Source organism: Manacus vitellinus, unplaced genomic scaffold, assembly GCF_001715985.3.
Source record: "Manacus vitellinus isolate BGI_N305 unplaced genomic scaffold, ASM171598v3 scaffold_1_pilon, whole genome shotgun sequence".
Classification (NCBI taxonomy): domain Eukaryota; kingdom Metazoa; phylum Chordata; class Aves; order Passeriformes; family Pipridae; genus Manacus; species Manacus vitellinus.
Window position 1 is genome coordinate 33862878 of NW_021939396.1, and position 140174 is coordinate 34003051.

Genomic DNA, 140174 nt, shown 5'->3' on the forward strand with positions numbered 1-140174 from the left:
GATGGCGGGGGCGGGGAGCAGCGCCTCCGGGAGCGGGATGGCGCAGAAGACGTGGGAGCTGGCGAACAACATGCAGGAGGCGCAGAGCATCGACGAGATCTACAAGTACGACCGCAAGCAGCAGCAGGAGATCCTGGCGGCCAAGCCCTGGACCAAGGAGTGAGTGGGAGCGGGGCCGGCGGGGCGGGCGGGACGGGCTGCGAGGATCCTGGTCTGACGGCTCTGCCTTCCCCCCGCGGCCTCTGTGTCGCTGCAGCCACCATTACTTCAAGTACTGCAAGATCTCGGCGCTGGCGCTGCTGAAGATGGTGATGCACGCCAGGTCCGGCGGCAACCTGGAGGTGATGGGGCTCATGCTGGGCAAGGTGGACGGGGAGACCATGATCATCATGGACAGCTTCGCCCTGCCCGTGGAGGGCACCGAGACCCGCGTCAACGCGCAGGCCGCCGCCTACGAGTACATGGCTGCGTACATCGAGAACGCCAAGCAGGTGAGGAGGGGAGGCAGCGGGTGTTTCTGCCCCTCCACGGAGATCCTGTGGGTCTTGTGAGCTATAGGAACACATTCGGGGGCTCGCAGGCTTCCCCCCGGTACCAGTGCCTGCCCGATTGTCCTGTTTCTCCTCAAACATGACAGTGGTAACTGTGTCAGCAGCAGGGAACGCAGGGCCCTGTAAACATTTGCAAATACGTATTTCCATATCTTACAGTAGGTCATCAAAAAGTTGGACTCGATGGTCTTGGAGGTCTTTTCCAAGTTTAATGATTCTATAATGAGTACAGTATTCTTTCCTTTGTAAATTATTTTCATTGCTGAGGAAGTGTTTTTGTGGCTGAAACTGGTGGCTTGTGGATGGTACAAGGAGGGATCGTGTTCCTAAAATAACTGATACAATATGCAAAATTAGATATAAAATATAAAATATGTATGCATCAGACATACTTATATTTGTAGATCACAAATATGGCATTTATTCTTACCTTCTCCTGAAGTCCTACTGCATAACCATGCTGCTCTTTTCCATAAAATAAAGAAAACGCGTTCGTGAAGAAATTGCCAATGAAGGAATAAGAAAGTTTCAGTGCAACTTATTCATTTGGAAATTTAGCTGAACAGACTCAATGTCGGTTTCCCATCCTCATCACTCTGTATTCAGCAATCCATGTCTCATTAAACCTGACTATGCAGTAAAGTTCTTGTGTGCAGAAGGATATCAGAAATACGACTCTGCTCTGTGGCTGATGTAGAAACCAGCACAGTGCATGAGAACACCTGCTGATGTGCTTCTTCCTGTACAGGGCAATCCTATACTACAAATAAGAGTTGAAATAACTTTAACTCTCCAAGCTCAAATAGTTTTGAGACCCATTTGACACTTTTATTTTTAGACCACCTAAAATTAGAAGCCCCTTACTTACTATGCGGGTATAACAGAGGAGTATATGGGTTGTTTTGGAGTGTTTTACTTATCTTCACAGCCTTGCACACTGGTAGAGATATTGTAATAGATGTGCATTAGGCTGAATCATAACATCAACAAAGAATAAACATAATCATAGAATCATAGAATCAGCTGGGTTGGAAGGGACCTCTGAAATCATCAAGTCCAACTCTTGATCCACTACCACCATGGTTACTAGACCATGGCACTAAGTGCCACATCCAGTCTCATCTTAAAAACTTCCAAGGATGGAAAATCCACCACTTCCCTGGGCAGCCCATTCCAATGCCTCATTACCCTCTCTGTAAAGAATTTCTTCCTAATATCTGACCTAAACCTCCCCTGACAGAGCTTAAGACCATGCCCTCTTGTCTTACTGGTAGCTGCCTGGGAGAAGAGACCAACCCCTACCTGGCTACGACCTCCTTTCAGGTAGTTGTAGAGAGGGATGAGGTCTCCCCTGAGCCTCCTCTTCTCCAGGCTGAACAGCCCCAGCTCCCTCAGCCTCTCCTCACAGGACTTGTGCTTGAGTCCCTTCACCAGCCTTGTTGCTCTTCTCTGGACCTGCTCCAGCACCTCAGTATCCTTTCTGAGTAACTCAATATACTTCCTATCCAGAAGTAGTAAAGTTCTGAGACCTTTTTAAATAATTCAGCCCTGTTAATGAGAAAATTTAGAAATAATGTATTTTATCTGGTTTGTTTTATCTGGAAACTGTTAATATCATGGTGCTAATACTGTTGTTGCAGAAAGTAGGTAACTGGGAGAGATGTCTTTGCCTGAAGATATATTCATACTATCTTTAGATAGAGATATATTAATACTATCCTGTTCTTAGGTAAAAATACTGAGTTTCAAAACAGTATATAGCATGAAATTAGGTGTTTATATACAGTGAGTTCAGCTTGTGTTTAAAACAGTCTGGGTGTCTGTAGGAGTTCTTATGTCATAGGAAATGTTTTTTCCTGTTGTCAACATTAACAACATTATACAGTTTTGTCTATAGTTCCACAATTTTGAAATTGAACTCATTTGCAAATATAATAACTCAGCTTTCCTGGTGCTTTGGCAGGGTTTGCATGCATGTTCCATATTTGACTTTGGCAAGCACTTGTTCCTGAAATAACTCTTTTTAATATTAAGTTGCTATTTGATATATTCCTCTACATAAGTGCCTTATAGAGGCCAGCGTTTCAGTTATTTGCTTCTCCATGGGCAGGATCTGGTATAAATACAGTTAAAATGTGTTATTTGGCTTTGAAAAATAACACACATTCTGAAGTGCTTTGTTGGCCTCTCTTATGGGAGTTGCAAAGGAAATACAAACATTATTCACCAGTAAAAAATAAAAAAAATGTTCCATTCAGTAAGCAAGTTTGTATCTTTCCTCTCATCTCTAAATTTTTCAGATTGAACCTTCCTGACATACTCAGTATTGGGCAAAACCAAACAGGCACTGTGTCCAAACACATCTTAATTCTCAGTAAAGAACTGGCATGTAAGGTTGGACCGTAATTATCCTACTCAGTGTGGAACAGCCAGTAAGCAATTCTTCAGAGAGGATTACAAAAATTAGGTTAAATGGGTGTTTATTCTCCTGTCTTTTTTTGGCTTTGTTCCTTTTCTTCCAGTATTTTTAGAGGTTGCCAGGGGTATTATTTGGTTTGATAAAAATGTGTCAAAGATTCACCTTTTGGATTTTAGAGCTGGCTCTGGGCAATAATTTCTGTCATTTCTGGTGTTTGAAAACATGCTTTTCAAGTTAATTTTTAAACCTACCACTAATCTAATAGTATATGCCTCTGAGATGTGTTACTGTACTAAACAATTCACTCACTGCTGATGTTTCATGCATTATATGAGATTATATATACCTGTGTCATAACCACCCTAAAAAATTCCTCATGCCTGCTGAGGAGTCCCAGCTCAGCACCTCACTGTGTGGAACCTCTTCTGTACTTTAGCTGACACTGAAGTTCAGCTCCTGACTCCTTGAAGGTCCTTGTTCTGTGGCAGCAGCTGTAGCAGAGAATGCCAATACTACACATTGCGCGATTTCTGGGGAATGGTTGAGCAACATCATAAATTCCTGTTTATCCTCCCGCGGCGTTGCAGTGTGCTGGAAGGGCCGCTGGAGGGCAGCCGGTACTTTGGGAACGGAGATGAACTCGGCCTTTTCCCTTCCTTGTTTCCAGGTCGGACGCCTGGAAAACGCCATCGGCTGGTATCACAGTCACCCTGGCTACGGCTGCTGGCTCTCGGGGATCGACGTCAGCACACAGATGCTCAATCAGCAATTTCAAGAACCCTTCGTAGCAGTGGTTGTAAGTACTGGCCGATGAGTGATTAAACGGCGTAGCAAATCATGTTGAAGGGGGAATAATTTTTAGATTTCTGTCTGTTAACGTTCTAGCAGTGTGTATTTTGCACGATGGAGGTGTTAGATCCACATTTTAAATTGGTGCCACGCCTTTTGCTTTGCTGGCCACATTCGGGCCAAACCAGTAGCATTGTTTGCCAAGACCATTTTCACGGCATTGTTCCAGCTATGGTGGCTTTGTACAAATCCATACATTACTCTTAATTTAAAGTTCTGCTTGGTACTTTTGAAAAAAAATGTGTTGAGCAATCCATATTTGATTTCCTGTGATAGAACAAAAAAAATCTGTTTCTTTTGTTCTCTTCCTTCTGCTGCTGAAATACAGCAAAGCACGTTCACGAAGTTCTGTTATTTTGTATCTAAAGTGCCTTTTAAATTAAGTCAGTGGCATAGTACAAGGTGGGAGACACTCGGAAATGTATCTTTGAAGAAGCAACCTGAAAAAAATCCCTGAGACCTTCATGTTCTTCTAGGCTTCAGATACATTTGAAATCAAAAGTAAACCTTATTTGAGATACTATTTGTATAACCATTGCTACTGAAGGAAATAAAGGAAAAAATACTGAAATTAGTCATAAAGAAGGAATATAACTGATGGAAGAATTACATAAGAAAAAGATAAATGACCCTTAAGAAGTATTTTCACTGTGTGAGTTTTCCTGTATGACATAATTTCACAGATTCAGAACACTTTTCAAGGGACTGCTTTTTTCTTTTTTTCCTCTTCTTTTTTTAATTAGTTTTGAAATTAAACAGGGCATTAGTACATACGTTAGCAAGGAGATTTTTCCATTAGTTTCCTGCATTTTCCACCAAAGTGCAGCAAAAAATATAATACTTTTTCTTACCTCTAGTGGTTATAAGATTAAAATGCAGATTTTTATTACAGTTTATTGACTGTTCTAAAGTGCAATTTCTTTTAAGTACTTTTTAAACAGGGAAAATTAGTTTGAAAAAATGGCCCACAGCAGGCTATTGATATTCTCATCTGTTTAGAGTCTCATCCCAACAGAAAAATACCATTTATGACAAAACTAATACAATTTGCATGAATTACATTTTTGAAATACAATTAATTAGTTTAGTAATTGTAATTAATAAGCTTAGTTTATGCCTGTAATAATTTATAAAATGCACATTATGAGTATTACCTGTATTTCTACAGATTGACCCAACAAGAACAATATCTGCAGGAAAAGTAAATCTTGGAGCATTTAGGACATATCCTAAGGTAAATAGTTAAAATCATCTAGTGTGTGATCACTGAACTGTCTTTAAATAAGTACAGATTGGTTCTAGAGATTACTGCAGTTTGATCTGCTGTGCTGTACTGTATGTCACTGTTCATTCCAAAAGGAGGACATGCTGATATATTGGTTACTGCATGCCTTTGGATATTGATTATGTTTACAAAAGTTGATTTCTGGTTTGGTTTTCATAGAGTTTTGGCAGTGTTAAATCAAATATACTATCTAGATTGTGGAGCTGTCCTAATATTATATAGCTCCATAAAGCTGTTTTTTAATGGATATAGTTGTAAGTACCACTCATCAAAATAGATTTATGTTAATTCTTCTCTGTTTATTTTTTTAGACTTAAAACCAAATGTTAATAGCATGTTTAAAATGTTGTAATTTGCTTTTCATTTGAGAAAAAGAAGGTTCAAAACTATCTACTTAGCTTTCAAATAAATATTATGAATCTTCACAAAATAATGCACAAAAAAGTCAATTAAACAATATGGAAGGGTTAGGCTTAAAACTAGAAAGTCACATCAGTATTGGAGATCTAGATCTCCAAATGCAGTTTCCTGTGTATAATCCTGGCAGAGATATAACTGTGTTATTTAATTTCAGTCTAAGAAAGTTCAGGTATATCTTTTAAATACTCGGTTACTATTGACTTATCAAGAACTTCAGGCAGCCATCCAGTAAAACAATTAACAAAACTAATTTTTTAATAAAAATTAAATCTTGTAATTAACAAAAATGTTTGTGAAAGGTCCCCAGTTGCATCCAAGCATTATTCTTCTGTTGACAAACCATGAGAGATTTTCTTAGAACAGTTTGTGATTCGATGTATTCAATTCTATGGGCCAAACCACTTCATAAATACTTTCAGAATTTTGAGCAGGGAGAAGAATCTTGTGCCTGAAAACCAAATCATATCTAGAAAGTCACGTTGGAAGCCTATTTTTAGGGAGTCCTCACAGTGGACTGCAGGGGGGTTTTGCTTAGTCAGTAGCTATGAGTGGAATCCTTTTGGCTAAATAAGTAACTGAAGTTTTGGGTATCTTTAAGGCATATCCAGGGCATGGATTTTTCTTCCCTTTTCTCACATCTCCAGTCTTCCCTCAAAGAAGATTGAAATTACTTCAAAGAATAGGTAGAGAAATATTATCTTAGAAAAAGCTTGCCCATTCTTTGGTCTAATTATAGCCTGCTGTATTACTCGTTTGAAAAAACTCAACTGTTGACCACTGGTTTGCTTTTGATAGACATGCAAATTAATGACTGCTACTAAAGCCAAATGTAAACCCGAGATGCAAGAAAATTCTGAATTTCAGATTACCAGGCGAAATGTCATTTTCCCTAGGAAAAATAAACTAGAATTGCATAAACTAGATTTTTTTTGTGAAGTGCTTCCAAGAGTTGAGGCATTAAAAAAAGTCTCAGAATTACTGTGTCATCCTTGCCCTTTGTTGAATTTTTAGGGCTATAAACCTCCAGATGAAGGTCCCTCCGAATACCAGACTATTCCACTTAATAAAATAGAAGACTTTGGTGTACATTGTAAACAGTAAGTAACAGAAAAACTTGTAACTTCAGCATTTTTGTGTTTAGGTTAGTGATGCAGTATGGAAAACTAAATTCCTTAGAGCATTTCAAATTTTGAAGTTCAGTGTTACTTTAGCACTGTTGGTTTTGTAAAAAAGTGTTACTGGCATTTAGCAGGAGATGGTTTAAGAGAGAACTGTTGGAAAGATGAGCTGGTTAAAAGCTTTAGCAGTTGATTTCTGGACACATTTTAGTAGTAGTGCCTTGTTAGGGCAGGGAAGAAAGGCTCAGATGTAGAGTGATCAAAGAGGGCTGGGGAGCCTGTAATCCATCTTGCTCTTGTGAGCATGTCGAGCACAGCTCGTTATCCTGCATCACTGGTTGTGTTAAGATTGTTTCTGTCTGTGGTAGGATTGGAAAGTGGTGCAGCCTCAAGGACAAGATCAGTAACAGGAAGAATTACTGCTTTTTCTATCCTGCTAGTTTACTTTCCATTAATTAAAAAGGTAGTTTAGTTTTAACCACTCTTTTTTTTAGTTGTTGTGTCCCCAGACATACATACATGCATACATACCATTTCTTTATTTGTCAGGGCATTTGTTTTGCCAGGTCAGTCCCCTGATCTGGCCTAAATTGTGGGAGCACACATGTCCTTGCTGGTTAAGCTAAGGTGAGGGGCAAAGTAGAGACAGATATTGGAGACACAGCGTTTGCAAAGTAACTAAGGAAGGATGGGACCAATTCCTTCAACAACAGCTTGGTTTCAATTCTGCCTTCAGCATCTGTGTACAGAGAACTTGCAGACCTCATTGACACAGCCCTGTAGGCTGTTGCATAGTGGGGTTTTTTCATGTTTTTGGTGGTGGGTATCTGATCTTCAGTGTTTTTATAGATGAATGCAAAGTTTGACTCTGAGTGATGAAGAAATTAAAACAATTGGAATTGGCCTTCCTATCCAATCTGAGGAAAGGTCCAGAACAGGAGCTACACAGAAATCTTTGTAAAACTGTAAGAGTACATTTGGTAGGGTTTTTTAAAGTTGGCAGCGCTTAGTAATTATCATTATAATATCCATCTCAGGAAGCTGGCTTCTTGTACGAGTCATTGCTTTCCATCCAAACCAAGAAAGTATTTTCCAGTCTTTCCTAGAATAAAACAGCAGTTAGGCAGGAGAGGGAATTAAAACTACAAACTTGTCACATTACTAAATTACTGATAATACAAAAGACTAGAGTGGTGGTGTCCTCTCAGTAGTATGAGTAGTCTGACTAAGAATTAAAAGTTTAGAGAACTTGAATGATGGTCATAGAACCATAGAGAATTTGTGTTGGAAAAGACCTTTAAGGCCATTGAATCCTGCTGTTAATCCAGCACTGCCAAATTCACCACTAAACCATGTCCCTAAAGAGACACATCTACACATCTTTTAAATACCTCCAGTGACTCAGCCACTTCCCTGGGCAGCCAGTTCCAAGAGTTGACAACCCTTTCATGGGTTTGTCTCTTTAATGTTCAATCCAAATCTCCCTGGTGCAACTTGAAGCCATTTCCTCTCGCCCTGAGCTCGTTACTTGGAAGAAGAGACCAACCTCCACCTGTCTACAACCTCCTTTCAGGTAGTTGTAGAGAGACATAAGGTCTCCCCGAGCATTCTTTTCTCCAGGCTAGCCAACCCCAGCTCCCTCAGCCAATTCTCTTAAGACTCTTAATGATCCTGTCTGTTTGAAATGCCAATGACTACTAATCACTTCATGGTAGCAGTAGCAGTCTGGATAATCTTAATCTAACTTTTCTCCTTTAGTTGATGTTCAAAGCCCAATTCTAAATTGTTTCCATTTTATATTTTTATTAAGTACATTGTTCGTCAAATAACTTGGATTTCTAATTGTGAATCTGCCACACATCTCTTTGAAGAACTGGCTTAGGATCTCATTTTTTGTCACATATGTGCAATAATGGTATTTGTTAAATTCCAGAAATATTAAGGTGTGGTCAGTTGCTAGATTTTATAGCATTGTTATCTCTGATGGGACTTCTTACAGAAATGCTGAGCAAAATAACTTTACAGAGAGACCAAGAGATAACAGGATTATTGATAACCTGTGCAAGAATTTCCTGATCAAAATAAAGTTTAATATAGCTCTTAAATGTTGCTGTAGTTCACCTACACTGATGACTTTACATAGCTCAGCTTTCTATCTGCTTTATTGTCTCTTGTGAATTTTGTAGCACCACTAAAGCCTGGCTTTCAAAATAGGTGTGGTAGAACATAAGATTGTTTGCCTATTTGTAACATTTACTGCTACCAACTCTTCCTAAAGGAGTTAGAGGTGGCATATGCAAAACTGCAATCAACTATGAGTTATTACAGTATTGAAGTATTCCAGGCATGTAACAGGGCATCACTACATTGCACAAGAAGTTGTTAATAATTAAAAAACCCTTGCAATTTCATTAAATAGAACACAGTATCCTCACAGTATATGTGAGGATTATGTATTCCTGTATTAAAGTTATATGTGAGTTACTTATGGAAAATCTTAAGAGTTAGAATTGGAACTGGGGGTAATTTTTTTAATTGTTCAGTGCTTTGAGTTTTTGGAGATACTTGCTATTGATAAGGATTTTTTGAGTTGCATGTATTTTGTGTGTGACAGTCAAAGGACATATTTAGCTAGAAGCTTTTTTTGTTTGCATGTTTGTTTTTGAAGGTATTATGCTTTAGAAGTCTCATACTTTAAATCATCTTTGGATCGTAAATTGCTTGAACTTTTGTGGAACAAGTACTGGGTGAACACTCTCAGTTCTTCTAGTTTACTTACTGTAAGTACCATAGTATGTTATTGTGTGCATTTATTCACTCAAGAGTGCTAAAAACTAGACCCTCTGCTTTAAAATGCTTAACAGAACACTGATAGATATAGATCCCACATTAAAAATCTATCAGATTATACAAGAAAGTGAGTTTTTCCTAATCATAAGTGCTGAAACGTTCCTTGTATCTGCTCTGTAGAAGGTGGGAATAACTTACATTTAATTTTACTGACTTCTCTCTATACACTTAAAGTTTATCTTAAACACCTTTTAACCTTGTAACTCTATATAGCACTGAAATTAATAGTATGCCTTAAAATAATGGTGTTTAATAAGTAAACACTTTTTAAAAAAACAGTCAATGAGACTGTTGAAACAACGTTGCGACCGAAATACTGCAGGTAGACCTTCAGTGTAACAGCATCAAAACCTTCCTTCTGTAGAACACTGTTTTATACCTTTTCTCTTGGACAGAACTGACTGAGTTTTACTTACTCTTTCATGACCGAGGGCACAGGTCATGACATTGACAGTAATAAAGAGTGCCCATTTCAGGCTTTAGGGATTGAGAATTTGTCTGAGGTTTAGCTTCTGTTCTCTCAACCACCACTCATACCGCTCATGTTCTGCATCACTTCAATTGCAGATATAGGTTAAAATGTGCAGTACTGCAGTCTTAAAAGCTCTTTTCAGATTTTGTTTATTTTGTGTATAAAGGCTTGAATGTATAGCTTAGAAATCAATATGTTTATTGCCTTCTTTCTCCCAAGAATGCCGACTACACCACTGGCCAAGTCTTTGATTTGTCTGAAAAATTAGAACAGTCAGAAGCTCAGCTTGGAAGGGGCAGTTTCATGCTGGGTTTAGAGACTCATGACAAGAAATCAGAAGACAAACTTGCAAAAGCAACAAGAGACAGGTAAGATAATGCATAGATTTGTCTTCTCTGTAAAAAGTGTTATTTTGTTTTAAACTTTTATCATGCCTGAAATTGTAACATGCCAATTAAATTGTAACCTGACAAGATTAGAGATAAGAATTATTAAATTATAGATATGAATGAGAGACTCCAAATGTCATTAGTTATTTTTGAAAGTTTAAGACTTTTCAATCTTTTTTCTGGAATAAATTCAAGTCTAGTTTATTAAACAAAAAAATCCCAGTAAAATTCCATCAGAATATGGCAAACAAAAGAAAGATGTTTTCTGTCAAGTGCAAAATTTTAACATTGCTAGAAAACAGCACATTTTTGTGATCAATCAGGTTTAAACTAACAGTAAATAAAATTATTGTATAGAACATGATTTTAAGAACTGATGCTAACAGTCCAGTAAGTTTAGTTTACACCTGTGTAAGACTTTTACTGTTAAAAATTAAGAACTGCCTTTTTTCATGTTTCGTAATTAATATTTCCTTTTTCCACAAATGAGGAAGGGGGTTTTTGTTGTTTTGCTTTTAGGAAGTAGATTACAGATATTATGGTGTTTATATTAAGCTATCTTGCCTGATAGCAAATACTTTCTCTTATCAGTTAATGAAGTTATTCTCATTGGGTGTACAGAATTATAGTCACCATTTTTCCTAGTAAAATCTTTAATAAAAGGTAATAGTATCCAACAAGTCATACAGTTGAGTTGTTCAAGAACATTGTATTTGGCAAATTTCAGACCTTAAAAACCAAGGAATACTGCACTGTACATGCAAGTGCAATTTCATATCCATCTGTGGAGAAGGCAGAACTCACCTGCAGGCATCTTAGGAATGTTCTGAGTGAGAGAGAATAATTCCATTTAGTAAGGAACAATTCTGTAGAATACCTTGGTACAGACTGCAAAAATTGAACAAAAGCTGGGATGTTCTACTTTTCAGATTTTGAGGCTTTCTGGCCCTCTTCCTCATCATTTTATCCTGATACATAAAACAGCATTCTGATATTCTTTCCCCCCCACATCTCCACGCTAGCAATGTGTGCGGTAGTACCAGCTTTACTGGGGGACTAATTTTTGAGATACCAGATGAGTGGTGACTTATTAGGTAGGTAAAAAAAAAAAACAAAGAGAAAAAAAGGAGATCTTGTGTGAACAGAAATTACTTTATTTAAATCTTATTCACTCTGACTCAGGTGGACACAGGCTTTGCCTTAATAAAGAGAGGAGTCAGCCTGTGTTGGACAAGCCTTTGTTCCCCAGTAAGCAATGGGGGAATATCTGCAAACGTAGTATGGTCATTGCTAAACAGAATCAGAGTTGGTATTGTGCTTGTGTTGTCTGTGCATTTGTTTCCTTGTTATGGAAAGTTAACAGCTTTTACAAGCTTTCTAACACACATAATCTACTTGAAGGGGAGTGACTTTATAGAAGTTAATACTCATTTAGATTATTTCAGTTGCAGAATACATTTGCAATGAAGTGAAGGCTGTTGCTAGCTCATAACAGCCAGGTTAAGTGACACCTCCCAGTTCCTGTAGTGAAACAGAATAGCAATGCTTAAAAGACATGAGAAGGATGGAGTTCCTGACAAATTTTAATCAATTTTGGTCCCTGTTTGGTGTCCCATAATACTGACCACATTTTATTTTCCCATTGCTCTCACCTGCTTACAGTTATTCTAAGAAATAACTCCTCTGATCATCCTACTATCTTATTTCTTGCAAATACTTTTCTGTTTTTGTTTAGACTTCATCAGTAGTTAGTTTATAAATTGTAAGACTGCAAGGGATTGTTGTTGTCATGAATTCTGCTTTCCTGTGTAACAAAAGCTACCATAGTTCCCAAAACAAATTGTAACACTTTCACAGATGCATGTTTTTCTTCAATTAGTAATCTTTCCTAAGAGAAGAGTAAAGATAATAAAAGGCTTCTATAGACACAGGACAGTTGATTCAGTGGCACCTAAATTACTTTGAAGAAAATAAGGTTGCAAAGTTTACTGAAGGATTATTGGATGTACCTGTTTTAGGAAAAACAGTGCTGTAAGGCATTAGGATAAAGGTGCTTACACTGGGATGTATGAGATCATCTGTTACTGTACATACACATCTCTAAGAGCCATTTTCTAAGGGTACATATGGATTAGCCAAATTGTGCTCCAAGTCGGCTTCTTTTCCATAAGATTCCTTTATCCAGCTAATAGTAATTTGTTCCTGTTCTCCACGCCTTCAGGGCTGATTCACCTTTTGCATTTGTTTTTATTTGTTAGCTTGATACTACACCCCCCTAAGCCAAACACTGGAGAAAACTTGGATCAGTAGGAATCCTCTCAGCTCTTTGGGCGTTTTGCACGTTACATATTTTGACTAATAACTAATTGGTTCTATAAAGTTTTCCTTTAATGTTTCCTTCAAAGTTTCTCAGAGGAGCCTTGATTACCGTGCACTATTGTCCTGGAGTTGGGCAAAGGAGATAAGGTAGAGAACAGGGAGAGCCTTCAGGTATTGATAACAACAGCTGGTAGCTCCATTCCTCCAAAGATTTTTTTTATTTTATTTTTTGGTGTAGAGGACCATAGAACCCACTTGCTATTGTTAAGATGTCCTAAATTGCCAAAGAAGTTTTCTGGAAGTGGTCCATGTGTGTGTATGGTCAGTTTGCTTTTTAAGTAACAAAAAGGTATTGGCAACAATGGCTAAATTGCTGTGTGACTTCTTGCTGGACAGTTGTTAAGATTCATGGGGTTATGGGCACCCTGAACTTCCAAAACAGCTGAATATCTTCAAAGAAAATGACAGTTCTGTTCAGGTTTTGTCCAACATTGAATTTATGCTTGTTTTTCAGCTGCAAGACCACCATAGAAGCTATACATGGATTGATGTCTCAGGTTATTAAGGATAAACTTTTTAATCAAATTAATATAGCTTGAAGCGCATCACCAGCTGATATGCATCTCCAAAGCAGAAAATACCATAGTTTCTTTTGCTTGGACTTGTTCAATTTGGGAAATGAAGCTGGAGTGGAAAAGTATTCATTTAATTTGTAGTACTTTAATATTTTCCACCTGTCTGACCAGTTTTAAAGAACAAAATGTTCTGAAATGTAATGCAACTTTTTGTTCTTTATCATAAAACACAACCAGTTTGCAGAATTGTTCCAAGAGAAAAATAAATGTGACTTACTGGATTTTGGTCTTAGATATTTATCTCATCCAACTGCAATAAAAGAATTTTGAAACTGAGTGAGTATTTTGGGCCTTGATATTTTTGGCAAGCATTTATCTTCTCTTACTCTTTTTCTTATTGTTCTGTAAAAAAGTACTGTCTACTCAGTTAGATTAGATAGGTAAGCTATGCAGTATACGAAGTTTGTTTCTCAGATTTTAATATCTGTGTTTAATTTTAAGAATTGAAATCCCATTTGTTTATCTTTTAACAAGTTATTAAATCTAGTGGAGCCTTTCCTGATTTGGGTTTACTGGTCCAGCCAGAAATGGTTTCTTCTCACAGTAATGAAACACTTATGCATAGTACAACAGTATTTTGCTTACAGCATTGCACTCATGATGGACATTTTAAGTAGTCAAGTGTTGACCAGTTCTGCAGTGAAACTCACAACAAGATGAAAAATTAATATCTCTGAAATATGTATTAGGCTAATTTCAGGCCGCAAGTACTAAATGCATTAATCATAATTGCTGGCTTACAAACATGGTGCTGCTGCAGGGCTGATCTTAGTTTGTTTTGGAGGCTTTCATACTGAATTTCAGTAATATCCAATATTCAATAATGTTTGGATTTCTTTTAAGTTTTTGTCCTTAATCCTGAGTTTCCTGGGGGAAGGGGGGGTTGGAATGTTTACTTTTGGGGTAGTTTATGCTTTATACAATATGCCATTATGCTTTATACCTTAAGTAACTGCTATTTCTTTTCAGCCTTAACTCTGCCTTGATGTGGGTTTTGGTTTTGTTTTGGTCTGGAAATTTTAATAGCTGTTACTCATTTTGAGGCTTTTCGTCCAAATGGATTCCAGTGTATTTGAAGCTAAGGTGCAAGTTATACAATGAAAATTTGTAATTCAGCAGGGAAATGCAGATACCCTGAAGCAGAAATTCATCAAAAGTTTTAAGGCAGCATCCGACTGTATAGGAAAAATATGTTTAATCGGAGCTAGTAAAGCTGAGATAATTGTCAGATGTGCAGTTTGATAGGAGAACAGTTTCATTCTTCTTTCAGCATGACAGTGGTGGGGAGGCAGGAAAAGAAAGCTGTGGTATTTGAATATTCAAAGGTAATAATTTTCTTGGAATGAAAATAACAGTGTGCTTGTCTTTGATCAACCATTTTTAATGCTAGCATTACAGATACTGAGATCAAAATTCCGTGCATCAAAGATGATTACCATAGAGGAGTCATCCATATCTACACACATACACGTGCACAAGAGTATCCTGAATGCTGGAGAGTCATCAACAGATAGAGAGTACGCCTTAATTCTACCAAACAGTTTTGAGATTTCAAAAATGTTAGGAATAAGAGGATCCTTGAGAACAATACATGCTGTGTATCAACAAATACATCAATTTTTTCTTCCATATTTGCACCCACTTTTTATTAAAAAATTAGTTTATGTAAATGAGTACCACATATCAGATAATTGACAGCTGAAGTAATACAGTACATGCTAAAGCACATACAAATAAGTTCTCTTTAATTAGATTCTTGAGACAAACATGCATTCCAAAATGAGTGCCTTTCATGTTTTAATGAATAAAAAATTTAATGAACACAATTTTTTCATCTAACAATATTTGCCAATATATTAAAATTACGGAATGCTAAAATGCTGAATTATGCTTGAACTTCTTCCTTATCCTGTTGTTCTGCTTTTCTTTTTTTAAGTGTTCCTGTATGCTTGCATTTCTCATGTGTGCATTTTGCATTTTTAAACAATTTATACATACTGATATCAACAAAATCCTAAGAAATATATGCATATTTGTGACAGTCAAATACCAAGGATTAAGCTGTAATTCCTGATAGAGTACCAGATTTCCTTACTGTGTGCAGGCTTGGAGAAGAGCCATTCATATTTATTCTGTGATTACTGGGACAAAGGTGCTTTATTATTCTATCAGACCTTCTCCTTTGAAGTTCCCTTCAAATGTTTGGTAAGAAATAGAATGACAGCTTCCATAAATTACTTTTCTTGCCTGAAGATTGAATGGTTGCATTTCTGGCAAGAGATGAGGTACACCTGTCTCAAAGGGGGAAAAGGGTCTGTGCTCAGGAATTACCACATCTCATTGAAAGAGCTTTAAACTAGATTTAAAGGGGGAAGGGGATAAACCCAGGCTCGATAGAGATAAGCCTCAGGTCACCACACTGCTGTTTGAGGGAGAGTGTGCTAATGAGGTCCTTCAAGTCTGCCATCTCAGTGGAAGTGGTGGATGAAGATCCACATGGCAGCAAAGACACAGGGGTTATTGATGTGTTAGAAACCATAGAAGGGCCTGAGAGTGGTCACATAGGAGTAAAACTTCTTCCTAAAAACAAAGGCGGCAGGATCAATACCCCAGCTGTAGTACATGTACACCAATGCACACAGCATGAGCAACAAACGGGGAGCTGGAAGTTACTGTGCAGCAGGAAAATGGTGATACAGTAGCCATCACAGAGACATGGTAGGATGACTCACACAACTGGAGTGCTGCAGTGGATGGCAATAAACTCTTCAGAAGGGAGAGGCAAGGAAGGAGAGGCTGTAGGGTAGCCCTGTATGTTAGGGAGTGTTTTGGTTGTCTAGAGCTGAACACTGGTGATGATAGGGTCCCATCTGACTGGAGGTTAGCCAATGTGATGCCCATTTACAAGAGGGGCCAGAAGGAGGATCCAGGGAACTAAAGGGCTGTCAGCCTGACCTTGGTGCTGGGGAAGGTTATGAAGCAGATCATTTTGAATGCCACCACACAGCATGTACAGGACAACCAGGGAATCAGGCCCAGCCAGTAGGGATTTAGGAAAGGCAGGTCCTGCTTGACCAACCTGATCTCCTTCTGTGACAAGGTGACCAACTTGGTGGATGAGGGAAAGGCTGTAGATGTTGTCTACCTGGTCTTCAGTAAAGCCTTTGATACCATTTCCCACAACATTTCCCCTGGAGAAACTGGCTGCTTATGGCTTGGAGAGGTGCAATCTTCACTGGGTAAAAAACTGGCTGGATGGCCAGGCCCAGAGTGGTGGTGAATGGAGTTACATCCAGCTGGTAGCTGGGCATGAGTGTTGTTCCCAGGGCTCAGTATTTGGGCCAGTCCTGGTTAATATCTTCATTGACGACCCAGATGAGGGGATCAAGCATACCCTCAGTCAGTTTGCAGATGACACCAAGTCAGCTGAGAGCATGATTGGGTGGAGGGCAGGAAGGCTCTACAGAAGGATCTAGACTGGCTGGATCCATGGGCCAAGGCTGATGGTATGACATTCAACAAAGTGAAGTGCCGGGTCCTGCACTTGGGTCACGATAACCCCAGGCAGCGCTACAGGCCTGGGCCAGAGTGGCTGGAAAGATGCCCAGCAGAAAAGGACCTGGCTGACAGCTGTTTGACAGCTGGCTGAACATGAGCCAGCAGTGTGCCCAGGTGGCCAAGAAGGCCAATGGCATCCTGGCTTGTATCAGAAATAGCGAGGCCAGCAGGACCAGGGCAGTGATCGTCCCCCTGTACTCAGCATTGCTGAGGCTGCTCCTCGAATCCTGTGTCCAGTTCTGGGCCCCTCACTACAAGACACTGAGGTGCCGGAGTGTGTTCAGAGAAGGGCAACAGAGCTGTTGAAGGGTCTGGAACAGGAATATAATGAGCAACTCAGGGAACTGGGTTGTTTAACCTGGAGAAAAGGAGGCTCAGGGGGGAACCTATCGCTCTCTACAACTGCCTGAAAGGAGGTTGTAGTGAGGTGGGGCTTGGTCTCTTCTCCCATGTAACAAGAGAAAGGATAAGAGGAAATGATCTCGAGTTGCGCCAGGGGAGGTCTGGATTGGATGTTAGGAAAAATTTCTTCACTGAAAGGGTCAAGCACTGGACCAGGCTGCACAGGGAAGTGGTCGAGTCACTGTCTCTGGAGGTATTTATTTAAAAGACATGGCACTTAGGGACATGGTTTAGTGGTGGACTTTACAGTGCAAGGGTAACAGTTGAAATTAATGATCTTAAAGATCTTTCCAACCTTAATGATTCTATTGTATTTAAGGTATTTATTGAAATCCCAATATAAAACATTTTGTATATCATACCATAAATTAGGTTAAGATAAAATTATAAAAACAAATACTTTAAAAACTACAAAACCAGACAAAATCTAAATACTACAGAGTTGAGCTAGTATCATTTTAGGATGCAGGTCCCAAAGTGGTGAAAATTATTAAAATATGGGGTGGTAAAATATAAGATTAATTGCGTGCACATAGAACTTTTTTCTTGTGTCGAGTCTTGAGGAACTGACATCAGAGAGTATCCAGTTAGTTGAAAGACTTTTCTGGAGTTAAAAACAATTATTCTAAACCTTTAAGGAATTAATGAAGGATCTTGTTCCTTGGGGTGTATTTTTATGAGATGTAGTTTTACTTTTCAGAGCCTCGGAATAATATCCACAAGGAAATATGTAATTTAGGAAAGTTAATTTTGACCCTCAGATGAAACTTTTAACATATGAAATATTTGCTGTGACATTTTGTTTGTTTTTAATTATGAAAAATTGCTTCATAGAGGGCTTTCTAAAAACTACAGTATTCTGGGAAGTAGCATGGTCCAGTGGATAGGTCACACGACTGCATCTCAGGAGAATGGGCTTTTCTTCCTGGCTTTTCACAAACTAGAAGTGCATAAACTTTAGCAAGGCATTTCTGCCAGAGTTAGTGTCTGTTTCCTTCTATGAAGTAAGAAGATTGATCATTAGCCTTCTAAAAATACAGATGAAAAAGGATATGTAAGTATTACCGGTTTTATTCACTAAAGGTCATCACTACACTCTCAGTTTGTCAGATGTTACCACCTTAAATAACAATTCTTAATAATGCTGTTAGCAAAAAATGTTTACTCTGTTTTGCATAGTTTGTCTGTTTAGATCATCACAGACAGGAAATGGCTGAGCCCTTTGAGGGGATTATAAATATATTGTTTTCGGAACCCTTAATTTTCAATTGAAACATGTGTTCAACTCCTATGTAAATTTGTCCATCATTTCCTGTGTGAATTTCTGTTTGCTTTAGCCCAAATTACCTTAGGGCTTATGTATAACTGCAGTGGCATTACTTTATTATAAAAGGAAATTAATTTATGTGCCTGCATCTAATGGCAAGCAATCTTTAGTAATTACAACCATCTGAGCTTTCTTCTCCAACTGAAGACAAGTTGCACTCAAATAATTTGAGATTAGAATTGAGCTTATATTTTAAATCTGTTTCTAAGGGAGGCATTTTCAGTCTGAGTTCTTCAAAGCTGGAGATCCAACTAGAGAAACGTAAAGGCGTCAAAATGGCAGATACTGTTCCAATTTAAACAAGGTGTATGTATTCTATATGGTGATACAAACTCCAAACTAGCTCCTCATTATACCAAGTTTTTGTTGGAGTTCTTCCTTTTCCATTTTGAAATTTTTTCCTTACAGCTAGGTAAAACTGTGAGAGTGGCAAAAAAGGTTTAACGCAAATATTTATGTAAATCATCATCTGGGGACAAATAACTTGTAAATAACATCTATACCTATTTAAGAACAAAGAATGACTGTGTGAGTACTCAGATCTCTATACAGTGTTTGACAAAATAATGCTAAGCTGCCTGTACATCTTCTGACTGTTTCTGAATAATAGCAGCATATAATAATTTTTACTTTCTATTCTTGGTTCATCTGTCAAACAATATTTGGCAAGTTGTTATTTTCTCTATGGTGAAAACTATGTGTTTTGAATTATTTCTTACCACTTATCTTTGGAGACAGGATCTTGCATTTCCCAAATCAACAGTGTCATCTCTGCTAGAGGTAAGATACAATGCTCATTTTAAAAAATTATAAACGCAATAAAGATAAAATGCTTGTCCTAACAAACAGATAGTTTTCTAATAACTTCACTTTTACTTTCAGGCTTTAACAGATTTTAACTCTGCAGATCTGGGATGTTACTTCATTGTTGACTGAGGTGCTCTAATCCCAATTGCTTAGTTGTTCTGATTGTGCAACTGTATAGCATAGATGATTTAAAGAGGTCCATCCATTTCAGTGTGATGAAATGAACTGTAGTAAGATGTTGCATAACTAGGAATAGCTATCTAAAGCTTAACTTACCTGTTTTAAGGTAAGGGTTTTGCTTGCCCCAGCCTGTGTACTGGCTGGGCTGAGCAAAACAAGCTTGAGAAACTTAACTTGTGGGGTTAACATGGGGGAACTTACCCATGTGAACCCAGTGGTGTTCCTGTTAGTAGAACAGAGGAAATAAGGCAAGAACTGTTTCTTCTGCTGGCAATCATGGCTTAATAGGATAAAGACTTTTATTTTATTTGAAGGGCTCAAAGGACCAAAGGAAACAAATACAGATCTTAATTTTAGACTGAACTTGCTCTTTGGAAAGGCATTGTCTTTAAAGGTAGTTGAACTTTCTGCTTTCTGCCATATGTTTGGTTGTCGGGGGGTTGGGTTTTTTTTAACTATAGCAATTTCTGGAAATTTGTTTGTGTTAATTGACTCTTCATAAATATTAAAGCCTTTCATTTCTCTCTGAAATTTCTTGATAAAATTGTCTGGCTCTGAAGAGCATCAGATTTTGCTTCTAACAGGAAAAAAAAGCTGTGTAGTTCTCTTGTCTGTGTCGCTGCAGAAAATGAGCCAAAGAATTGAACTATGGCCTCTGTCAGTGCTGTATGTTCTCTTGAATGCAATGCTTCTCCATTAAAGATTTTTTTTTGTTCTAACAGTTTGTTAGCTTTCTAAAAGGAGACCTGAGCAATGTGACTCAACCTTGCAGAAGGAAAGAAAAATGACATGTAGGCTGTTCTCCTGTTCTGAACTTACAGCACACCTTTGCAGAGGACTCAGTATTTTTACTAAATAAATGTAGAACTACTGTACTGTGCATGGGAAGTCACAGTGACCTGTGAGCATTCTTGGATTTGTAAAAAAGACATTGTGGTTAATGACATCCTGCATGTAAGTAAAACAAAAAAGCAACCTACCCCCTCTAATGAAACTTAAATAATTTCAATCCAAAGGAGAATAAAATCCTGTTCTTTCTTCTCCACGTATCGTAGGATGTGGGAACAAAATGCTACATATCCTTGTTGATATGAGATGGGAGTTTGAAATGGTGGATTCAGGTTTGCAGACACTGGTGTGCAAACAAGTGAAGTGTGCATAGGAGGACAATAATACTGCTAGCTCTCCATTTTAATAGATACTTCAATAATTTGTCACTTAAAGGTCTGAATATGGTGATTCCTATCATCTGTTGATCCAAAATGAATTAGTGCTCAGTACAATTTCAGAAACTAAAGTGGTGAGCATCAATATTAAACTTCTTGTTTTATGGTAACCTTTTTTTGTCTAAAAATAATGCTAGCTAAGGAATAGAAGATGCAGCAGCCAAACGTTTATATCTGTATTTCATTTATTATAGTGTTAGTGCTGAATGGGCTTTACATAGTCATAGGCATCAGTATTTGGACCAGTCAGTTTAACATCTTCATTGGTGACACGGACAATGGGATCGAATCGAGTGCACCCTCAGCAAGTTTGCCGATGACACGAAGTTGAGTGGTGCGGTCAGCATGCAGGATAGGAGGGATGCCATCCAGGGAGACCTTGATAGGTTTGAGAGGTGGGCCTGGGTGAACTTTGTGGAGTTCAACAAAGCCAAGGGCAAGGTCCTGCACCTGGCTTGGGGCAATCCCAAGCACAAGTACAGACTGGGCGGAGAACAGACAAGAAGCTTGACACATCTCGGTAATGTGCTCTCACAGTCCAGAAGGTCAACCACGTCCTGGGCTGCATCAAAAGCAGCGAGACCAGTAGGTTGAGGGAGGTGATTCTGCCTCTCTACTCCACTTTCATGAGACCCTGCCTGGAGTGCTGTGTCCAGGTCTGGGGCCCCCAACACAAGAAAGACATGGAACTGTCGGAACAAATCCAGAGGAGGGCCACTAAGTTGATCACAGGGCTAGAACACCTCTCCTATGAAGCCAGGCTGAGAGAGCTGGTGTTGTTCAGCCTGGAGAAGTTGTAGTTTAGATTCTCTTGTTGAATGTCCCCATGCGACTATGGGGTTTTGGGGGGCTCTTGCCAATAGCGCTGTGCGGTCCAGCTGCCCCTGGGGAACCAGCCATGGGATGGGGGGGGGGAGCGGACGGGGGGAAGACGAGATCCCAGGAAAAAGAGGTCCCACAATAACTAAGGGGATTAAGGGGAACCAGGGGTTCCAGTTTCGCTCTCTTTGTCCTGAGACTGCTGTTGGGAGGGAGCCGCCAGGAGCCACGGGAAGACCTGTTTCATGCTCCTGCCTTGCACATCCCGCGCCGCTCTAGGCCTATGCCCATCAGAGCTGTCTCTCCCCAGAGCCCCTTCCACTGCATGCCGTCCCTTGCTGCATGGAGCCTGTGCCATCCCTTGCCCGCTGCCACCTCCAGAGCAGCAGCCGGTTCCGCTGATCGAGACCGTGGCACCCGCCCACACTGCAGCATCCAGAGCTGGTGAGTCCCACCACCCACATGGAGCTTGCCTGCTGCTGCCTCCAGAGCAGCAGCCATTTCCACCAATCAAGACTGTGGCATCTGCCTGCGCTGCAGCATCCAGAGTTGCAACATGTTTTTCCCTGCCTGCTGCCCTGCGCCGGTTTCCTGCCTCCGGGACCATGTGCCTGCACTGGGACTCCATTGTTGCCTCTGCAGTGTGGAGGCATAAGAGTGTCTTTTGGGTGACATTTTCTCTGTATTTGGTTGTTGTTTTGTTCTGTTTGTTTCCTATTCTCCGTTTTTTCAGTAAAAACTCTTACTCGTTTCTATTCTTTGCTTGAAAGTCTCATAATTTTAAAATTTACAGTAAGTCTGGGAGGGAGGGGTTTCTATTCCATCAGAGGTCCCGCCTCCTAGCATACATTGTCTTTAAACCAAGACAAGAAGGCTCTGAGGAGACCTTATAGCAGCCATCCAGTACTTAAAGGGGCTACAAGAAAGATGGAGAGGGACTATTTACAAGGGCTTGTAGTCATAGGAAAAAGGGGAATGGCTTTAAGAAGGAAGGTATATTTAGATTAGCCATTAGGAAGAAACTCTTTACTGTGAGGATGGTGAGGCACTGGAACAGGTTGCCCAGAAAAGTTGTGGAAGCCCCATCCCTGGAAGCGTTCAAGGCCAGGTTGGATGAGGCATTGAGCAACCTGGTCTAGTGAAAGGTGTCCCTGCTCATGGCAGGGGGCTTGGAACTAGATGATCTTTAAGGCCCCTTCAATCAAACCATTCTAGGATTCTACAATTCTATGATGATTTCTCAAAAATCGGAGCCACCACCACAGCCCCAAGAGCACAACAAGGGCTACAGCCCAGCACTGCCAGATGGTGTCTCTGGTGTCACCCAGCAGGTGTCTCTGGGCCATGTCATTCTGCTCCATCTCCTGCAGCAGACGAGTCATCTCCTGGTTCAGCATCTCTGCACGCTGCTGCATGCGCTCGCGTGTGGCCTCATCCAGCTCATCACCGACCACCTGCAGGCGCTGGATGAGGATGTGTCGCACCACAGAGAGGAACATTCGGGCAGCCATGGCCTGCAGGAGGAGGGAGAGAAGTGGTCAAGTGGGCTGGGAAGGAGGGAGCTGGCAGTGAGAGGAGCAGGGATAGGAGCTGCATGGAGCTGAGTGCAGACAGGAGAGGGGCTGAGGCTCCTGGCAGGTGGCTGAGCCCTCAGTGCAGGGTGACAATCCACCCTGCAGGGGCCACGTTTCTGGCCCAGCCCTTGTCCAGCCCAACCTCCCCCTGACTGCTCGTGGCCAGGCCCTGATAACCACCCCAACTGTGACTCGTACCCTGTGACGTCACAGGTGCCAGAGCCCACCCCAGCTCAGCAGCTCACAGCTGCCCTGGGCAGCCAAAGCCATGACACCTTCAGAGGACAGACCCATCCAGCAGGACATGTAATGTGGGGCAGGATACAGGGATGGCTTCTGTGAGAAGTTCCCCCTATGTCCGATAGAGCCAACACCAGCCAGCTCCAAGACAGAACCACCATGGGCCAAGGCTGAGCCCATCAGTGATGGTGGTGGCACGTCAGGATACCATATTTAAGAAACGGGTGGGAAAAACTTGTGCAACACCAGCAGTCGGGAGAAAGGAGTGAGAATATATGAGAGAAACAACTCTGCTGACCCCCAGGTCAGTGAAGAATGAGGACATGCTCCAGGCACTGGGGCACAGATTCCCTTGCAGTCCATGCAAAAGATTATGGTGAGGCAGGCTGTCCCCCTGTAGCCCATGGAGGTCCATGGTGGAGCAAATATCCACCTGCAGCCCTTGGATATGCCCAAAAGAGGCTGTGACCCTGTGGGAAGCCCATGCTGGAGGAGGTTCCTGGCAGGACCTGCAGATCTGTGGAGAGAGGAGTGCACACTGGAGCAGGTTTGCTGGCAGGACTTGTGACCTCACAGGGGACTCATGCTGGCGTAGTCTGTTCCTGAAGGACTGCACCCCATGGAATGGACCCATGCTGGAGCAGTTTGGGAAGAACTGCAGCCCATGGGAAGGACCCACATTGCAGAATTTCATGGAGGACTGTCTCCTGTGGAAAGGACCCCATGCTGGAGCAGGCAAGAGTGAAGAGTCCTCGCCTAAGAAGGAAGGCAAGACAGTCAATGTGTGATGAACTGATCACAAACTCCATCCTCATATTTGCTCTGCCCAATGTTTTTGAGAATCTCGTATTGGCTACCTTGGAAAACATAAAACCCAAATTGAAATTCGTTGAAAAAGTTGTTTCAGACATATTTTACATATTAAAACAACTATACTGAAGCAACACTCTCAGACACATTCTATGATTTTTGGGATTGTCCTGTGCAGGGGCCAGGATGTTTGGCTCAATGATTCTTTCAGGTCCTTTCCAACTCAGTATATTCTATGATTCTACAATTGTGTTGATTCCATTTTATATTGCTGTCTAGCCACAAAAGAGGAAGACAAGAGATGGCTTGGGAAAAAGTCTGACCAAATAAAATATTTGAAACATAACCCTGAAACAGTTTGTCAGAAATTGTTAGGTTTGAATTTAATGATGGACAATTAGAGGTGTATCTTCTAAAGATTTGTCTTATCCATTATATGACATACCCCTATTCAAAATCCATATATGCAGAAATCATTCTATGCAAAATGCGTGGTAGTGCTTATGCAAGGGAAGCTCTTGAGATGTTGGAAGTAAATTTCAGTTCAGTGTTCCAACCTGGAACTGTAAGAAATACAGCCATCAATGATTTTACACATGTATTTCCAAAAGCTTCTTTGAAGACAAGGACTTTTGTACTCCACCAGGTTACTGCCATCCTGGAGAGTACACAAATGATTGTTTAATATTCTGTGCCACCAAATGACAGAATCTTATTTCAAATCTTATTTAATAACTGCTCCCTCTGAAACTTCTCATGGCTTTTTTCTGCCTTTCAGTCAAATGACTGACAGGCCTAGACATCTAAAAAAATCTACTGCCACGATGTTACAGTCTAGTTAGTGGCTGCGATGAGGTTCTTTAAATGGCTACTACGAAGATGAGATTAAGGCACTAAATCCAAATGTTAAGGTCTCAAACAGAAAATGAACTTTATTTTTATAAATGGTAAAAATGAGGGAAGGGGGGAGGAGAAGGGGGAAAATAAGGAAAGGGAAAAGCTACAAAATTAAATTACAAAATGATTGCCACCACCAGTGAGGGAAGAAACCGGGTGCACACAGCCTCAGACAGTCAGCAGAGGAACCATCGAACAGAGGCAGGTGGTGAGCAGGGTGGATGGGTAGGTGGGACGGCAGCAGGCAGGTGAGATGGACGAAAGCAGCCATGGAGGTCAGCAGCCAACACTGGACCCTGAGTTGAACCCGACCAAGCTGGAGGCAAGCAGGAGAGGTGGAACGGAGGCAGGCGAGATGGAGGATGGCGCGATAGAGCAAGGAGTGGGGCCAAGACCGGAGCAGACTGGAACACTGGAACCTGGTGGACTGGATTTTGAACACCACATGTCCTGGGCCCAAACAAAACTGAATTCCGGCTGTCTTGGACCCCCAAAACAAAAGACCACCAACAAAAAACTCTCTACTGGCAATGCTGGGCACAGTCTTAAATACCCCACAGTCGACGCTCATTGGCCGGCTTGCATCTGGGGAGACTCCTCCACGCTGCTGATTGGTTAGACCGTTGGTATCTGGGCAGGCTGGCTCTGCCAAGGCAGGACAATGTAACTTTTCTCTGCTGTAGACTCTCCAGGAGGGCTGGCAAGTAGTCTAAAAATGTCCTCTCAGGACCATGAAGACAGCCCTGCCAGGAGTTAAAGACAGAGTCCGCCATTTTGTTCACCAAACAGGTCAATGTGAAAACAACAAAAAGAGTAAGAGATGAAACCATCTTGTACACAGGAGGGAGAACAAATGAAGTCCAAATTTAACTTTCAGAACATTAACATACCTTTCTACAGAAACATTTCCCAGAACAAGCAGCTCCAAGGTGTGCTCAGTTTGGATTCCACCACAGAAGTAAGGGCATCAAATCATCAGAGAGATGGAGATAGGAAACGTGAGGTTGGAAAGGTGGCACTCTGTCTGCATTTCTAACAAAGGTCAAAGCAAGAACATGATTGCTCATAGCAACATTTTGTGTCATTTTTCCTGTATGAGAAATAAACTCCTAATCTTAGTTTCATCGGAATTAATCTCCCTGAGCCTTCTCTTCTCCAGGCTGGATAGTCCCAGCTCTCTCAGCTACTCCTCAAAAGAGAGATGCTCCAGTCGCTTCATCATCTTAGTGGCCCTTAGCTGATCTCTCTCCAGTATGCCCATGTCTCTCTCTCTTGTACTGAAGAGCACAGAGCTGGACACCAGCACTCCAGGTGTGGCCTCATCAGTGCTGAATAAAAAGGGCAGGATCACCTTCTTCCACACCTGGCAGTACTCCTCTAGTGGAGCCCAGGATACCATATGCTTTCTTTGCTGCCACATTGGTGGCTCACGTTCAGTTTGGTGTCCACCAGGACCCCCACATCCTTTTCTGCAGAGCTGCTTTCCAGCTGATCACCCCCAGCCTGTGCTGCTGCCCAGGGCTCTTCCTTCCCAGGGGCTGGGCTTTGCACTTACTCTTGGTGAACTTTTTGGGCTCCTCTTGGCCCATTTCTCCAGCCTGTTGAGGTCCCTCCGGATGGCAGCATGATCCACTGGTGTATCAGCCACTTCTTCCACTTAATTAACTGGTTTTTTAAGGCACTAAAAAGTGTGATATAATTGATCAAAAAAACCTAAACCAAAACCCACAACCAGCAGCAATTTGGAATAATGTTTCATCACAGGAAAAATTTATTAAACATTTGCTAACATGGGGGGTTTTGGTAGCATTTTGCTGCTAAATACAGTATCCACTCAATTTATTAAACTATTAACCATTCCAATTCAAGCACGAGGGAAATGATTTTGGTTTTGCCAGTAATTCATATTTGCAAAAGAAAGGCCTGGCAAGCAGGAAGAAGGGCAACACCAGATGTAAAACCTTCTAAAGAAAATTTAAAAACACATAGCATCATTAAGACATTAATAAGACAATGAGCTCTTTGTAGCGAGGAAAGGGGGAAGTTGTTCAAAGAAAATTTGCATTAGAAGGTTTCAAAGTTTTCTTCCAGGAAATTCATAGAATCCTAGAAGCCTAGAATCCTACAATGGTTTGGGTTGGAAGTGACCTTAAAGATCAACTAGTTCCAACCCACTCTGCCATGGGCAGGGACACCTTCCACTGGAATTCCTTGCCTACAGACTGCTCAGGTGGCCTGACAGACTCCAGCCCAGTGAGGGGCTGCCCTCCCTGCAGGGCAAGCCTGTGCCCCCAGCCTGTGGCACAGCAACACTCCTGTCTCAGGCTCCTGACTGCAGGGCAAGAAGCAACAGGCAGTGCCCTGCCCGGGCAACCACTGTGGGTACACAAGGGCACACAACCAGGGGAACAGGTTTGCAAGACAATATAAAACCGGGAGAAGCTGTTGACTCCATTGAAGGCAAGGAGGCCCTGCAGAGAGACTTCAACAAATTAGAGAAATGGGCAATCACCAACTGCATGAAGTTTAACAAGACCAAGTGCCGGATTCTGCACCTGGGATGGGGCAACCCTGGATGTATGTACAGACTGGTGAGTGAGAGGCTGCACAGCAGCTCCATGGAAAAGGCCCTGGGGGTCCTGGTCAAGGGCAAGAGGAATATGAGTCAGCAGTGCTCTGGCAGCCAGAAGGGCCAACTGTGTCCTGGGGGGCATCAGGCAAAGCATCACCAGCTGGTCAAGGGAGATTGTCCCACTCTGCTCCATACTGGTGCAGGCTCACCTCGAGTGCTGTTGTCCACAAAATTCTGATTTGTCACCTGGTATGCAACAAGTCAAGAATTACACATTGAAGAGAGACATTGATTATTTATTTCAGAGTTGCCCAAGCCTGGATGCCCAGTGGAATTCCACAAATCAAGCACATGAACTATCAAAACTTTTTACTAGTCATACATTTTAGCAAACAAAGGAATTAGTGTTTTTTGGCTACAAGTTACAAAATTCTCTTATTAATTAGTTCTGTCATCTACTAGTTAATGATTCTCTCACTTTTCATGCTAGTAAGTCCGCATGACCAGTCTTTCCCTTCTTTTGGGTCGGTAGGCTTCTTGGGTCAGTGGTCTCTGAGTCGGTGGTTGTGGACCTCCTCCTGTCGGAATTATCTTTTACCCATTTGGAACTGATTTCAGCACAATTGCTGAGCTGGGTTTATTAGTTTCTTCCTTATCTTGGGAGTTCGACCAGATGTCTTCATGGGTCATAAATTCTGCATTCTTTGCATCCACTATCATTGGACATCCTTTTTTTCAAGTCTTGTTAGCCTCCCTCTAGGTATGAGATCACTGAAGCATGTCAAGCCCTAAACTTTAACAAGCTAATTCTACCAACAAGTGATCTGTTTTTCTAACACATAGACATCACTTAGAGCTTGCTTGTTAGCTGCCGTTTCACAGATTAAATCTCCCTTCTTGTTGATTAGGCTTGAAAGTATACAAATATCAAACATGAAAGAACATTCTTTCTTAAGAAAATTCTTACATATTTCACATTTTGCTAGAGTACTGTGTGCAGGCTTGGGCACCACAATATAAAAAAGACATGAAGCTGTTAGAGAGCATCCAAAGGAGGGCCGTGAGGATGAAGGGTCTGGAGGGGAAGCCTTATGAGGAGCGGCTGAGGTCACTTGTTTAGCTTGGAGGAAACTGAGAGGAGACCTCCTAAGAGCCTACAGCTTCCTTGCAAGGGGAAGCAGAGAGGCAGGCACTGATCTCTCCTCTCTGGCGATGACAGGACCAGAGGGAATGGCATGAAGTTGTGTCAGGTGAGTTTTAGGTCAGTAAAGGTACTTCATCCAGAGAGGGTGGTTGGGTACTAGAACAGGCTCCCCAGGGAAGTGGTCACGGAACCAAGCCTGACAGAGCTCAAGAAGCGTCTGGACTATGCTCTCAGGCACATGGTGGGATTCTTGGTGTAATCTGCGCAGCGCCAGGAGCTGAGCTTTGATGATCCTTGTGGCTCCCTTCCAACTCGGGATATTCCGTGCTTCTACGTACACGGCCACCACAGAAAACCACCGGCCCGAGGGCATCGACTGCGCAGGCGCAAAAAACCCCGCCCCTGCTCCCTCTTTGTCGGCGCTGATTGGGCAGGGAGGGCGCGCGCCGCGGCCGTTGGGGGAGCGCCCCGCCCCCTCGGCCGTTGGCGTGCGGTTGTCGTGGCAACCAGGGGCCAAGCGCCTGGCTTCCTCGCCTGCCGCCGTCCCGGGCCGGGAGCGTTTCCTCCTGGGACGGACGGCTGGAGGAGATCCCGTCCCCCACCTGCCATCAAGGCCGCCTTCCCGCCGGCCGAGCTGGGAGGCGGTTGGTGGTGGGGACGGGACGGGGAGAGCGGTGTGAAATCGCACGGCTGTAGGTAGGCAGGAGCTGGGGGACCGAGGGAGGGAAACCTGCCTGCCTTTCCCTCTGTTGTTACTGCTGGGTTTGGAAGGAGGTCTAAGAAAGGGCTCTGAAAGGTATTTTTTATTTAAAAAGCAAGAAAGAAACACTTTTCTCAGTAAAAAAAACAAGCAACCCCACAATGTCCTCTCAGCTTTCCTTCAGCTCCTTTTAAAATAAAAGTAAAAAGCAAAACCCGCGTGGATAAAGGGGAGCTGCTGAGCTTCAGCTTTGTTTAGTAAGCAAGGAAGTTTTTCTGCCTTTGCAGCTTCAATCTCGGCTTTCCCTCAGTTTCTTCTAAATGTAATATTGGCAAGGAGGATTCTCCGTCCCTTGACTTATGTGGCTGCATGAGGTTTAGCACTGGGATGCTTTTTGGGATTGGCATGTTTTTTGCCGTCTCCTCGTTTCTTCTAATACACTGATGTAGGGTGTCGTGTATTGGCTAAAATATATAATGTACATTGGATTATGTACTGGCTAAAAAGGCAACGTTTTTCTTCTGAGTTATTAACTTATATTTGTTAGGGTATTTTTATCCCCAGGCTGTTTCTGCATCCAGTTCAATATTAGTATATTGCCGCCTTCTCTCTCCTCTATGCCCTGATTTATAAGCTCACTTGGAACCATAGACAAAATATGAAAAAAAAAAAAAGTTGTTGTTGTTATAAGAGCCTTTATGGTGTGGAAAAACTCAGTTTTTCACTGTGTAGAACAAATGCACGTGCAGTTGTGTGCATGACTAAAGTGCTGTGCAGATGTGTAAAGAGTATTGTAGCATAATATCACCTCTCACAGCCTTAAAACCTGCTATAGAGAGTCTTGTATTTTCTGACAAATAATTAGGTTATGAGCTTCCATTAATTAGCTACTTACATATTTCTTAAGTAAACTTAAGCAAACTGAAACAACCAATCAAATATAACAATGTATATTAAATGCTTTTTAACCCACCAAAAGTTTGAAAAATTGTCAGCAAAAAAAGGGGTAGATTTCTACAGCAGCAAAGTGTGTACAAAAAATGTGTCACTGTAAGCAAAAAGGGAATGGGTGAGGAAACATCAGATTTGAAGTACACATGTAAGCTTTGTTGAAGATCTGGGATACAAGTAGTAAACCATCTTCCTTTTTTGTTTTTAAGGCATTTTGTAAAACAACTTGTAAGACCACGTCTTAGAAGAAGCAGTAGAGCAGCTTGACCTGTTACAGAACTATGGTTCGACTAACACTGGACCTCGTTGCTAAAAATGTTGGTCACAAGAGTCGCAATGAAGACGACTTTGGACAGTATCTGCAAAAAATAACTCATCTGAATTTGTCAGATAAAAATATAGACACAATTGTAAGATTTATTTTTCATTCCTTTTAACCTGGCTACTGAAATGTTTTGTAGTTACTGTTATGCTGAGTTGGTTATAGCTGGGGAGACAAAAAAACAAAGCCAAGTTTCCATTTTATAGCAGCTATAGTATGTTTTAACACTTCTATTGGCTTTCAGTTAGGCTTTAATAATGCATCTGTTTGGGAGCATGCTTCAGCATTCACTGCTCCTACTGTGTGGAACACTACTTATATGTAACATGTTGAAACATGAAATGCATGACATTTGAAATGTGAAAATAAACTTTTAGCTGTAACTTTTAATATAAAACATCAAAGTGACTGTAACTCCAACAGTCTGCAGGGGTTCTTATTATCAACATGACACTTGTTTCTTTATGTGGCAAGTCTTGCTGAAGTATTTTACTTACTTGAAACTGCATAAATATATATTATCAGTTCACTGTTTTTGCCATTAATTAATTAAAATAGAAATCCACTAAAGCAATTACACAAGAGAGATGAAGTGTTAAAGTGAAGTATTTTTTGCAGTATTTCACAGAAATATTATATAAATATGCAGTTCTTAAGCAAAAAAAAAGAAGCAATTTACTACTTTGATTATTTTGTACAATTGCTATTTATTGATGATTACCTTTATAAAAAATGATCTGTGGAATAGAAAAGATGTAAGGAACTAGTAATTTTGCAGATCAGATTTTCTGTTAAAGAAAGCAGTAATGATATTACATACTATTAAGCACAACACTTATTTTTGTTAACACCATTATTTTTGTAGTCTTGGGAATTTTACAGAGTTGTTAACTCATAGCACAATCTTTTCAATCTATCTGTGATTTATTCCTTAGATTTCAGAGGAAGTCTGAGAAAGGAAAGGGAAATTCAGGAACAGGATATAACCTGACTGAGGTTAACAAATTTGAACTGGTGTAGTGGCTTTTTCAAATTAGTCAGGTTAAAAATCTGTCTTTTTTTTTTTTTAATTGCTCCCTAGGGATTACTCATTTAAAAAATAACCCATGAACTTTTCATTTTCGAAGACTAAACCTACAAACTCAACCCAGTCTTCCTTCCTCTGAGTTTAATAATAGGAAATTTATACAGGTCCCGAGTTAATTCAAATCGCCTCAAGATACTGAGTACATTTTGAAACTGCTGAACCCTGAACAACTGCATTGTTGTGTATCGTGAATTTCTGCTTTGAAAGTGTGATTTCAGTCAAGAAGAAATCACTTGTTCTGTATGAACAGATCCCTGCAAGCAAATGGGTTTGTTCAGCTCGCTCTTAGGAATGTGGATAGCCACAGCAAGTTACTAATTGAATCAGATAATTTGATGAGGACTGGCTCATCAGATGCCACAGTGAAGTTTTACAGAAACCTTCATAAAAGGTGTGACCTTTTAGTTGTTTAATAGGAATACATTCAAAGACACTCAACATTTGAGTGCAAACTCAGGCTCAGAAACATATCAAAATACATTGAAATACAAGGTTTCTGTATCAATCAGTATTCCTTTGCCAAGAACTGGTTTCCATTACATCAATGAGGTTTGATGGAGACAACTACACTAACAACTATGCTTTTCTGAAATGCACCTTATGAAGGCAGGGAAGGTAATGAAATCACACAGGATGTGGTGTACCTTTATGTCTGTAGTCCTCAGCTTCTGTATGGCAGAAAAGTAATGACAAATTTCAGTCTTAAGGCTGATGATTGCTGACACTAACTCAGTTTTTCCAGGAAAAATAATGTTTAAAAATGTTTGTTAAAGGTGAAAATTTATAACTCGTGCAACAGAACTTAAATATAAGAACAATCAAAAGCTTCCCAAAGCAGGCATTGAGTGAACATTATGTAGCATTAATTTCTAATTGTTTATTTCAGGGTGTCCTCTCTTTCTGTAAAAATCTAAAGGTTCTATATTTATATGATAACCAAATCAGCCAAATCCAGAACTTGGACTTTGCTTCAAATATAACACACCTTTACCTTCAGAACAATTGTATTTCAAGTATAGAAAATCTCTCATCACTGAAAAAGCTTGAAAAACTGTAAGTTGAAAATAATGTATTTGTTTTACTAGTAAAAACAATAGTTATTTCACTAAGAAATTTTAAAAAAATTATGTAGCTGTTAAGATCCTTTTAGTTCTTGAATTCTGCTTTTCAAATAAAAGTAACTGCTTATTATTTTTTTATTAAGTGTTCTGTGTTGTAAGTAATGACATACCATCTTTACATATATATTTGCATTTAAATGATTTTATTTTTTCGATCAATAATAATAATAATAGCAATAGATAAAACTGCTAAAAAAACCCTTGGATCAGTTAACTGAATGTTCTACTCATATGCTAGGTTCTTTCCTTTTCTAATTTCCAAGTATTATTCAATAATACTTTAAAAATATTTTTCTTAATATATTGAAGCGTTGTGTTTGCTCTTACTTTCAAAGGGTATTAAATCTATTTTGGGTTTTATTCTGCAGGTATTTGGGAGGCAATTACATCACTGTAGTAGAAGGTTTGGATAAAATAGGAGAAATAAGGGAGCTACATATTGAAAGTCAACATCTCCCTGTTGGTGAAAAGCTTCTGTTTGATCCGGTATCTCTTAGGTCCCTGGCAGTAAGTACATTTTGAGAATTTCAATGAGCCATTAATCAGTGGATCAGTATTTTCAGAAGAACTGATTAGGACTTGATCACTCTGTGTTTTCCTTTTCTGCCAATTGGTGGCATTCTTTCAAGTTCTAACAAGGAGATCCCACACCAATTCTCATAAAAGCCAGTGGTCCAGCAGATTCTACTTCTTCGTTTTTTTATTATGAAGGATGAAAATGAAAATAGAAAGAGGAAATAAGGAAGTATATAGATACCCTATATTAACAGAATGTGAATAAACTAAAAAAGGGATAGGAATTTATCACTCTTAGTTTTCTTAGTCTATTTAGTTTGTAGTGAATTGGTTTGTTGGTATTTCTCCGATTTGATTGTTACACATTTTATTTACTGCCTTTTGTACTCCTCTCGAGAATGTAATGGGAAAAAAGCTCAAACAGCTTTTTTTTCCTGGATAATAAGAACAACATATCAAAAGCATTCTGTTTTAGTTCTGCAGTTTTTCTATATTGTGGTATGTCATGATTTCAGGAAAGTCAGCTTTTGAAGTTGTCTTTCAATATCTTAGTTGCTCAGAAAACATAAAATGTACAGTTGAAGAGGTTAAAGAGGAGGCTTTAGTTGCTAATGGATGTAGTTCTATACTAAAAAAAACTCCCCTTGCTCTATTTCCCAAAGTGTAGTCAGTACTCAATGAGCATTTTTTGTGAAGATAAAGAACTCACTGAAAAGTGAGTTTTTTTGTTCACATGTATATCATAAACATTTGGCCTAGCTCTAATTTCTTCTCTTTTGAGATTAAATGATCCAAGACATGTATTGTAGTTTTTCTTTCATAGAAATGAGCCATTACTGTGAGAGCACTTGTACTACATTGGAGAAATTGTCAAAGAAGAGGGGGATTATATAGCAATAATCCTCCCAGGATAATAATTTATAATGAACTCATCCATGTTTTTCAACATCCTGGCCTAGTCACTTGCATTTTGTTCTTTATGGCTTTTACTTAAGGCCTTTTGGTGTGGGTTTTGTTTTGTTTTCTAGGAAACACTTTGCATTCTTGACCATGTAACATCTTTGTGGAGGCTAAATGTAGAAGAATTCTATTTTATCCTCTGAATGCTAAGTGTTTAGACCCTTTTTAAGACATCACTTTTTACTTCATCTTCTTCTGTCTTTTTCTGGCTCTTAATGCTGTCAGAGATGAAAGAGCCAAGAGCATGAGGCCATATAGCTCTCTTTGTACCACAAGCAAATGTTTTGATGATGACAATGTCATGAATCTGAGGAGATTAGGTTTATGAACTGGGTGTATCAGGATGATACTGGTAATTTCTGTCTGCAGTGTAGATCTTGGTCAGATTTTTGAAGGGGGTTATTTTCCTGTATACGCTGCTGAAATAGAGATTTTCCAACTAATGGTAAGTCCCATACCTTGTATAATTGTAAACTAACTGTATTAGGTGTCCCTTTTCATTTCCTAGAGGTATAAACTTCTTCTTTCTTTTATGTGAAGCCTAATTTAATATGTCCTGGGATAAACACCTGAAACACATTTTGTTTTTATCTAAAATGTAAAGATATCTGTAACTATTGCTTGTTACAAAAGGCAAAGTGCATTATGTGACTCTCTATTGTTCCAAAGAAAGTTAAGGATCAGAAATATGTATGCCCAAGAGTTTGTAGGATCAAGCCTGAAAGAAAAACAGTGTAGTCCAGGTGTTAAATGAGCCTATGTGGGTATCAGATACAAGCTTCAGCTCTATGCAATTCATGTGCAGTCTTGTGGCCCCCAACATAAGAAGGACATGGACCTGTTGGAGCAAGTCCAGAGGAGAGCCACAGAAAGGATCGAAGGGCTGGGCAACTGTGAAGACACGCTGAGAAAGTTGGGGTTCTTCAGCCTGGAGACAAGAAGGATCTGGGGACACCTTGTAGAAGCCTTCCAGTACCTGAAGGGGGCTTATGAAAAGCTGGAGAGGGGCTTTTTACAAGGGCATGTAGTGATAGGACACAGGATAATGGTCTTAAACTGATTGAGGGTGGGTTTAGATTACACATTAGGAAGAAATTCTTTACTGTGAGGGTGGTGAGGCACTGGAACAAGTTGCCCAGAGAAGTTGTGGATGCTCCATCACTGGAAATATGCAAGGCCTAGTTGGATGGGGCCCTGGGCAACCTGATCTAGTGGCAGGTGGCTCTGCTTATGGCAGGGGGATTGTACCAGATCTTTAAGGTCCCTTTCAACCCAAACCATTAATTCTATAAAATGCAGTCGATTTCCATGTCTGTGTCATACTTCAAAAATAGAGTTAGCAGCACTTGCAGAACTCTGGAAACCATTTGAACATGTTTAAAGTATAACAAGCATTCAGTATTTACTGAGAATTCCTGAAATAATTGAGAAATAATCTTACTTTGGTTTGATTTCAAAACCAAAATAAATTGCGTTTTACAACAAGATAGCCAACATAAAACACTCTGTGAGGTGTGTGATAGTTGTGTTTGCATGTTTCTGCTTCATATGCTTGTTCATCCTTTACAATACTTTTCTGTGAGAATGTACAACTTGACTCACATATGACTTAAAAAAATATTTCTTTTTCTGCTTTTCGTTCTTCAGAAATCTTTATCTGTATTGAATATCAGCAATAACAACATTGATGAATTAGAGGATCTGGCAGTTTTGGAAAATCTTTCTTATCTTAAAGCAGTTGACAATCGACTTCAACATATGAAGGTATTAAAATAAATCTTTGTTATATTAAGTATGGGTGATAAGAAATTAGTCACATTCATCTTTATCACTAAATATAAGAGTAAAAATAAATTTTACTTCTGCTGTTACTGAACCTTTGACTTGTCAAGCGATGCTGTTTCTTCTTATCCAGAAATCTTATTGAGATTAAAAATGGAGAAGCATTAATGTAAGATATAAAAATTTATATTTTTATTAATTAATACTAAAATGAATTGGCTTAGATAGTAACCCAAATCACGAAGACAAAGCCTTGATTAAAATAAGCTCTTTCATTACTATTTCTACATTCCATTTCCTTAGAGAAGTTAACTTTCATTGGTTAGTAATTATTTAAAAAATTGTTCGTATTACTTCTTAGAATACTTAATATATTTTTAACAGAATGTAACAGAATTTGGCAGTTCTGTTTACTAATGAGGAGATTGCAGTATTTGGTGTGCATAACCTATAAATAATCTAGGTCAATATACTTTATTTGGACTTTATTTTCTATACTTTAATATTAAATGTGGAATGGTGCATTTCTGTTTTACTAGAGAACTATTAATGCTTTGTATTTTAACCTGTGTTTCTGGCTGGCAGTTGTGATTGAATTCACGTCAAAATACAATTTGTGTAAGTTTTTGCTGAGTAATTAAAACCACATTGTATCAAAATAACAGTAAGCTTTTTCAAATGGACAGTTTCTCCAAAGCTTCCCTTTTGAAAAGGATTCCTTTTCTAAATAAAACATATTACAAATATTTTTAATTGGCTCTTTCTTTTGTATAAATAAATATACTTCAGTTGTGATGATCTTAGAAGAAGATTGTTTTAGGCAAAGAACCAATTAATTTTAAGAATGAGGATGCCAGTTTGGAGACAGTGTTTTCAGTATCTCAGAGGGAAAAACGGTATGCTCTGAAACAGAATAAGGAGAGGTCAAGAAGACTGCGCTATTCAGTAACTGTGTATGTGTTATTTAATCATTATTAAATTTCATTATTTAATCATCAGGAAGATCAGAGTTAAATTTGCCCAAATCAACTAGACATGTAGATTTCTATGTTATATGGTCACAGCTTTTGAAAAATTATGTGGTTAGCATTTGAGTTTGCTGCTGCTGTCAGTTACACTATCAAGCTCTGGTATATTTTCAAAATTACTGTCCTGTGTGTTTTCTAAACAATCTCCAAGTTTTGAAACATATGGAACAGAGAGGATATTTCTTTTCATATGTTTGCAGACCTGTAAAACTAATGAACATATCAAATGTATTTTCCATACAGTGTAACGCACGTGGATATCCAGCTTTAATTAAAACAATTACTGTGTTTTAAGAGATCACATTTGAGTGGGCTCTACTTATCACTAATATAAATTCTTAAAGAAATAAAGACCAAACTGTTGAAAAAAAGCATTAAGCCATGCAAAGTATTTTTTAAAAAGTCAGTTTTAGCTCTGTGTAATGTAAGTCTTTAGTTCACAGTAGGCATCTAGCAAGAGAACAGTCTTATACAGCCACTGACTGTTCAAAAAAAATAGCTGAGGGAAATTCTGAGTATGTTTCAATATTTTTGCAACCCCGAATTTCATGATTCCATGGCTTGCATTATTCTACAACTGTGAAGGCTGAAAGGATTTGAGGGGTGTACAGTTCTATGCACTTCATTGGTTTTGTGGGCTGAACTTGTCACACAGAGCAAAGGCTCTTTCACTCCCACACAGGCTGCCTCCACTCTCCTCCCTCTTGCCCCTCTGTTATCAAAACTCTGATGTGTACCTGTTTCTCATGCCAAAAGCTCTGCATCCACTGTTTTCCCATTCCTGCTGTCCCATCGCTGCCATTGAGAACATCCCTGGGAATGTCTGGCATTGATCAGAGATCATGGCAGTGCTGCATGACAGGGAAGTGTCAGAGAGCTCTGTACCCAGCTGTGCTGCACCCAGTGGGAAGAGAAGCTGGAGAGGAGTCATCCGCATCCAAGTAGGGCTGGTCAACAGCAGTGACCTGTGCAGCAGAGGTAGATGGCTGCAGGAATAACATGGAGTCTTTTTAAAGGAGGAAAACATGAAGGGCATAAGAAATGCACAAAATGCAATCTTCTTATGTAGACTTTTCACACATTTGTGTATTTAGTATAATTATTTTATACCTAAACATTTTTCTCACTTTTTTCACTTTATTATGAAAACCCATATTCTCTTGTTTTTCAACTATGCCCCCTTGATTTCAGAGTAGTTGAAAATTAGGAATAGTAAATTCAATTGCTTAAGCTTCTGGCCAATTCAGGGCTTTATTACCATAACTAACAGACATCAGGGCATATGACCTTGTTTCACATGACTGAAGTTTATGTAATGCAGTCTGAACAGTAGACCGAAGTAAATCAAGTAAATTTTCTTAATTAATGCAAAATAACTATGACTAGCTACCACATGCAAAAAGCGTGTCTTAGGTCAGTTATCAAGAACATAATTGATTTTAATAGAATTGGCATTTCTTTATTTTCTATTGCTTGCTACTTGATTTATTTATCCTTTTCACTTTAGTCAGGATCACCAGGTCTTCTAGACTGCAGTGTATTTGGGTTGGAATACTAAGGGAATTTTTTAAAAACACTATATCTATTAAAAAAAAAACCCCACAACTATTCCTGTTTGCAAAAAGCCAGAATATAATTTATTTATTAATTAAATTAGTTTTGAGAACATTATGACTTGTGTGTTTGGATAGATAGAGAAAATACATCTAGAAATACCTGTAAAAATCTGTATTTCACAAGTCTTTAATTTATTCAACCTCTGCTCGGTATTGATTATGACAAGAGGATATCACAAAAGATGAATTCATTCGCTTCAGAATTGAGTCGGGAACAAGAGAAAAATTATAGATTTTCTCAAATAGATTATGACAGGTAATCAAAATGGTGACAAATTGCTGTCTCTAGATGTATCGGGGCAGTTGGACTAGACGTTTCCGATAAAAAATGGAGCATACTAGTCAGATACCAATTCTTAACTGACCATCGTTAATTGGTAAGAAATTGCCAGCACTACAGCTGCCTACTCAGGCGCTTGCCCTTCCCCCTCTCCCTCCCTCCCCATTGGAATATAATTTGCTCGTCAGTATTTTGTAGCAGACCTCAAAGTGATAGCATGACATGATCATTTATCAAACGGAGCCTGCCCAGAAGAGTGTCTGGTCCCTTTAGTACAGCTTATTGAAAGGCTGGGATGTGAAAGCACTTTATTAGAGACAGGAAGGCAATGAACAACTAGAGCGTATCGAAAGGGTAATCATATTTCAGCACAGGATTAGTGCACTCTTAGATAAACATACACTGGAGTAAGCATGTTCTGGGTCATTTATCAAGTAAGTAACAGCTAACAAAAATCTTCAGGATTCTGTATACATTCATCAAAGTTAAACTGTATACATTTTGTTTCAGTAATAGACAACTTTGTGTTGCAAAACTATTACTTGAAAAAATTATTTCTAGTGAAATCTAGAACACATTACAGATTTCAGTGATAATGATGAAGGCTCAGGTAAGAATAAATACATTTGCTCAATTATTTTTCTTTTTTAATAGGTCTAGCCTAAAATACTTTTCCACTAAACTGTGTTTGTGATTCAGTGTTAGCACTTAAGCTACAGGGGTTATCATGTTGCTGTACTGATGCATACTGATTAAGCTTTACTGTGCAACATTATGAGAATTATTAACATTTCTTCACGTAGACTAGTCCTCAGAGTTTCTTGCTTTGTTTTATCAATCTTGATCCTCACAGAACCAGACTTTTGCTCTCTGTTTTACTAAAAAGACATTATTATCACTGAATGACAATAGGATGATATCACCATCATCATTGATAGACCAAAAATTAAATGGTTTGGATGTGTGAGTCTGTACTGCCACTTTCTCTTCCATGTGATTTTTCTAAACGTATGTTATATAACCCATAGAAATTTCCTTGGAGGATTTTCTACCAAGAGAGAAGAGCCTGCAAAAGCAGAATTCTCCCTGCTTGCATTACCCAGGCAATTTTCTAGGTTTGGAGGAACTAAGAGATGCCTACATTGCTAGGTACTTCATTATTGGCATCAAGCTGCAAAATTCTACACACTTTGCAGTTTAGAATCTGTCATAGCATGAGTTGTAGATTTTTCTAAATTATTACAGCAACAAAAGTTCTCTCTCCTTGTATTTATACAGATTGTTTTGAATACCTCCTTAACCTTTTCACATATATAAGGAAAGCCTATCAAGAATGACAGTTAAATGAAATTTTGGAAAGAAAGTATTTCAGAAAGTAGGGTATCTCAGTAGAAAGGACCAATCTGCTAAGCTTTGCATGCTTTTAACATGAATTTATTGTATTTAAAAGACAGAGTAGGTCATACTGCCCTTGGGTAACCAGACAGAAAGCCAGATGGAGAAGGGTATATTTCACAAATTTCACTGTTTAGGCCAGTACTGTAACTGACCACCCACAGTTATGTAGGGGGGATTACTGTTTCTCCCGTAAAATACATACCTATAAAGAGAGAGGCAGTTTACTGTAGCTTTTTTTTTTTCAGTCTGTTCTTTATCTGTATAAAGTATTTCTTCTTCCACACGCTGATACTCTAAGGGCTCTGTGAGACCATGGGGATGCATTAAGAGACATTACATATCATACAGATTTTTTGGTTGGTAATTCCTCGGCATTAGGTGCTTATAAGAGGGATTGAAGTGGTCATTTTCCATAGCTGACATATCCTTAAAAATGCAGCTTCTTCCAACTGTATCACCATTTCTTCTGTGTGATTATGATATATTCAGGGGATGTTATGCACCACGCTATTTGAAAATGTACATTCTTAATGTGCATATTCATGCATATGAATAGTCTCAATGAAATTATTTCTGTGTACAGGATTTGGGCCTGGCTGAACAAATCACATTACTATTGAATTTTGTTTTGTTGTTATATCAATTGCAGGATTTGAAGGTTGTGTTAAACAAATGGACAAAACTACGCAGAATGGATCTTAGAGGAAACCCCATCTGCCAAAAACCAAAGTACAGGGACAAGGTTGTAGTACAGTCACAAACTTTAGGTAAAAAATCAAACCAATAGCCCACCCATAACCCCCACTCTTTTAGAAAACAACTGATACATTAATAGTTCTTGAATTGCACTATGTATGTAAACACAGTTACTGCTATAGAAATTTATTTCAAGTGATAAATTTTTAATTTATGTACAAAGCTAAAACCGTTTATATAATCAACTTCACAAACCATGTCGTTTGACTTTTGCTATAAGTGGTAGTAATTTTTTTTTACAATAGATGATTGGTGAGATTGTTACACGACAATAAGACTTTTTTTGTGTTAGTATTCCAGATGTAGTGAAACTGATTTTCAAAGACAATTTTAATCTACTCCCCTATCAATCTGTAGTAGTTGCCTAGATGTTTGTTGTACAGTGCCAGCTGTACAGATCCTACCTTACTGTGTTTGAATTTGTTATATAACTTTTGTCCTTAAACTTAAAAGCAATTTACATTTATGTTATGAGTGTATTTGTTAATCTTAACCTTATGTATCCCGTTTACATTATTATTATTTTGATATAATTTTAGCATAAAAGGAAGAAACTTATTCTTCTATACCTGAATATTCATACTGTAGAAATAGGTTAAAAAAATCTGCTAATTTTTTTACTTTTTTGGATAAAGGTGGCAATTATCTTTCAAGTTGTAATTATAGAACTTGGTTTTTCTAAGAGTACAAAATATCATCCATTAAGAAAAAGAAAAAGCCTATCTGCACAATCAAAATAACAGTGCCTTAGGACACTTCTAATGCAACCAAAATTTGTGGACATGTGAGGTACTTCTGACTCAAAAAATGCAGATGCAACCAATGAAACACAGAGTGTCAACTTGATGGCACCTAAGTGAGTAAAGTTAACCTTAGAGAGCCAAATCTGTGTGTCTGTCTTCATGAGCAGTAGGACTCTGTGATTGCTAAGACGTAGTTTCCCTCTCAGTCTGAGTTTCTGTGTCTTATCTATATCTTGTGCAAGAGCATAGCTTTTCTTCAGAACTTTCTATAAGGTGCTGCATGTTAACCAAATCTGAAATATATATATATATTTCCCTTGAAAGTTATAAAAATAATAGATGTTTCTTTTGCAATTAAGATGTGTTAACTCACTCTTTCAGCTTGAATATGAATATCAATCTGTATTGAGTATTTTTTTTCTTTACCAGAATGCTAAAAAGAGGAAAAAAGATTTGAAGGGAGCATATATAGAACAAGTACATGTTACATACAGCTTTGTAGAACCCTTTAGTTAACTTTATATCACAGAAAATGTTCACTTCTCTTTGACAGAATCCCTTGATGGGAAAGAAATTAAAGAAATGGAAAGACAGTTCTTAATGAACTGGCAAGCCTCCAAAACTGCCAGGAAAAAAAGCAAGGAGAGAATGACAGATGAACGTACAGTCTATGTGCAATTTTGTAAGCAAGCTAATCAATTACTTCATGCTTATTTACAATATTATAGAAATAATAAAACAGCAGCTAACAATAAATATACTGAGAATGTGACTTGTACCGGTGCTGACTCCAAAACACAGGAGTAGAAATTGAACTTTTCCAATATAAAATTTAATTTTAGCACTAATTCATGTGTTGTTTTTTCTCTTCCCATCCCAATCTCCCAGAATTATGGAAGGGTGGAGCTAGTACATTTTGAGTGTGTACATACTTAAGTTTGCTTTCCATATTTAAAGAAAGTGTTGGGCATTCAAAAGAAAACATGCATGAAATACATCAGACTTTTAAAATCTATTTGTTGATACTTATTTGATCTGTGTAAATTACCAGTCCTTTTAAAGGCCTTCACGAGATACATGACTAGCAGAAGTACAAGTTTTACACTTGGAAAGAAAATAAATGTTTGGGAGGTAAAAAAGCCTTACACCCTTTTTGGGGCTTAAAAGCAACATGTTTTTGAAGTGGGAAAACCAATTAGTAGATTAGTTTTGAAACTGAAGGAAAACCTGAAGTATAATGAGATTTTTTTAAAATTGTGGTGTAGTAGTGGCTGTTACAGAGTTGACTGCATGTTAAAACATAAATGACTTAATAGCATATCTTGCCATCTTGCAGAATTTGGAAAGAGACATTAGACTTCAAATTACTCAAAATGGTTTGAATGACCATAATTATAAAATAAAACTGACGACAGTTACACTGTTGCTTTTGGAAGATAAACTAATATGTTATTTTGAAGACACAAAGTGAAAACACTCTGACTGTCAGCCCCAGCCCCCAAATAATTGTAATCTGCTCAGTGTTTGGAAGCCATATGTGAATGGCAATGGTTCTAAAATGGTCTTCTGAGTAACTATTGATATAAAGAGATGCTATGTAATTGAATTTACTCCCTTTGAAATAACTGTACCTGAATGGGAATACCTGCTTTAATATTCACCTTCATCAGTGTTTGCAGCACCTTCCATGATTCCATACAAAGTTTTCCATTCTCAATTATCAAATGCAAAGTAATTTACCTTGAGGCTTATTACACTGTTTTCTATAACAAGATATATTGGAACCTATGATCAATCACACTGAATATTAAATAGATATGGTTTGACCTGGGATATTAAATTAATGCTTTTTTCATTCTGTTTTCTGCAGCTGATTCTGAAACATCTCATCCTACTCTTGCCTTTCACCACAGTCACTCTGTGGAAGAAAAACCAAATTTTTTAGTTTTGTCTCAGAAGCAAAAAATTGAAAGAAAACCTCTGCCAAGAATCCGTGAAAGAAAAAGTCAGATGAAAGCTCAGGTGTGTTCCTTAGACATCTTACTTTTACTTCTGTTATTGCTTGTACAGCTCTTGCTGAATCAGTTGGAAAATGAGTACAGGAAGGTAGAATTTAATCTGAAATAATTTTTTTAACCATGTTATATTTATTGTCTTTATTTCTTTGAAAGACAGGGTAATAGATTTCAGTTTCTGGTTATAAATCCATAGACTGGCTAACAGTAGTAACTTCATTGTTACTGATTTCTGTCATATGCATTTGATTGTACTATTTTTCTACAAAGGTAAAATAATATCAAGTTAATTTTGATTAATATCAATTGAAGTTAATTCTTGGAAGTACAGTTAAGGTGTCAGCACTATTGGAGAAGGGTGATCCTGTGCAGAGGAGAAACAATCACTTTTCATCATTACAACTTACTTCTAACAGACATGTGTCAGTGTATTATATATTTGATTAGCATTTTCCTGTAGCATCAGCTCAAGAACATGGAGACAATCAAGAAAGAAAAACTCATGTGTGTGCCTTACAGACGTTTAGACACTACATGAATTTAAACAATTCAGAATTTATGATATGTATTCTTTATTCATAGCCTTGTGCACTCTAGTGCAACTGTTGGTGGGAATAAAATCTGCTCATAAGTGTTTGCAGTTTCACCTGTAGTAATAGTTTAATTTGGTATTTGGGATCTAATATCACTCCTTCCAGATTTTTAATGATATTTTTAACCTAACTGTTTTATTATTTACCAGCTGAACTGGCCAACAGCAAAAAAAATCATCATTTATGCAGTGCTGTAGATAAAATAAATAAATAAATGTAACTGACGCAAGTATTCTTTTGTAACTAAATTACTAAATGTAGTGTTCTATTTTATATTCAAATTAGACTTTATTAGTATGTTGGACAATTTAACTGAGCAACATTTAATGCTATTTTATTCTTGACAACTTACCACTTTCCATTCCATCAGTTTTCTTCCTTCTGATTAAAAATAACTGCCTTTCCCTTAATAAGAAGGGAAGAAGAATTACAAATCACAAAGCTGCTCTCTTTCAAAGGATCATTTTTGTCCTTCACATGGCAATGGATACATTCTGACCTGAAAGGAAACTGAACTTGTCATATATATGTGCCCATTCTTGAATTTTTTTCTTGCTTCAGAAAGCAGTGGAGCAGTTTAAAAACAAGAACTGCAGGAACAGTGCACCAGTTATCACAAATTAGTACTACTAGTAGTACTACTATAGTGAATAGTCCAGACTTGTGAGATTTAGAGGGGCACAGACTAATACTCATGCCATACAAACTTGTTTGTGGGGTTTTTTTAATTCCATTATGGGTTTATCCACACGGTTAGTGTTCTGTCAGCTTGCATGTCATCTATATTAGCATCCAGTCTTTTGGGCCAGACTGAGTAAAACTGCTTTTCATGTACCATTCCCCTTAGTCCTAAAAAAGGATGGAACATGTCTGCACAGCATCTTTTCTTCAGTATAAGACCTTCTGCTATCCCCTGTGAGATAAATCATTCTGATTCTGCTTTACAATGTTGAAAAACTGTCCAGTTGTTGAGCTTCTTTGCTTGACAAAAGTTATCCCCATATTAAAAAGTTGGAGCACAGTCCTGTTGAAATGCCTTTTGACCCTAGGAAGGCGAAGATTGCATCTTTCATACTTGATTGGAATAAAATGTCTATATTTGTATTAATTTCCATTTGCAAATTAAATTATCCTAGTGATTTTTTTTAAACTGTTAGTCTAGAATATTTAGTCTGATTCACAGAAAGGTTAGGAGAAACTACAGTCAGATGACATGCATTTAGTATTTTAAAAAAACTTGTGAGAATTTTTCTTAGATGCTGAAGGTTTCCGTACCTTACAATTTCATGTATAATCACTGATCCTGAGATGTATTCTAATCTTGTTAGCAGAGGAATTCCATGGAAACCAAGAAGTCTTGGGAGTTAGTTAAAGGTTTGTGAATTCTTTAGAATGTTTTTGGGAGGAAAAAATACCCTCAAAATACAGAAATATTCATTCTCAGAGTATATGCATGTATGAAAAAATGACAAATCACAGTATTCCCTTGTCAGATTCAGTAATTAGGGATATACATAAATGTGCCCAAATGTAAAGGAAGGAAATTTCGTCTAACTGAACAAATACCTGTATTGTTTAATTGAAATTCAGTATTGCACCAAAGAAATCAGTGAATTTTAATCTTATCCTCTATGTTAGTCAAATAAATTATTTGAACAGATGTTTCCTCTTTCCCTATACATGCTAGGTGATGTTTGACCTTGGCAACTGAAAAACAGGCATTAAATACCTTTTTAACCTACATCTTAGATCCACTGAGGATTGCATATCGCTTGAGCAATGAAAAAAGCCAGTTATTACCAGATTACTGAAATGTGTCATTAATCTTTCTTTTTTTATAATATAAAAACAAGAGTAGTATTGGATTTTAAGTCAGTTTTGAACATTTAGAGAAAATTATGGATATTGGCAGGAAGTAATTAAAAGAAAACAAATCACTTAACTATTTTAAAGATACCTAATACCTTGCAATGAGATACACCATTATAAATTTTCCCAGAGTAGAGAAGTTGTTGAAATTTTGATGTTGTAAACTTAATCTGTAACCAGCAGTTTCTGCCCGCATTTCTTTACTCATGGAATTAAATATTGTGGTAAGTATTCGTAGAACTCAGAATGTGGTGGGAAAGTCACCTTTTGTCTCTCCAGCATATGTTATGTGATTAGCAGTATGGTAATATCTTTAAATTATATAGTCAGCACGTAATGAGGACACTGGATTGTGTCAGCTAATCATAAGCCACTCTGCTGCCACCATACACATCCTGCATAGTTCAAGTTCTAGTCCAGATGAAAGGAACTTGCAGTGAGCAATGTTATGTACATGTTCTGCGTGTATACTGGGCTTTTGTTTATATGAATCTAACCAGCATTATAATAAATAGAATTATTAAGGCCTGTTATATGACAGGTTTTTGGGGAGGGCTGATACTGAGATTTTAATGATGTATACTCAAAAGATTTACTATTGTATGCTTATTTCACATTACAGAACATAGTTTTCTTATTTGAGAGGGCAGTGGGGAAATAAATCTCGTTCTCTTACTGCATATCAATTGCAGCAAATCTGAAAATTCAAAAATAAAAAGTATCCTCAACCTTGGCTTCAGGAAAAGAAGAAATACAGAGTTAAGATACAAACCAGTGCAGTTTTAGCTCCACACCCTGGAGCTCCTTTTAGCTGCTGAGTATCCCACAAGCACTCCAAATGTATTCAGAATTAGGTGCATTAAATATTTGGAGATACCAGCTGGAGTGCTTTGGCAGAGCCTAGAGCATGTTTTGAATGGACATGGAGTGCCTTTTCCAGCAGCTACAGCCCATCTCACTGCCTTTCATTGGTGATGGTGTTGAAGGAAAAATGTAAACATCTCCTTAGTGAGGTCTAGAAAGTATCAATCAGCATTTAGTGATGAAGGCTGGGGAAGAGAAATGTAAGGAATTTACTTGCCGTTGAATTATTCAGCCATGACATAGGATATGGAAGGAGTTGCTGCAATGCTTAATAAAGTGTAAGGATAAAGAGATAAAGTGAAGTTCTGAAATTAAATAGTGTTGCTGAAGCAGAGCCATTTGAATAAGGTCAAGTATTAGCAGTTTCTGGTTACTGTGACTCATGTAAGGTCTCAGTAGGCAATTCAGCCAATTGGTTGGTTCCTTTTCTTTCTGGAGAATACGCACTACTTGTAAAGGTGAGTATAAGTGCTTTCACAGGACCATAACTGACATTACAATAATGTGTATCTTCATGGTATTTTCATATCCATGTTTTGTATCCACATGCAGGACCCATGTCCATTCTGCCCATGATCATTCATACTCTTCATATACAAGGAAAAATATAACTCTGTTACCACAAACATGCAAGATGATATACAAATGGCATTGTAAACTTTCAGTAGTGGTAATTTAACAAAACAACAGAGAAAAAGTAGTTCTAATATATGCCAAATCTATGGTACTTAACACTGCCACATCATTCAGCATCCTAAAGGCAGTGAAAAAAGGCATCCCTTTTTGCCCATGCCCATGCCTCCCTGCTCCAGTTCTCCATGCTGCTGGCTGTGCCCAAAACTGAGAAGGAAAAATGACGTAAACACACACAAGACATGCATTGATAGACCCCCTGCACCCTTGAAAGGAATAAATGCTTTTCAAAATACAGAGAGAGAGCACACATCTCCTGTTGAGCAGATAGACCACACATACTCTTACATGTCTGGTGACCATATATATCAGATACACTTGATATATTGCCACTTGACTGGCAATCTGGCAGGAACACATTTGCTTGCAATAGACAGCTCCTTCTTCCAGGAAATATGGACTATTTCCTAGACATTTAGAAGACCAAATGGCACGTGTGACTTGTCAGCCAATAGGTCAAAAAATTACTGGGGCACATGTGGGTATGCAGGCTCTCATGCACTTTCAAGAACATTGAAACCCTTCTGTTTTTTTCTGTTTGAAACCTTCTACATAAAATACATGAATATTTAGAATAATTTAGATTAGAAAAGGCCCCTTAAGATCATCAAGTCTAAATGTAGGTCCGTTAACATTTTAAACAGAATGCAGAGAGGACTACTCAGTGATTTTAGAGTGAATTGCGTCTTGTAACTGGCTCCATCAAAATTGTATCAGGAATGAAATACTATTTTAGGATGTTAAATGAAAAGCAGACTCAAATCTTTGGATATCTATTTTTCAGGTGTTACTTGTTCACCCTAGTAGTTAACTATACAAATGAAGCATTCAGTATGAAGTGTTTACTTCTTTCCTATCCTTAGATCTTTATATGTATAAGTCAGTACTTTTAGACTGCTGTTGAGATAAATCCTCAAAACTTCATAATGTTTTTGCTCTGCTGCATTAGCAATTTACAAAATTATAAAAATCACATTTGTAAAACACACATATGAAGAAAATAAACAAAGAAGTAATGCTATATTTTCAGGTTTTTAGAATACATGCCTGCATGGGAGATTTAAAAAGTAATTTGAGGCTAAAATAAAGACTGCTGCTTGAATAGGGATATATAAATAACTTCTGTAATAATTTCAGTGTAACTCAGGTGAAGTCAGTTCCACTAACTTAATTTACTGTAATGATATAAATACTGTTTCAATATTTGCCTTCCTGTATTCTGTCACATGTTGTGTAGGCACACTCCCTTGTCTGAAAAGTTGAAAGCAGCTGCTTTAATAAACCTGAGGTGAGCAAGGTGAGCTGCTACATTTTGGAGGACAGCATTACAGTCACTAATTGCTCCTCAAATTCACTTCCATCACCTTGGGATTTATCTCATCCAGTTGCAAAGACTTGGAAATGTCAGATTTGCCTTAGTGGTTCCTAAATCGATCATCATCTACTGTTGGTAGTATTTCTCTCTACCAAAAACTGTTCCTAGAACCCAGGAGGTGTAAGCCTTGCCAGTAAAGATTCTGATGCTTTAGAGCTTCCATGGTACTGTTGGTGTGTTAGAATTACCAAAAGGAAAAAAAATTAGGGCATCAGTGCCTGAACACCTCCCCTTGGTACTGCTCTGATCAAAATCAGAATATATGGATAGATACATAAGCTTTATAATCACTGTGTATACCCACAGTGTTTGAGTTACTGATCTAAAGTTGACATTTGAACTTTAGAACCATAACCAATGAAAAAATCCTATTTTTCTTAATTATCACATTTAAAACAGTGCAAGGTGTAAGTTAATTTAATGTGGTATTATTTTTTTATATATGCAGGTATAAAGCAGTACACAGGACTGCCTGTGTATATAGCTTTTTATAAATCTACAAAAGCCATACAATTCAAAAGTTCTGAGATAGGGGCAGAAAGGGGGAAAATACAGCCAGAAATGACTGACAACATCTTTCTATTCTCTTAATTCTGAGCAGAATTAAGTGCTGCATCAAAACAAGGTAAATCCAAGCCAGTCGTGAAATGAACCATGTAATAGGCTAATACTTTAACTCAGAAAGAGATTTGAAGCAATAAGCTCAGCCTTTCTTGAAGAGTTAATGTATTAGACTGCCACAGTAATCACTAATTACATGTCCAGTAAAGTTGGGTATAATCAGTTACACTTAGTTTGTAGAAAAATGTTTTGGAATAAAAGACCAAGTCCTATCTGGTTTCATTTATATGAGAAATTACTTTGATTAATACTAAGATTTTGTTTCTTATGGAACTTGAAAATTATCAGTAAGTATTTGATACAAATTTATGTGGAAAAAATGTTAACTATCACCATTTTTGTCTGTGGAAAAAGTCAGTCAATTTTGTAATAAAGGAATGTACAATACCCCAGATGGTCAGATTATGTCAATTCAGAATAACTTGGCCCCAGGTTTGACACTGAAAAAAAAAAACAACAAAGGGTTTTCACTGCATCAGCCAATAACCTTGCAATAGGTAAAGGCCTTTTTTTTTTCATCAGCAGCTTTTCATAACACTGCTTACAAATTTTGTAGAAATGTTGAGTGGTCTCAGGAAGCACCAATGACAACAGGAGCAATGGGAGCTTTTGTGTGGTTCTGATATGAAGATCTCATCTATCTTCTGTGATCTTTCTGATGTAGGTTGAGGAGGCATCAAAAGTGAAGGCAGAAGCAAGTTGAGTTCTAAAAGCCAGAAGAAATGAAGGATGTGAAGATTTGGCCATTACTGGATTTTTTTCCCTTCAAAGTTTACAAAGAAAGATACTGATGTCTCTATGGATATGTTATCTGTGTCTTTTTAACCTCAAAACCAGACAAAATTAAGTATGTTTAACTTCACACTGCCTTCTAAGAACATTCGGAAAAATAAGGGGACTAGTTATTTATTTAGAAGCAATACTTTGTATCAAAAGCATGTAAAAAACATCTGCAAGTGCAAGGTTAAACTGATTGCCTAGTTCTTAAAATTCCTCAGAAAATGAGCTGGTTTTAGCCAGTGCCTTACCTAGTAGCTGCTTCTTTCCATATATGATACTCAGCCATTGCACAGAGGCATGTGCATAGTAGAGTCATAGAATCATTAAGGTTGGAAAAGACCTCTAAGATCAAGTACAACCTTTAACCTAATACTGCTGTGTTCACCACTAAATCATGTCCCCAAGCACCACATCTGCAGATGTTTTTGACACTTCCATGGATGGTAATTCCACCACTTCCCTGGGCAGCCTATTCCAATGCTTGACCACCCTTTCAGTAAAGAAATTTTTCCTAACGCCAAATCCAGACCTCCCCTGGTGGAACTTGAGGCCATTTGCTCTTGTCCTATCACTTGTTATTTGAGAGAAAAGATCAACCCCCACCTGTCTACAACCTCCTTTCAGATAGTTGTGGAAGGTGATAAGATGCCCCCTGAGCCTCCTTTGCTCCAGACTAAAGAACCCCAGTTCCCTCAGCCAATCCTCCTAAGACTAGTGCTCCAGACCCTTCACCTGCTCCGTTGCCCTTCTCTGGACACACTCCAGCACCTCAGTGTTCTTGTAGTGAGGGGCCCAGAACTGGACACAGGATTTGAGGAGCAGCCTCACCAGTGCTGAGTACAGGGGGACGATCACTGCCCTGGTCCTGCTGGCCTCGCTATTTCTGATACAAGCCAGGATGCCATTGGCCTTCTTGGCCACCTGGGCACACTGCTGGCTCATGTTCAGCCAGCTGTCGACCAGCACCCCCAGGTCCTTTTCTGCTGGGCAGCTTTCCAGCCACTCTGTCCCCAGCCTGTAGTGCTGCCTGGGATGATTCCGACCCAAGTGCAGGACCCAGTGCTTGGTCTCATTGAACCTTATACCATTGGTTTCTCCCTTCAAGCAGAAAGGAGCTATTACCACATGATTTTTGAGAAGATCTGTAGTCCTAATAAATAATTTCCATCTCTTGGATTTTTCCAAGTTCTGGTGAATAATGTGGAACAATTAGGAGAGAAGGCACAAGAAGATTAATGATGTCTGTGCTGGTTAATTTTTGGATTGGAAGTATTACACATTAATTTAACTTAAAATTCTGTTTTAAGTAACTGAGACTTGAGTTTGGCTTCTTTGCACTAGTTTGAGTAATTAAATGAATGCTCAAGACTTCTGATATAGGAAAATTCCAAACCTACAGGTAAGGAAAGGAAAACCCAGTTTACAAATTGCCCCTGGAAAAGAAACCTTTCCTAATGCACTTTCTCTGTATGAATGTCAGCTGAGGATCTTATACTTAAGACCCTCTCTGAAATAAGAAAGGATTTTTTCCTGAATAAGAAAATCAGGATCTATCTTTTTGCATGCAATGTTGTGTGTATTTTGTTATTGGTTATAAAGATAAATATAATTTGATAGAATTTATTCAAATAAATTTAACTTTTGCATGTATTTTCCCCCTTGAATAACAAGATCTTCATCTTCATTATAAAGAACCAGATTTCCAAAGCTGAGGTAGTAAGTGAGTGGTACTGTAACTCTGAGGTGCCACATGCTTCTGTTAAACTGTTGTGGTTTAACCCCAGCCAACAACTAAGCCCCATACAACCACTCGCTCACCCCCACACCAGTAGGATTAGGGAGAGAACTGGAAGGGGTATAAGCTAGGAAACTAGTGGGTTAGATAAAGGCAGTTAAATAGGGAAAGCAAAAGACACACAAGCAAAACAAGGAATTCAATCACCACTTCCCATGGGCTGTGAGGTGTTCAGCCATCCCCAGGAAAGCAGGGTCCCATCACATGCTATGGTTACCTGGGAAGACAAATGCCAAACATCTAAACATCCTCCCCCACTTCATATACTGAGCATGATGTCATATGGTATGGAATGTCCCTTTGGTCAGTTAGGGTCACCTGTCCCAACCTCCCATGCACCCCCAGTGCAACCCCCATGCAACCCATACCAGCCCCTGTGAAGAAAATGAACTCTACCTCGGCCAAAAACAGCACATAAAGCTAGTGAGCCATTTGCCTTCAGAATCAGAAAATTCAAAACACTAAATAAAGCTCTTATGTGTAGCTGTCATCGTTAGTCCTGAAATTAATACTAACCGAGAATGATACTTCTTGTTTTAGCTGTTGTCATCAATGATATTCAGATCAAGAAAGACAGAAAAGCATACATCAAAAAAAAGTTCATTCTTGTTTAAGCAATTCCCAGAGAAGAATGTCAATACTTTCAGTGAGTGTGTTCAAAGTGGCAGCTGCTCGATTGCTGACTCAATGCAGCACATTGGGAAGTTGCCTCCTGATCTCTATGGCGTGAAGTTATCTTTCCATCTTACACTTCCCTCTGCCTTACACACACCCATTTAAAACTGTTTAATGGATCATTAGTATTTCTTAATGTGGGTTATGCTGTGTAAGCCATCTAAAAAGTATGGCTTATTTTCCATAGGTTCTGAGTATTTCTGGATTAAAGATTTTACTTTCTTATATGTTAAATAAAACATTGAAGACTTGAATTAATTACTTCTGATACAACATAGGCCATGGGGTTTCACACAGAGAATCCCACAGCCAAGCAACTCACATCCAGCTAAAGCAAACCCTACCAAAATATTCCTCTGATGAAACATCAAAGTGGGTCTCGTTTCCACTCTGGATCTACTCTCCCTCTCACTTTTTATATTCCATTATAGTTTGGCTACATCCCAGCTGCATACATGTATCATCAGGCCTATACTTTGGCCTGCCCTAAACCCCTGCATCTGAAGTCTGCAATTGCCCTTGAGTAAAATCATCCACACTGTCATTTGATGCATAAATATTCACACTTCTCTAGCTCCAGTAAAGCCTGCTCAGCTCTCACTGCTCACTCACACCAACTACAATACTGTGCTTCTCACATGGCTTCTACCAAAGGGAAAATGGAGGGCCAGACCTATTGGGGTTCTCTTTACCCTGGTTTTCCTTTCTCTTTTCTTAGAGTGAGAACAACTTTTACAGAGACCCTTCCAGATTGAACATGTACAAGGGAATAGTTTAGAAGTATTTCCTTAAATATGTGTGGGTCTGAAATGGAATTATGGTGGGATCTCAGTAACTCTAAATCTTTAAAAAAATCCCCTGATACTATGCTCTAACACTTATGTACACACCCATACAATAGAATGGAGCCCTTCTGATATGTATTTTAGATGTATTTTGAAAGTAATTATTACTGAGAAAATACAATAAAAGGTTTATTGCTACACTGTGATGTAATGTATTTAACACAATTGCAGAATATGCTATGGTTCTACAATACACCACATTCTACAATTCAAATATCAACATGGTATTTGAAACAAAAGGAAAAAGGATATAATTGGAAATGTTCAAAATACTTGTTTGGTTTTGGAATGCATTCCCATTATAAACATTGAGATTTCCCCAAGAAGCAGAAGTTCTGAATTTCAACATATTTTTATTCTTCTGTGGCTGTGTCCTGCCTTTTATTTGCTCCTGGGCTAGAACTGGAACCTGTGGGACCTGACCAGATACACTCCATGTGTGGCTTCGTGCAGGAATGGTTTTATTTGGACAAGTGACATTTCTACTAGTCCATCAGACACCAATAACCAGTAGGCAAATACACTTGAGAAACCCTTATACAGTAATGGGAATGAGATAAAATGAACAAATTGGAAAGAAATACCCTAAATGTTCATGCTGAATTGTAGCTATAAAACCAGAGAATAATTTGACATGAAAGGAGCAGAGTGTACCTGGAAAAATATCACTCTGTCTCTGGTAGAAATTTTTCTTACCTAAATCACGCTGAAAATCTGGCTCTTTTGTGGCTCTGGCATTTCTCAGATTTGAAATGTACTTTTGAAGGTATGGCAGGAAAGTAATTCTCAGTCATTTGGGAAAAAAGAAGAAGAAACAGCTGCAGCAGCTTGTTACAGTTTTAGACTTAAATAGTGTGTTGATAGAAGAAAATCACTGGATGTCTTTGTGGTTATAATGGTGGAATTGTCTGGTGGGAGAAAATCTTCATGGACCAAAGAACAACTATTTCTACCTTTATATGCCCTTGGGGTTTTTTTTAAATATATCTAAAGCACCTCTTTTATGGTAACAGGGTTAGCAACCAGGGTGGTGTCTCTGAACTCTGACCACAAATCTCACCATGCCACTTCCCTAAGTGCACTCTGCAGCAAGCTGGTTTTGGCACTGTCAAAAGGATGGTAATGAGAATTCCATCACCACTTTTCTTCCAGCTCCTTCCATTGGATTTCCTGCACTGAGGCAGAACACTGTGTGTGTACAGTGAGAAAACAAAAAAAAAAAACCATAATATTGTGTCATCAATTACATCAGAGAAAAGAAGAAGAGCACAGCACTAGAGATCTGCTAATTTAGGGTGGCTGGGAAGTCCTGGGCAGTTGGGACACCTACTGTTAAGTTCTCTGTCAGTGACACGGCTAAGTGTCCCATAGCCTAGTGAGAACACCTCTGTGGGGAGGCATGTGGGCAGGCAAACTGAGGACACCTCCCTGGGGGATGGGTCTGGGGTACCCCAGACTTGTGTGCTGGACCCAGTCAGTGCATGTTCGATGCTTACAGAATGACAGAGGAGCCCCAGTGGAACTGGGGCTGGAGGGCAAGTCTCCCTGCTCCCCAGGGAGTCTGGGGTCAGTTCTCCCACATCACACCACAGTGAGGATGTTTGAGTATAATTTTAAGGACGTGTTCAAGCTTGCTTGAGCCCCAGAGGCTGGCTGAGCATAGAGGTGTCTGGCTGCAGAGAGGATTCAGCAATTCTCACTTGGGCTGGAGGTAGCGTTGGAAGCCTTGAGGCCAAAACGTGGCTCAGCACAGCTGCTTGGAGATGCCTCCCTGTCACCCAGGGAACCCCAGCCTTCACTCTTTTGGGCCCCAGGAGGCCAAAGAATGGTCTGTGGTGCAGGTGAAGTCCATCATCGTGGTCTTGCACATACCGACAGAGTAGCTTTTGAAAGAGTAGCCCGTGATGGATGAAGAGACCCCTCTCCCCCCGAGGCTGCCAGCGTCAGGCAAAGGTAAACGTTGACACACAGTTTCAGTTTTAGTTCCGTTTAATTTAGAATTTAGTACTTAAATTGAGAACCTTTAGAAAAGGCCGACAGCATCCCTCCCCGGACAGCCTCCTCCGCCCGGCGGACGCGGCTCCGCGGTGCTGTGGGTACCAGCCCGAGAGCACAAAGGCTGGCAGGGCCTGGGCGGGGCGGTGGGCGCCGGGCAAGGCAGAGGTCCCACCCTCGGGCAGCCCCTGCTCGTACCCCTCAGCGCGGAAACAGTCGGGTTGGAGCGTTTTGCTGGCACGGCCCGGCGGCTGCGGCGGGAGCTCTGTCCGGACACTGCTGGGCCGGGGGGCCGGGGCTGAGGGCAGGTGTCCGGTCCCCCCTGCGCGGCTGCCCCCGCCGGGTCCTCACCGGGCTTGTCCCTTACCGGGACTTCCAATTATCGCTGAAGCTTAAGTCCTTAATTTTCTTGGCTGCAAACCCGGTAACGAATCGCTCAGACTTTGTTTTTCCACTGCTCCCGAGGCTTGATTTATTGTGTCTCTGTTATCGCACAATCGGGCTTCGTTCCAAATGTTATTCTGAGCTAATTCTATATCCCGGTATTTATTTTGACTGTCCCTTCTCATTAGCGTTACTGATTTTTATTCGCTCCCCGTTCCCTGTTAAATCCCCCTCTCTGCGCGCCCGGGCTCGCCTCATCCCGTTCGTGTTTCCATCCCGCGTTGGACCCACGCGTGTGGGTCGGGCCCCCGAGCGGTGCCTGGGCAGCCACGACCCCGCTCCCTCCGCGCGTCTCACCCGGGGGAACCCTCCCGGCCCCGGGAACCTCAGCGAGCCGGAGAAGAGGCGGCAGAGCTGGGAGGAAGGACTTGCTTTTAACAGGGCATCGCCCGCGCTCCCAGCCCAGAGATTAAATTTCTCTCCTCCAGCAAAACCGTTACTTTATCCTAAGAAAAACAGCGCGGACGGGGCGAGCGGCGGCGGACCCGCCCGGAACACCGGGGCCGGGCCCGGCGGAGGGAGGATGAGAGGGGAGCGGTGGGGCGCTGCCGCCCCCGACAGCTCCGTGATGAATGACCCATCCCGCCGGAAGGGGCGGTCGGCTGCGCCCCGGGCTGGCGGGAGCCCGGGCGAACCGAAGGTGCCGACCAGCCCCCGCCGCATCCACCGCCGCTGACGGCTTTATAAGCGGCGCCGCGGGCCGGACGGGGCGCGACGCGACGTGGTACGGGAACTGGGAGAGGAAGAGGAGAGGAGAAAGAAACGGAGCGGAACGGGCTGCACCGGGCTGTCCCGCTCCGCACTGGGCGGGAACGGTAAGTTCATCCCCGGGCCGGGCACTGCGAGGTCCTGCCAGGTCGCGGGGAGCCGGGTTCGCCCGGCGGGGTGCGGGATGGGGACGCAGCAGCCACCGCGTCCCGCACCCCTGGGCGGCCGGCGAGGGTCACCGTGAGCTCCTCGGTGAGCGCCGGTGCTATCCTCGCACATCGACAGGCAAGTTCCTATTTCCCTGCGCCAGAGAAAGGATTTTCCTTACCTGTTACCAGAGTTATGCAGAGGGCAAGGTCATTTTAAAACCGATGCAAAATAATTCAGATTCACTATATTCCCCCTCACCCCAAGGAACAACGGAAAAGTTTAACTGAGGTTTCCACCCGTTTCTTTTCTATGTGCTCTGCTCTGGCGTTTTCCATCTTTTCCTTGTCTGTGTGGGCAGGTCGCCTTCACTGCCGTTTCGTTCACATGGAATGTAAGATTAAAATAAGTGTCGTGCCGGTTGTTTTGGTAAAAGATTTTAAACTAATTATGTCTTTGTAATGTCATGTTAAAACACCAATGCGTCTGCCCGCATTAGAAATACTGCACTAGAAATGCTTTAGAAACAATACAAATACTTTAACTTACTTTCACAACCCCAGTTCTCTCTGCACATCAGGCGGCAAGTGGGTGTTTGCAAAAATTACCCTCTTTCTTGTAAAATTCTGAAGGGAAGATGACTGTTGCCCAGAGGCATTTTATTTACTTTAGTTTTCAGCAGCATTTTTTGGATCATGAGGTTCTGGTGACTCCTGGGTTTGTGGTGAGCACAGCACCCAGAGTGTGTGTCCTGATCACACCGGAGAGAAGAGTGATGCTGCCCAGTCCCAGTGTGCAACAGAGGAGATCCTGGTGCAGGAATCACCGTGGTTTGGCTACACATATCCACACACCTACAACAGATCCTGTGTTTCTGCGTAGCAGATTTTCACAGACCATTTGCTGTTTGTACTTGATGAGAAGTCTGACAGTGGAGAAATTTAATTCAGAATGAAATCTCTGATTTCCACAGATGAAGCCTTTTACATTTTTTTTAATATAGGCCTAGGATTTCATCTGATGTAGATGTGAATCTCCTAAAACAGAAACTCCTACTCCCAGGGGCACCCAAGGAGATGAGGCTTTTAGGTATGTGCATTACTTTGTAGTATTCCAGTTCTAAATCTGGTTACACACTAGCACGGCGAAATCAAAACTGTGTGTAAACCAGCCTTAGTCATGTATTTAATCGGAGGAGCAGGTATTTTTACTAACTCAGTCTGTCCATATCCTTGGATATTCTGGACTTCTCCAGCAATCAGGGAAGATTTCCTTGTATCAGTGGGAATTAGATGGTATGGCAAATGAAAAGTCCTGCTGACAAACATAAACTTCTGCCAGTTTTCATGATTGTCTTAATGATTGTCTTGATGTCATCTCTGCAATGATAATTTTTTTAAAACTAAAATGCATCCAGATCTGACTGTGCCTGACACAATGAGAAAACACCAAGAAAAAAGCACATAGGATTTTTTTTTATTTTAAGCTAGAGGCTAGGACCATTTTTCAGACCTTGCTCTAGACAAGCTCATGTGGTCTTAATGTGAGCTTTATTTTATATCAATCATAAATACTGCAAGAAAAAAGAAGAGTGACATTTTTTCTCTTTGGTTTACAGCTACAATGTGCACAGAATATTTCACAAATAATTTCAGTCTAACCTGTACTGATATTGAAGAGATCATGACATGATAAAACTGTGAACCAGATTAACATCAAATTAATCACAATAGAACACCTGAAATAATAACAATAATAATATCTTTTAAATACCATCAAAGTATTGCAAAAAAGATTGTTTAGAAACCGTTCCTTGTTTTTGCTAGAAATCTTTGACTTCAGAGTGTGCTTGAAATGCTTTGCAAAATCAAGACCCAATTCTTGTAAATTTAGATCTTCACTAATTTATGTGCATCAATTTTATTTAAAATTTTAATATTACATAGTTTTTTTATGAAATTAAAAGGTTTAATAACTTGTCCTTGCCCTTGTCTAGCCAGACTGTCACAGAAACACCTGAAAGCTGAAATTTGGGACTACCAGGAGGGCTGCTTGACTGAGGACAACAGGATCGGGTATTATTCCAGCTAAGAAGTGCTACACTTTGGGGAATATTGATCGAGGAACTGAATTAATTAAAAGATTGTGACTTGTATTAGAGGCAGAACTGACTGACCAGCTTTTCTGAAAGCTGGGAAAAGACCTTGTGGACATTATTTTCAGCTTTGCTCAAAATAAGTTTTTGTCACTGTTTTCAAAAGGTTCTCTTGCCCTGCAATGGCTATAATAGAGGTCAAAAGATTCTTTTGAAATTCGAAAATGTAGATGAAAAAAAGCACAGAAATTATTTTAGTAACATTAGGGGTGGGACGACAGGAAAAGTCAGTTCCTGATCCTTTAAAATTATGGACCAAATTTTGCCTTTCAAAAGCTGAGTCCGCGCTCTGTGGCTCCACTTATTGCTGCATCTGAAAATGATATTTTTCTTTCTGTAATCCATGAAGCACTGATCACCTGTGAGACTGTTGATAAAATGATTGCAGCTAAATAGAAAATATATAAATAGTCCCACATCCCAAACCGTACGAAGAATATGTTTTAAAAATTGCATTTAGCCTAATTTTTAGTAATTTGTAAACGGAAACCACTGTGTCAGTGCTGCTGAGTGGTGCCTGCTGGATTTTCTCAAAAGCCATTTCTGGGCTACGAGTAACAAAAAATTTGCTCAGTGTAATACTTTCAAAAAAAATTATTAAATCCCAATCATTGAAGAGTTTAACTTCTGTTTCTCTGCCTGTGTGAAATCAAATTTGTAAGCAGCCAGTAGAAAAGCAGCTCGCACAGCTGCATCCCAGCTTTTGCTGGCACAGGCAGCGCTTGCATTTCTGATCATCTTTGTGTTTAGAGAGTTTCGGCGCAGAGTTGCAGCTGCCCTTAGAGATGCTTTTCTTGCTTGCAGGACCCTCCCTGCCAGGGAAGTCACCAATGGACTGTGGACACTTAGCTGGCAGCAGCGAGGAGATCTCCAGCCCGGGCGTAGAGCCCGATTCCCTGCTGCCTTCTGCTGCCGGCGGCAATTCCTGCCCTCCCTTGGTGGGTGGGCAGCGGGCTGGGGCACCCCCGGGCCGACCCGCGGCCGCCAACGCCGCTCGGGAGCGCAGCCGGGTGCAGACCCTGCGCCACGCCTTCCTCGAGCTGCAGAAGACTCTGCCCTCGGTGCCGCCCGACACCAAGCTCTCCAAGCTGGATGTGCTCCTTCTGGCCACCACCTATATCGCGCACCTCACTCGCAGCCTGCAGGATGAGGAGGAGTCACCGGGAGAGGGCTTGGGCACCCTGCGAGGGGATGGATACCTCCACCCTGTCAAGGTAGGGGAGCTGAGCAGCAGCTACCACCTTCTGTCAGTGAAGAAGGACATTGGCCTTAGATACGTAGATGAAACTAAAGATTTCAAACTCATGTATTGTTGGTAGAGGTAATACATGAAAATCCTGCCTGGAGCAACCATTGTGCTTAGGTGCTAGAGGCCTGATGGAAATATTTTGGAGCTTTGTCCCTCCGGCTTCAGGGACTTTGCACCAAAATATCAAATATAATGTAGATCCAAACCTAGTCGGACTTGATCCCTTGGAACTGAAAGCAGAGGGCAGCACCAGAGAAGTACTGGCACCTCCTTGTTCCCCACATGGAAACCTTGGTGGTCTCCCACCAGACCCACTGGTTCTGCTGGTAGCGTGTGTTTGTGGTGAGGTGATGCACGGTCCCGCAGCAGTGACCCCAGCCACGGCTGAGCCTGCTCTTCTTCCCCTGCTGAGGCAGCCACAGTATGGAAGGGGGTAATAATTACCAGCCATGTGTTAATTCCTTCCATAAAAGTGCTTTTATGAAGCATTTATTTTGTCTAGTTGGTATATAGTCTTCCCTTCGTCAAAAAAAATCACAGTGATACAGAAGTAATGAGAAAGGGGAACTGCTCTTGGAGAGGGCCTGGGGCTGGAAACTGTTTCCAAATGCATTGCTCACTGACTGATGGGGCTCAAATACCACGGGATATTTTCTTTGGCACTGGTCACAGGGAATGACTTAGAGTGCTGAGGTGTTTTTTTTTTTTTTTTTTTTTTTTTTTTTTTTTTTAAGAGTCTGAATTCAGAATGATTTAATTAAGTTAAATTTGTGAAGTAATCTCTAATTTCTATAAAGTGCCTAATTCACAGGGAGTTCCTTGTTCACAGTGTTGGTTGCTGTAAAAAGCATGATGTGAACACAGGCTTCTGGGGCCATTTAAATGATTAGCAGGCTCATTAAGAAAGCAAAACCTCTACATCAATTAGAAGATGGCTATAATTTAAGTAAAAAAATATTATTATGTATTTCAAAATAAGTTCAAAATAGCTTCTGTTAGCTTCCTCAGTCAGAGTGAAAGGACACAGGTACATTTTGTCAGCTGCCGACTACTAATGGCAGAAAAATACTCTTAAATAGCTGCTGCAGCAGTTAAATGATCCAGATGCACATTTCCCAGGCTACTGGAATAGAGCAATATTGGATTCACTTAAGCAATTATTTTTTATAATTTTATTTATATCTCATTTAAATGCATCCAGTTTTGAGATTCTATCAGCCTAACCAATATTTCTACTATTCCTGGTGGTAAGTGCATTTTTTTAGTTGGCACTGGATGAAAGTGTCACAAACAAATCCTAGCAGGTGCTTCAAAAACCCCAAAGTGCAGGTTATGAGACAACCTGTACAGATAAAGACTTTAACTGCATTGATATACCAAGTACAGTAAATGCAATTAGTGAGAAAAGTAAAATATTCAAGTACAGCTGTGTGTACACCAAATGAAAAATATAATTAATGACTAAACTCAGATGTCTCATTGGTGACAAACCCATAACATCATACTTGAAACAAAATTACTAAATGAGATCGTACAGTCTTTCCAAGTCAGAATATGCTGCTGCTTAGTCTTTAAATAAAAGAGTTCAGATGTAACTGCAGTATTAAGCTTCTCTTACCCAGAGGTGCATGACTGTTTGCAGTAAATAATTTGCTGGGGGTTAAGAAACTCAAGATGTCAGAGTAAGTTTTTAACACCAGGGTAATTGGTGATTCCAAAAATCAGTGAGTGGAAAGATTAATTGTCGCATCTGAAATAGCTGAACAAGAAGCTGCCAGTGTTGCCAAGGAGCAACCACATTCAATTCCCTTTACCACACAGTTTTTAGCAGCCCCTGTGCTGTGGTCAGTGTTGTGGGAGTTGGCACAGATAGGTGTGCATATAGGGCTGCAATCCCCGCAGGTGCAGGTGTATCCCCATAGTATCCCTGGCACCTTGAAAAGGAATGTTTGGTTTTACTGTAACAGAACATCCGCAACACAAACTGCGTGAGGATGACTGACCAGCACGGGCTGCTCCTGTCTGCTGGATCACAGCAGGGCTGGGAGCTGTGCCTTGAGATTAATTACCAAAGCAAATATCCAGGCTGAGGCTTCCTTACCAAGCTCCTAATATTTCCCAACAAATGACAAAATGGGAAATGTCTGGTGATAGCAACAATTTCCTATTTTCTCGTACTGTGATTCCATCAACACTTTTCCATCAGCTGTGCTGAGAACTGCAGTCAGAGTGCAAAGCTCCCAGGTATCTCAGCTCTGTGCTTGTCTCCTCTCTTACAGAAGTGGCCCATGCGTTCCAGGTTATACATTGGAGCCACAGGACAGTTTCTGACTCACTCGGCACAAGGAGACAGCGCAAACCATGGGGAAACATCAACAACTTCACAAATCTAATCTCCCTTCTGGCTTTTAAAAAAATTGTTATTTATTACACCTTATATATATATTTAAGTTAAAAAATAATATCTATAGACAAACTACAATTCCTGAAATACTGTTTGTGGAGGAGAATGAATTGATTCTTAAATGTAATTAATACCTCATTAAGTTAACGTGATGCATTTCTATCAGAGGACATTGCTGGGATCTGAATGACGGGATCTGGAGGCGGCAACTGCAGCCACCAACACGAGCAGCAGCCCAAAGGCAGAGCTGCCAGCAGAGTAGGTATCCTTGTTCCCTCTGGGACAAGTGCTGAGGAAAAGAGGAGAGAAGGAGCAGTGGTACTGACCAAGTAGAGAGCAAAGAGGCTTGGGTGACAGGCAAAGGGCAAGTCTAGAATTAGCAGTTGCAATCCCACATGCACCTTCTCCACTGCCTAAAGCCGGGGGCAGAAATCCCCCTGACCACAGCCATCAGGTCAGAGCTTTACCCTTCAGATAATCCTACATGTATGTAGCTATTGCTGGAAATGTGGATGCATGTTCACCTCAAGTAAAAATGTAATGAAACCTGTGTTGCACACAGCGCTGTACGTGGCAGCTGTGTGTTGGGCACTGCTTGTACCCATCCATAGGGTTGTGCTGCATGTTATGGGGTTTAATGTGTGTTTGTTACCCTGGCACTATGTGTCTGCTCACAATACCATGGCTTTCAGTGGGTTCACATATTGATGCAAATGAGCCCAAAGCACTGGCTTGTTCATAGCACACTTGTTCACTTAAATATCTTCTATATTTAGGCAAGAAAAGTTGAAACTATATGCACATATGTCATCTGATGTATCTGTTCTGTAAAACACTGTACTTCTCATATGGTTTGTTATTGCTGAGGTAAACATTTTATTAAATATTATTCAATGAACATTATATATTTTCTCAGTTCCAAAATCTGTATCAGTTTCTCATTGTACAGGACCAACAGTTTCTAATAGTAATATTCTGCATTTATAGATGCTGTCTTCTTTCTGAGGGCTTTACAGTTTAAATTTAAAAATGACATTTAGGAAAACAAAAATACTAGCCAGACCAGCTTTCATAAAAAAAGTATGGTAAAATCTGGAGCTCTCCAGCACCCCGGCAGCGTTCTGAGCTTTTAAGAAGATTGTTCTTTTAAATGGTAAACATACTTTTAATATCTTGAATACATTCAATATATATATTTATTTTAGGCATATTATTTACAATTGTAAGTGGTTTATTAAAAGATGATTATTACATAGCCAGAGCTACATGTCATACAAAAGGTACGGCATTTCGTGAACAAATTAAGTACAAAAGGGCAGTTTTGCATAGAAAAGAATCTGCTCAGAGGAATGTCTGACTTTCAAGAACTGTATGTACTTTCCATAGTAGTAAAAAGTGGGTTAGCACTACCTCTTGTTAGTGGGACAGCTGTTTGTACTTGGAGTTATTAACAGGGAGATGGGAAGGAGTGGCAAAGGGGGTGATAATTAAGATGAAGGTGTGAGAGGACAGTGAGGGATTCCAGGAGGATTATACCCTGCACAAGATGAGGGTGTAAAACACAGACTGCGCTTCGGAAGCACAGAGAATTCAAACCAGTTTTGTATGTCACTGAGATGTAAAGGAATGCCTCAGGCCAGGGGAAGAAGGGCAAGTGAAATCTCAGCCGGCAGTCCATGTCCAACCTGAGCTGCTCTGTGCAGCAACCATCTGATATAAAAACAAGTTGTGGATGAATTGTGCATAATAGACTGGTGTGGGGAGAACACAAAGAGGGATGATGTTTTTCATCAGCTGCATGTGCTTACCTAGCCCAGAGGTGCTGGTTACTTCATTGGCTCTTAAATAATACACCTGGAAGGGACAGAATTCAAGAAAGGAAAAAAAAAAAAAAGACAGCTCCCTGGTTTTAAAGGCTTCTTCCTTTAAATGTAATTGAAAGATTCTCACTGCTTATCCATGAAGTAGAGGTTCAGCTTGGGTATGAGGAAGAATTTCTTCACAGAAAGGTTGTTAAGCATTGGAATGGCTGCCCAGGGAGGTGGTAGAGTCACCATTCCTAGAGGTGTTCAAGAAAAGACTGGACATGCCACTCAGTGCCATGGTCTACTTGACAAGGTGGTGATTGGTCAAAAGTTGGACTCAGTCTTTTCTGACCTGTGATTAAGCATGGAAAATTGACAATAGTAAAGGTCAAAAACATGGAAAGTTAAGAATGGATGGCACAGAGAACACATCTTTACTCTGACACTTATCACTGAGTTGCAGGATCAGTATCAGTTTCTCATCGTACATGATAATACTCTGAATTTATAGATGCTGTCTTCTTTCTGAAGACTTCAGTTTAAATTTTAAAATGACATCTAGGAAAAAAAAGGAAAACAAAAACATAGCCAGAGCAACTTTCACTAAAAACATACGGTAAAATCTGGAGCTCTCCACCACCCCTGCGGTATTCACAATGGAGTATTTACAATGCTCAGAAGACAGCCAGAGGATCGGAGCAGCAAACATTGTAGCTACTTTGTACCCACAACATTTGCAAAAATTGTGGCCACATCTGTAGGACTTTACCAGCATTTTATAGACTTATTAAAAGCCAATAAGAATATGCAGAATTACAGCAGTAGTTTTTCATTTGAGAAGAGCTCCCCACACTAATGAGTTGGGATTTTTTTTTTTCACTGAGACATATTCTGCATCAGAATTTTTATTCCTTTCCTTCCAGAACCAAGACACCAGGCAAGGCAACCCACTCCCTTCGACCAATACGAGAGCTCTAGTCTACCACCAATTTACACACCAGGATCACAACAGAGCCCCTAAGCCTGTTCGTTTAAAACATGTTTGGTTCTAATATTACACTTCCTAGGAACAGTTAATATCCTCGTATGCTGAAATACAAGAGTTTGGCATTTAGCACTGGCAATATGCAAGGCTTTAGGAATAAAAGTGTACAACGTTTACACATTGCTACCAAAAGGTGGCATTTTTCATGGAGTAACCTAAAAGACCTCGGTTATTGTCAGCACAGCTTTTCCCTCTGAGGGATGGGGAAGGTGAACTTCCCACGGCCACACGCAAACACCCTGCCCGTATAAAGCCGGCTGCGCAGGGACCTGTTTTTCCTAGTGCTCGCGGCTGTAACTCCAGCCCCGTGCCCTGCGGTCACGCACTGCGCTCCCTCAACACACACAGCCCGCCAGTCACAGCCTTTCCCCTTTTCCCTGTGCGCGCGCAGCCGGAAAGCGCCGCGCGCCTGTCCCGCCCCCGCCGCGCGGAGTATTTAGGGAGATCCCGCCACACGAGCTTCCTTTTCCACGCGGCCCACGGCAGCTTGGGAGGGGAGTGGAGCCGAGCGGCACCGGAGCGACCGCGTCTGCCCGCCCGGGACTCGGCGTGGGTGGGAGGGCGGATGGACGCGGCGGGACCCGGCCCGCGTTTGCGGTGGCCGTGCCCCCGGGAGCGCCCTTCCACGGGGATCCCGTGATGGCGAGGGCTGCCCGGGGGCGGGGGTTGCCCGTGTGCGGCAGCTCTGCGGCCTGTGAGCTGTTCCTCTGTGCCTCGGCCTCCGGCGTGGGAGCGGCAGCCTGGGGAGCCGAGTCTGGTGAATACAGATTGAAAGAGGGTACAAATGGGTACAAACTGAAAGAGGGGAAATTTAGGTTAGGTACTTGCGGGAAATTCTTTATTGTAGGGTGGTGAGGCACTGGAACAGGGTAGTTGTGGATGCTCCAACCCTGCCAGTGTTCAAAGCCAGGTTGAATAAGACCTTGAGCAAACTGATCTAGTGGGAGGTGTCCTGCCTGTGGGAGGTGTCCCTGCCCATGGCAGGGCGGTTGGGACTAGATGATCTTTAAGGTCTATCCCCGTCCCTTAACATCCTGTGATGCTGTGATCCCGCTCCGCCGGGGCGGCCGTGCCGACCCCCCGGCAGCCGCACGGTGCTGTTTCGCTGCCCATGGGGTGTGAGAGTCACTCGAGCTCTGCTGTGCTCCTTCGAGCAGTTCCTCGGCTTGGCAGTCCAGGCACATGCTCGTCTGAACAGCAGAACAACAGCTCGTCTTTTCAGAGGAATCAGACACTCCAGTCTTTCAAAGGAAATAGAAATGCCCCCGACTGTTTAATGTGAGAAATCCCGTCCTGGCAGGCCAGAGCAATGGCTGTAATCTCAAGAGTTGCAGGGATGGTTTGCTGGCGCTTTTCTAAACAGTCAAAGCCATCACTTGAAAGAGGAGTGACTGTCATGCTGTTGTGAGCATGTCCGTGCCTGGGTGCTGGAGTGGCTCTGCTCGTGCTGACATTCCACCCACACAGGCTTCCCAGGAGTGTGGCAGGCATGTGAGACTGAGATGCACCTAATTAGTGTGTGCCACTCCCCTGGCAAAGCCGTGGTGGTTACTTCAAGTTATCTCTTGGCTCATCTAGTCTTAAAAGGAATGACAGATTTGACAACTGAAGACACTTGGTTTTGCTGACAGATCGCTCTCATCAGCAAATGCATGTCCTCATTCTAAAGATAAATTACCTTCTTTTTCCTTTAGGGAATTTGGCAAGTGTTGTATGGTGACCCTGACCATGCCCTTTTTGGGTTGTAGGCACAGATCCAGAATGGTGGGTTCTGGCAGGGACAGGACCTCAGGGGTCTCGGCAGCCTCTGGGGTAATGCTCTCCTACCAGGACTGCAGTGCGAGCACTGACCTCAACTCAACTGGTGGTAAAACATCAGTGAGTTCCCCAGAGTGTGGCACGTAAACTGAGGTTAAAGGCTGTAACCTGCCAAGGTGCTCCTCTCCCCAGCCATGGCTCTTCATTAGGAGCAGTGTAGTTGTCCTGCAATCAGTCATTCCTCACACTGCAGCTTGCTTTAGGAAAACGGTTGTGCCTCTGCTTAACCTTGATCTCATCTGATGCTCTCTGTAGTTTTCTCCCCAGGTAATTAAAAGGGAGCATGTGGCTGGTATTTCTTTGTCTGGCTTACTGTCCCCAAGGAAGTGTTAATGCTTTGTGCTACTGGCTCAGCAGTGGAGTTCTCTGAATCAAACATCTGCTTCTTTTCATTGTTTTAGGCAGCAAGTGAAGTTCAACATGAGTTTGTTACTGGCTTTGGGAATCTTCAGTCTGGACTCTGCCACGCTGTTGCCTTGCAAGCAGAAAGATGTCACGTGAATTCTAGAGCTACAGAAGTAAATATTTCGTACTGTACTTAAAGGTACTGAGAGAAGCTTCTAGATCTAGAGTTCTGAAGCTGTTTAATGGCTTGCAAATTCTCTTACAGATGGAACAGAACTACATATGATTGCAGTAGTAAGGTTGAGGTTGAAAGTCTAACAAAAGGTATTATGACAGCTATAAAATCTCTTAAGACTTGCTCCCCAGAACAAAGCAGGTGCAATCCAATAATCCTGAAGGAATCAGAAAGGAGAGTTTTGTAATAGTATCAGAGAAACTTGTTTTTAACTGGGGAGAGAAACATGAGTTCTGATTTGAGGCAGTAACCGACGCTAGTTGGAAGTGAGAGACTGAAGTGAAGAACAGTGTGTTCAGCTCACCATCCCTGGCACTTACCCATGTCAGACTTGGAATATATTTCAAAGGGAAAAGCGACTACGGTACTGAACTTTACCTCTAGAAAGATACTTGGCATCTGGGGCTTGAATGTAACAACAGGGAGAGTCCTGGATTTTTGTGCCCAAAGAGAGCTTTTTTTGTCTTGTTCCTGGCTATCCTGAATTCGTTCTGTGGTTAGCAGTTAAAACAAAGGATCTGCTTCTGCTTATGGAAGCACACCCCTTGAGACAAACATAACCAATTCCCTTGTATTTGATACCTGGAAAAAGTGACACCAGTCTTACCAGGGGCAGGAACTTGCTGGCATGATGATGATGACCCTTTGCCGTTTACCCAGCTGAATGTTGTGATGAGCAGTGGTGTATCTGATTTGCCAGCCAGTTGTAGGATTTTTACAGTTTGATTTGCTCCATCATTTCTGATGTTACATATTCTTTTAAAGGTGACATCAGATGACCATCTCCACTGTTTCCCAACCTTGTGTATGCACTCAGAGCCAACAGTAGAGTCCACTGCTAGTCTTCTCATTTTTGCTTGAGAGATCATGGGAGAGACTGTGGAGAGGTAAGGATAAAATGTCGTGCTCTTTTTGCAGGATTTTTTCTGAAGAATACACATTCCTTAATATGGCTTCTCAAAACTAGTGATTTATAAAGGAATTCTATTTCAGTCTATTGTGTTGCTGGCATAATGATGAGAACCTTTGCCGTTTACCCATCTGAAGGGTTTTTGATGTGTATCTTTGAATCTGAAATGCCAGTGAAAGTAATAACTCTCTATAAAGATGGATTAAGGGTACAGAAAACTAACTTTTTTAAATTATTATTGCTCCTAGCTTGAAAAGAGCAGCCTGGAATGTGGAGTTCTAATGCACTTGGAAATGCTTCCATGGCCCTTCCTGCTTCTCAGAAATACCGCTTGATTCAATAATATTGCAGAGAAGTACCTGTTTGCTGAATATGTCTGAATAATCCTGGAATGAAGTTCAGGTGAGAGTGTCACTCTGGAAAGGGAACTGACCTTAGAACTTGGTATGAATATTTGAGTGTATCAAATAAATGGATTAAAAGTGAAAACAGCAAGGGTTAAAACATGTAGGAAAACTCATTATCTTGGCTAGTTTACAATGTTAGTAGTGGGTATGAATAAAATCTTGGATTTCTGTTTTCAGTGACTGTTTTTTGTTGAGGGTATGGGAACAGTAGCACTGTGATATTGCTGGATGACATTCTGTATGGGATTCACACAAACCTTAAATATTCAGCTTGTCCAGATTGACAGGTGGTCTGTACAATTTTACTGCTGCTTTTTTATTTAACATATATCTCTTGGATGTAAAACTTGCTGAGGATTGTCTAGTGCTATATCCTTTCTAGGAAGATGAAATACATAAAAGCCCATAGTTGGGGAAGCATACTGTACCTCAGACACCTCATCTTTTACCACACCATTCTTCACACTTGTTTTTGCAGTGAAGTATAGGTGAACTCATTGAGCTACCTGCCTACCAGGTTGTCTAATATTACCTTTCACTCTCCTGTGGCATTCTGCTATCCCCTGCAGCCTGCATAAAATGATGTGGAAACATGTGGGGAGGTGTTTTTTTTTTTGTGGTTTTTTTTTTTTTTTTAATTGCAGGACCACACTGGCATCCTTGTCTAATACTATGTTGCTGTAATGTAAAAAAAGACACAAAACATGAAGCAGTATGGTGATGCTTTTATACATTTCAAAATTTATACAGCGTGAGTAATGAAAGTTGGCTTAAACTAGGAATAGTTTTAATGTACTTAAAACTACTTAACCCTCTGGGTGATACACTTGAAAAGAAGCAACAAGAAAAACTGCAGTGAATTCACGTAGTTGAAAGGCGCAACATTAGATTCTGAATTTGGGGTTTAAATTTTAGTTGTCTTACTAAAAATCCTGCTTAGTCCTCATTTAACAGTGAATGAACATTTGTAGCCAGAAGGGAGGTTCTGATTGTGGCTATATTCTGGGGCCATGGCCTCCCAGGCTGAAGGCATCCCTCCTGCCTTCAAAGAACACTGTCAAAAAACTAGCAATTCAAATCCTGTTGGATATGCTTTATTCCTTTATAAAACAGCACTGAACTGTCTTAGACAGCTGGTAAGTTTTTTATATTTTTGTATTTCTATCTCAATAAAATAGTCTCTCAAAAAGCCAAAGCTTCAGGCTTTACTCCACAGAGAGGAGTTTTTACTCTTCATTAGCGTTGATGTGAATTCCTGGACCATATGCAGCAATAAACTTCAGGAGTTCATGGTGACACTGCATGAGGTAAATATCTCTCTGTTGCAGGGAGTTTTCATCACTGAGGTCAAATGGAAATACAGAATTTGGTGCTACACATAATGCAGATGTGCCTAAGCAAAGAAGAAATCAAGACTTAGGCTGAAAGACTTGATAAATTTTAGCCAGTACTTTGAGATGAAAAAAGTGTGACACAGATTCTATAGTAATGCAGTCTTCTGTGTTACCATTTTTAACTGTTACATCATAATTCTAACCTTGTTTCTAAAGCTGTGTGTGAACAACTGTGACTGTGATGCTTGATAAACAAACTAAAAAATCCCAACCCTTGTTTTCAGCTTCTCCAAGAAGGGAAATCTATCCTTTAACCTGACCAGTGTTAGAGGAGCAATACCTCAAATAAACCAGCATGAAGGACAGACTTGGTGCTGGCCTGTGGCCTAATTATGTAGAGCGCTGAGGCTCAGCAGGGAAGCCAATTGACAGACTTTTCCAATACCAACTTCAACAGTGGAAACTCTGGATTTTGATTTGAAATGACCTATTACTGCAATCAATTGATACAAACGTTTTTCAAACTAACAAACATGAATAACCTAAAGACTGAGTTGCATTATTTACCGTGTTTTAGGGTAAGAGATGACTCAAGTAACAAGATGGCAATCAAAGCATCTTCCTGAAGTACTGTGTGTCTTAAACTTAGCTTGGTATGAGCCTTAGACAGTGAAATCCTAAGAGATCAATATAAGCATGTCAGAAATAAAAAATACTGCAGAAGTGAATGCAATGTGTATTGCCCTGTTTCAAGCACTTGTGTAAATCAAAAGTTAACACTGAAGTGTTTTCATACTTCAGCTGTGCAGTTATACTTGCCACTGACAATATACACATTATGCTATGAAAGCAGTAGAAGTTGGCATATTATCTATTGTTAATACTTGTTTTGCTCCCATAATAAAGCTGTGGATATTTAAATCCCATTTTTGTTTTTCTAGATAGCTTCAATAATAATACTTGTTTTGTAAATCACTGTTGTATTTTTTGCTTGGAAAAGTTCTTTGAACTTGGATTTCTTTTGGCATTCATAAGCGATAAATAAGATCCTTTATGCTTGACCTTTTCAAAACATAAGAGTCTTATCTAGATTTTTATTAAGCAAGCTCTTGACCAGATTAGCACAATTTCTCTTTGAAACACAGGTGTGTTTCCCTTACTGTGAAAAGCAGGACTCACAGAATTTTTAGTGCAGATGCTGATAATGTTGATCCATGAACGGAATCCCTTCTCACCCTGCGACTTGCAAGATAGTAGCCTTGAATGAGGTTCTCTGCTTCTGAACTCAGTTCAACATGAAGATTCTTAGCAAACAAAATAAACTAGAGAGAGAGGGTATACAGTGAAAATATTTAACTGTAAAAAAAAACTTGAAATTTTTTCACACCTTTTAACATACCAGTGGCATAGTAATATAGGCTGTACAGTATTATAAAAACTATTGGTAGAAAACAGAGACAGTTGTCACCATTTGACTGCTGAAAAGGGAAAATATTTAACATAATAAGGATAGATCTAGGATAGTAAACATAGGATGGGTTTGGGGTGGAAGGGACCTTAAAGATCATCTAGTTTCAACTCTGCCATGGGCAGGGACATTTTCCACTAGATGGGGTTGCTCAGAGCTCCATCCAACCTGGCCTCGAACACTTTGAGGGAATCATCTCTTAATTATACTAGAGATATGATAATTTATGTAGAATGGAATATTAACTTGTAATACTGGTTATAAACTTTTCTTGTCAAAAGTAGCCATAGAAGATCTGTTCTCATATGAATCTTAACCTAGTATGGTTTCCAGAAATATGATCAAACTGAATTTATTATGCTGACCCTTTTAAAGAACTGGAGTTGCTACTTTTGATGATCCTATTAGTGCTAGTGAGAATATGGGAGGGGGAAAGGACAGAAAGTGAGTATCAAAAATAAGTAATCAGACTGTGCAGAGAGAACCCTCTGATGCCAAAACCAGTATGATATTCCCAAATATAATGCATGTCTAAATTATTGTGTACAATCTGTTACCTCCTCATAATCCTGTGTTCTGAACTGCTGTGAGACTTTGTACAGCATGGCTTCAGGATTAATGGCTTTTTTTAAGATATGGTGTACAAGAGGAGAAGATAGTCGACACGAAGGAAACTCATTGTATATCAAGAGCCCAAAAACATCTACAAGGTTAGCTGGAATCAAACTCATGTCCTAAAGAGAAGACCCAGAGAACAAAAACAATTACTTTATTTTGGGCTTTTGACTTGTAGAAACATCGCAGTGTTTTCCATCTGAAATATTCAATATTCATTATACTGCAAGATTATCCAATGAATTTACTTATAACAGTAAAATTTTGTTTCACTGATCCCTATGTTTGGGAAAGCTACCTCATTTTAGAAGATACTTGATTTAAAGTCACTAAAGTTGTGACTTTCCTGGAAATACTAACAAGTTTAATTGTTTTCATTATTTTATCAGTTGAAATAATAATAAACACAAATAACAGCTATAATACAGTTCCTGTCATAATAAGGCATGTGCTTTACCATTTGTCCAATTAAAAAGTTCTCCTTCTGTATATGTTTCTTCGAGGAAGAATCCACATCCACAAAAGACCAAAAATTGGTCTGAACTGAAATAGTAACTTGTTGGTCAGCTTCTTCTCCGTACTTCTTCCCAGGAATAAATACTGTTGTTGTTCTGCTCTCTAGTACTAGGATAAGATAAAACTAATCAGTTACATAGTCGATTTAGCTTGACTATAAATTGTAGTACTACACACATTATCGGAAACCAGTCACGATTATGATTTCACAGAATATGCTGAGTTGGAACAGACTGACAAGGATCATCAAGTCCAACTCCTGGCTCTGCACAGGACCAATCCTCAAGAGTCACACCACGTGCCTGAGAATATCATCCAAATGCTTTGTGAATTCTGTCAGGCTTGGTGCTGTGACCACTTCACTGGGGAGCCTGTTCCAGTGCCCAACCACCTCTGGGTGAAAAGCCTCTTTCTAATATCCAACCTAAACCTCCCCTGACACAGCTCAGGCCATTCCCTTGGGTTCTGTCACTGGTTACCAAAGAGAAGAGATCAGTGCCTGCCCCACCTCTTCCCCTCACAAGGAAGTTGTAGACTGCCAAGGTCTCCCCTGTCTTTTCCAGGCTGAACAGACCAGTCAGCTCAGCTGCTCCTCATATGGCTTCCCCTTAAGGCCCTTCACCATCTTTGTTGCCCTCATTTCTCTGAATTGCCAAGACTAATGGATCGTGGTAGTGCAGCAAATACAAGTTTACAGGACCTTGGCTTTTTTGTCCTTATTTCTTGCACAGACTCATTAAAAACAGCTTATGGATTTTTGAAGCATTTGAGGCCTGTTAGCTGGGGATCAAACCCAGCTGTGAATTTCTGTGTTTGTTTAGTTCTCTCCCCTCATCTGTTTGGAGGTGGGAGATTACCAGACTGTAGAAGTTCAAGTTTATCCTTTTTATATGAAGATAAGTCTCCTATGTAACAGACACCACCCTTGGCCAGCACAGCGCTGCAGGCTTGAATACTGGCACTTCCAGTTCCATGTTTATCTTTGGACACAGAAGGAAAAATTTCACTGGAAGGTGGGTGTCGTATGCCACGAGGCAGAAGGCATAAACTGTAATTCAGAAGCCTGCAGGATTAAATAATGCTGTCAGTCATAAGTTCTTAAATTATTGTTCACTTTTAAAAAAACTTAATACCATACTTAATATATATAAATAGCATTATAAAGTATTAAGACTCACTTAGATTCAACAAGAAAAAACCCCTTAATATGGAACCAGTGTCAAAACTAAATGTTTAACTTCAAATGCAAAGGTAGAGCTCCAAGCTTTCTCTCCAACAGCTGCCAACAGGATGGTATTTCTTATGGATTAAACATGAGGCAAACCATGGTTTGCAATATAAGTGATTTCTAGGAAGTCAAAGAAGTCTCATAATAACCCCATATTGTTAACTCCTCTTTCTATTCTAGAGATACTTTTCCAGTGATTTAAAAGGTAAGAGGATTAGTAATCCTGGCCATCTGGGAAAAATGAAAAGGCTGGAACTTCTAAGCTCTGCCTTCTTGGCTTACACCCCCACCTCCCCAATTCTTTTGGAGAAAGAAGGTATAGAATATCTTTTTCATCCCCTGTACTATGTTCCTTGGCACAGAGATGTTGCAAATTGTCTGTCTGGTTCCACGATCAAAGCTTTCTAATGATTTTAAGATGTCAGAGCATGGTTTATCCTACTGTTAATACCAGAGAGAAAATGATTGAGCAAAACTGGTAAGTATTAGTAAACAGAGTATCACACTAATAGATATATGATGTAGGAAATGGCTACTTTGACAGGCTGCTGATGGTAAAATACTGTGCACATGCAAGACAGTACAGATTACAATATTGATCAAGATTTACAGTGTGCAACTCTTTTAATATTAACCAGATGTTTTGATTCTTAAAACACTCTGAGCTCCTGCTTCTCCTATGAAATCTTACTCTAAACCTGGGGAAAAAAAAACTTGCAGCCCACATTTTTTAAATTTGAACTAGTTTTTCTACAGTTAAATTTTGAAATGGTCTAAGTATTTTTTTCCCACAACATAAAATATTAATGAATTTTTTTAAGAATTTCCAAATTAAAATAAGGTTCGTGCCACTTTCAAAAATCTTTTTCAAAAATGAAAGTGAAGCCCTATTTTGATCTTGGGAAGAAGAAAGCAGTTTTGTTTAAGATAATGTAATTTTAAAGATGAACACATTGTGCTTTTCAGCAGTTTATATAAAATTGCGTTTACAGTTTATAGTTGTACTCAGAGGTAAATACATAAAATGGGAAAATATAGAAAAATGTTTAGTTAAAGGCAACAATAACTGGATTTATGGTCGACATGTAAAGATGTGTGTGACTTGTGATACCTTATCAGTACAGTTATTATGAAAAAGAGAGATAAAAATGTGAGTAACGATTTACACACGGCTTATTAACTGAAAATGCTGATGGCTGGGAACCAGTGCTGGAAAGGCTTCAAGTGACACAAGATTTTAAAAGTTTAGTCCTTTGTTTTTATCATTACCAGCTCCTGGGACAGTCTTCAGTTTTGATTTTAGAATAATGTTTTGTTTGAGCTCTGCTGAACAGTGCTAGGGCTGAATTCTTATTGCTATCATTATGAGAGTGGTAAGAGGGTTTATTATCAGTAAAGTTGTGATCCACATTTATCATTTGAAAGAAATAAAAATGTCTCAGGGAAAAAAAATTATTACTTTTACTAAGTTTGAGCCTTGCATTTTTTTTTAATATATAGTCTCTAGCTTTTCATGTAAGACCGATCCTATTGTCTTTAAAAATACTAATTTTAAATTCTAATTTATGTGAAAAATAAGGAATCTCTTTACCTATCAATTACTAGTGTGTCACTTGTCACAATCAACAGATCCAGATAATCTGCATTTTCTTTTTCACATGTCTGTACTAGACTCAGCAATATTGCAAGTTTAAGAGTATTGTAAGTGCCTGGTGGAACAACTTGAGAAGCAAAGATGTTGGCCAAGACAGCAGTAAACCTCCAGCATGAACTTGAAGTCAATGAGAGCAGATACTTAAAATTGTCACTGAGAAAAGAAGGACCTAATGGAAACAAAGTAGAGGTTAACAAACACTTAAGAGAGACTTATGCGGATATATTAGAACAAATCACTAATTAATTCTAGTCTTGATACAAAACTTAATTAATATGTTTCTGTATTAAGCACAAATTCAGAATGTAAACATCTGACAACTGTACTACTAAAAAGTAGTAAAGGTAAAAAGTAAAAAGGTTGAAGGGAATAACAAACTCAAATATCAGGTTCATTTAACATGATTTCAAAGCGCCTTCCAATGGATAGGAGAAGTTGGAAAGAGAAGTTGAAAAACTGCAGTAAATAATTAGGTAGTTTCCCAATGCATGGAAAGTGGGCAAAAGCAGATATTATCAAATAACAGCAAGTACACATTTCAGCCTGCAAGAGGAAAGTCCCTGAGTGGTTTTGTAATCTGGACCTCTAGGGAATAGGAAACTGTACCAATTCTCAAGATTTTGTTCCAGAAGGTTTTGCAACTTTTTTCAGTCAATTTTTAAAGGAACTTTCTTACCATTTGGTTTACAGAGCTGTATGCTATTTACTTCTATACATGCAGTAGCTTGTAAGCCATTTTGTACACAAGCTGGAATTCCTATAATCCTGTAGTGGTTTCCTATTGTCATTTTATTGGCCAGTTCATCTAGAAATAAATAAAAAGGAAAGGGGGGGGAGGTGGACCTGCAGATATGTTAGGGCATAAAAATAATTTTAAAGACATGGTCAAAAAACTTCTTCACAGTCTGTTTGATTTTATGATTTAACATCAGCAGAAAACAACAGCTGCATGCCAGGTTGACCATAATGGACTAGAATAAAATGAAGTATACAATTAATTAGTGCAAAAGGTAAGGAAGGCACACTGGGTGAGGAAAAACAGTTTCCTGATAAAGAAATAGATGCATTTAGTTCTGCATCAAAAAGGAAATGGACAGTTGTTTGCAAGTATGTGTTTCTACTTGTAAATTTCTGGCAACACCATTTCAGTAACTGTTCCATAAAATGTCACAGAAAAAACCCCAACACAATAAAGAGTAGATACAGATTACACAGATTTCAAAAAGACTCACAAATAGCTTTGTGAACCTTAGTATTTCTGTGCATATTTTAAAAAAATCCATTTGTTTTTTTGGAAATGAGAACTAAGTCCAACCAAATATGAATCAGCCTGTGAGACACTGTCTAGCCTCACTGAAGCCACTGGAAATTTAATGCATGCAACTCATGGTATCTTACCCACAGATTGTTTTTTATTAGTAGGTAGGTAGTGGTAATAGAAGCCAAGAATCGTGATGGAATGTGGAAAACAGCTAGATTGAGGAAGGATGTTAGAAAGGCATGAAGTTAGTACAGAACAGCATTACCAAAGGAAGTGGAAAGGAGGAACAAACAAATGACAGAATGCAGCACTGCTGAGCTGGCCAGGAGATTTTCTTTAAATGGAGGTACAAAAGTGAACATGAGAGTTTTGCTTTGTGCACTCTGCAATCACCTGTGCATACTGTTTTTTGTCACCTACCTAATTTCAATAAAATTAAGGGAGGGGAATACATAAAGACCTGCAATGTAAATTTTGAGTTCCACCATTCTATCCAGAGAAATGGAGTTACAGGTAAAATGCAAGGCATTATTGCAGTTCGATTCTAAAACATTTTTGACAAATCTCTAAAATTCAGCTTACCTCTCAAGAAAACTGTAAATGCCTGAATCCTAAAATGTGATTTATTGTTGGAATATCCTTTCAAAGCATTCAGAATTTTAGCATCAATCATTTCAACTATTTGTTTATCTTTCAAAACAAAAGCACAGAAAAAAGTTAGTTCTCTTGAAAACATTTTTTTTAATGACTGGTTTATTCCGGGGCTTTTTCCACTTAACTGTTTTGTTTACTTATTGTGTAACAGAAATAGGAAAGTACCAGATCTGAAAATAAGATTACATAGATCCTACCACCAAGTACTCTAAATTTCATGTCTTCCTGCAGTGGTGAAGAACACAAGCTACACACAAAATCAGTCCTAACTGTGGCAGACTCTGTAGCTCCAGGACAATGCACTCTGATGTACCTAAACCCTAAAAAAGAAGTAACCAATTTACCAAACATTTCGAGGGCATAGCTTTAGTTTTAAAATTCTCATCAAGAACAGAAGCGATTAAAATACTGGACAGTGAAATTCCAAATTTATCATGTGTTTCTTTAGACGAGCCTCCCTTCATATACGCTGCTTCCACTAAAGGGATGGATATAATTTGTTGTGGCTTGACCACGAGATGGCAGAATTTCCTACTGCACATTCCCAAGCGGAACGGGTTGGCCAGGCTTTCTGAGGAGCGAGCCCCTGGCGGCTTCTGCCTGGCGTGGGAATGACATGGGATACGGAGGTACGTGCCCTCATAAAGATATCTGTATGATTTATTCTGCAGTCTCCAAACTTTGAGATTTATAATCTCTTTTATAACTGTATGGTCTCTGTTACAGGAGGAATCAAACAAAACAGCCTTAAAAATACTTAAGGCCTCACCCCACAATGGTACAAGCAGTTCAGCAATATTACTCCAAGAAGTAGTTCCACAGAAGTCAGCTACTCATTAAAGCAAACTTGTTCTGTGCTTGAAGCCTTTGCCAGCCACTTAAGCATATTGTTCTGTGGTATTTTTATGTAATAAGAAACACAGTTTCCAAGGGAAAAGGTATTTTACTAGTTTAGCTCTTTTACTTTCAAATATTTTGGCAACATATCTTTTCCCATATAAACTATCTTCTGCATTAGCAAAAGGGATTGCTGGCATAGCTATGCTCCAGAAACATTTAATAATGCTGGGCAAGGTCCACTGCTTTCGATTAATAAAAATCCTACTGTGCTTATTACAAAAATATATGCACGATAAAACTGTATAGGAAAATACCTTTTTTATGTTAGGCTTTTAATCTCTTGTTACCAAATTTATTAAAAAGCTTTTGAAATAGTACTGATTTTTATTTATTTTTTTTACTACCTTCAGAGAATGGACAGGTTTCCTCAGCACAAAGAAATCTTGCTCCTTGTGTGTATTTTGTTACGGTTCCCATTGCGATCACTATCCCTTCAGACATATAAAATCTTTGAGATGTGTAATTAAAGGGATATGCAGAAAGACTCAGAACATAACTTGGTAAAGGTGGCAAATGTGTTGGTTTCAGCAGTATACTGATCTAGCAAGAGACACAATTGCATTAATATAATAAAAATATATTTTTATTTAAAACTGCTTCACTTTCCATGGAAAAACATACAACACGATATCTAAATATTAAAAGTATTTTCAGAAACACATGAAGAGTAATTAGGTTTTGTATTAATTATCTCAAAATTCTTGCAATATGGCTGGGTGGAACTTCCAGCTATTTTTAATTAGAAATAATACTACAGCCAAAGGGAAAATGAAAACTTAATACAAAAACATTTAATACTTCACTATACTTAGAAGATGTCAGATCTAAACGGAGAAAACCAATGCAGACTCACCTGGGCCTCTGTCTCCAATTGTTCAATTAATGATAATGTCTTAATAGCTATGAAGCATACCTATGAGAGAAAAATAACTTCATTTTAGAATGGAAGTCTTGTTAAAATATCGAAGCCATACTTTTGTCTACTCATCTATAAATATACACTTACTGACTGAAAAATCTGTGCAGCTTGTAGGGGATTATGAAGAATATAGTTTCCAAGAGTTGCATCCAATTCAGCAATGTCAGAAGGATTTATTGAAATAATGAAACGATAAACAGCATAACTTTGTTTTGAATCTGCAGGAGCAAAACGCATCTTAAAATAACAGAGATTTGTGTAACATTATGTATCAATTTAACAGACTACGTATTAAGTGAGTTATACCATTATATCTTTTGCAATCATGCACAAATTTCTGAAGACCGCCACTTCTGTCAAGGTAAACAAGGGCAACTTCCCTCATATTCTGTATTTCAGGATGCATCTTCCAAGATTTTTGCACTCTTTCTCAAACTGTGCGTATAAACTGTGAAAAAATTATATTAGAACTTCTACTACTACTAGTAGTATATATTAGCAAATCTATACAAAATTAAAATAGTCTTTTTTTTTTTTTCAAACTATGCAATTCTTTAAGGATTTTGAAATGACATGAATGGAAGTTGTTTCCAGTGGCTGAAGCATACTCCATTCCTAGAGTGAATTTCTGAAGAATGGTCTAACGTGTTTCCCCGCCCCTCCCCCGGGAATTATTTCACTCTCCTAATTCCCTAACCCATGAAATTAAAGCTTGCATTTAATTTAACCTCCCCTGTTTATTTTATAGGTATAATCAGTCTATCAAAAGTAAGACTTAAAATTTTATCTCCCTTATCTGATAAGTCTGTCATAGCTGTTAAAAGTGTGAAATTGGGAAACATCTTTTCTTTTCTTTAAAATCTTTCCTACTCTGCTGTTACCTCCTGTAGCGCCCAGATGCTGATCTCGCAAATGCTTATTTCCACCCATGTACACAGAAGATCAATTTTGATTCCCATAGACAAAACTTTTACAATTATGATTTTGTTTTGGAGGCTGACCATGATCTTCAGTGCTGTTTTCATTGTGTATTACCCACATATCTACTTTTTTTTTTTTAGTGTAGAGTCTCATACCACGAAGCACTGTTTTGCAGAATTTAGAAGAATCACTAAGGCCAAAATATGGCATTTTGTATATATGCATCTGTTTTACTGTCTTACAGATTTTCTTCTGCAAAGTGTCCTTTGTCCTCTCTGTAGATGACCAATGTGAAATGCCATTCAAATCTTCAAAAGTAAGATTTAGCTACCTGGTAAAGGATAGGACACAGAATTACTGAGCTGATAAGGAATCAAAGCTCATAGCATATGGAAGATCCCCTGTAGGGGTTCACAGAAGTGGCTTCAGGAGGACAAACAGATCAACATCTAATAGAGGAGTAGCTGGTTTCCAGCACAGTGTCAGTGTGGCAGCAATGTAAAACCCTGTGGCCTGAGAATTGTATGCTGCGGGCTGGGATGTGTTTAGTGCCTGAAGTAACAAATGATAAGCACAAATGAAATAGAATTTATAATAGGGATTTTATTTTTTTCCCAGTTTCTTTAGGGTTACTACTGCACAAATCTTCAGCAAGAAGGGATTAAAGAAACACACACTGTAGCACCGTGGACCCCCTGTTTCCTGGCCCAGAAAAACAGGACACCGAACAACTGGGAAGGATTAAGCTATGGCCCAGCTCAGTGTGCACTGAAGAGTCATCACCTAAGCTTCAAAAAATGAAGTCTGACTATTCCCACTACCAGGATGACCGTGTTCACCAGCGTCCCCACAGCCAGCTAACCCTATTTGTGACTTGGCGTGGATACCCATCATCTCTCATCTGGCTTCAGGCTCCCGCCATCAGCACCCCTTCCCCACAAACACCTCCACCAAAGTATTCTCCAGGCTTCCTATGCCCCCTCCTAAGCACTGCTGGAGCGGCAGCAATGGGCACTGGCCATGGGCATCGAGGGGACCGGGCCGCCCTCACCACCGCGGGGCTCCGAGCCCTGACACTGCTGCTTGCGAGGCGCCGCTGTGCCCGCGGGGAGGCGAACGGGGCCGGGTACGGGGCGGCAGCGAGGGCTCCACAGCCGCAGGACTGGGCTCCTGGCGCCGCTCCCTCAGCCCCTCGTGCGGCGGGAACGAGCCCCGAGCCAGCGGCACCGCGGGCGGGAACGGCGCCACAGCCCGCAGGGCTCAGCCACGTCCCGAAGAGGAGCGCCTGTGGACACTCCCAAGGCCTCAGGGAAGGGAAACCCAGGCGCATACGACGCCCACAGATGCCCGAGCCTCGCTGCCACCATCGGGACTGGTGACTCTGCCCCAGGGAGCACATGGCTACTGCCTCCACCCACGGGCCAGGCAGGGCACCGGACAAGGGTCATGCACTGAGAGCGTATCAAGTACTAAAAGACAACGTACTTATAAGGCCATTTTCTTCCATTAATACATACTGCATATTTAACTGCTTGCCTTTAGCATGCCAGCCACCCATGAACTTACCTCCTGAGAGAGCACTTCTGAACTCTATTTCTGTTGTATTTCATTTCACACTTTTACAACCACTGCGCGTTTTCTTCAGTCCATCTTCCTGTGGTCTCTCTTGCTTCTCCCCCCTTCTGGACCAAAAGACTGGAGGGCACAGTGGCAGCACCATTCCTCGGCCTCCACAGCAGAAAGGCCTACTCCTCATGGGGTGCCTGGGTTCTCTCTGCGGAAGGGGAGGAACAATCCCCTTTCACTACAGACCTGCATTAGTCACAAAAAGGCAAACTTTACCTTCCTTTATTACTTACATGCTCAAACAGGAAAGGAGTCCCAAAGGTGGTTTCCTGTGCAGATTTGGTCTCCTCTCTAGGCTTTACCAAGTGCTTCAGATGTCACATTTCAGCTCAGCCCTGGGTGAAGTGGCTACGAACACTCCAAACCCATCTGTCTTACTTTGGAAACCACCCTCATGTGATTCAGAAATGTAGAACAAGAGCAGAAGTACTGTAAGGCTTTACTGCCTGATGTTGTACACAGAGTCTGTTAATCTTCAGAAGTCCTGAGTCAAAGAACTTAAGTATTGCAAGTGATGCATTTAACATGTTGACACTTCACCAAAAAGGCAAAATCTACTGAAGGAAAAGCTTAATAAGCAATATTAAAAAGTTTAATAAGCAATTATTGAGCTGCTCTCCCAGAAGTAACTCCAACTACCACTGCCATAATATTTTCTTAAAGGGGAAAAAAAAAGAAGGAAAGAACCCCCAAATTTGTGGCCAAAAAGAAAAAACCAAAAGCTTTCACCCAGTCAGGCAGCTAGGTATGGACATTTTGGAAATACAAGACAAAAATTAAAAAGAGTGCTATCTCCCACAGCAACAACTTCTGAATGAACCCCTCTCCTTCCCACCTCTCTAGAGTAGTGTACCTCCTTGCCATAAAGGAAAGGTAGTTACAGTAGCCACAATAATTTCAGGAGCATACAGAGTAAAAATTCAGTATGAGAACAGATACCTCCTTTCGTATCATCAATTTCTGCTCTCCAGTCCATCAGACACTGATATTAAAAATATATGTTAAAAAAACCCAAACCAAACCCCAAAACCAAACCAAATAACACCAAGGTTGTTGCTTCCAAATGATTGTAACTCCAAGAACACTATTCATGTAGTTGTTAGTTGTCCTGAGCAGGCACATAGTTATTTCCAATCCTTGCAGAAGAAAACTATGGAAAATGAGTGCCAAGCCACCACTCCTCTCCCACAAGTGTTACAGTTCCTTCCGACCTTCCATGCTGACGTCAATTTTTACTTCTTTAACCCAATCACTGCTTCCAAAACGTCACATAGCAACTGCTCAGCATCACTTAACCACTATGCAGGAGACTGTGCTATAGGAGATACGCTTTGAGATAAGCAAGGAATCCTGTTTTAGTTTCCACTTACCTAATTTTTCACTGTTGACACAACATTTATTTCAAAAGAATTACAATTCAATACACTCTTTTCCCCTAAGTTCTCAATTTTTATCTGATCTCGATGGAATATAAAGAGTATTTACCATAACTGCTTATTTTGTCAAAAACAAGATGATTTAGATACTGAAATTCATGTAACATTCATTCAATTTATGTATTATTATGATACATCAGTATCTTCTCTCAAATCAACGCATTTAACTAAATGTATTTATGAACAAAAAACCACAGAACATTTTTGAAGTAACAGACAAAAATAAGTTGTTATTTACAAGTAATATATATAATAAACTACCATGATAGGCCTTTATACATTGTAACTGCAGTCAATTTTTGCATTGTTTAAAAAAATTTCCTTAAACAGAAATTGTTCAGTATTATCTGTTTGTCCATACATGTGTATGTTATGAGAAATACAACAGCTTTTCACATTTTTAAAATTATCAGTGTAATTTACATTTCCCCCCCCCAATATCAAGTGAAGATTTAAAAATGGTGCAAACTGGAACAGAAAGACAAGTAGCTATGAATGCTGAAATACAATCAATTTGGAACACATTAGTGTTTTAAACTACAAATCCATGAGAAAAATCCCTAATATTTGGCATGATCCCCTCACCACCCACACCCAAAACATCAAAGCAAGATAGCCTTTTAAAGTAATGGTGATTATTGCATATTTTTATATCTTTGGAGAAGCAGAATTTTAACCAAAAATATTTTTAATGTAGTTGAAATATAGACATATTTAGCTCAGGAAGAAAAATGGAACACATAATAAGTAATGTTATCAGTCAATCCAGTTAATTTGTTCCATCCTTGCTTTGAGTTAATCCCCCATACCTCAGATAATCCAGTTGAGCCAACGGGTACTTCAGCAAGAGCAAGAGCAATAATCCAGTTTTACATTACCAAGTTTTCATTCTGGAGAAGTCCTTTAAGAATCTTGGTCCTTAACTTATATTAACCCCTCATTTAAGTGCTGACAGGTAAATTAACACATTTCCAACTGTTAACAGGGAAAACATTTACCTTTTTTAAACCAGGATATACAAAAGACAATTTGCATAGTTACAATTCAAGCACAAAGTCACTGTAAATAAGTACAAAAGCATTTATAAATTTACTAAATTTGCTGCTGTTTGTGCCAGGCAAATTAGATAGGTATGAATGTAAACTTGAAGGGATTGAGGAGAACAGTCAGTGTTTTTGCTTAAAAAATATGTAGAGAATGCTTTTTAAAGGTTTTAAAAAATATTTTCTGCAGCAGGAACAAACAGTTCAAATCCCAAAGAAAGCCATCCAAAATGCCCAAATTCCTCCTATACAGCAGAGAAAGTTTGTTCATAGGTTTCAAACCTACATACAAAACGAGGCACTAGTTATGCTATTTTGGAATGTGTCCATAAGCCTAACATTTCAGTTCACTCCAAGACTTCCAAAACATTCTTTGCTTTTAACCTCCTAGGAAAACATATCTTCAGAAGGTGGTGCGTAAGAAAATCCAACAAATGCATCATCTGCCTCTAGGACACTGGCATTAATGATGTTGTAATCAGAAGAAACACAAACTGAGTACGGGACCATTTCTTCTGTGAACACTGCATCAAAATTCCCAATATCGTCTGGTCCAACCTAGAAAATAGAAAGATCTGTTAGTTGTCATATTAATATGGTGTTTTAAAGTTGTCCTTGTCCTTTAGATTCCAAACTTAATTCTCAAAGCTGTCTAGTCTATGTCATTCTTTCCTATTTGAGTATAGGAAATTTAAGGAAGCACACTGCAGCAGCCCTGAACATTACTATTGAAGGGGTGCTTTTTTCTTTTAGGCTGGAGTTTGGGTCAAACCTGACAAACCTACAAAATATGAAGAAATGTCTCTTTCTTAAATGATTGTTAAGGAGATGCAAACACCAACAACCCCCCCAAAAAAACCCAAAACACAACATATCGAACAAACCAACTAATGTGAGAACAACCCCAAAACCCATCAGAAAAAAAAAATCCCAAACCACACCAAATTCTTTTTCTCCCTTTTCCATCATAAATATTTTAAAGTGCTAAATTCTAGCAATGATACTGTTAAGCAAAAATTTAGCACTAAACCAGCACCAGGCACCTACCACATTAGGATTAAATGGTGGCGGAATCTTCTTCTGAAGAAGATCAGTCCAGCTGAGAGATTCAAAAAACGGGTGCTTTTGAATTTCAAGCTGCAGTAAGGAATAAAGATTTTAGATATTTCAGAAATCCATCCTGTGCATCACAGTAACTACTACTTCAGACTACATGCCCATAAGCAAGTGCTTTATCAGTTTGTTTACTCATAGTTTACTTTGCAATAAAAACTGTAGTTGGTGAAGAGGAATTAAAACTTTTTAGCCTGCCTCTATAAACTAGTTTCCTTTTAAGATCATACTTCCTGCTTTTAAGCCATAAAAACAACAATATTGAAGTCTACCATAGAGCAAGGATGTTTTCTGTTGGTATCTGTTCATGCCTTAAAGCTTTGTTAGTTTTTGTAGAGCATACCACCGTCTGAGAAGCAGCTGCTTCAACAACTCTGCAATGTGCTTACTAGTTATGAAGCAGCAAACAGCTATGCTAAATCATTTCATCTTGCTCCACTCCGTAAAAGGTACAATGATATAATCTAAATGCTTATAATCTAAGGTCAGCAGAATATCTAACATTAAGATTGCAAATAGAAGACTACAAAGATTTCACAGTTAATGGACGGAGATTCTAGATCTCCTTCTAGATCATTCTTCATCACACCGTTCTGAAGACACCTATACTTTCTCACATCAACTTCTTAAAAACAAAGAAATAAAAAGAGGGAAAACAGAGACACACATAGCAGTGCAATCTCTATCTCCAGCTATTAATCCAGGGCTGCGCACGTGAATTTGGTGATGGCCCTTTAAATGACACAGGGCTTGATAAGATAGGATATCACTTACGAAATCTTCTCTTGCTCCAAGTCTGCTTTGTCGATCTTTTTCCAAAAGCTCTTCCAGGATAGACCAGGCTGTGAGACTGATTCCTGGGCGCAAAACCAGGGGTTTATGAAGAATATTATCGTACATCTCAGCAACATCGCGGCAGTAAAAAGGAGGCTAAAAAATACAAGTTTACATGAATTTGAACTCACACACAAAATTGTGTTGTATGATCAGTAAATGATTCTATAAGACATACAAGCTGCTAGCAGTGGGGAAATCTACTTCTTCTCACGTACTGCTAACTTATAGTTCAGTCATCACCATTGCCACAACTTTACACTTGATAACTTCCCACCCACCCACCTCCTCTCCTCCTAACATATTCTCACACTCATAAATAGGCATAGGTGCCATCCAACTTCAAAGCACCCATTGAACTTGCCTGAAAAGAACATGAGAGCGGGAAAAAAAATCTCTCTCCCTATTTAAGGTCCTATGAGAGGAGATAAAACTCAAGAAAAGAACACATTGTTACTGGAGTAATTACATATGACTAGAAGCAGCATAGTAAGATTTTTTCTTCCAATGCTGCATCAAAAGCTAGGAAAAAACATAGGAGACCCAAGTAAGAAAAATTATTTAAATTTTATTTATTCTAGTACTTGACAAAATTTTAAGCTAAGTTTTTTAATCGGGCCTTATCACTGTTAATTCAGTTTACTCTCACACTGCCTCAAAGGGATGACTATCTTCATCGGAGCTGATGTCTACAATTTTGCTTTTTGGTGAACTGCTGGACACCAAGAGATAACATAAAATCCAAAACAGAAAAACATGTGCAAGACAATCTGTTCATCCATTTAAGTGGAGTATTTCAATATTATGCAAAAAGTTAGCATCTTTAACAACACTCAAGGGTTACTTCAAATAAAGGAGGAGAGAGGAGGAAAGCAACTCCTACCCCCCACATATCAGGTACATACCAACCCATAAAGCATTTCATAAAGAACTGCGCCAAGACACCACCAGTCTACTGTGTTGTCATAGGGCTGCTTTTTAATGACTTCTGGTGCAAGATACTAAAAAAAAAATAAAAAAAAAAATATAAAGAAGTATTTCAGAGCATTAGACCAGCACAAATAAAACCTAGGTTTTAGTCACACCACAGTAAACACCTTTAGGAAAAGCTGCTTCATCATAACAATTGCAAGTCTGTGAAGTATTTATCTCCTTCAACAAACCTGGAAAATAACTTCATCATCATCTGGTTGTTTACCAAGTAGAACAACAGTTTTCCCAACTGAAATGATACTTCCCACACACTATTGTTTTTTCAAACTACTTTGACACTTCTTATGAAACTTATTTTACATTTCAGATAGGTTGCTGCACTGTTGCAGAGGGAACATCTCTCAGCAAGGTGGGTGACTAGCCATGCCTGTTCTGCCATCCTAAGCCTGTATGCTCCCCCATCCAGTACATAAAAATGAAACGAGAAGATATAAATGCTGCCTCAAATCTATAATTAATGAGAAACTATATGACCTATATTAAGTTTAATTGTAAATCTTGATGAGAGCATGAGTTGTGAGTTGCTGAGTTACAGATTTTTGTCAAACAAGTAGCACTTGACTGATTTGTCATAAATATCAAATCCACCACACATTGAATGACTATGATAACTGGTTTCCATCTGCCTTGCACAAAATCTGCTCAGTTTCTCAGAGTTTACTAACCCTACAGCACAAGGACAGCCACTTCATAATACAAGATCATTACTTGTGAGTATATAGTAAAAAATTACTATTACTGAGCATCATGTGAGTCCTTATCTACAGCATGGTTTCTAACCTCTCAAAACAAGAGGATGCTTACTTCTATTATTCTAGTACTCAAATTCTGAAATTGATTTACAAATAGATGATAGCATTGTCCAAAAAGGCACAGACTGAAATTAGATCAAAGTTTAATTAGATCAGTATTTCCCAAACTTTCTCTATATGTGAGTGCTTTGTAACTCACTTGTCTATCGGTGACCCTGGAAAAACAAGAAAAGCAGCTGAAGTATTTTGAAATCAACTACTTGACCTTTTTTTTTTTTAGTTCAAATGTTTCTGCTAAATACTCACTCATGCTTCACTGCCCGCAAAGATCTTTTCTGTAATTTAAAGTATGTTTATCAAATTACCAAAGCTATTAATGCTGATATTTCAGTGAATCCCTCATATGTGTTCAAGACTTACAGAGTCTAAGTTTTCCAGTACAGTTTTCTCAGTAAAAAGACAAGAGAGTTCAATAACTCAGTCAGCAAGTTCAAAGTTTCACGCATATGCAATAACTTGCTCAGGAGTCACTGATACTAATTCCCTATAAACTTATTAAAAATCAGTGGCAGGATATGGTAAGTAGATTCATATTGACAAATCTGAAGCAGCTGTTACACAAGCTAACTGTCTTTTGTCTAGCCAGCATTTAGGAGACATGGGAGGAAATAATGTTTGGAAAGGGCTGGAAAAACAGAGGAAGGAAGAGATGAGTTATGGTGATGCAGGCAGTACACAGTAGACAATTATTATTGTGTATTAGTGAAAAGAAAAAGGAATAGATCTTCAGGAAGCTTGTCTTTGGTTTGGTTTCATGGAAAAGCTTGTTAAAAGAATGCAACAGTACAAACCACAATATTTGATCCTCCAGTTACACAAATACTAATAATAGTCAACAGCCATTAATTACTACAAAAAGCCCCGCAAAAGTTGTCAACATACTTCTGGGGTCCCACAGAAAGTTGCAGTGGTATCAGAAGTTGCAATCCCTTCTTTACAAAGTCCAAAGTCTGTCAACACAACATGACCCTGTTTAAGAAAGAGGGGTATTTTAAAAAGAGAACATGTGGATACACAAAAGTGTCAATTTTGTGAGCAAACATAGAAAACCAAAAATAATCTTGCATACTTACTAGTGAATCTAGGAGAATGTTTTCTGGTTTTAAATCCCTATTAAAAAAAAGAAGTATTAATTCAAAACAGCAGTTACAAGAGCTTTGGAGGCAAGGAGTTTTATTTTTCAGCTGAAAGCTTCAAGTTTTGATCAAATTGTCAAGTTCAGGTTTCCCATAAGATGATTTCATGAAATGTTTTTTATCTGGTAATTTGTACTACTTTGAACTTCTGCAGGACAAGGATACATTTCAGAAACGTACCTGTACACTATATTTATGGAGTGTAAGTAGCCCAGTGCACTGGCTATTTCAGCAGCATAAAATCTGGCTCTGTGCTCAGGAAAGGAACGTTCTCTTTGTAAGTGAAAGAACAGCTGTAAATATGCAAATAGTAAATAAGAATATTACACAGACAAAAAAATCAGGTTCTAACAATTTTAACAGTAAGAAATAACTTGTTTTGCTGTCTGCTTTTTTTAAATGTAAAATTAAATCAAATTGGTTTTGCTGCATGTTACTCTCTTTCTCTCTTCTCTTTTGTAGCTCAGAAATGGATAAGTAACTCAAACACATTCTCCTCAAATCAAGACTAGTCAAAAGGAACTAGAACAAATCATTAAGCTGTGAATAGAAGATGGCAAGACTAAATCACGCAAGAGGACCTCCTAGCAGACTATAACCTGGTGTCAAATAAATAATCTTTCATTTCTGTTAACGCTTCTATTAAAGTTTTGTATAATTATTTATAAAATTGTATTCTGAAAAAACCTAAATGTAGATCCCTTTGGGAGATGTATATTCCAAGCTGATTCCACAAATTCTGTCAGCTACAGAGAGTTGTCTGGCTTCAAATAATTTGAGCAGATACAGAAATCTAGTCAAAGATTAAATAATTAACATAAAGATTAAACTATACTACAAATTCAACTTCCAGATATTTTAAGAAAACTGAAGTTTTCTGTTTTCTGCCTACAAAGTTTGGGAAAAACTAAAAAGCCATCCTCTCTTTCCAAGCACTTCATTAAAATCTGAAAGCTGTTTTGAACTGTATTTTAGTTTGCCCAGAACAATATAAAACTAAGTTGTGGCCAGGAATTCAGAGCAGAGCAAACAAGGAGTTTGCTAATGCAGTCTAAATAAGATGACAGTAAATTAGACAAGAGAAAGGCCCATCTTGTCCCAATTCTGACACAATGTAATAAATTCAGCTGTCAGTTTCCTTCCTTCCTCTTTTGAAACATAAGCATCTCAGCTAATGCAGATACAAGGAAAAGACCGTGTTACATGTGAAAAATGTCAATATAAGATTAATTTGTAATAAAGGTAAATTTATGTAACTGTGGAATACATTGTTTTTATCTGACAACCATGAATAAATTTGGATTAAAGTTGTCAATAAGAGGAACAGAGTCTGTACAGCTACAGAAGTCTGCAGCAGCAGCAGATAATAACAGGATTTTGAAACTCGGGAGAATGCTGATCATAGCCCATTGTAAAGGATCATTTTGCTCCTCCCACCTAGAATTAGCAGAATAGACAGACTCAAATGCAAACAAAACCACCACATACCTCTCCTCCATTAACAAAATCCAGGACAAAGTAAAGCTTTTCTGTTGTTTGGAATGAGTAATGTAATCCAACCAAAAACGGATGTTTCACATTTTTCAAGAGCACATTACGTTCAGCCATAATATGTTTTTGCTGTAAGAAGTAAAGGATCAATAAGTAAACAGGAATAATTTTGTAATTAAGGGAAAAAAGAAGGGAGGTAGGTGGAGAAAGAGTATTTTTCTTAACCTCTTTCCTATTGAGAACAATTTTTTTCTGCAACACTTTGACAGCATAGTATTTCCCATCCAGTTTTCGTTTTGCAAGAAGAACCTGTGAAATTAAAAAAAAGATGCAGAAATGTGATTGTTGCAGTTCACATTCTATTAGTAATAATTTCATCATTTCAGCATAACTGGAAAGTGTTCATGCTATTTTTTCACAATACAGTTTCTTTGCTTTCAATATAGTCAATCAACAATATAACTGCAAATAGAGTCTTACAGTTCAGTAAAAATCTGTCATGATAGTGGTATCATGAAAAACTGAATTATAACATTTATTTTCCATGACCTGCTAAATCTCTATCAAGACCAATTTCAGCTTTTTTTTGGAACAAATTTTAAAGATAATTTAATGAAAAACAACAACTTGAAAAATAATCCACAGGCAGAGAGTTCAAGAGGGATTCTCTGTGTCACCTTGTAAAAATATCAATATTTAAGTCACTTTTCAATGGGCTCTTGGCTCATATTGCTCCACAGCATCAGGGGTTTCACAAAATAGTCCATGACAACATGAGGAAAAACATGATTCGTACTCCAGCTGCTGCATAAGCACAGTGGTACCTCCCTTCCTCTCTGAGGGGAAACAGAGGATCCCTATTGCTCTTGATGAGAAAAGGAAACACTCCCTTTTGTTACTCCCAACAAGTGACTGAGGCAGCCAACAGCCACACCAGGGAAAAAAAACATGGCAGGGCCATAAAGCAGCAGCAACAGGGATCCAGAACAACAGTTTACATGCCACCCTAGACTGACACCACTTCTAAAACCTCTGGTCAGGTCTCCAGCTGACAGTTGCTATACATGAGAAACCAGTCAGCATCCTTGCACCAGGATAAGACACAGAAACAAAAGCTCACCTTGCCAAAGCTGCCTTTCCCAATAACTTTCAGGAAATCAAAGTCTGTTGGTTTAGCACTGAAAGATATTTAGGAAGGAGATAGGTCACCTGGGTAGAAATTACAAGCTGTACAGCAGTCTACTATAGCACTCGAGTTGTAATGTGAGGACAACAGCCTGCTAGCACTCTCCTTTTCCTCATTCCACCCAACACTTAGGTTTCTGCAGACCTGCCCTCAGAGACAACACCTCCTCTTCATTTTGCAATTCCATTTTCCTCCAGGGAAAGTGTTCAAATTGCATCCTTTGAGCTTATTTTATTTGGTAAGTTTAGCCTTAAGATATAAAGGAGAAGCAAGACTGTTCTTTTATTCTCCACAGTCTAGTTTCTTGTAAGTCTTAAGTCTCCATTTCCCCATGACTCTTCCTGCAGCTTTTTTCTTATTTCTAGAGGTCCAAATGGATTCTCAAGCTTACATGAGGGAAGGAAGGACTACGTTTGATATCTATTCCCTCTTATTTATTCCATTCTTCCCTCCACCCATTCCTCCCTCATTTTAAATTTCAGTAAGAGAAGGGAAGTCCTAACACCTGCCTATTCTATGTGTGTATGTATGAATTCAGTCTCGGTTTTTCCACTTCCCAGATCACTACTCCTTTCAGTTTTTCCCAGGATTCTTTTCCTCTTTCCTGAATACAATTCCGTCAGCAAAACAATTATCCATGTTTTCAAACTCCAAAACAACAGTTACATCACCATACACCTCTCCATTTATTGTCCCTGAAGGGAAGTACTCTTAAAATTAATTTCTTACTGCAATCTATTAAGCACTTCCTCCTGCTAGCCCAGAACATATCTGTGAGGAAAGTAAAACCAAAATAACAGTCATCTCCTAGATGAGGAAAGCAGATTCACACAGAACTGAGAACAGAAACTCTACAGAAGACAGTAAACAGAGAAGCGAGTTACCATTGCAGTAAGTGGGTTTGTAACATCAACAAAGCAAGCTGGTCCTTTGCCATTATTAAAACAAACTTGTTTTCAGAAGCTGTTCACATTCTTAAGATATGGGACTGTTCCCAAGGTCAGTCTAACTTTTCAGGTTTTAAAATTAATTTTAATCCAATTTAGTCAAAATAAAACATTTACAGTAAATTGAATTATGTTTTAATTCAATTTAATTGAAACCTACTGAGGATTTCCAGATGGTCCCAAGTTGATATTCTGTGAGGTAGAGTTTAACTGTTGGGAGAGACAAAGAGGTTTATTTGTAATCCCTTTTTTTTTTAAATTCTCTCTTATATTTCAACCAATACTTATTTCAAAATATTCTACTAATTTGCTCAATTCATACTTTTACACTTGTTATATTAAACATTTAGAGAGATCTAATATCCAGATTGGATAACTTTAAGTTGAAATATTTGGCCATCATCACCTTGCCATGAATTGTAATTGTGTCCACAATGGACAAAATCAGAAATAAAAATTTAAGAGTGTTTCAACAAACAACTTGTTCCCCATTCAGAACTTAATGCTTTGTGTGTATTTGCTCTATGAATATTTTTTCTGCCTTTTATTCCAAATTTTCCAAGATATTACTAATAAAATAATTTTCAACCCACACTGTTTGTATTATAATTAATGACAGACACAGTGCTTTTAAAAACACAGAAGTGAACATTTGTCCCCCCCCAAGAAAAACACTACCAACCTTTTCTATCCTGACATTAAAGGTTAAATAACTCAATCCCTGGAATGCCATGAATCTTACCAGTACACACCCAGGCAGAATTTGCAAGCTACAGGGAGCAGAGGAAGCCGCTGTCATTTAGATAATTTTCTCCATTTTGTTTTTGATTTAAAAAAAGCAGTACTTGTACCCTCATTGTGGTTCTAGACATTTATCAGAGAAGGGTAAACTGCACTCAAATACAAGTTACCTGGGGCCAGGCTGGTAGGCAGCACAAAATCAGAACTCCTACAGAAGCAGAGAGTAGGATGCTTCTACCTGACAGCAGAAATGGATGCTTCTACTCACTAACAAGAGCCAATGGTACTGGACAGTTTTAAAAAAGCTACTTTTTTTTAAAGTTTGTTTTTGTTCCTTGTTGTTTGGCTTCATCATTTACAGTAACTATGAGAAGGTGAATTTTCTACCAAAAAGTATGGGGTCCAGGCCACTATGCATTAGCTCTCTTCCTATTTTGGAATTTGTTCTGGCATGGCACATTAGTAATTTTCCACAGAAGGTTATGATCATTCCACATTACTTAAAGTACCTTTCAAAGGAGGAAGAAAATGGTATTTTAAAACAGTGTCTCTGGAAATCAAAACTTTTAGAACACACTAAATCTGCTCTGAATCACACACAAACCAAAACAACTCTTACATCTTTAACAGGGGCTGAATAAGAAAAGTACTAAGATCACATCTGTTGGCCAAGTAGTAAGCCATTGAGAAAACAAGCTTAAATATGGCACTTCTGCCTTCCTAGAAATACTGCTTTTTTTCAAACAGCACTGTTTCTGAAGGCTGTAAACTAATTTTCAGAGAATCCACCCCTGGCCATAATAGTGGCTTTTGTGACAAAAGAAGCTTCAGACCTCACACAGTGTTATATGTGAACTGAAATCAAATCCATCCTTGCTCCTGAGTGACTTTTAGAAAGACTGCATTTTTTCCCCTGAGAGAATTCTATTTCTCCTCTTCTTTAAAAAAGAACAACGCACAAGCAAACAAAAAGACAATTAAACATTCAATCTTCCCTGCTCCTTGCCAGATCATTTTAGCAAGAGTCTTTGAAGAGATTGCAAAAACTATGACAGCTAAGCTATGACTGAAGTTTTGTTTCTTTAACCCATATAGCAAGTGGAGAAGAAGCAAGACAAAGCCAGCAATCACTTTTACCCCTCTGCAATTCACATCTGACAGAAAAACAGCTTACAGCCCACAGTGGAACTGAGTCGTTTAAAAAAGCAGGGAAGGTATTTACTGCAAAACCTACCAGTAATTTCCAGCAAATAATATACCTAAGAGTGCTCTTAAGTAGCTAAAATTTAGAAGACTTTTCTGTTTTATTACCTTCCGACTGCTCCTTTCATCTTCATCTTCAGATGGATCTGACTGGTGTTTTGGGTTATCCATTTGAAGAAATGCTCTGACATCTGGACTAGAAACACAGTTAACTTCATTATACACCAATAATCTACATGATTTCCAGCCATAACCAGAGAGCACAGGGTTAAACAGCAGTGTACAGAGAAATTACTAATCACAAGGTTTTGTATTTATACATAAATATATATTTATATTTTAGATTTAAGGACAGTGCAAGTAAGGCTTTTATAGCAACATAATTCAACTGCTGAGCGTGCTACATACAGCACATAGAATTTTTCACTTGCAAAAACCTGACACGTTAAAGTATGTGTACGTGAAGACTTCATAACGAGATACTCTGCAGAACTGCATTAAAAGGTAATTAACAGAAGAAAGCATGAGTTTTAACTGGCTAGCAACTACCAGGAAACCAACTTTCTTTCAAAAAACTTAAGAGTTTAAAATTCTGTTGAGTTTTCTAAAATTAACTAAATACCAAGTCCAATACAATACAGAATGAAATACCTCATCTGTATCCCAAAAAAAGACGTATGTCCCAAGAGATACATGGCAGTAACATTCCTGTCCCCATTCAGTTTAAAGCAGAAGATGGTGATCTTGCATCCAGAATGCATTCTGGCTGGGCACTGACAGTGCCAAGACAAGGTACCCAGTGACAAGATAAGTGTTAATAAATCCTTCCAGTCACCTGCAGGACACAAATGCTTCAGGAACCTAGAGACCTCCCATAGTGCCTAAGGAGATGCATTTTATCTTCAGCACCAGTTTCTAGGTCTGTCTTAGTGGGGCTGGGGGATGAGGACTGAGAGAAAGATGGGAAAGTAAGAAAATTCCGAGAACCCACTCCTAGGAAGCAAGGCTTACCCAACAGTTCAAAAGTATGTCACGTCTTTCTTAACCATGTAATACAACTGAGGCAAAATTAGTTCCTGAAAAAAGGGGTATCATGTGTAGCCTAAATAGCACTTGAAAAGATGACCTGAATCTCCCAAGTTCCTTCAGTTCACTGAAAGGGAACCTTCTTATCAAGTAAGAAATCTTACCTAAATTTCACAGATAAAACTCTCTGGGAAGGACTTGGGGCAAGTCACTGACAGGAAACTCCACATAAGCCGTTCAGTACAAAAAAAAGCACTGACCTACAGAGCTGCTCTTTTATCCTGTCCCTAGTATATGTAAAATAGGGTGTGTTTCCATAAGAAATAGATATACTTGCTTTGCTATTTTCAATCCATTTCACCCTCCACACTTTGCTACAGTGAGGATCAGAAGTAAGAGATGAGCTGTTTCTGACACTTCTCCAGCTCCTGTATTTCATATCAGCATTACGGAACCTGCCTCATGTCCTATGCTATCTCAGGCTCCCAGTCTCCATTGCTCACATTCTGTATTCCTATGCCCTATTTGAAACCTGTTTCATTTATCTTCAGCCTTTCATGTTTAAAGTACAGCAACAAGACTGTTCACCATTTCCCACCACTGTTTCAGTTTAAGTCTTCCCATCTTACATGAACTCCAAATTCTGATCTATTTCAGAGTCTTGTCTTGTATCCTGAGGTCCAGGAAGACAAAAATCACTGTGGTTTGAATATTGTAGTAATATTGGGTCAAGATAAAACAATTTAGGTTTCAGAATCTTTGGATATCATAATATCAAGAATAAAGAGTTATGGTTAGTGCTTTTCACTAGACAGAACAACAGAACCAGACCTTAATTACCTTTCAGCATAAATCTAGACAACTGGCTGATTAAATAGAGCATGTTGTAATACATCTCAAATAGTTACTATAGTAACTCTGTCCATGACTGAAATCACAGCAGGAAAAAATAAATTAAAAAAAAATCAATTCACAGGAAAAGGCTGCTTTACAGTTGCAGGGTACTCCACAGTCTCCACAATCCATGGCAGCCAGAGTTGTAACTGTGCAATGTTACAGTGTTCACATTTGCAATTCTAAAAGCACTGCAAAGAACCAGTGATTAAAAATAAAAAGTTTAATGTACCAATTTCTTAGCCAGAATTGCAGCACGTTATGCAAAATGCTATACAGATTGATAGGATGTATTAGTTCACATGTATTAACCCAGTGTATTTTAAAATGCATGGAAACTATTCCTAAAATAACCTCACCTATGAAATTAAAAGGATCGAGAAAACCATTTAAAAAGGAATGCTCAATACACATTTTACATAAACTATCAGCAAAAGTTGTTTTTTTCTAGATTTTTATGATTGACTATGTTTATTTTATGGATTATCTCTGAAATACACGAAGGGGTGTCAAGCTCTGCTTCAATACAATTTTTTCTGTAATACTTGTCATACATTAGTCTTCCTGCAAAAACAATATGCTACCACACAAAAATTTTGGACACACACAGAAATATGGACAAGCCCAAAAAGTAACACAAATTTTGAAGCAAAACGGTAAAATTAATAGCCAGTGACAGAAACTTAACATTTAAGGCACACTTTATTTAAATAATGGTGCCCAGTTCCTCCTCCCTTTTCTCCACACACTTCATTATTTGATTTTCTTCTAGGGAACAAGTGCAGACCCCTGGCCTCTCACAGAACAGATAACTCATTTCCCCACCAGCTGTAGGGTATTGTCATCCTTGATTTCTTCCATGCATTATGCAAATGTTCTCATTCTCATTAAGGAGCTACTTTGCACTGCTTAAAAATAACTACATTACATCTTTAATGCACCTTCTACTCTACAGTTGGATTCAAACAGGTTTTATTTGGAGATGTTCTGATAGACAATTAAATGCATTAATATTTCAGTGAAGACCTACATTCGAGGGGGTGAGCAGCCCACTTTCAATAGCTGTGCAGTGATTTAGGGAGCCTCTAAGTGCTCACAAGGAACAAACTCCCAGCTCCCATTAAGGACATCAGTCAGCAAGGGAGACACATTATCAGATCTCTATCCCTTTTGCCATCTTTTCTTGGAACATCTGCATTCTATCAATGAGAGTGTTGTCTATCACATTCAGTTAGCTGAGGAAATGCAGCTTGTAGATAATTTAATTCCCAATATGGACTAAGCCAATAATCTCACCCTGTATTCCACCTGACAGTGACTGTAGGAAAATCCCTGTCAACAGTCACAGGGTCTATACCTCTAACATAGACAGGGTCTCTAATCACTCTAACACACTTTAGGTTTTTCTTGGGTTTTTTATTTATCAAAAAGGTTTGGCTTTGATACAGTATTCAAGAAACATGGTCGATCCAAGAACAAAGTCCACTCAAGATAAATGAGAACACAGTGCTGTATCTTTGTATTATTAATGTAAATACTGCCATCTTGGACATACTGAATCTGACATTTGTGCTTTTCAATTCAGATGTACAAGTGCCTTCCCATCCAGAAGTAAGGACATCATCTTGAACCATCCTTAAGCTTTCAGTGAAACAGTTTTTCTATACAGGACTTAAAATATATGACATCCTGATACTGGTTTTAATGCTTAAAAGATGCAGTGGAAGGTGGACTTCCTAATAGTTCTGTGAGAATGTATAACCCATTAAGTATTCCTTGTAGATCACTAACTTTAAGTTATTTTAAATTATTTTACCCAATATCAAATTTAATTAGCACATTAAAGTAAAACCGCTTAAGAAAACAAGGATGTGGACTATCTGTGAAGACAGTCACTACATATTCCTTGAATAGTTTCTAGCAAATTTTACGAAAGAATCCCCACACCACTAAGATCAAAGATTTGGTATTTCTTCACTAACAACACTCATTAGTGCACCAAAAAGGTGACAGATTACATAGTTATATGATTTGTTGTAATGGAGCACTGCATAAAATAAAACAAAAGCTAACTTCAGAAAAACAAACTACCTTACATTTAGTAAGAGAGAAACAACACAGAAATAACTATAAAATTAAATGCTTTTGCACTAAATTGTCAATTAGAGGCTTGCTTTTTCTCCCACATTACTGTTTCTTTAAGGGTTGGGAAAACAGCACAAGACAAAATGAGGTATCTATTTTGTTTTTATTGTGGAACTATGCTTAATAAGCTTATTATTGAACACACTTTCAACAGTACCACACAACTGGACCTATTTCTTAATACTGGTTTAAGTCAGTTTTGATGGATCAGACAAGCTAAATGCCACGTTAAAGAACATAGATTCAGATACAGATGTATTTGAGCATAAAACAATTTCAAAACCTTCACAAAAATTTAAGAAGGCAGGTGGATTTGAGGTTTGATGCCTTTTTTTTAAGCACACCATTTTGTGCTGTGCATAGAAAAAGGTTACGATTTTACCTCTGGAGAACAAATATAGTATTGGTTTGAGACAAAAATACTTGATACTTGGACATACTGACAAGCAAATGGGGAGGAGATTATGCTAAATAAACCAGTATCCCTTCCTGATGTAACAAATCACATTAGCTTTCAATAATTTGTTGTATTAAAGTGCTTTCTATTACTTCCCAAAGAACAGTACTATGGACATAAACCTCATAGTATTTGTTCTGGTGGAAAAGTATCCTACCATAAAGAATTTGCCACTAATTTTTTTCCACTTATCATACGGAAGTATACATAAAACAGTCTTTTTTTTAAAAAAAAAAGAAAAGAATAAAAAAGGAAAGGAAGCACATATTTCAGGTTAACAGGATATTAAATAGTTCATTTGTTGTGAAGAAAGAAAATCTGACTGCACACTGCAAACTGCAGCAATATTCTGTAAGTTATTTTCTTCTTGTGGGAAACGGGCAATTTCACAGGCTGTACAGTTTGGCTAATTAAACAAAGTATATGCACAAAAAGCATTTAATTAACACTAAAGCCAAGCATAGAGATTTACCATTTTACTTTTTCAAGCAACATGGAAAACTGCATGGATTTAGCTTAAACTGATTACATATTTCAACTGAAAGAAGGGATTTTGTCCCCAGTCAGTTCACACACAAAGCGCTGTCCTCCAGATTTAACTCGAGCCATTATCCCACATTCACCACTGTCCCACCGATGGTGGGGAACACTCCTGCGGTTCTTCTGCCAGAACAGTTCAGGTGCAAAGCTTATTCATTTGCTTTTGGCAGGTCATCTTGGTTATCCATCTCAGCAAGCTAATCAAGCTACTTGGTTAACGTGCTTAACACCAGTGCCAGAGTGCACACCCGAACAAAAAGGATACAGGCAGTGACTTACTGCCAGCAAGGCAGTACCAAGTGACAGCAGAGTTCTCAAGCAGTACAGCCATCAGCAAAACAAACACTGCCCTACAGCAACAGAGTTTAGAGTGGAATCTGCACCCCTTGAATTAAGATTAGTTAATTGCCTGCAAATTGATTTGTAGATCGGTTTTCAGAAAAAAAACATTTTTACACTGTTCAGTCTGTAGATTTTTCCTGAACAAATAGCCATATTAAAGTTTATCTTTTATACTGAAGAGCTCTGAACGGGTAAAATAAGTTTTCTGGTTAAATACTTAATTTGCAATTTTGTATTTAACATGTCTTTTCAACAGCCCTTAAAAAACAGAAAGGAAACTACTTACTGGTTGCATAGCTCTGGCTGTCTAACTAAATTTTGAATGAATTCATTCAGTCCTGCTCTTCTCTGTTTAATAAAATCTGAAAAAAACAGATTTATTAGAATCATCAGTCAGCTTGTGAAAAAGACTTATTTTCTTACTTAGATTTTTTTAGGACTTAAACAGCAGTTAAAAAAGAAAGTGGTCCATGACTGGTTCAAAACAGGCTTGGTTCTACATATAAAAATTGCAAGCTTAAAACATTCAACTGAGGTGAGAGAACAGTTTTCAGTTTCTCTGTAACACTTCTTGAAAATGTAGAAAGCCAGGTGGATTAAAAGCGCAGTAAAGTGCTTCAAGAACAGTGTGTAACCACAGTGGGCTCACCTGTGCAGCCTTCCTTGCACGAGTGAGCCCTTCCAGACCTGATTCCACAAAAGCAAAAAAACCAACGACCCACAGGCAACACCTGACATCAGTTACACAAGTCAAGTTTTTACATGAACAGTCCCACCAAGCAGCATATTTCCATAATATATGTGTGGCAGTGGAAAAGTTGCACAATTCATCCTGCCAGCAGGCACTCAGATACAGGCATCAAAGATAAAGGAAAGTATTTTATTTACTTAAGTTTTGGACATAATCTCTAATGTTAAAAAAAGTAATCTTCAGAATCCCCACCTTCATCTAAAGCTTAAGACACATAACTGTTCTGTAGCAATATGGAAAGATACACAAAGGATTTGGAATAGAAAGAGAGTACTAACATGAAATAAAACGTAAAACAGAATAATCTTGTCTTTCATTACCCATATCAACAATAATTTGTAGGGAAAAAGAATATTTAACTTGTGTATTAACTTTTAAAGCATTCAAATGACTGCCACATACAGATTACTGCCAGTTATTATAACTTAAAATTAAGTTTCGATTAAAAGATGTATTTCAAATATTAAGGAAAAATGTTCATAATGTTTCAGGGATATAATCCTAAGCCCTTGCTAGGGTATTTAATAATCCCAAACTACTGACAACAAACAGGAAGGTAAATTTTCATACAGATGCTGTGTGAGTCACCAACATCAGCAGTTTCAGTGTGGCAGGTGCACTGTGTCATCAGTCACTCTAAGCCTACAGAGCCATCCATGCTGGTGAAGGTAAAACACCTCTAAATTTTCAATTTCTGTATTCTGACTGGTTTCAGTGGTTCTCCTTTGTCCCATTTTTCCAAGTTAAAACAAGATTAATTTTGAAATAACCTAAGTGTCAATAAAAATTGAGCCCTTAAACAACAATGTATGCTATGACAGTATTTTTGGTAGATTTTGGGAAAAGGGATATAAAGGTTTCACTCTGCTGCATTCCAGTCAAACAGCACAGTGCTGCATACCCATGAATGCATTACAGAAGTAAAATACCTTTTCAGTATTTGTAAAATATGTGACTTGTTTCAGAAGTCAGCAGAAACATTACATCAAAGCTTCAATAAATCACTGTTAAGATAAAGAATAATTTATATGAGCATCATGGCTCCAACTCCACCCTGCCTCCCAGCAAGACACATCTTGAGAACTATTTAGTTTCTCATGCTTCAAGGATTTCAGCATAGCTCACCGAAATTTAAAACAAGTCTGAGGACTTTGTTTTACATATATCATTTTAATAAAGTTTTAGTTTAGGGTTTTTTTCCTCATTAAAACTCCAGTTTACTAAATTTGACTCGAAATCCACCTGCACATTTGGCTGTACAGCAAACCAGACTCCATGACGTTATCTGGTCTTCAGCAGATGTGTAGACACGATACACTTAGAACTTTTAGCAATCATTTACATCTTAGTCTGAAGAGAACAGCAGAGCTTGGATACTTGTATTTGATTATTTTAATAAAAATTAAAAAGGAATTTGACATCAGGATCCAGATGATTAACTGTAACTGCCAAAAATTAGATTTGTTTGTAAGAACTTTAAAACACCCAAAACTATACATCCTAAGAGTTCAACAGCTTTGGACCCATTTGTTCCTCAGCAAAGGAGAAAATTAAATGATTGAAAGAGGTGCAGGAGAAGGTGAAACTACAAACACAGTCTGATCAACATCAGCAAGCCAGGGGAGGGTGGAAGGGTTCCAATGACCTTCAGGAAAACCCTTAAGTAAAAACAGCCTGAACGAAGGATATAAATACACAGAGCAATGGCCTGGCCTTCCCATTTGCCTTTTTGTTTATTCACCCATGGTGCCACCTAGACCAATTCAATGCACTTTACAAGTGACTTTTTCATTACTATTTTGCTGTGTACAGAGCAAACTAAATTGGGACTTATCATTGGTAATTGGATCACAATATGTTCACATCAGACAGGCTTCCTGTTGTTGTTCCTTTTACAGAAGAGATTCGTTTTAATCTAAAGTATACAAAGAAGCACATTTAGACACAGAGAGTTCCGAAGCCCTCAAAGATAAATCCTTTAATTATTTCGTTTTTCAGAGCTGGTCGTGAGGGAAGTCATATGAAGGAAATTTAAAACTAACTAGGCACATGCTTAGCAGAGTCAGAGGTTTGGCTTTAGCATTTACAGGAGAGAGATTACACCTGACAGTTCATAATCTGTCACAATCCTGAACAGCGGAGGGCTGGGAGGAGCTGTAGCCTTCAGTGCAAGAGAGGCGCTGGGCCACCCAGCAATACTTTGTTAACTATCACATGGCAGAATACCTACCTACGCTAGTTCCTGCTCGACTGAAGCATGACTAAACTTTGGTTTAGTCACTGTTTTGAGGACTGGTGTAAAGCTCATCTAATATAGCTGCTTGTAGGCTGGAATGGATCAATTTTCATATAAAGAAACTGACAACATGAATAACAAGATGATAACTTACCAGGATCAAAATTATCTCCAAATATTCTTTTAGCTGGAATCTTCAAGTTCATTGTGGGAAATTGCTTCTTTAGCTGAAAACAAAACACATACAAGTGGTTTACGCTTAGACATCAAAGCACCTAGAAATAATTGCACTTTGTTTTCTGATGAACAGTTTGAACACCTGATTATCAGTAATTCTGCTCTGCTATGTCAACTCCTCTACTCACATACTTGGGGGAAGAAAAACAAACCCAGAACAATCTGTACTCAGCTTGTTTGCACCAGACATACCCTTTTAAATTCAAAGGCAATCTCATCTTCATCTTATGGACTACTCCAGTAACAGTGCTAAAACAATTTTCCACTTGCCCCAGGTTAAAACACATAGACTAGAATTTCAGTGTTGTTTTTATTTTCCTCTCTTCTCCCTTCCTCCATCAGTTCTCTATCTCTTTTGGGTTTGTTTTTTCCTTGCTTGCTTGCATAGGGCTGTATGCATGAGGTTTAGGATGGGCTGGGGATACAGGCCTCTGGCTTTTGTCCAAGTGGCATTCTTAACTTTAGAAACCATGTGGTCTGCCCTTAAGTCAGAACTGCAAGCAGATGAACAGCCTGTTTTGCAATCCTGCATTTGATAATTTGATTATATTCTACACTTGATAAACTGACCACAAGATAGCATAAAACAACACTGAACTATATATTAAAAAAACCCCAAACCTGACATAAGTTAAGCCTTGATTACATGTACTTCAAATGCTCCACAAGAGCAATCTTACTCTCATCCTCTTTAAGAGAGTAATTTTCTAATAGAATAGCTGGCAATTCTTCTCTCCTTAGCAACAACAGCATCTCTTCCAGTTAGCAGCACAAGTTTTTTGGTGTGCTATATTATATGAATTACACTGAATAGAAACTGATCTAAATGCCCTCCAGGTTATGCTTCCCCAGGACCTCACTCTCTGCCCAAGTTGAGAGCCCAGTGCTGAACAAACTTCAGCAGAGCAATGCTAATCCGAATGGCCAGGGAATGTGGCAAAGGAATGGGATCACCAACACCCCCTCTGCAGGTACTGAAAAGGGGATACTTTGTTTCCTTCCAAGCCTACATCCCTGAAAGACGCAGGCAAAACATAGGATGGCCTATCCAGGGGCTCTTAAGCTCAGACCTCCAAGCTCAGCTCCAAGGTCACAGCCTACATTTGGAGACCACTGCCACATGCAAACCCACATACAGTGGAGCAGAAGGGAGAAAAGCTCGACTCCTTCTCATAGAGACAATGGAAAGGAAATGGAGGCACAGATAAGCAGCTGGTAATTTTTTCTTATGGGGATCACAGGAGAATTACTTCCTCTTCTGTTGAAGCAAAAATTGTGGGATGAAGAACTGGAGGAAAGTATGGACACTGTGTCCAGTACTGTGTCCAGTTCTGGGCCCCTCAGTTCCGGAAGGACATTGAGGTGCTGGAGCAGGTCCAGAGAAGAGCAACAAGGCTGGTGAAGGGACTCGAGCACAAGTCCTATGAGGAGAGGCTGAGGAAGCTGGGGCTGTTTAGCCTGGAGAAGAGGAAGCTCAGGGGAGACCTCATCACTCTCTACAACTCCCTGAAAGGAGGTTGTAGTCAGGTAGGGGTTGGTCTCTTCTCCCAGGCAGCTATCAGTAAGACAAGAGGGCATGGTATTAACCTCTGCCAGGGGAGGTTTACGTTAGACATTAGGAAGAAATTCTTTACAGAGAGGTTAATCAGGCATTGGAATGGGCTGCTCAGGGAAGTGGTGGATTCTCTGTCCCTGGAGGCTTTTAAGATGCGACTGGATGTGGCACTTAGTGCCATGGTCTAGTAACTGCAGTGGTAGTAGATCAAGGGTTGGACTTGATGATCTCTGAGGTCTTTTTCAACCCAGCTGATTCTATGACACAGGACACAGACTGCATATCCGAGCAAGTATTTGCCCTTCTTGCCCACTACCTAAAAGGAGCAAAATCCTCTTCTAGCAATGAACCCAAGAAATCCATACTTGGTTGCTGAAGAGGATTATTTTATGTGGAGCACTGACCACATTTTTCTGTGAAAAAAAATCATACCTGATATTAAACTGCAGGTATGAATTGCCATAATTGACTTAATAGAAAATTTATATTAAGAAACAAGGACTTGTTCATGGCTTTCAGTACTTCAAAGTAAAATGCTTATTTTAGGAGAAACATACCTATCTAGATGTTTTGTGGGGTTTTTATCATGAACAAAAACATTTCAGATGTTTTGACAACCACTAAACTGGAAGTTTCTCATTATGTTATGATCCCAAGCAACAAGGAAAAAAGTAACAAATAAGAAGATTTTGAGTTTGAAATTCAAACAAACCAAAGCTTAAAAACCCCACTCCATCATTATGTTTAATCAGGGGTCCCATGGTTATTGAGTCAAACTGCTCAAGAGGGGATTAACTCAAACCATAAAACAGCAAACAAGTGCTACTCTGCTATTGTGGCAGGATTTCATACCTTGCCTTTTGCTTACCGTGTTGTAGAGTTTATCAAACTCCGCATACCGTCTTAAGACAAACCACTCATTTCTGCCAACAGAGACCAGCACTTTGTAAACCTGTAGTAGCAAACATAAAGTTAATGCCCACAAAATCTAGTAAAACATCCAAGGTTTAATCCTGTGTTGGAAATAAGGGCAGGTTGTTAAAAGTATGGTGTAAATGCACTCGTTGAGCTATGTATTTCTTACAGCTAAGCCACACAGACATCAACAGAAATGATTAAAAGAACAATTGAAAGAATGTGGTACTTTACAGAAAATTTTCTAAACATCAGGTAAGCAAAAACTAACATCAAAGTTGATTTAATGGAGTTTTGTAAATTGGTCCATATCCAACAAGAACGTCTGGCCATCAGATAGCAGTCTATTAAAATTTACTACAAAATTTGTTAGCAACTTGATAATCCATAACAAGACTAATATTAAAGAAGTAAAACATTTAAATACTGAAGATTGCCTTCATCAAAACCTAAAGAGAAAGTACATATAGAAGGCAATTACAAAGATAACTGTTCTTTCCAACACCTTGAATACAGAAGGATCCTGGCAGATGACAATTGTTCAGGGATGAAAAAAATGGTGCTGTGGCTGAAATATAGCACAGATAACTTAATATACAGCACCGTGATGAAGGGAGGTATAGTTGAAACCTGCTGCACAGTTCTGGCCATTCAAATCCCGTGTCAGCAGAAGACTTCAGTAACTAGACAGATTGTCAATGCCTGGATTCATAAATCTGGTTGACTGCTGGGTGTCCAGCAGGCTTCTCCCATCTCTTAGGCAATTAGTTGTCCTTGCTTTTCTACCTTCTTGTACTTCCAGAAAGAGCCCAGCTATTCCTTCACTGGAAAGGATGGGCACAGAAAGGAAATGAGTGCAGAAGGCTGCTAATTCCCAGCGTAGAAAACTGGACCAATGCCTCAGTCTCTATTTGCCCTGCAACAGCTTCTTACTTCTCTCATTTAACTCTCACAGTGGAAGTGGCAGCCACCACCATCAGCTCCTCAGGCTGAGATCTGCATTCATGCAATGTTAACTGCTCAAAGAAGCTGTTCTCAGTTTGAGTCCCTGGGAAGCTGGATGGAAGCACCCAGCAGAATGCTGATGAGACCCTTCTAAGAAAACTAGCCTTCCTTTACGCTGCTAAACAAGCGTTAGTGTAAAACCTACCTACACACTTCTAGAGCCTCCCTACATGGTAAACCCTGAAAGCTTCAGCTGTGAAGACTTAAGCACTGTCCCCTTGACCTGGGTACCTTATACAGCAATCAAGCCCTGCAACTGATGTTCAAGCACACATCTTCACTCCCCAGGACTGCACAGCAGATCAATGCCAATACGCTCAAGCAGCGGGCCATGGATTTCTTAAATTAGCCAGGCAGAACGCACAGACTGCAAAGTGCACGGGCAAGCACAACTTGGGATACGAGGTGATATCACCTCCATGGCAACCACAACACTAAAACAGTTTTGTTCTCAGAGTAGCTGTAGAACAACACCACCATCAACATTTTTCACACGAGAGAGAATAAAAAAACTCCACAGGAGGTCATTCGATTCACACCACCAACAAAGATCTTGCACACCCAACAAAGGGAAAGCTGCGAGTTCAACAGTTATTGAAGCTCTGAGTGATAAGAGCACATACAACATCCACAAAGAACTGGTAAAACCTAAAAACACAGCATGTCTTTGGGCTATATTACTACTCTCAGCTACACCTATGTAATGATTAAAGAGATGTGCAATGTCCGCTTCTAGAAAGGTGGAGGGAAGAATCTAGCCTTACTTAGATAATAACCTTTTCAAATCTAATTATTCCTAATCTAAATTTGGTCTTAGAAAACTCCTAAAACATAGATAAGATGCATTCAAAACTTGTAATATGTGGATAAATAACACAAGGCTTTAAGAAAGGAAAAAGGAAGAAACAGAATTCCTGAAAACATCACCATAAATTATCTTCCAGATACAGAGGACAGAGTCTAGATATTTCTAGATGTGACAGATTTCTTCACAAAAAAAGTCACTGAAATTACAAGGCTTCAACTCTGTTGTGGTAGCTCATGCTCCTGGATTAAAGATTAAATTTTAACTAAACAAAGATATGAAAAAAGTAGGCTGTTTTCCCATTTCAAGAGAACAAGTATCAAGAAAGTAAGGAAGCTATTTATTATGTGTCAACAAGCAAAAAAAAAACCAACCACCACAATTTCCACAGGGCTGGGGATTAATCATATACATTACGGGTCTGAGATGAAGTTTCCAGATTTAATTAGACAAACAGCAACCTTGAAAGAGATTTTTAAATAAGCCTGTATATGATGGGGGAGTGAAGGGAGACAAGAATAGAGAAAATTTGATGTCTTGATTAGACCTCAGACATCAAATAGCATAGGGATAAAAGTGAGAAATACAAAACAAAGCTATTTGTCAAAACAGGTAAAAGAATGACTCACTATGCAGCAAGGACAGAACAACAATTAATATAGCCTAGATATGGTCCAAAACAAGCAAAGATTTTGCTCTTCTTATGAAGAAAGTGAATATTGAATCTTCAGAAAAATGCAGGACAGTGAACTAGTGTGGATATGCATAGAGGCTGGTTACCATGAATTAAGTGGAAGCAAAAAAGGTCCCCCGCCAGAACACCTGAAAAATTTAAACCTTTGTCAAGAAAAAAAAAATTGGTGGTGTATATATCAAAAGTATGCAGTATTTAACAAAATCAAATCAAACATTCAATAAAAGGTCATGAAAACACTCAGGAGAAATGAAGACTTCACTTCCAAAGACAAAACTAAAAAGCTTGATTTAATCATCAGAATGAGGACTGTGCAGAGATGAGATTTTTTTTAAAAAATGCTTTATCGGAGCAAGTGTGAGAAGAAACAGAAGAGTTAGCAAAAACTAAGTTGCACACACTTGTCTTGTTTCCATGCCAGCATTGAGTGAGACACTGAAAGGTTTGAGCTGGAATTCACAATTTCTATTCAGAACAGTAATATTATTCTAGAACAGTCTCAGAAGCAGTAGTGATACACACTGTATGCAACAGTAAGGTGAAGATTATACAGTCACCTGAAGTCTTTCCTAGCCTTTTTCACTTTAACCTTTCCTTTCACCCTAAGGTTCTTACTGCTCTTTGTGGAAATGGCACTGGTATGGCCATCAAAGAGCCACAAATTTATTAAGAACTCTTTCTCCCCACACCTCTCTCTCTCTCCCTGACAAAGTACTTATGGGATCCAGGCATTACAACACAGCTACAAAAGAGCAGACACAGTAAAAGCATTGACACATGCTGGAATTCACAGTTCCTACCATGAAGTTTAGTATGACCCTCACTTCTGTTATCAAATCTTAAAATACATGTGATAGTACTCAAAAGCTTGGTTGTGAAAAGCAGTTCTTGTCAAGCTGCTAATTGCTCCCTGATGCAGAAAGCAGAAGCCAGCAAGATGAAGTGTAGCTCTGCACAGTGTAAACTGGGTTGGATTTCTGCTCCCCTCCTCCCTCACCCCCCAGTTTCTGAAGTTTCCTACTCTCGCTCGTGCAGCCAAACAAAGTGCCTTTGCATTGCTCAGGTTGTCTCACAGATCTTTGGGTAAACTGACCTGGCAATCACAACACTAGTTACATATCACAATATACCACGCTGGCCTTTACTAACAGCATTACTGTCAGCACTGAGGCAATGAAACAAACTTGTTTTGCTCAAATTTAGACTTTCATGAAGGTTTCCCTGCTCACTTGAGTTTCACATGCATGCAGTAGTTTAAAGTATTAGTAAAGTTCTCTTTTGTTTGCTCCCTTTACCAGCACAATCCTTCCCAAAATTACATCTTGATACACTTGAAGAATCAAATGTCATTATTCTTCTCTGAGGAAGGGAGGTGAAGAGGAAAGGTAGATGCATAACTCATAGTAAACCTCTCTTTTGTTGTATTCTTCAGATAGCAACTCAGTCTAAGGGTGTTTGCATTCCACATCTGAAGAGTGACTAATTCACTCGGCAAAAAAAAAAAAAAAAAAAAAAAAAAGCTTAGAGGAAGTTGAACAAGAGGAATGAAATAGTTGAACTTTTTAAAGAAAATATGATGATGTTGTCATTTAGGGCTATACGTAAGCAAAACAAAAATCCATACCACACTACTTTATTTTTCAGTGTGCAATGCAAAGAATTTCGCACACAATGGAAAGACTTCACAACCAGAAAGTCAAACTTGGAGGCAAAGAAAGGAAGAGGGAATGGAATGACAAGGAGTGGAAATGGAAACAGGATAGGGAAAAATTCATAGGCATTAGAATCAGAAAACAGGAAGGAAGACAGAAAAAAGGTTTTGAAAAAATTTGATGGTTTATAGTTGTTTTATTTTACACAAAAAATTACAATAGTATAATAGGATATTTATGAAAAATTATATTTTTCTGAAAAAAACCCAAATCCATACTTTACTCCTTTACTAAATACACATTGTCATAAAAAAATCATGTAAAATGCCAAAACTGGTACCACAATATTTTCCCTGCATTTGGACACTTAGGTATTTTATGTGAGAAATGCTGCTATTTAGGGGTAAAAATACCAGAAACTTGTAAAGCAAAGTTCATTTTGCAGAAAGCAACACAGGTAAACACTGTAAAATATTCACAAATTTTCGCTCTGGACTATGGCCAGTACTCACAAGAGCAAGGAAACATTTCCATAAACCTATTGAAAATAATACCAAGCTCAGGAGTGGGGGAAAAAAGCAAGCAGCACTTCTAGGCACCAACAGCCTATGGATTTGCCCACAGTGCTTATGCTCTTATATACTTACAGTAAATCTTTTCTTCTTCTCCCTGTGCTCGTCAGAGCTGGGAATGCTAACACTTGGGCAGCTTTCCTTGAGATCCATTGTATGTTTCTTTTGACAAATTCGTTACAGGACCCTGTTCTGGGTGTTGCAATCAGAAGGTATCTTCAACGGTACTGATCCAAGAAACGCAGCTTTTCTTGAGAAAACGTGACTTCCATCGTGCAATCTTAAAGTGAACATAAAAGGAAAATTAAGTGCAGGAACACTTAACTCGCACTGCTAAAAACCTGTGTGACAAGAACTTTCCCTGGCAGGAAATGCACTTTAATATGCACATATAAAACCACAATCATTACTATTTTGTAAACTTTCATGCTTGTAGTCCTTTGTTGTTTCACTGAAATCACATTCTTCAACAACACAAAAAATCACTGAGTTGTGTAGACATACTGGAAACAGATTTGGACCCACTACGGACAATACTTCAAAGGAACAAAGACAGGGTATGGAGAAATAATTGAAGATGACAACCTGGTATCAGACATCTGACAAATGCCACCAACTTGTATATTCAGAACAGTTTAATTCAAAACCAAAAGGTTTTCAACTGCATGAGTGTGTACCAGAGGGCACTTCGGATTTGCCAGAACATGCTGAGGGCACTTAAATATCACATCAGAGATTAAAGACAACATGAGAAAAACTAATTTTTCATGTGAATTTTAGAGAGGAACACAGGGAGCATCATGTGCCTGTCTTAATATTTACCTTCTCTGCCCTTCTTTCCCCATACTTGACATACTTTGTGTTTAGCAGAACACAGGGTGTAAGGTCATCCATCCCCTTCACTGGAACACTTAAGTTTCCTTGCAGAGTGTGAGAAGGGCACAACACAAGAGGCTGAGAATAAAGCCATCAAAAAGGCAGAGAGCTTGTATTAACTAGATGCCTCTTCACTCACTGAGGGACAGTACTTTCCACACCTGCCTTGAGCACGCAAAAACTGTTCACTGGACCCCGGTGCAAAGAACAGGAACTTCAGCAGTGCCCAAGAGCAGCTGAAGTTAATGCTACATAGTTCAAACCCTCTGTCCAGGCCTGCATAGCACAGCCACCTGAAGTGCTTTACTGAATGCAGAACAATACGTGTCTGATAACTTACAAACATGAGAAAATTGTTTTAGAAAGAGAGGATGTCAGTTCTTTTCAAAATAGCCAGAGGAAAAAGGAGCGCCCAAATCAACATTAACTCCCTATTTTCTTAAAACAGGGAAGTATAAAAGTGAACTCTATATTTTATATCATAAATTTCCAAAAAGCACAAACTAATCCACTGCAATTCTGCCATTAGAGAGACACCCATATTTATGTTGGCATAAAGGCCAAAGCCCCTGGAATCCAGTAAAAAGATTTGTTCCTGATACCCAACCACTCTCAGTCAGTCAAATGACTATTTTTCTTGCTCTCAAAAGCCAGGTCACCAAACTTCGTGTTGTTATTCCTCCTGTAGCCATTTAAAATTGAGTAATTTTCAAAGATTGATCTGGTGACTCTAAACAAAAAAGGAATGTTTAAACCCACTGTAATCACAAATAAGTGATAGATCATCCATACTGCAACACATTCAGGAAATTATTTTTAGTTACATGTGCATTTACCTTAATTCAATTGTTCTCTATTTCACCAAGTAGCTGATTATAGGGTTAAGGAGGGTTAAGCTTCTCCCCTACCTTTATTTGACTACAAAACAGCTCATCCAAGCCAGTTGCACAGATGTGGAGTTTCAAATTGATTTCTCTTTTCCTTTGGCAAGCCACTGTTAAAAGCTTTATTACAACAAGGCACAGTTCCCATTTTCCACAATTTTATACTGGCATGACATTAAGAGCGTTCTTCACCCATTGCCACACACTAAAATTGAGATATGAAGGTTAACTGAGCTCTTCTCCATCCACTAAAACTGTCAATAGGCACCACTTCCAGTAAGTATTTCACTCAGTTTATACTTTACAAAGCACTTGTGTCAATCTGTAGCCACTTCAGGTCCAGGGTCAGGAAGTGAGCACAAGTCGCTGTGTTTATCTGTCTTCCTGCTCATCACAGAAAAACAAGTAAAGCTTTAAAATGGATTAGGTGTTCCCTGATTAACATCATTCACTGTCTTTCTCCTCTTCTAAATGGACATTTGTTACAAAGGTTCCTGGCATGCCTGCACTCATTCTCACAATATAGGTTGTATTCCTCTTATCCCTTCCATTTTTCACTCTTAGTGTCAGAGTTTTAAATGACAGTACAGGAGCAGTATGGATTAAAAGTTGTAGTCTTGGAAGACTGAGCTCTATTTCAGATCTAAAGTTGAAATATCTCTGAAAAACAAAAGGAGGAAGCGTCAAACAGATTAATTCAAGGAAGGGTTTATTCATCTTACTGTGGAGAAGAATAAATCATCCAAGGAGCCAAAACTGTAATGTTCATGTTTCTTTCTTTAAGCTGCCTGGAAGATCACTGGCTGTGATTATTTTTTCCCTGAGGCATCTCCTCTGATATGTGCCTGGGTCACCAACACTAAGCTGAACTGACAAACTTGGAAGAAATGCATTTTCAGTTTGTCACTAAGCTCCAGTGGATCAGAGCTTGCTTTCAATTTCTATTTGCCTTGAGCGTATCAGCTCTTGAGAGCTACTTATATGTGAACTGTAAGTCTGGCTACAGAAATAGGGATAGACTTGGCTTAATCTTTACCATGCTGTAGTTAGGAACACAGCTGTAGTTTTAGTAGCAGGTAAAAACCACAAATGCTGTGGTAACTACATCAAGTAATAACAGAGAGAAAACAGTAGAAATATATTTTTATCCACAGCTTCAAAAGTGGAAACTGCGGTGTCCTGGAGGATGCCAGATACCAGTGAATTTAACAGACACTGTCAGTTGAGAAGTCTCTACCTCTGGTTATTGCTTTTCCTGTAACTAAGAACAAGGAGCTCCTGCCCTCATCTTTGACAACAGGCAGAAAGGAAAAGGAACTTTAGAAAACCATGTAGCAAAATAAATCCCCTCAAATCATGCTTGGGCACTAGTGAAAGAGCATGTAAATTATGCAAGACAGGTTAATGCTGAGACCACTGTTGTCTAGAAACAGCTAAAACTTTTGAGCTGCTACAGTATCTAGGCCTGGAACAGGGGAAGGGACAAAGTTAGAGGAGAACAGAAGCTGCTGGTCCTCTTGGCACAGTTTCAAGCTTATCAACATCTACTCTGTCCACTCTCCCAATGGAGGCTGTCAAAATGCAAGCAGTATTTTCACTGTTTCCAGCAGGAAGCCACAACAACATTAAATTTCAGGCTGACCCTTGCCTCTGGTGAAGCAAGAGCATGGCAGTAACAGAACCCTGACACCAAAAGAACATATACCAACCTACTACCCCCAAAAATGAATGCCTTACAATAAAACTTTTTCTGCAGCCTCATAATAACTGCATGCAACAGGAAAATATTACGTACTTTAGTGATATGTGGCAACCTCTTTTTACTCCTTTCTAAATAATTTTGGCTCAAACTGTATTTAAAAAGGTTTTTGAAGTTTAATCAGAGTATTTTATTCTGCACTGAAACCTTTTCTTTTTTCAGTGGTAATGGCCTGAAGATGATACCACTGCATAACCAAAGACCCCTGTTACAGGTGCTTATGCTTCAAACTCTGCCCAGAATTTTCAAAATTAGATTAGGAAGCTGTGTACTCACCTGCTGCCTCTCTGGTTGCAGACAAAATGCCTTAAATGCCTCTAAGGCCAGTGCAAATCAGCTATCATACTCTGATTGTGAGTAACACAAGGGAAGCAGAGACAAGAATAGTAAAAAAACCCAAAAGACTGTCTCTCTACAAGCACACTTGGAGGAATTACCGGGATCCATAATCACCCACTGGATCAGAACAGGCATTTCCCTATACACTAATTATTTGCCTAGAAAGACTTACTCTGGGACTGAGTAACCAGTAAAAGCAACTGGTGAAAACCCCACCTGATTCCAGTTACAGAAGGAACCTGCATATAAAGAAACAGAAATCAAGATACAGGAGACAGTCCTATTATTCACTATAAACACCACCCTATTTCCTCTAACTTTAGAGAAAGTATCAACTTTGGCACACTTTTCATCACTTCCTCAGTCTTCTCCACAAATATCCTTGTAATAAATAGCTCAACATATCACTGGACCTTACACAATCTTGGAGAAAACCCAGAAAGTCAACTTTTTCTCAACCTGTGTATGAAGAAATAGTGTCCCACTCTCGTTACCAGACAGGCAGCTGACACAAAGGAAACAGGAGACAACGTATTTAGAATCCAATGCAACAGAAATACAGGATGAGGAGATCCAGGGACTGGATCAGACACTTTAGAAAAAGCCAATAGTAAAATACAGGTTGCTAATCTGAAAAGAGAGAGGGATGGCCAGAAGCAGTTGAATAACTGGGTTCTAGATAAAACAGGTTTCATTCAAAAAGGCCATCTTTTTAAATATTACATCCATTTGACTTTTAATACAGGGACACTAAACACCTCTGTTAATATTCCACCCGAAGAAAAAAAAGAGACCACTAACCAAAATACTCTAATCAATCCTTGGCTTATCTCCACAGTCCCTTCTAACTACCATTTCAGAGGAGAATTGAGAATTCAGCCATTGGTATAAAAAAAAAAAGCCTGCTCCCTGTTTACACATCCACCCACTACCTAGCAGCTTTAAAAATTTCTAGTAGCACCACTGGGGAAAGCAAACCACTACTCTGCAGCAACACGGGCAAAGTCCAATTCAACTGAATCTTTCTACTTAGAGAAAAAGACAGCAGGTAAAGTGAAAACTCAATCAAGGGAAAGAAATAAGTAACTACTCTCTTTTTGTCTCTATCAAATTTACTTTGAAGAAGTCCGGCAAGCATTACCTTCCCACAATCCTACTGCACACAAGAACATCCCTTCTGCCCCACCTCCCAAGAGAAGCTCCAGTAAATTAACTGACATATAACAAGATTTGTGCCTTGGACTAGACCTATTTGCATTTATGTTTATTACAATGCAGAACACAGGTTCTCTGCTGTGGCAAGAAAACCCTGAATAATAAAATGGCTCTTAAGAACAAATACTGCCAATAAGAGGCAGTTGTCTGAACACAGGTCCATAATAATTTCAACTTCAGCCTGCGTCCACAGTATCCAGAAGGGTCACCATGTGCCTCTGACGGTACGACTTAAACAACAGGGCACATAAAAAAATCCAGTCTGCATTACACTTGCTACCTGCACATTTCTTGGCCTGCTTCCTCAGCCTGCCTACACACTAGGTCCAATTAAAGTTTAAATGTAGATGCCTAAGGACAGCACAGCTCAAAGGTTGTAGCAACAGCACTCTGAGCTACTTTCAAGAGGTCTTACGGACAGCTGACAGCTGCTCCCTGCAACACAGTCAGTTCTACATAAGAGGGCAGTCAGACTTCAGTAAACACAAAGCAAATAATCCCAGCCTCATTTAACCCCTCTTGATGAAAATTAAATGAGAGTACACCACATTTCAATTCCAGGTATACTGGACATGTTTTTACACGACCTTCAACAAAAGTCACCGACTGCTCTCCCTGTTTCACTACATAAACACAGGAGAATTCCAATCTATTTAAGACTGACGTTATTGCTAACACACTGAACACGCAGAGAGTTACTGGGTTTTATGTTCTATACTTGGCAAAAGGATAAAATACACACAATAGAATATACTGGATAATAACATAATGAAATATGAAAATCCAAGCTAGAGTTTGTAATCTAGAAAATACACTTTTGAAGTCTGTGCTTTACAGAATTCATGGCTACCTAGAACCATAAAGCTGTTGGAATAAAAAGGCAACAACTTAAATACTGGAATATAAAAGGTAATTAAGAGAAAGAGTCTTTAGCAACATACAAACTGCACGTCCAGTTCACCACCAGTTGATTCATCATGTTACATCAGTGGAATTACTACTCGTATTTTATGTCCATTCTTCAAGGACAGTTTAGAGATTCCTGCAGGTAAGAACACACATTGACCTCTCACATATTTCTGTGCTGCACAGAGAATGAGAAGGTTCAATTCCACAAGGATTCAGAGATCAGTTGTTTATGCACATATAACAATCTGGTGCAACAATGTCAGATGTGGTGAGGCTGTAATTTACATCACAGGTGGGAATTCAGGCTAGAAAGCAATTTAAACACATTATGTTGTTATTATTATTATGTTACATTATCATGTAACCGCTAGGTGCCTGTGTCTTCAGCTTTAAGATTGTCGAGGTTGTTAAAACAACCACTATTTTTCACTGACATGGGCAAATCAATCACGCTGCATTTCTGATCTCCAGGACAATCTCAAAGTATCTTTTAAGAAACAGGTCAGTTTTCTAACTTTAAGCTATTAGAAATACCATGCACGGAGACTATCTTAACAACAGTGAACTTTCCAAAATGCTTTCCAAAAGCTAGTAACAATTTTTCCTGAAATCTAAAGTATCTTAAAGCCTTCAGGAGAACACTCCTCCATGTGCAGCTTCTGTTTTTACCATTAGCTCCTATTATAGTCATTGAAGAGATTGATGTGCAGGTGAAGACCAGAACAAAACAAAAAAAAACCAACAGAACTATACTTAGACACTGAGACTGAAACAACACTAATATTAAAAGACTCCAAAATAGAGCAACAGCAACCTTTAAAAATACAGATTCATTCTCTGTGTGTTTATAAAAACACTTAAAATGTCTGAAAGCAGTTGTAAAAAACCCCAAAAACTTAGCTACAAGAATACTGCAGCAAGGGATATTCACAGAAATCTTCAGTGCCAATTAACAAGGAAGAACCGCTAAGGGCGTTCAGGTGACACTGCTGTGTTGAGATGAAATGCAGCACCAGCACGACAACGTATCCTAAGTTGACAGGGGAGTAAGAAAGGCACCATTCCATCCTGCAAAACTACCGCGCGTCCAGAAGCAGCACAGTTACACCTTTATGAGCCGCAAGAGGAGGAAAACTCACAGAAGGGCTGGGGGAAAAAGAAAAAAACAAAAAAGAATAAGCTGTCGAAACAGCTTTAGCCATAATACTTTACAACTACCTTTTAATTAACCTCCACAAAATTAAATTCCTCAAGGGTACCTGAATCCCGACAAGACACCGCTGCCTAAAAAGCTTCAGTTTCCCAGGACCAGACCTCAGTGCTGCTCTCCCGAAAAACCAGCATATCCTGGCTGCGAACCACTCGGGGAAGGACGAACGAGACGGCGTAGAGGCCGCCCCGGGCCGTTCCTCGGCCCGGGTACCACAGACCCGTACCCCCCTCCTCACCACCACCACCACCTCCTCCTCCTTCTCCTTCTCCTCCTCACCGGCTCCGCTGCTCCTCGTGGTCCTCGGGAACGAAACCAACCCGCTCTCACCTTCACCCCAACCACAATTTCTCGGCTCCCCGACTTCTAAGAAGTTCAAACGCTTCTCCTATTGCCGGTCCAGCGCCGGCCGGCGCTGCCCCGCGCGGCCATCTCCCGTCCCGGAGCCCCGCAGGATAACGCGCAGGGGGCTCGGTGGCGAGGGGAAGGGAAAGGCAGCTCCGCCCGGGCGCGGAGGCTGCGGCGCCCGCCCTCCCCTCTTTCCCCTCTACCGCCTCTTTCCTCCCTCTTCCTTCCTGCCTGCCTGTCTCCCTCCTTCCTTCCTTGCCTCCCTCCCTCTCGCCCCGGCTCGCCCCTCCCGCGCCCCTCCGCCCCCGCGGCGCCAGGCTGCCGCCCGCCGCGCAACCCTCCGCGGAGCCCAGACCCCGGCTTGCCCTGGGCTGCAGGACGAGGCCAGGAGGCGAGGTCCTCTCCCCCCACTCCAGCCCTTTTAATATTAAAAAAAACCCAAAAAAACCCAAAAAAACCAAAACCAAAAACCTTTGAAAATAGATATATTTTTTTCTTTTTTTTTCAGGGCAAGTTTCCATTTTCCCCAGTCCCTAGGTTTCAGTCCCTCCTCTTTCCCACCAGTCCCTGGGGGATGCTCCTGCTTCTGCTGGGCGGCTCCCTCCAGAAACTCTGGAAAATCAGCAGCACTCCTGTAAAAATAACCTAAAAACATCGCTGCGGACACGAGGGGTTTCAGTCCAACTCTTCAACGTGTTCGGGGTGCCCACGATGCACCGGCAAGGCCGTCATTAAACCAGCCAGCCTCTGTAAGTGCAGAAGGAATGACACAGGAAAAATGAGATAGGTATGTGTAATATCTAGCACTATTTAGGGAACTATTTCTGCACCCTCTGAAATTTTGGATAAGTTTCAATGCCCCAGTTAAAATTCAACTAGACCTCTTACAATAAAGTGTAACTTGGTAAGTTTTTCCTTGGCAAATTGAGGCCATAAAACAATTATAAAAATAAAAATTCCAGGAAAAAAAAGATCCTTCAATGGCAGTATCACTCACGCTTTATTCTGTTAACTACATCTAGAAGTGTGGCACAGACAGGAGTTAGCATGGATTCGGTTTAACAGAACAGACCACCACACCCATTAATTTAAAACCTCATGTTTACTGAGGATCTGCTATGCTTTCAAACATTCAGACAGGGCTTCAGAGGCAGGGAATATCTAATACAAATGGTAACACTCAGGATGAGTTAAAAGCCTGTGCCATTTTAGCTTCCTCCCTATAAATACCTGAAATGTTTCTTGGGATTTCAACTGCCATGTAAAGAGTGAGCAAGTATGAAAACACCACAGCCCATTTCACTGTCTTAACTGATGTAACACCTGGGTGCCTCCAGAACCCCACAGGTTTTCATCAGGAATTGTTCTATTGATTATGGAGAAGCCTCATGTTCTACAAGCCTGTCTTCACAAGACTTGTATTTGGGCCTGACGGGTCATGACAATGCTCATTTTAACAGTCACAGGTATTGGCAAGTATCTGGCAAGGAGTGATTCCGAAGATCCTGTTTCTGAGCACTCCTGCTGCATAAGTTTTCCTGCATAATACTACACTCATGTGTCAGGCACTGACAGTCATCCAAGCACTCTCCAAAAACAAATCAGAGAAGCAGTCTGGCAGTTTTTAAAATACGTCAGTGTTTGGATTAGTGTGTTGTAACTGTGTACGCACAAGTTACAAGTCAACTGGATCACAAGCTTCCATTTCAGTAGAGTATGCACAGGAAGAAATGAGGAATTTTCTCATTCTACCCTCCCCTTTCCTGATTTTTCAGTTTTGTATTTTTACCTGTATTTTTGGGTAGGCACTGCTAAACCTGAGGCTCTACATTGTAGCAACAGCCTTCTCTTGCTTGTTCAGATCTGGCAAGGTATTTGCCTTACATTCATAGAGAGGTTTGAAAGAAGCTTTGTTAGCACTTCTCACGGTGAACCCCAGAGCAGAATGCTTCTGAACTTCAGTCAGAATAACTCATCGGCAAATAATTTAATCAGGTAATCTGTACTCAAGAGCTATTTTATGTTGCAGTTGTTTAGCAGTGTTCGGCTTGATAGTTTTTGGTTAATCATTCACTTGTCAGTAGATCAGTTGAATGGAGCTACTGGACTGATTTACAGTGAGTGAAAAGACCTCAACCCAGGAAAGCTAAGAAGATGACCCTGGCCTAGAGATAATTTAACTTTGTCTACCTGGCCACATCGTCTAAGCCCTAAACCTTTGACTAAAGAGCGGCTATTTGCCCTTCCTCACAGTTAAAATCTCCCTGAAGACTGAGCTGTCAAGTGGTTCATTTTATGCAGTTCCTCTCACTATTCCGGAGTAAGTAACTAGTGATCAGGAATGTGGTCCTTACATTGTAATTTGCCTGAATAAAATCTGCAGCATGTTCATCTATCTGGTGTGTCATCCTATGCAAAACACTGCTAAGGTCCTAAAATTTAAATAAATCCTGATTTACAGATTTACTTGATGAGCTTTTAAAGGCTAATATTCTAATGTCAAGGTGGATACCTGGTGGTTAACTGCATAGCACAAAAGAAATGCATGGAACTCAACTTGCCTTTTAGTGAAGTTAAAGGTCAGCATTCACTCTGACATTTTTGTCCCCAGGAACTCCCTTACATTCCCCATTTACATTTCCTGGGCAAGTAATACACACAGAGAATCTCATTTCCACTGTTTTGCAGTACTTTGCTTCTAAAGAATGTTACAAATCCATGTACTGCGCTGTCATCCCAAGTATTTTAAGTCTTTGCGGAGGAATATCAGTGACTGGGTGGTGGGGGTGGAAAAGACAAAAAAAAGGGAAGAGAAATTAAGGACCTGTCTCAATCCACTGCAAATATAAGAGGTCACAGAAATGCACAGTACCTTTAACATGTTTCTCCAAGCCCAGCATGAGTGGGTAACAACTATCTGAACTATTCAGTTCTATTTTTACTGAAAATGTCCTTAAATCAGTATGAAAACCTTGTCCCTGACCAAAGATCAAAAGTCTAGTTTTATAACATCAAGAGAACTATACAGACAAAAATAGAGCATAAAAAATTTGTAAAACAATGAAAAGCAGGAATGCAGATAACTTGCTTAAATGTAGCCAGTACCTTTACTAGTGAACACTGTTCCATATGTATATACTGGGAAATTTTAGTATATATTCAAATATTCACACAAAAAGCACAGTCAAGCTACTTGACAAGAGTAGTCCAATAGTTGTAATTACTGCTAAAACATAGTGGGTCACTGGGTAACAAAATCAGCTAACAGAGTAACACTATCAGCTTCAAACACCACCACCACAGCTTTCCGTTTCAGTTCCTACATCTGCAAAGGAGTATCTTAGCCTACCACTGTCCTACTCCTCACACTCAAGGACAACACAACCTCCTTGCCCCAGAACAGTCCGTTAATTAGTCATCAGGTTTGCACACTAAGATGAGATGATGTTTGGAATTCGTAAACTCTTCTGTGGCAGTGTCCCACCAACTGGCAACTCAAGTTAAACAAAATGCTTGTCTGTTTAGAACCCTCCAAAAGGCATTAACGTGACACAGTAATACATGCAAAGTGATCTTTTAAATAATTATTGTTAGCCTTTAGCCTATCAAGCCCTGAACTTAGACTGCACTCAGGAGACAACTGATGGCCACTGTAGTTAACTTTGCACGTGCCCATTGTTTTAATCAAAGAACCCAATTCCCAGCAGGGTGTATCCACCTACACAGCATTGAGCAGTCTGAGGATATCACTCTTTGGAAAGCCTCGGGCTGCAATGGATGGGCCTCATAATCATGCAGGTAGAGCAACTCTGGGCAAATATTGTCTAACACCTGGGATTCTGGCAGCCACAAAGACCTCATAAAAGGTATGAAGACAGATACGCATCTGCCCTGTTCTATCAATTACCCTCACTTTCCAGCCTCCTGTTTGGAGTCTAATTAATCCATATTCATACCCCACTGTCTGCTTAGGAACAAGGTGATGAAGGGGCTTGGCAATGGGCCAGTTTGGGACCAGGCATTCAGCACTACAAAGTGTGATACCCAGAAGTTGTGTACTGGAGAAAACAGTCTTCTGTTAGACTCCCTAGACACATGGGCTACCATGGACAAAATCAAATAAGAGATAACACTCAGTGGGAAGGTGATCTAGCTGAAAGCCTCAGAGTTAAAACTGTGGAAGAAATGCCAGATGGACAAGATTTAAAGCTCACAGTGCATGTGCAAGCAACAGTATCACCAGGTAACTGTTCTTCACCAAAGCTGGTTTTGTAACACTTAATGCTTGTATGCATATTAATAGCTTTCATTTAACTCATTTTCATAGTTGTGTGCCTGGGCTTATTAGAGAAGTCTGAGTAATGGCTCTGTTTTACATGAGCTGTGCAGGGGAAATGTTTTTTTCCCCCTACTTTCTTTTTGTACACTGTATCAACTACAGAATGACTTCAGATTACAGTCTTTCAGTTTGAAAGAATGAAATGAATAATTAAAAGACTGATTCATTGCAAACATGTCCTTCAACCCCTTCTCCCAAACAAACTAACCAACCCACCTGAAACTACCACAAGCCACTTAAACAAGTACGACTGAAAGATTTAATATTATATGCTCCTGACAAAATGTAAGAACTTGACACGTAAAAGGAAGCTTCATTCATAGTGACATTCATAGTGAATTGCCAGTTTCCAGCACTCCAAACACAAAGAACATGATCCACATATTACAAGAAGAATGTCCAGGAGCACAGAAGCTAATGAAGATGAAAACCAGGATCTGCAACAACACTACATGGACTCTCACTTAGCATAGCAAACACCACAAACCAAAATGATGGAAAACTATAGAAAAACCATAATAAACTGCATCATTTCACAAATATAACAAGAGTATATATAACATGAACCAGAAAAATGACAGCAGCACCACATCAAAGAAATTCTTCACAGAAGCTAAGAAGAAAACTGGTCTAGATCAATTGAAGCATATACTAAAGAGGAATGTTAGTACACAAGCATGATGAAATTTCAATGTAAAAAAGCAGTGTCAGGTAGTGAAATACCATATCTGTAATTTCAATACAAGCATCTCTGTTTTCCTCACTTCATCCTCTTCAATTTCTTTGTTTCCCTCATGTGCACACTAAAATGTATTATTGTTGCCAAACACGGAGTGCTTTTTTCAGGTAGGGCACGTTGAGCAATGTATTTCTGTTATAAAGCAAACCACTTAAGATTAGTTTCTAAAAATTACCTGGCATGCAAGGCATTTAAAGTGAATGGTGAATTCAGTGCACATGAACTGTCTGACCCAAACCCTGTTGTTTACATCCTGTTCACTTATCACTGCAATAGCTGGCAGGGTTCCAACAGGAGATGTCATCCAAACATAGCTATGTCCATAGGAGAAGCACCGCTCATGGAGGGCATGTGGCCCAGATCTCTTTTTGCCCTGCACTTACCTCACTCACTGCAAGTGTGCTGGAGCAGGTACCAAGTGAAACTTCCACAAACTAGTTCAGCTACCAGAAACAGAACAACAGTATAAATGCAAACTCACGATAGCCTAGTTTACCTTAGTTATCAGTTGTCTTGGAGATTTACAGTGTGGATACTGCCTCAAGACACCTCCACTTGTTTACATGGAGGCACAAAGATTTACATGGGTTCCAAGAATACAAGGGAAAAAATACATTGGACCTGACTTACCAAGTCCTCCAAGGGTGGATACCCACATAACAAAAAGACAAAGATAACCGGCTGCTTTATAGGCATATAGCAACAGAAGTGCTTGACATGCCAAATACACAGCTTGTTGGTATATGCTGTCATGTTCTGGGACTGGTTTCAGCAGACTGGCATAAAACACTAATAAACTGTTAAACACTGTGAACCTGAGGTTAGACACTGCAGCTCATAAAGTATAAATTGATTTAAAAACTCCCAACTGATAGTACTGTACAACCTGCATTTTGCTCTTAATAAAGACTTTTGGGAATTCTGTTTATAAATACAGTTCTATAAAATACATCAAGTCTCTGAGTTTCCAGATCTGAGTATTTTGTGCAGGACGGTATACCAAAGCTAAGCTAAGTAAAAAAGACAAAAAGCTCTCTAAGTGGTAATTCTGTATGGATGTTTCTTATTTCAGACTCCCGAATCCCAGCTACAGCACGTTCTACCAGAATTGCAAATACAGGCTGGGGTGAACAAACATGCTTTGGTAAACAAGTTCTCTGGCACACAATGTTATGTAGGTGGGGTCGACCCAGAATGTCAAGAGTTATTCCTCAAATTGTAGAGATGAGCATGAACACAAGGACCATGTTTGCATTTTCGAGCTATTTACTGGTATTCTATTCAATGAAACTGAACAAGGGCTTTGATTTGGGGTGTGTATGCCCCTTCACAAAAGGCTCACAGCCTTTTTCCAAAATATAAGCATTTTAAAGGCAGTCTAAGATCTACAGAATAGACCAGATTTGGTTTTGCTATTCTGTTAATAATACTTCTAAAAACTGTGTGCAGCAAAAGACACGCACATTTCACTAAAGTACTGTTATGCACCAACTCAGAGTAGAAGAAAAAAGTAACAACAATTAAAAAAACAACTACCGAAGCAAGAAGCTGTATCTTACAATCCAAAAAAGACACAGATTTAAGAAAAATGTTCTAAGAGTTTATTATTTGCTGTCCTTACTTTGTTTACTTGTATATCTAGTAATTTCCTCACATTTGCCAGACGCCCAACCTATTCTTGATCCACACAGGAGATGTATTTCCATCTACCAACTAGAATCTGCTTTTTGTTCTCCAAGAACATATACTCTAATTTTCAGTCCTGGGAGCTTGAAGGGTGCATGTGGGTCTGAACTATTAAGTGAGTTTCAGCAATAGATTTATATACAGGTACATCAGCGACACATTTACATAAAGATACATCCAATCCTCTTATATCAAGTAAAACCAATACAAGAAGAAGAAGCGGGGACAGAGCAGAGATGATCAACTCCTGGACTCTACTAAACTAATTTTTTCTTTAACTTGCTTTTCTTTTTATAACATGGCAATCTATCAGAAGCCAGTTAATGGAATATTGTAAATATAAGTATGAAGCATAAGCAACAATTAAATAAATCCCTCTAATCTCGATATTAGCTCAAGACCAGTGTTCCATTATGCAGTTTTAAAAAAGGAATAAGGCAGTATTTAATCTTTCAGGCCAGCAATTTTTTGATATTAGCTGGTGTTGAGTGGTAAGGACCACATGGAACAAGGAAAGATATTGTAGGTTACAGCATGGAACATGAATGCTAAGTAGGAGAAGTTATCACAAAATTGTATCTATTGACATTTAGCTTTGATGTACACACAGTCATTTTAAAAAGGACAATAAGAACCAGATTATTTAAAAGACATAGTATTTTCTTAGACTCATCGTTCAAATTACTCAAATGTTTCTTATGAAAATGATCCTGCACACAATTTAAGCTACTCTTGGATCTATCAAGAGTAAATCTTATTCTATCTACAGTTTTCTCCAACAAATTATTTTTCGTAGATGACAGCACAGTTTTATGCTTGCACAAGAACACAAAGGAGCAAAATGTCAACATTTGTTAATTACATGCCAATCTTTGTGTCAGCCTGGTTCATTAAATGTTTTTTACAAATCTTTGAATTAAACCAAGAAAAAATTTTGTTCTAGAAAGAAGATAAAGATTTTGTAAAGCCATGAGAACTCAAGATGCTGTACACTTCCTGAACTAATGCTCTTGATAAATACGTTGTTACTGCATTGGTAGTAAAATATGGGATCTGTGCAGAATCTGTGCAACCTTCAAGAATCTACCAACAACAATCTCTCTTTGTATGCAACTGTGATGGTGATGAGGATATCCTAACTGAAATATGCACCATGCTAATGGATGCTAAAAGGAGCAGTGTTGGAGGAGGGTACTAATATCTCTCACTATTAGATTAACTGATGAAAATTTAACTTGAGTCTGAATCAGATACCATGCAAGCACTCAAAAATCTCTCCATGCCACACTAGCTCTGTTTCCCCTCCGGTTTGGGATGAGTCACTTGCAGTTTTCTACATCAAATTGCTTCCGATTCAAATGTACCTTTCATTTATATAAAAAGTGTTGCAGTAAAAGCCCTTCAAAATACCCACTTCAGAAATAATGTTTCATTGTTCACCTTTACATAACTGTGGTTCTCCCAGGCCTACGCTGCTCCTTTTTTTCCCCTTTGTTTGTCACCAGTTTACGCCTACCCACACACAGTTGTTTGCAGGCCAGAGCCTTGGGGACGCCTGCGCTGCTGCCACGGTCACCTCCCCTAGGGAGCCTGGGGTGGCAGGCAGATGTCCAGCCAAGGGGTCCTCACCACATACCTCTACTAAAATAAAGTTGGGGTAAGCACGGGTATTTTCATCCTTCACCCATCTACCTCCACTGATTGATTCAGAAGAGCATCCAAACTCAGAAAATTCAAGTACTGCTCATTTCTCGCTATTATAAGAATAATGCCTAATTTTGAGAAGAGAAATGCGGAAGTACTGAGGATTCTCTTAAAGTCAGAGCAAGCAAGATGACTCTTTGTACTGCTGACTCCTATCTCCAGCACTCCAGTGTGCATAATCGCTCAGTAAAGTTTTTAATACACATTTTATTGCATTCGTTGAGAACTGTCCTGGTTTTGGCTGGGATAGAGTTCATTTTCTTCCTAGTAGCTGGTACAGTGCTGTGTTTTGGATTCCTTATGAGAATAATCTTGATAACACAGTGCTGTTTTAGTTGTTGCTAAGCAGTGTTTACCCTAAGTCAAGGGCTCTTCAGGTTCCCATGCTCTGCCAGAGAGCAGGTGCACAAGAAACTGGGAGGAAGCACAGCCAGGACAGCTGACCCAAACTGGCCAAAGGCATATTCTGTACCACAAAACATCATGCTCAGCATATAAACTAGGGTGTTGGCTCAGCATATAAACTAGGGGCTGATCGCTGCTCAGGGATGGGCTGGGCATCAGTCAGTGGATGGTCAGCAATTGTACTGTCCACCACTTCTTTCTCTGGGGTTTTATTCATGTGTTTCTGTTTTCTCCTTTTTCATTATTATTGTTGTTGTTGCTATTATTATATTTTACTTCATTTCAATTCTTAAACTGTTCTTATCTCAATCTATGGGTTTTACCCTTCTCTGATTCTGCACAGTTAAACTAGTACCACATTTTCAAATCCGCTTTAAGGGAAGGATGTCTCAAGTCACACAAGTCAGATTACCTTAGCAATTCATGGCATAAAGGAGTGACAATAGAGTTTCCATCAGCTAACAAAAGGACCAACGGTTGAAGAGGACAAAAAGAGAACAAAAAAAGAACAAACAAAACACCAACATAATACCAAAGAAAAAGACATTTTGGACTTTTCACATAAATGCAAATTTGAAAGCATTAGTATCCCTACCATGGTGAACAGGTATAAAGTCAAACTACACCTGTGTGCTTGCTAGATTTGTGGGAGTATGAAAGCAGGGATCTAGTGAGATTTACAAGGGATTATATGAAGTTTTTTTATTGCATGTCCAGGAAAGTTGAGAAACAGAGACTATGACTTCCTGTAGTGCCTGGAGGAGGAGGTAGAAAAACATGCAGAACTTACACTCCTTTATGACTAAAAAAAATATAATAATTATTTTGAGATTTTCTTTTGTAAGGAAAAAAAAAACACCCAATAAAAAACCCCAAGAATATATGGGGGTAGGGAGGTATGACAGTAAGTAAATTGGATACTAACAAAAAGTTATTTCAGAGAATAACTGTCAGTATCTACTGAACACATAAATTGTGGAATTTGTCTTAAGAATTTTAACCAGATCCCCTTCTTTTCAAAGCACGGCAGCACATGTCGCAGCTTTAATTCAGAGGATGTGCTGCACTGACTGGCTTCCCACATCAGGGTGGGAGCACACTTTCGGACTTTTTTACTCATCATAGATTTGAAGAAAGTCAATGGTAAGCCTTTAGCATCACTGGAGTCACCGAGGGTGAATATGCAAAGGTTCAGTTCTCTCTCAGGAGTGGAACACAGTGCAGCAGATTTATTCGTCATGACAGACACAGAATGTGAAAACATGGTCAAATTGCTAGCAGTAAGAAGTACATAGTTATGAGAATAAGAATGGTTAAGTTAGAATTTTACTGAAAAAAAATTGTTTATAGCTTAAGAGCAAGAAAATCTTGCTACCCTGGACAACACAAAGAAAAGCTGATGAGAGATGACATCCAGAAAGCTATCATGGTTAGGACATCAGTCTTCACCAAAAGGGTCAAATGCAAGCAGTGATTAGCACAAATAACAGCAATGACAGGTAAAATTTCAAGGGGAAAGGGAGAGAGAATGTGAATGGAAATGTGTGCATGTGTGCACAATGGAAAAAAAACCGAACAAACAAACTAAAGCAACAAAAAAAACAGGTAAGGATATTAAAGACCCAGTGAGTCAGTTTAACTTCAAATTGCTTGGGAAAACAATCCAGAACAGATCAATTAGCAGCACCTGGAAGATAATCTTAAGTAGTAGCTAAAAGACATTTGTTAAATCACATTGCTAACTTCCTCTGACAGCCTTCCAGATAGGTAGGAGAGAAATCACAGATGTCACATCTTCTCTTTAGAAAGGCTTTGAAATCACCTCGAGATATTTTAACAACCAGGCTACAGATGCAGGAAGAATAAATATTAGTTCTGGATGTGAGAAACAAAGGTTAAATATATCATCGTCAGGATGGAGAAGTGATCTGGAAGGATGGAGTGAAATGTAGCAGGTTATATACAAGATACTGCCCACAGGCAGGAAACACCTAATATAGAAAGACAGGATAGGAAACAAGGCCTCAGACTACAGCAAGTCACAAGAGACAAATGTCATGCTGTTCTAAGAAAGACAAACATCACTATGAGATATAAAATAAAAGTGTTGGGAGCGGAAAGCCTGTCCATAATCTGATGAATTAAAAAACAAAATCCTTCTACTTAACTCGGTTTGTGTCTGAATACAGATGAGAGATGTGGGCCTACCTCAGAGGGTCTATGAAAGAGAAATGAGAATGCAAACTAATTTAGATTATATGACTTAGGGGGAAGTGGGATGGACAAGCTAGTTGTTAGTAGGGGAGGGGAGTAGGGGGTAATCCACTTAAGCTGTTACATTGGCAGATTGCTTCAAAGAGAAGGGAATTGTCTCTATGGATATGACAAGTCCTAATGAGTTTAAAATGAGCACAGGAAAGGTTCACGTTAAACAATGGAGGAGGGGAGATAACATTAAAAAAAATATTTGATGGGTAGTGAAGCACTGGAAGATACTTCATCAGCAAAGAACTTTAAATACAGCTGAAGCAAATACTTCTTCATAAAAGACAGATTACATCTTTGGGGCAGAGACAGTTACATGACTTCTTGAGACTGAGACCTTATGGCTGGGAGCAATATTTGAGGGAAGCGATGCTGGCAAACCAGAAGTAAGAGGAAGGAAAAGAGTTTTGAAAGCATGGAGAGGAGAAGCACTGAGGGAAGTCAAGTGCCAGGCAGGAAACTGAGAAAAAGAAAGATAAAAAATGAGACTCTCATTTGCAGGGAGAGTCATTTCAGAGGTGTGTTACGCTTTCAAGAGCAACAACTAAATGAGGCTGCACCTGAAATCAAGGGAAAAGGCAGGCTCCAGCTGCTTCAATCTGCCCTTGCTGTAGTTTTCGTTCCAACATCTACCTTAGCAAGTAATGCAGTGCAAGAAAAGCATATCCACAGAGAGAAAGACAATTGCTGCTGAAGATGCAGCATTCACATGACCCATGCTGGCATGGCAGGATTTGTATGTTCTGCTTCAACCTATCTCAGTGTCGTCCTGTGGGTAGGACACCCACACGGTCAGTGGGTGTTTAAAGCACTCCAGAAGAACATCTTCCAGTCGTGCTTCACCTGAAAGGAATCCAGCTCATGCTCCCTGAGATCACCCAGCAAAGGGAATGGTGAGGGATGTACTCCAAAAGCAGCTCCTGAACTGAACTAATAACAGAGACTCACCCTAAGCCAAACCAGAGGAATCCAGGGACCAACAGTGGCATCCATATGGCAGAGAGCAAGGCAGGAGGCATCAGCTGTAGCAGACCAGAACAACACTGCTTCACTCAACTGTTAGACTGATCTAAATGCTATGCAGCAATAAGCATGACTGGAGTGACAGCGTGAAGTGTCTGGGCACCAGGCACTGACTGGTTCAAGACAACATATTGACCATTTTAAATGACATCTGATGTGACATATGGACATCTTTGGCAGATCTGTAAATAAACTGTAACAAATCATCACAATGTTTTAATATTTCAACTGCATTTGCTTTAAAATAACAATGCTAATAATCTATCTTATTTTTCTTTCTTTTCTTTAAATGAGGACCTATGTCTGGGGACTTTCTGCCTCATAAATTAAAACAGCAGAACCAAAAAAAAAGGGCCAAGCACCCAAGCCATCAATCTTTTCCAGCTGCCGAGTAATAGAGCAGTAACCCAGACAAAGAATGTTCCAGTTTCTCCTTGGCAGTTCCTAATATCAACATATTTTCATTTTGTCAACTTTCTTTTCCTAAAGAAGTGTCAAATTGTGCACGTCTGTGTGTGTGCCTGTTTAGATTCTGAGCTGCAAGGCCATCCTCTGTTCCTTATGCTCTGTAGCTTCTGAAATATTCAGTCCCTTTAGATTCCTTGTCAAGAGCGGTTTTGTTTCTTACTCTGTGCACATCACTCATCCAACATGGTTCCCTGAATAATCATCTGGGATTTGGCTGGGTGGTTGATAATAAAATTTCTTTCAGGTCACTTCAAGTGATGCTCCTACTTAAAACACTAAAGTGATTTTTGCACATATTGACAAGTTTGCAGCTTAATTTCTGAGTAAAACCCTGTGTTATGAGAGTCCTCCTTCCACCTCTAGTCAAATTCTTTATAAATAAACACACATTATAGTGTAAAAAAACCTACAAACAACCTCAACTAATACCAACAAATACAATTAAAATGTTTGCACAGAAATTTGAGATACCTTTTAATACATGAGAGAAGCGACAGAATTCTGTTTTTATTCCCAGCTAATTAAACAACAGGAAGAATGGCTGAGGGTATCAAACGTAAGAATATCTTAACTGAGGATCCGAGCCAGCTCATGTTGCACAGCTATGTCTGCGAGACAGGCATTATTTACACATTCTGGTGAAGTACTCCACAAGTTTAACATTTTAAGGCAGTTTATGAATTTCTAATGTCAATTCACACAAAATGTGCTTAAACACCCAGATGCCATGACCAAAACCAAATGAATCATAAATTTGAAGTTCATCTGAACTGGTGAGGTTAAATCAAACTTCTAGTTTAAATTTACATTGCCTTGAATGTGTAAATTAACATCCAAGCAGCAAAATGTACTTTTAATTGGCTTGGACCACAGATGAACTCTTTCCTTTTTAGTATGCCTTCTGATTTTAATTGGGTGGAAAACTGTTGTAAATATTTTTTTCTTTCTCACCCCTTCTTCCCAAGGTTTTTTATAAACAAGCGAAGTATTGTTTAGCTGCTGTGCTCTAGACCCCACACACCCCAAAGCAAAACAGAGAAAAAGTATGTGTTCAGATCACTACAGAGCAGGGTTTTATACATTTTTTGATCGCACATCAACGAACAATTTGTCTACCTCCAAACAAATTGATCAGTGCAGCTTCTAGTGTCCTTTTAGCTTTGCTTCTCATCATCTGTGTAAGGAGAGAAAAGTAGGCTTGGAAACTCCAGCAAATGAACCTAAACACATTTGCTCAGCGGTCTCTGAGTCTCTGGTCAACAGCTCTGTGCTGTTCAAAGCCCAAGTACAAGTGCATCACTGTTCTCTCATTTAAATGTAGAATAATTCTAGGATTCATGGCAATGCCAGCTTAAACTTAGCTCTAAAGAAACCCTTTGTTTTCAAATAAATCAGTGCCTGGTTTTAGATAATTCTATAAAGAATCCTATTCATCCACTACATAACGTATTAGTTAACATGAAAAGAGAACCAAAGGGACAGCCAACCTCCAAAAAATTCTGAAGAAAATTGAAGTTAAACCAATCTATCTGGCATATGCCTTTAGAGTTACATGCAATGTGTGTGGACACATACACGAGACTTAAATCTGCATTGGAAATAGCACAGTTCATTCTTGATACAAACACTTTGCAACAAGACAATTGAAAATTTTGGAGCACACTGGCCACGCTTTCTCACCACAGCAGTGTAATTTCTCAGGTTTTCTGTCACAGCTGGAAGTATGACATTATTTTCAAGGGACACAACCAAGGGACAGTTTTGTTGGTCCCCTGACAGAAATTCCGTATGTTTTCTATCAGGGCTCTGAAAACAAAAGGATGGCAGGAATGAGTTGTTAGTCCCAATAGTTCCAAAGACACCAGATATTCTCTTACTAAGAATTTGGGAATGTGAAATTCAGATGCTTTAATATTAATATGGTGCTTAACCATTTCTATGCTAGTCTGAAAAATTGAGGACCCCTTTTAAAGATCAATTGATAATGATAAGTTAGTTATTTACAAGAAATTTATTGTAAATACTAGGAGAATAAATTAATACCATTATGTTAATTATTTAAATTAAATGCTTAAATGAAAAAAACAGAGAAAAATAATCAGGAGGCAAACTGGATTCTAGGTTGTCAGTATCTACTATAACTCCAGATAACCCTCTTCTGTTTCACTTCTTACCTCTCATAAAACACTGCTATATACTCTTTAATACATGTTCTTTTTACTTACCTTTTATGAAAACATAGCCCTTTTCTTTTTTTTTCCTTCCCCACCCCCCTAATATATTCGAGATGCACCACTAGTATGGCAACAAAGAAGCAGAAGTCTTCTAGTTCTTTGGTGCATTTGTCTTCAAGACCTTTGACAGTCTGGGTATTTTTGCCAGGTAGCTTTTATTTCTGAACTATCCTAAGTTTTCTCTGGTTTGTAGTTTTTGGTAGCATTCCAAACTCGTAGACTTAATGCATCTTGCTTTTGCAAAGTATGGTTATGTCCCATCATTTTTTTTCCTTAATTGCCTCCTGTTCATCTTCTATGTTCTTCCCACAATTAAAGCAAAACACATACCATAAAGTGGAAATTCCACTGAGTTTGAGTAAAAGCATTCATTTTCTGAATGCTCAGTCCTTACTTATTTACTAAACTTAGTATGAAATATATTTTAGGCCTTGATAGTGATCCCAGTTCATAAATACCTAACACTAAGATGCCAAACAAAAAAAACCCTCTAAACCTAAATTATCACAATATAAATACAGTTGTTCAGAGTCCTGCAGACCGAGCACACTTCCATCTAAATACATACATCCAACATTCCTGCTCTTAAGCAGGAACTACACAGGGCATGGAAGAGGCGAGAAGACAGATAGTCATGGGCTGCAGCACATGGTCTAGGAGGTGAGTTGGAGGCAACTGGACTTAGCCTTGAGAAGAGGAGACTTGAGGGGCACAGCAGCCTCCCGATGTCTTCAAGAAAGGTACCAAGGCAGACACAGACTCTCGACGTTGCATTGCATGAGAAGGGAAAATCCAACGAGGATAACTAACCACTGAGGCAGGTTGCCCAGCAGGGCTGTGGAGTCTCTGTCTTTGGGAGGTTTTCAAAACCCAGCTTGACAAAGCCTTGAGCAGCCGTGTCTGAACTTGGCGTTAACCTTCTTTCAAGCAGGGGGTCACACTTGCCACCTCCCAAGGTTTCTTCTAACTGGAATAACAGCATGATTTAAGATGTTTAGCCCTAAGCAGCACTTACCCCTTCAGCTTATCTTCCTAGCTGAATCCAGAAATTTCACTGTAATGCAATGTTATACGCAACATCACAGGACAACAATTCTTGCAAGTTCCCAAGCACTTACATTTTCTCATTAAAATATCAACTTGAGCACAGATTAATGATGCAAAGCTCTGAAATAGCCATCAAGACAGTTTCTGAAAAATAGAACTGAGTTTCCAACTGGTGCCTTGTTTTAACAGCAAAGAGAAAAGTTACAAATTCTCAAAAATTGGCACATGGTTTGCATATATTTAGACATCAGATTTTGCATCCTACATTATATTGATAAATACAAATACTTGGGGAATGACTTCAGTTCCATAGATGTTCAATAAGCACTGAAATATGAGTTATAACTCTGTGGGGCACTGCAAATCTATTCTGACGGACCTGCTACAGTAGCAATATTGGGTCCAGAATCAGAGGCAAAGCTTTTCTTGGTCTGATGTCTGTTCCAAAATATTTTGCAATTAACAATACAGTGAAGATATTTTAAATAGTTCTGTTTCCTTGGTTATTTCACAACAGTAAACAAGAGACAGAGAAGTACCACTGAAGGAAAACTGATTGCAAGAGCTGGAAGAGACAGCAGCAGCAAAGCAACATGTTGGTGCCTCATAAGCTGATGGAAACGTGTCCATCCTGCTTCTCAGCAGAGGAAAGGGTTCAGAAGCTGGTACCCCTTTGGTTTACTCCAAGAGAAATATAACGGTCTGTAAAGTTATGCAACTTCTTCGCTGGCAGCATTTTGCAATAGTATCTGGCAAGGCACTTAGCACTAGCAGCTTGCCAGTTGCCCTCACAGTTTCAAACAAGACTGCCAAGAAATAAGATGTGACATCTCTTTGAATAAAGGAGCTTTGAATCAAATTTAGACACCAATCTTGCTTATAAACACTCCCCCTTCAACCAGGTGCTTTCCTGCCCTAAAACAAAGAAAGACTGTAGTTGCAAAGCAAAGCATTTCAAATACGAGGAAATAAGAAGTTCCCTTTCCTCATCAGATGATGCTTGCAGGGTGTCTGAGAAATGTTAGTGAAAAGATCACATGAAGATACAACCTTACTTCTTCCTTTGCTAAAGGTTAGGGAAGAAGACTCTCAACACAGAATTGGATGAGGGAATTGAGTTACAGGTCAGGTCACAAGCACCCAAATCTGTGGTACGGATTACTTACAATGACACCTAAAAATCTGCATAATACAGAACTGGCAGGCTGACACTTATCACCATACAGATAGGTGTAACTGTGCAAGAGAGGTGGCTCAGGATGGAAATTCCTGCGCTGGAAATGGGGCTTTCTGGTAGGAAACACTGGACGCTTTCCCCACTTCAGCTTGAGGGCTTAAACTTCTAAACCGGGACTACGAACGGCTGTCACCACTCACTGCAGATCTCTGAGCCCATTCTTCTCCTAGGCCCAGTTTTCTCCTAGAGCAATTAGTCAAGTCTTGAAACGTAGAGGATGTCATGAAAATGTTCACCTCTGATAACAGTCTCATCATGAGCAACCAACCACTAGATCCCAGCCCTCTTCCCAGTGGAACACACAAACTGCTGCAAGAAAGTCAGGTTCCAGTGCTCCCTCATGTCAGCCTCAGGCAACCTGCTGCATCTTCCACACAAGGGCCCAGGTTGAACACAAGGAAAGAAACGTGCCTTCTCACTTGCTTCCTTCAGCCTATTCAACAGCTACAGAGGTGGGAGAAGATGTGGGCTCGAACCCCTTGGGCACATGGATCAGGAGCCCAGATTTCAACTACCAGAACACGGTCTACTCTTCAGACAAGTCTTACCACCAGGAGCTCTCAGGGAAAGGTGAGCACTGGCTCCTCTTCTGGCAACGTTTTAAAAAAGGAAGCCTAAACAACTGCATTTCAAGACACAACCAATCCCATCAGGGTGTGTGTTTACAATGTGCTTGCCAGGTGTCCTAGTTTCTTCATCTCCTAAGGGCTTTGATGCTCAACTGCAGCAGCTCTAGATAAGGCGCTTAAGAACTTTCTGCTTAAAGGGAGATCCAATACATTTAAGACACTTTCAGAGTCAGGCAGGCACAGTGTTAGGTGGTTTGGAAGACGGGGGAATAAATTCTGTTTGAGAACTAGGAATGCAAGAAGGAACCTGATTAACACATTTTAAAATGTTCTTACAGTATGCTGAAGCCTTTTGGTTCTACTTTGGAAAGTGTAAGTGTTTGCTCTGCAGGATATTCTAGCATATGGATACTACTTAAACTGGAACAAAATGAATCCTTCAATATAAACACTCATAGAGCTGGATTCAAATAAAAACAACATATTGCTTTACTACAGCTCAGTCTATACAAATGCATACATTACTTATGCTAGTTTCTAGTTCCTTGGTCTACAGAAAAAAAAATTCATAGCAGAATAAGTCTGCACTGACTTAAGGATGTCCAAAAATGAAGTCACGAAACCAACCAATAGTGACTTTCCTTTTGGGAAGTGCACACTCCTTTGCAATAACATTTTTCTAAATGACAAATTAGACAGTCGAAACAAAAAATTAATTTGCAACTGCAAATATGTGTAATCTGAGCTCTATTTCCATGCAGAAATGCAGGGCATTTGTGTACAAAATGGCTTGTAGCCGTGGGACAAAAAAGCCCCAGTAACTTGCATGCAAATTATAAAACTGAAACCATCTGGAAAATGATCTGGGTTATAGGCAGGATAACCCAGGAGAGAACTGATGTGTGGATGTGGCTGAAGGATCACAGCTTATTAGAAGCTTATCCTATATGGATGGGATGGAAAATAAGATTTGACATACCCTCTTAGAGAGTGATGATTAACATGAACCTGCAATTAGCATGTGTGGCATTATAGATTGACAGATGATTTCCATCATAAACCCTAGATCCTAGGAGAGGCAAGAGATGCTTTGCATCTATTTTTATTTGCTAATACCTAGGACAATTTATTTCATATACTTTACTTTTGGCCCTCAGCATACCCAATTGAATTATCTTATTGGTGGGTCAGGTCAGCTTTGGAGGCTTACAGCTATTCTAGCTAGCTAGGTTGAAGCAATTCTGCATATTAAAAACCAGCAATCACTATTTTAAACACATGCCATTACAGTCAAATTATCCACCTACTAGTGGGTTGACTTTAAACAAGTCAAAAAATGCAGAGAGTAGTAATTTTAAAGTGCCCACATCTTAAAACTTGAACTACGAGCTCCCTGCAATACATTCTTTTATAAGCAGAGTGGGCTAGGAACCATATAACTAATGTCCCCTCGTAGGTCCTTTGAAGACTTCTGTTCAATGAGACTTGAACATCCAGCTTTGTCAGGCTTCTTTAAAAAGATACCTGTCCTTAGAGAATGAGAATGCAGACAGCAATAGTAAAAAGCAACAACGGCTATGAGCTGTTGATTATCAGAATGAAGATTCACTCTGAACAGCATAACCAATGCATTGCAAGTCTTGCAGCACTCTGGATGCAGCATGTATACACCAGTCCGCATAACTCTCCTTTCCCTCAGGAGATGTTTAATCCTCTTTTCAGATTATAATAGGTACTGAATTTATTAAATTAGCATGAAAGAAATTAAATGCAAGGGCTGCCAACATCTGTTTTGAGTGCCCAGTATAAATGTCAATGCTATTTCAACGCTCAGAGTATGTAACAAAGGGGCTGTAGTACTTACTAGACAGAAATACAGAGATCACCAAATGTTTTTTGACGCCAACTAGTGCATATTCCTGCTCTTCATACACTTTCAAAAATTAAGGGAAAGAGCCTGGAAGAATTCACATCAAAAAAGAGCTTTGCAGGAGCAGGTAAGTGTCAGCAAGGAGAAGTCAAGGAGTTCTGACCAATGTTCATGAAAGCCCTGAGCCAAAGACATCCTGCAAATACAAAGTCACACAGGTGAATTTTATGGGATACCCTTTCAAGCTCGACCAGTTCTCCCCTTAATGCAAATCCTCAAAGTCTGCGTCAGAATTTTACCTTCCCGTAAAAGACCTGTGCAGGAAGTACCAATACTTTGCAAGTCCTTCTGCACAAGAGGAGGAAACATTTTAATTCTCTCCCTGCCTCCAACCATCTCTCATACTGAAGGTGTTTAAAGGAAGGGGGAAGAGGCAATTCCAGCCCTTGCCTGTCTAGCACACAGACCACTAAAAAGAGGGACCTCAGACATGAACTATGTCCACTTCTTTTCCTCTGTGAGGCACAAAGCAAAGCGAGTCAGATCTCTTCATCCTACTTTGGCACGGGGCAAAGGCTCTCTGGGCAAGAGTCCCTTCACCTGCTCTACATGTAAATGCCAAGCCATCCTTCACCTCTTAAAAGTCTGCAGCATTACTGTCTTTACTGAATTAAGTAGTGGAACTGGAGTTTAGTGGTGCCTGTGGTTGCAACCCAGAAATCAAACCCTCCCACACCCAGCCAGCCATGCAAAATAAAGCATAATAAGTAAAACTACACATACATGCAGTAACCCATAAAAACATTCGGGCAAGAGTACTAGCAGGAGCCAAGTAACACTACTGTAGAAGGGTGGGAATAAAAAAAAAAACCAGGAGAGAAGAATGTGAAATGCTGAATGACTTTGCAACTTCTTTGCAAGTACAATATCTAAAATTATAGTCGCTGGGGGAAAAAGAAAAGCAGAAGTTTCTCCGTGTTTGTTTACTCGTCTGTGAGCACTTTGCCCCGTGTCCGTAAGTGGATCCCTGCCGCTGGAGCCGCACGCCCACGCGGGGAGCAGCGCTTTCCTGCGGAACACTCTCAGTTCCCCCGTCCCCCTCCGCAGGAGCCCCCCCGTGAGAGCCACACCGAACACACTCCACGGGAGCGCCGGAGGTGCGGGCAAAGCACGAAGGCGTTTTCGGGCTGCAACAAAAGGGAAACAAACCGTCCTCGTGTCCCGTATCCCCGCGGCCGCCGAACCGCGCGGCGCCGGACGGCCTCTCTTTCCCATG

At 39.4% G+C, this 140174-nt stretch overlaps 5 protein-coding genes, 1 long non-coding RNA gene and 1 other non-coding gene across 19 annotated transcripts; 5 read left to right on the forward strand and 2 right to left on the reverse strand.

The window, feature by feature from the left end:
* COPS5 (COP9 signalosome subunit 5) lies at nt 1–13583 on the forward strand. The gene is made up of 8 exons (XM_029959406.1): nt 1–159; nt 257–491; nt 3638–3766; nt 4988–5053; nt 6536–6621; nt 9311–9422; nt 10184–10332; nt 13187–13583. Exons 1-8 carry the CDS (start codon nt 2–4, stop codon nt 13269–13271), a joined length of 1020 nt encoding a protein of 339 aa, XP_029815266.1. The 5' UTR covers nt 1; the 3' UTR covers nt 13272–13583.
* Nucleotides 13584–29385: 15802 nt separating this feature from the next.
* On the forward strand, nt 29386–50931 carry PPP1R42 (protein phosphatase 1 regulatory subunit 42). 2 transcript variants are annotated; one of them, XM_018079655.2, is made up of 9 exons: nt 29386–29559; nt 30724–30924; nt 32810–32976; nt 33413–33551; nt 36168–36284; nt 41274–41391; nt 42677–42805; nt 43994–44145; nt 50818–50929. In XM_018079655.2, exons 2-9 carry the CDS (start codon nt 30796–30798, stop codon nt 50854–50856), a joined length of 990 nt encoding a protein of 329 aa, XP_017935144.2. In that variant the 5' UTR covers nt 29386–29559; nt 30724–30795; the 3' UTR covers nt 50857–50929. The 2 variants fall into 2 exon arrangements, with proteins under 2 accessions (XP_017935144.2, XP_017935149.2); XM_018079660.2 differs by lacking the exon at nt 42677–42805 and having other exon boundaries at nt 50818–50931.
* A 6527-nt stretch (nt 50932–57458) lies between these two features.
* TCF24 (transcription factor 24) lies at nt 57459–63644 on the forward strand. The gene is made up of 4 exons (XM_018076225.1): nt 57459–57502; nt 59539–59617; nt 60502–60911; nt 63226–63644. The coding sequence occupies exons 3-4, from the start codon at nt 60528–60530 to the stop codon at nt 63337–63339; spliced, it is 498 nt and encodes a 165-aa protein (XP_017931714.1). The 5' UTR covers nt 57459–57502; nt 59539–59617; nt 60502–60527; the 3' UTR covers nt 63340–63644.
* Nucleotides 63645–66735: 3091 nt separating this feature from the next.
* On the forward strand, nt 66736–82398 carry LOC108640902. Of its 5 annotated transcripts, XR_001921580.2 has the most exons (6): nt 66736–66957; nt 68420–68562; nt 69364–69485; nt 69757–69910; nt 79094–79274; nt 82004–82398. It is a non-coding gene; the product is annotated as an uncharacterized LOC108640902 (long non-coding RNA). The 5 variants fall into 5 exon arrangements; XR_001921581.2 differs by lacking the exon at nt 79094–79274 and having other exon boundaries at nt 66805–66957; nt 82004–82389; XR_001921579.2 differs by lacking the exons at nt 79094–79274; nt 82004–82398 and adding an exon at nt 71534–72307 and having other exon boundaries at nt 66806–66957.
* LOC112841286 lies at nt 69603–69682 on the forward strand. The gene has a single exon (XR_003212892.1). It is a non-coding gene; the product is annotated as a small nucleolar RNA SNORD87 (small nucleolar RNA).
* On the reverse strand, nt 70593–83117 carry MCMDC2 (minichromosome maintenance domain containing 2). 6 transcript variants are annotated; one of them, XM_018079678.2, is made up of 16 exons: nt 82952–83117; nt 81628–81716; nt 80771–80912; nt 80552–80682; nt 80399–80458; nt 79890–80085; nt 78843–78965; nt 78574–78681; nt 77407–77535; nt 76668–76899; nt 74706–74911; nt 73790–73956; nt 73275–73451; nt 72429–72571; nt 71817–71926; nt 70593–71308 (listed from the first exon to the last, which is right to left on the reverse strand). In XM_018079678.2, the coding sequence occupies exons 3-16, from the start codon at nt 80868–80870 to the stop codon at nt 71142–71144; spliced, it is 2049 nt and encodes a 682-aa protein (XP_017935167.1). In that variant the 5' UTR covers nt 80871–80912; nt 81628–81716; nt 82952–83117; the 3' UTR covers nt 70593–71141. The 6 variants fall into 6 exon arrangements, with proteins under 6 accessions (XP_017935167.1, XP_017935159.1, XP_017935182.1 ...); XM_018079670.2 differs by lacking the exon at nt 82952–83117 and adding an exon at nt 82248–82573; XM_018079693.2 differs by lacking the exon at nt 81628–81716.
* A 1247-nt stretch (nt 83118–84364) lies between these two features.
* On the reverse strand, nt 84365–119433 carry LOC103765210 (serine/threonine-protein kinase Sgk3). Of its 3 annotated transcripts, none has more exons than XM_018079717.2 (17): nt 119244–119432; nt 111848–112052; nt 106998–107081; nt 104492–104564; nt 101637–101712; nt 96055–96142; nt 94163–94212; nt 92990–93047; nt 92095–92178; nt 91867–91998; nt 90559–90671; nt 90316–90352; nt 90125–90211; nt 88343–88438; nt 87378–87533; nt 86538–86627; nt 84365–86048 (listed from the first exon to the last, which is right to left on the reverse strand). In XM_018079717.2, the coding sequence occupies exons 2-17, from the start codon at nt 111923–111925 to the stop codon at nt 85878–85880; spliced, it is 1473 nt and encodes a 490-aa protein (XP_017935206.1). In that variant the 5' UTR covers nt 111926–112052; nt 119244–119432; the 3' UTR covers nt 84365–85877. The 3 variants fall into 3 exon arrangements, with proteins under 3 accessions (XP_017935206.1, XP_029815329.1, XP_017935215.1); XM_029959469.1 differs by having other exon boundaries at nt 119215–119432; XM_018079726.2 differs by lacking the exons at nt 92990–93047; nt 94163–94212 and having other exon boundaries at nt 119244–119433.
* Nucleotides 119434–140174: the final 20741 nt, after the last annotated feature.

Excerpts from the sequence above, each read along its gene's own strand:
- COPS5 (XM_029959406.1), top strand. The coding sequence starts at position 2 with ATGGCGGGGGCGGGGAGCAGCGCCTCCGGGAGCGGGATGGCGCAGAAG. Across the intron at positions 160-256 it reads GCCAAGCCCTGGACCAAGGA|CCACCATTACTTCAAGTACT; the intron begins GTGAGTGGGAGC and ends GTGTCGCTGCAG. Across the intron at positions 9,423-10,183 it reads GTTCTTCTAGTTTACTTACT|AATGCCGACTACACCACTGG; the intron begins GTAAGTACCATA and ends CTTTCTCCCAAG.
- PPP1R42 (XM_018079655.2), top strand. The coding sequence starts at position 30,796 with ATGGTTCGACTAACACTGGACCTCGTTGCTAAAAATGTTGGTCACAAG. Across the intron at positions 32,977-33,412 it reads CTGAAAAAGCTTGAAAAACT|GTATTTGGGAGGCAATTACA; the intron begins GTAAGTTGAAAA and ends TTTATTCTGCAG. Across the intron at positions 44,146-50,817 it reads AAAGTCAGATGAAAGCTCAG|GTTGAGGAGGCATCAAAAGT; the intron begins GTGTGTTCCTTA and ends TTTCTGATGTAG.
- TCF24 (XM_018076225.1), top strand. The coding sequence starts at position 60,528 with ATGGACTGTGGACACTTAGCTGGCAGCAGCGAGGAGATCTCCAGCCCG. Across the intron at positions 60,912-63,225 it reads GATACCTCCACCCTGTCAAG|AAGTGGCCCATGCGTTCCAG; the intron begins GTAGGGGAGCTG and ends CCTCTCTTACAG.
- MCMDC2 (XM_018079693.2), bottom strand. The coding sequence starts at position 80,870 with ATGCATCCTGAAATACAGAATATGAGGGAAGTTGCCCTTGTTTACCTT. Across the intron at positions 80,086-80,398 it reads AATTGGAGACAGAGGCCCAG|ATCAGTATACTGCTGAAACC; the intron begins GTGAGTCTGCAT and ends GTCTCTTGCTAG. Across the intron at positions 78,682-78,842 it reads GAAATTTAGAGTACTTGGTG|ATAAACAAATAGTTGAAATG; the intron begins GTAGGATCTATG and ends TTGTTTTGAAAG.
- LOC103765210 (XM_018079717.2), bottom strand. The coding sequence starts at position 111,925 with ATGGATCTCAAGGAAAGCTGCCCAAGTGTTAGCATTCCCAGCTCTGAC. Across the intron at positions 107,082-111,847 it reads AGAAGAAGAAAAGATTTACT|GTTTACAAAGTGCTGGTCTC; the intron begins GTAAGTATATAA and ends TTGCTACTACAG. Across the intron at positions 94,213-96,054 it reads ATGAAAGGAGCAGTCGGAAG|TTAAACTCTACCTCACAGAA; the intron begins GTAATAAAACAG and ends CTCTCCCAACAG.